General features: G+C 38.9%; 1 protein-coding gene and 2 long non-coding RNA genes across 6 annotated transcripts; 2 read left to right on the top strand and 1 right to left on the bottom strand.

Annotated features, from left to right (window-relative positions):
- Positions 1–23,876: 23,876 nt before the first annotated feature.
- On the bottom strand, positions 23,877–24,809 carry LOC113067547 (uncharacterized). Its single transcript, XR_003279404.1, has 2 exons — positions 24,727–24,809; positions 23,877–24,365 (listed from the first exon to the last, which is right to left on the bottom strand). It is a non-coding gene; the product is annotated as an uncharacterized LOC113067547 (long non-coding RNA).
- Positions 24,810–26,259: 1,450 nt separating this feature from the next.
- On the top strand, positions 26,260–89,315 carry LOC113066149 (zinc finger protein 271-like). Of its 4 annotated transcripts, XR_003279135.1 has the most exons (7): positions 26,260–27,447; positions 87,009–87,420; positions 87,781–87,876; positions 88,060–88,228; positions 88,321–88,395; positions 88,834–89,136; positions 89,221–89,315. XR_003279135.1 is itself a non-coding variant. In XM_026237845.1 (2 exons), the coding sequence occupies exons 1-2, from the start codon at positions 27,354–27,356 to the stop codon at positions 69,355–69,357; spliced, it is 1,641 nt and encodes a 546-aa protein (XP_026093630.1). In that variant the 5' UTR covers positions 26,260–27,353; the 3' UTR covers positions 69,358–69,445. The 4 variants fall into 4 exon arrangements, 1 of the variants encoding a protein (XP_026093630.1); XR_003279133.1 differs by having other exon boundaries at positions 88,321–89,136; XR_003279134.1 differs by having other exon boundaries at positions 87,781–87,903; positions 88,321–89,136.
- A 153-nt stretch (positions 89,316–89,468) lies between these two features.
- Positions 89,469–92,156, top strand: LOC113067466 (uncharacterized). Its single transcript, XR_003279350.1, has 6 exons — positions 89,469–89,798; positions 90,011–90,121; positions 90,200–90,291; positions 90,399–90,514; positions 90,755–90,871; positions 91,162–92,156. It is a non-coding gene; the product is annotated as an uncharacterized LOC113067466 (long non-coding RNA).
- Positions 92,157–120,999: the final 28,843 nt, after the last annotated feature.

The following is a 120,999-nucleotide window of genomic DNA, read 5'->3' as shown; positions in this document are numbered from 1 at the left end:
AATATGAATGTACATTCGGAGAAATGCATATCCAGATAATTTTTAACAATATCCCTTGCTGCTACTTCCTTTGCCTTACTTTTGATTTCCTTATGAATGCCTAAATCTACATCTGGTATAGGGAAAAACCATGGTGGAATAAGAGAGACTGAAACCGTTGAACAGTACTGTAATTTATGTAACCCAATATTCTCAGCTTTCGAAACGCCAATCCACCCAAAACTTCTTGTAATTGGACTTTCCAGGTTCCCAGCAATCTTTTAAGTTAGCTTTAGCTGGGTGGCTATAAACCTTCACTTTAATCCAGTATGCTAACATCAGTTGTACCCTTATGATCCTCTGTACCCATCCTGATGGGCATCTCACCCATTTCCACTTGCATAGAAGATACCGGGGATGTTTTAAAAGATCCACTACATATCCTAAGAGCCTGAGCTTGCATGACATCCAATGTTTTGATATTAGACTCTGCTGATGACATATATGTTATACACCCATAATCAAAGATTTATAGGAACTCTCAATCGGAACCAATGTAAGTCTAACTTAATAAAAATGCTTTTAATACAAGTTTTGCTGAAGTTAACTAAATATTTAACAAGCCAGAGTCTCATTCGTTATCGGAATGAACCAGACAAATCACTCCACCAACTAAGAACGGCCATGCACCACCACTCACAGAATCGAGAAAGAGCTATCAATCTGTCAATCCTTTCCGTGTCCGGGCCGAGTGAGGTCTCCCGTGTTGAGTCAAATTAAGCCGCAAGCTCCACTTCTGGTGGTGCCCTTCTGTCTATTCCTTTAAGTTTCAGCTTTGCAAACATACTCCCCCCGGAACCCAAAGACTCATGGTTTCCCGCACGCTGCCCGGCGGGTCATGGGAATAATGCCGCCAGATCGCGGGTCTTCATCGTTTACGGTCGGAACTGCTTTGCCTTCAGGACATTCGTTCTTTTTTGCAAAAACAAAAAAACAAAAAAAAAGTTGTGGCCTAATGGTTAGAGAGTTGGACTCGCAATCGAAAGGTTGTGAGTTCAAGTCTCGGGCTGGCAGGAATTGTAGGCGGGGGCAGTGCATGTACAGTGCTCTCTCCACCTTCAATACCACGACTGAGGTGCCCTTGAGCAAGGCACCGAACCCACAACTGCTCCCCGGGTGCCGCCGCAGCATAAATGGCTGCCCACTGCTCCGTGTGTGTGTTCACTGCTGTGTGTGTGCACTTTGGATGGGTTAAAAGCAGAGCACGAATTCCGAGTATGGGTCACCATACTTGACTGTATGTCAAGTCACTTCAAAAGCTTTTGCCTCTAGCATGTCTTGCGCCAGTCCAAGAATTCCTCGCAATATAAATGCCCCTGGCCAGGGCGGCATTAAGACTATATGGGGCCCCTGGGCTTTACCTCTTGAGGGGCCCTTCCACGGATCGACAATAAGTACTGCCCGATTACCCGAGGCTAGTGTGAATGAGGCTTGGGACAGTAGACGGAACGGTCACTTTCCCCATCGGGCCAGTGCTGTAGGGTGTGCATTATATGTAGACTATGATATCGTAATTGTTGATTTAACAATCTGATATTATCGAGTATGCATCTCATTTTACAAAAAAAAAAACACCCATTCTGTGCACGGATGCACTACGTGACGTAGTCTAGTAGGTTAGACTTGCGCACGTGATTTAGTCTTAATGCCTCAAAATTCAAATATGCCCCTTTATATATTATATATTTATATAATTGAATATCTATGTTAACTAATATGACACAAAGAGTGCAGTTTTTCTCCAAATATTAGCATGATTACAAATGTGATGATTTTATTCAGCGTACAGTTTAATAAATAAGAACTTAATATCAAGTGACTAACATTTTAGACAACAAATTGTCTGTTTCACTGTATTTCGCCATGAAAATGGTTCCAAAGTCCTCAGAATTGTTTTGCGTCCCTGAGCAACACTTCCTGAGTGAATCAGCCGCTTGAATGAATCGGTTGGATCGCAATGATTTGCTCATTAACAGTGATTTGCTGTTAAACATTTTTATGCATCTGTAACTGCTCTTGACTGATACATTTTTAATAGAGTTAAATCTATTCTATAGTTATACATTAGATTACAACTTGTACCCTGAAAATCTTGTTTAAACCTACATGAAAAACTTGAAAAACACCATTTATTTCATTTATATGTTTGTTCCTTTATATTTATTTGTGCTATTACTCGTAATTTCATTATTTGTAACTATTTTATTACTTACTTTTTATTTGTCTAACAATATAAAAAATAAGTTAATCTAGTAGCTTTTGCTGTCATTAACCTATTATTGAGGTTAAATGTAACAAAGACAATGAAAACAATATCTATGCTTATTTTATAGGCCCATTTTCTTGTCTTTTACTTTTATTCATTTTTTGTTGAATCAAAATTTGAATCACTGGCCCAACTGGGGTTGAGCCCTGCCTTCATCCATTGGAACTGCATAATTAATCGTTAAAAGTTATGGTTCCACCCCTTTTACTGTTAGGCCGTTTTTATCTATTACACGTTACCCCACCAGGTGGCAACAAGTGACTGATAAAAATGCATTTGTCATGGAATCATTCTCTTCTTAATCGCAAAGCCTTTTTATTTTACGTGAATAAATGGTATTAAAAACATCCAAATCTACAGGTCTTTCACATATAAAATACACAAATACCCAAGTGAAAAAGTACACTTCCATAATGCACTTAAAGACACCATGAATAGGAACTAAAATGCCCACTGTGACTGACGATTGCATGGTTCATTGAGTGAGAGGGTTTGACTGACACTTCTCGAGCAGGACTTGCAACGCCCACATGTGCATTCAAAGCAAAACGATAAAGCATAATTTTAAAGGGACAGCCAACGAATTATAAAATCTGATTACAATATTTTCCGGCATCATTGGGGCCCTCCCCCAGCCTGGGGCCCTGGGCTTAAGCCCAGGTAACCCTGTGTATTAATGTGGCCCAGCCCCCGGCCGTCCCTCACGATAACATCCCCCTCAATCATGGCTGTCAATTAAAAAAAGAGGGAACATCTGTAGCAAATTTTATTCTGGGAACATGAAGGAACTATATACAACAAAGCACAGCATAAAAATGAACAATAAATAGAATGTCAACAAGAACAAAACTGATGAACTGGCAGAGACTGTGAAAAAAGAAAGAAATTAAAATAGCAGGAGTTAAAAGAATATGTCAACCACAGAACCTTAAACAAGAACAAAAATTAAGCAATGACACCGTGGTTGCGCTGCTTTTGTGGTTGCTCCGCAGGTCCAGGCTGTCTGTATCCAGGAGGCCAAAGCATCTCCCGGGGTTTTTTATTTATTTATTCCATGCCTATATTCATCTCACCATCATCTGCTTCAATAGCCCAAAAAGGTCACAATCGGACACAGCGTCCCTCTGTTCAACTCCTCAGAGAGCTCCAGAACCTGCTTGGTCAGATCTTTTTCAGTCAGAGAGCTCCACTGTCCGACTGCTGAACTTGTGTAGCGATGTTGTCCAACAGATCGACCATTAGGTTGTAGCAAATTTTTCAAACATGATACTAATTATGTGCTACATATGAAAAGGAACAAATTTATATTTACATACACAGGTAGTGCAATAACAACATAAAATAAAGAAATACATTTTATCCAGGCCTATGAGTCATCAGCAAATCTGCCCTCTTCGGTGAGATCAGGTCACCTGGGGAGAATTTTATCCAGGGATCAACCAAAAACCAGGTTAACAATAAATCAACGGGGGATAATTTTATCCTGGGATCACCCAGAAATGTAAGGGCATATAAATTACAGAATGGAATTTCTAACATATCTACATTAAAATTTGTTAAAAAACTAGGAATGGCACATAGATGGTGCTAAGTGGTGGTCTGTGGTCTGTGGAGTAGCAGGATCCCCAAATAGATTGACAAAAGTCATAATAGGAACAAGAAATACTTCCACTACTACTTTGTTTGTGATGGTCTTTTATTTTTTAGATATAAAGACACAATGTTTTGACTTTGTCCTGTGAATGCATTGCTCTCGGAGACAGTTAACAGTTAGTTATTTTATCATACGTTACTGTATCACTAACAGTTCGTCTCAGATGACGACAAATTTCTTCATTCGCACGGATAAGGAGAAGCGCTTTAATTTCACTGTCGCTTCAGTTGGATGACATTTATTTTATTTTCTTAAACAGTGCGTGAATGCGTCACATTGTTATGATTGGCCCGGAGTAGACGTCTTACGTCACCGTGTTCTGAACTCGTACGTGCTCATACCAGTAATTTTACTGGTAATGTTACAACTTCTCATACCGGTAAATTGCTGGAACGAATTTACCGGTATTTTTGAAAAGATCCTGTTCACACATGATCTCTTTACGGCAATTTACCGGTAATTTTCCGGAAAAGTCTGTATATATGTGAAAGGGCTTATTGTGATACAAGTGCAACATTAGAAATATTATAATGCATTTTTTTGCCATTTTAAAATATGTAATAAAAAAGTGATCTCGTATTAAATTAAGTTGTGGTTCAGTCTTGCTTAAAATCGAAAGCGAGGCTCCGGTGGGAAGGAACCCGGAAGTAAAGGTACACAACAATGGCTTGGTTTACCAACCTAGAGCTGCTACCGTGATTTAATATCTTAGATGTAGAAAAATGGGCAGAGGAAGGATGTCGAATCCCACGAGCTGTTTTGTTAAAGGGATACAGCAACTGGATAGAAGGCTACGTCACTGATATTGAAGGTAAGGTTAACGTTATATCACATAACATGAATCCAAACAAGCTAGCAAGATAGCGCTGCCTTACTGTTTGAAACGCATTCTGTGTGTCCATGTTAATTTCAAGCTTCGTTTTTACATCAACAGGACAATTTATGTTATAATCATATGCACTTCGAATATTTTTCCAATGTTTGCAATCAAAAAAAGTGAGGCAGGCTGTATTGTGAGGGCAAGGGCATTTCGCTCAATGCGAAAAAATTATACCCCTTACACGGTGCCGGTAACATGTACGAGTAGACAGTGAGTTCAAGTTCAGACGTTGAGGCGCTAGTTATGGCACCGTGTTCGTTCCCAGTGTCTGACTTCATCAAATTTTAAAAGAATAGTCTCACGAGTTGGAGACTTCAGCACACTTGCCACCAGTATGCAGAAGCAGAAAAGGTCAGTGCAGACACAAGCCATGAAGAAAGGCCTGGAACTGGAGCCAGATGCAGCTGCACAATATGAGCAGGAAACCGGCAATTGTGTTTTCCCTTGTGGCTTTGTCATAAATCCTCATGCCCCCCATTTAGGTGCATCTCCTGATCGAAAGGTGGTTGACAGTACTGGTGTTCTGGGGTTGCTTGAAATCAAGTGCCCTGATGTAGACAGTGTACTAGAGTGCAAATACCTTTCTTTAAAAGAAGATGGTGCGCTTGCTCTGAAAACTAGCCATGAATATCATTTTCAGATGATTGGACAAATGGGAATCACAGGGATGACCTGGTGTGACTTTTTCGTAAAATCCAGAAATGACTTCCATCTATAGCGCATTGACTTTGATGAAGAGAAGTGGGAGTTTGTAAAAAATAAATTAGACTTGTTTTTTTTTTTCAACTACTGGCTGCCCAACCTGTGCTTATAAATTAACCTGTTTAGTGAGTAACACATACACACTAACACACTTAACAGACAGTCAATGCACACATTAGATAATTAAAATAGTAAATCTATGTACAGTTTTATGACAACTAATTTCTACATTAAAAAAAAAAGTTGTCATTGCCATTTATAAAATGTTTCACTGTAGTGTATACACAAGTATGAAATAAATGTGCATAGTTGTAGAATCATTTCTAGATTAAAACCAATGAAAGCTAATGGGTACAAAATATATATTTTTATTTCAGTAATTCAATACATTGTATGTCTTCTACTGTACAAATTAAAACAGTAAACCAAAGTTGCAACATTTAAATAACTACTCATTTATGTACATTTTTTTTTTTTTACCGTAAGCTAAAATGTAGGTTTCCAGAGTAAATTAATAGTCTACCAATAATAATAATAAAATAGTTGAAAATGCATGTACTCTCAGGCCACCCAAGATACTGAACAAATGGTGTAATGATAAAAGTATCTAAATCTGTTCTAATGAAGAAAAAAAAACTCACATCATGGATGGCCTGAGGGTGAGTTCTTTCCAGCACATTTTCATTTCAAATATTTATTTAAAATAGAGGTCCTTGGAAATTTGTCAATAGAGCACAAACAGTCCACATCTGGTTGACTGAACCACAGAGTGAAAGGGGTAGGACACCATCAAAAATATGATGTTCCTTGATGCATCTGATGGCCCTATCCACATGTATCCTCAAGCGGGCAATCTCTTGGGTATGTGTAACTTCATGTTTACTGAATTGTCCGCTTGGTTCTGTGAAAGCTGGGGTTACAAGACTGACCTTGATGTCAGTAAGGAGGTCTTTGATAAGGAAGCCCTTATCAGCCATTACTTCATCGCCTGGCTCAAGCAGTTTGAGTATGCCTGACTCTTTGGTGATTTCCTTGTCAGAGATGGAGCCTGTGTACAGGTTGCTTACAAAGCTAACTGTCCCAAAGGGTGTGATGCCGATCAGGAATTTCAAAGTTGTGGTTCCCTTGTAATGAGAGTATGTCATGGTGTTCAGAACTTCTTAACTTGCTGATTGAATATGGATCTCAGAACAATCTAGCACAACAGGTGTTTTTGGAAAGGTCTTCTTGAAGCAGGGTGGCATTAGCTCATCTACAGCCTCTCTACTTGGCCATAACGGTAGTGTACCAAGCATGAAATACAAGTAGTTAGCCCAAGTTATACATATCCTGCTGACTGTGGCCTTTGAGATATTACACCTTACTGCTAAATCTGCGGAAAGAAGCCCCTGCCTCATACGGCAGATAAACAAGAAAAACTGGTCAAAGAGACCCATGTCTTGGGCCTGAAAGCCAGCAGTTACAGTCTGTTCTGTTTTATTAAGTCTTTGCATTTGAGTCCATCTCACCAGAGACTGTGCTGTAGGTTGAGTGGTAGAGTGCTTTGAGGGTTTCATAATCTTTAAATCCGGTGTAAAACATGATCAGCTTGGGCTCACATTGGAATCTTTGTAGACAAAACTGCTGACTTCTCAAATTTTCATTTTCTTTTGTCAGACGAGCAATCTCCTTCTGTGCTGCATTCAGCTGCGCTTCTGTGGAAAGAGATGTTTCCAGTAAATCATGGTCTCGCAGTGCCCCAAAACCACAGTTAGGTTTGTTTTAGGATTGAAGAGACAAAAAAAAAAAACTATGAAGAAAAAAAATAAGTATCAAGGATGTCATTGTGTAGGTTTACACAAATTTCCATCAATCTAAATAAATCCAATCCAATTTCAGATTCAGTTTATATGAACCCTAAATTTGTATCTTGTTCACAGAGATCTTATAAAAGGGCTCTAGAAAACTTTCATCCCAGCACTGCAAGTGTGCAAGGTATTTGAGCTATTAATCCCATTACCAACATTATTTGGGTGCTTGTAAATGTAGCAACTGATTCATTATACAGCAACTATCATGCCTATATATGACATATTTCATTCTGTTGGCATTAGATTGATAACTCACTGTTCTCCTGTGTTCTGATCTGAAAATGAATGGTTCTCCTCTTCATCCTCCTCAAATGTTTCAATATCATTAACACTGGGTAGGAAAATCACAATTAATAAAGTTGTCACAGACATACATTTTAAAAATCAGGATTTCTGTAATATCTATAAAATTTGCCAACAATTGATCAAGATCTGACACTGAACAGTTTTATATGTCCGTAAGACCGTAAGAATTGACATCAAACTAAATTAATTTATATCACTTTGGTTAGGTTATGCAATATGACAAATTACATCTGGTAATATGATAAAATATTACACTACTATCATATATTTTTGTTTATCATTCAGCAAAGGTTGAATTAAACTTAAAAAGAGATATCATTAAAAAAAAAGTGTACGGCACACACCTCTGATGTCGCTCAAGTGTCCTCCTGGGCTTCAGCTCACAGCTCCACGTAAATAAAGTTGGCATGCTTCCATGTTTCAGTCTATGTAAACCAGTGAGCGATCGTACAATGCAGTCCGGGGTAAAATGTTTGGAGCATACTCTAGTGTTGTCGGTAACTTTATGGGAGAATAACTACATCGCTACACCTGTGATTCAAGGCAATACTTCCGTGTTTCTTCCCACCGGAGCCTCGCTTTTGATTTCAAAATGGCGACTGCGTGAAATCGGCGTATGGCCCTTTCCACATGGATTCTCACTCGTGACATTTTTCTAGAGTGTTTCACCTCTAATCCTATCAATTGTTTTCTTCCTTTTGTACATGCTGGTACATGAAGACGGTCACATTTGCTGGCAAAATATTCAGGAAAATTGAAGCTTCTATTAGCCATTACATGGTCTCCTTGTTCAAGAAGGTTTAGCTATCCAGAATTTTTTGTTATAACTTTGTCGCTAGCACGACCACCCCAGACTTTTGAGAAAAATGTAATAGTTCCTGTTGGACTAATACCAACAAGGAACTTCACAGTATTATGTGATTTGTAGTGGGAGTATGTGATTTGCATACTAGTTGGCCTCTCAGTGAACACTTCAGTACAGTCTATTATACATCTAACTTTATTGAAACCTGTAGTCTTGAAGAGGGTGGGTAGATTTCTTCTGATTTCTTTTCTGGATGGCCACCGGACAAGGCATTGTAATTCTTTAGCCATCACATCGAGCCATTCATGAAAGATGTTTGAGACAGTTCCACAACTCATTTTGAATCTAAAAGCTAGGTCTTGATGAGTTTAGCCTAGACGAAGCTTCATAAGGACCACAAGAAACTGCTCGGGAAAGTTAAGTATGGTTGATGATGCATTCCATATTGATGTCAGGTAAGTGAGTAGGGTGAAAAACACAAAAGTAGATGGTAGACCAGTGTAAAAATGAGTGTGCTTGTCATCATTTAAAATAAAATCGGACAGACTGACAAACATATGATCTTATATTTGTTTTTCTTAAGATTCCAGTTTCTTCTCCAGTGAAGCCATTTTTCTTTTTAATTCAATGTTTTCATTCTGTAGCTGGTCAATATCTGCCATTGACAGATCTGTACCCACAGCAGTGCATCCTTCTTCAGGGTCAGCTTGTGTGACCTCTAAGGAAGGTGAATACATGGGGTCAACCACAGATGATCTCCTCTGGTATCGCTCCAACTTCTGTGGCCCATCAGTGGTGTTTTTGTCTGTGAATATTGATGGAACATAATCAGGATGGCATGGGTCCAATGATGGTGCACCTAAAATAAAACAAGTGACAGGAACAGTTAGTGTTGACAGTATTGCACCTTGCTGAGCATCATACATTCTTTGCATAATCCATCAATTTTCTGGTTACATGCACATTTTTATGTAAAGAAATTAATATATGATATTGCTTAAAAACGATTAAACGTATTAGTATCCTACTATTACAATGAAATTAGATATGTAAAATTTATTTGTAGCACTTCTCACAATGCACATTGTTACAAAGCAGCTTTACAAATAAAATGTATCAGTGATAATGTAGTAAATTCGTCAGTGAAAATGTTGTAAAAGTCCTAATTTAGTAATTAATTTAAAACTTCATTAGAAAAGCTATGCATTATTGTATGTGTTATGTCCCCAGGGAGCAAGCCAAAGGCAGCTGCTAAATACTTGTGTTTTGTACAGCATTGATGGAAAACCATTGTGGCAATTATTTTTGAAAAATATCTGTCGCTTATCATGAGTTTGTTACCTGTAACGAAGTGTGTGTTACTGTCACGGTTCATGAATTCACTGTCTCTCTCTCGTCTAGTGTGCTGTTGTGTGTGTCTGTGGGCGTGGTCACTGATCAGCGGTGATCAGTAGCGCTAGCTGGATTCTATTGTTTGTTCCCTTTATAAGTTCAGTAACCAGTGTCTCATGTTGTCAGATCATTGTGCTTCCTGGTGTGTTTCCTGTGCCTGTGCTTGTTCCTGTTTCGTTGGATTGGATTCCCCGTGTCATCGTCGTGTTCATTCCTGCATTACTGCTCTGCACTGAATCACCGAGCACTGTCACGAGGGTTTACTGTACTCGACGGGAGTACCATTCAAGGGATCATCACTGGACTGAGCACCTTCACCAGTTGTCCACCGAGGTCCCTGCGTCACAGTTTCCATCCTGCGTGGTGTCCGCCCGCCTGTCCTGCTGTGCAGACAGCCATCTTTGTTCAGTGTCCTGACCTTTTGTGCTGAGTACTAATAAAGAGCGTTATTACATTTACATCCTGTTTCTGTCTTACGTAACAGTTACAGATCCTTGAATTCTTGCTTGGCAGCCAAGTCTCTCCGCTCAGCGGTAATCCATTCTTGCCGTCTCGTCTGGTCTTTAGGAAACCGAAACATTTTTATTTTTGACAAGGCGTTCGTTCCAGATGTCAGGTTGCATCCCACAGCACAACAAGCTGAGCCCAACTTTGATCTACTCATCACCTTAACTTCAACTGCGTTCGTAGTCGGCGCCATATCACTAGTGAGGCCACTGACCCATATATAATGGCAATATAATAATATATAATTATAATAATAATAATATAGTATAATTGTTATATATAGTGAGTATGATCGATAAACAAACTCAGACCGGAAGTTAACTTCCAGTCCAGGGCCAGACGCGTGACCATGGCAACGCGCGTGCATTCAATGAAACCGTCTATATATATATATATAGAGAGAGAGAGAGAGAGAGAGATAAAGACACAAAGACACAAATGATTTAGAAGAATAACGACATAGTGAAGACACACTCTGTAAAGTGTTTTTCCATTTAGAGCTGCTGTAGAAACATGCTGGAGCAGTGGCAACTTGACATGACGAGGGAACCCACGGTGTATATGAAAGAAATGTCTCATTCTAAGGTAATAGAAACAACTTCATTATGTAACGTCTTCATGTACCGCTAACAAACTTAAACATGCAATATCCGCTATGTCCAAAACTTGTGTTTTATATGGGTCCTGAACTGAACTTTAGGCCAATATTTATTTATATTCTTAGCGCCACCTGCTGGCAACAGGAAATTACTTATTTTACACTAACTTAAACGTGCAATGTCTGATCTGCCTGAAACTTTGCATGTTTGGTAAGAGTTGGCCTGAAGACATTTACATGCCGATATTCAGTTATAATCATAGCGCCACCTGTTGGAATCAGGAAATGTACACAAATATTTACCATTTTAAAACCATATGGTCCAATGTTCACTGATCTCCTATGGCCACCGGGTGGTGGTGAGCCCGGGTGCGAGGGCCCTTTCAATCACTGCTTGCAGCTTTAATCTGATTTATAATCGAGCCATCATCTAATCAAATCAAATATACATAACATAGTGTCACAGTGTCTGGTCTGTTTTTCCCTGGGTGTCCACTAGTGGTCTCGCTTCCCCATAGGCACCTCACCGCAGGCACTACATTTCCCACAAAACCTTGTCCCTTCATCACGGTAATTGCACACCTGTTAACTGCACTCAGGTGTCTTCACTTTCATCATCATTATCCTGTCTATTTAAACTTCTATTTTCTGTCTGTATCACAGAGTCCTTATTTTCCGTCACCTGGTTTCCTCGTGTTCCCTCTAGTTTTGAGTATCTTGTTTCCTGTTTGTTTGTTTCTGGACTGATTTTTGGTTATGACCCCCTGCTTGTTTTGATTCTGATTTTTGGATTACCCAATAAACACACACTGCTCTTGGATCTCTCGTCTCCTGTGTCCTGATCATTACAGAAGGACTCCATCCGATCAGATCCAGCGGTGTGAGATTTTGTCTCCGTTCCCCAGCCAGCATGGAGGAGCGGAGGAAAAGATTAATTAAATTAACCACCCTCCGTCAAAGGGGGAATGAGGTAGGTGGTCTGGCAAAAGAGTTTCCTCCTTAGATTTTTTTTTCTACAGACAGGAGGACTGCCAGCCCAGCACCACTGCACAATATGGTCATCAGCCCAGCGCCACTGCGCAAGATGGCCGCCAGGCCAGCGCCACACCACAAAGTGGCCGCCAGCCCAGCGCCACAGCACAAGTTGGCCGCCGGCCCAGAGCCATGGCACAAGATGGCCACCGGTCCAGCGCCTCTGCACAAGATGACAGCCACAGATGACCGTCTAGAGTCGAGTCAGGTTCCCGTTGACCCTCCAGAGTCGAGTCAGGTTTCTGTTGACGCTCCAGAGTCGAGTCAGGTTCCCGTGGACCCTCCAGAGTCGAGTCAGGTTCCCGTTGACCCTCCAGAGTCGAGTCTGGTTCCCGTTGACCCTCCAGAGTCGAGTCAGGTTCCCGTTGACCCTCCAGAGTCGAGTCGGGTTTCCGTTGACCCTCCAGAGTCGAGTCAGGTCACTGTTAACACTCCAGAGTCGGGTCAAGTCACTGTTAACATTTATGAGTTAAGCACTACCACAGTTAGACCTCAGGAGTCAAGTCAAGTCACCAGTGTTCTTCATGGGCAAAGTCAAGTCACCAGTGTTCTTCATGGGCAAAGTCAAGTCACCGACTATCTTCATGGGCAAAGGCAAGTCACCATTGATCTTCATGAGCAAATGCAAGTCACCATTGATCTTCATGAGCAAAGTCAAGTCACCAATGATCTTCATGAGCAGAGTCAAGTCACCTTTAATCTTCCTGAATCCAGTCAAAACACCACGGAACTACCAGAGTCTCTCCACATCTCTGCTGAACTACCAGAGCTTCTCCACGTCTCTGCTGAACTACCAGAGGTTTTCCACGTCTCTGCTGAACTACCAGAGCTTCTCCACCTCTCTGCGGAACTTCCAGAGCCTCGTCGCGTCTCACGTCTCAGCGTCTTCTGCGCCAAACTGGTGGGCTTATGTCTCGACCACACGACTGTGGTGGTCTTCTGCGCCACCCTGGTGGGCTTCTGTCTTGACCACACGGATGTGGTGGTCTCCTGCGCCGCCCTGGTGGGCTTCTGTCTTGACCGCACGGCTCCAGTTCCACCTGATCCACCCGGGATACTAGCCCTGTCGGCTCGGCCCTGGACCCCGAACTTTCTGTTCCCTCCTTGTCTCCTTGTTTTTGTTTTTTGCACTTCCTGTCTCTGTTTCCCTCTGTTGCCTGGCCCTCCGTCCCTACCCCTGGTCTTCCGCCGGTCCACCTCCCTCCTTGTCTCCTTGTTTTTGTTTTTTTGCACTTCCTGTCTCTCTTTCCCTTTGTTGCCTGGCCCTCTGTCCCTCCCCTTGGGCCTCCGCCGGTCCACCTCCCTCCTGGTCTCCTTGTTTTTGTTTTTTTGCGCTTCCTGTCAACTCAAACCTAATCCTGTAACTCTGAATTTGTTCAGCTACCTTCATGGTACAGGCCCCAGATGGTGGACCTGCACCCGAGACAACCACAACACAGCCCTGAATGTCAGTGAATACATGACAAGTAAACATCACGACTGGACAGGAATATTCAGGAATAATACTGATTTCATTGTAAAACTTGAACTGAATGGAGTTGGATTATGATATCAGTTTTCTCCATAGCTGCTTTATTGCCAAATCGACTGTTTCCTAATGTGTTAATTCTGCAGCATTTTCACTGACATTGAATCTTATTAAATCAACATCAAGCTAACACAAGGAGAATAATGAAACTTGTGTGCTATAAAATTCCATATAGCTGAATTTTACTTATTCATTTGTAAAGATAAAGTTTAACAAGTTATTGAATTCAATTGTCTTTTTAGAGATAAAGTATTTCATTAAATAAAACCAATGTTTTTGTACATTAGTGGTTGCATTTTTTTCATGTAATTACCAACTTTTTACAGAGTGTTTCATTGTTATTGGCCAAGAAAAGTTTAGATTTTTTTTTACTTAGAAAGTTTTTAATGATTTTATGGTTTATTAATATTATTAAAGGTAGACATATGGAATATTTAAGCTTTTTATAGAGCAATCTAGTGTACGTAATGTTTGTCAGCCCTATTTTAGGTATTTCCATAGCTAGTTTTGGCCAAAGTACCCATTTTTAATATGGTATAGACCAGGGTTCCTTAAATCTTACCTCTTATTAATATTTTAATTACCGTATTTTTCGGACTATAAGTCGCTCCTATGTATAAGTCGCATCAGTCAAAAAATACATGATGACAAGGAAAAAAACATATATAAAGCCGCGTTTCCACCGCAGGAACTTTACCTAGGAACTAGGGACTTTGGGCCGGTACTCGGTGTGTTTCCACTGAAGGAACCAGGAACTAAATAAAGTTCCGGGTAAAAAAAATGCCCCTCAGAAAGTGAGCAGCCTCACCTCGGCTAGAACTTCTGGTATGTACCGCTGGCTCTGATGTCTCTTTAGTGGTTGAACATAAAATATAATTCGTATTGGGTAAATCTAACAGGTAATCTTTTGTCTGTATTCAATTTATCTATATGTTAAAATGAAAATAAAAAAGGCAGATTTATATAATATTTAGTTTCATTGTAATGACTGTATATATACTACACATTTACCTAAACTAAGTACTTGTTTGCAGCTGTTATTAAGTTTAAATGAAAACGTAAGGAGGCAGTGGTATTTGATATTTCTATTTCGTTTTATTGTAAATATACTGAGAGGAAAATTGCAGTTGCCAAGGCGAGCTGACTGATGTTATCAAGTACGCTGCTGTTTGCAGAATTATCGGATTTGCGCCATCGCGGACATCACACTCCTGAGTCGAATGCAAAAAGTCTGAAATACCGAGGATGCAAGTCCAAAATCAGCGAACTTTGTATTGAGAAATGCGAGCAGACCTACGTCACCAGTCTATTTGCCTAATCTTCCCGGAAAAAAGTTCCTGGTACAAATGTTCCAGGTAATTTCGGTGGAAACGCGGAAAAAGTCACACTGGACTACAAATTGCATTTATTTAGAACCAAGAACCAAGAGAAAACATAACTGTGTACAGTCGAGAGAGGGCACTTTGTAGACAGTAATGTTTTTCTCTTGGTTCATTTCTCTTGGTTCATCTCAAATTAATTTTTATAAATAAATTGCACCTGACTATAAGTCGCAGGACCAGCCAAACTATAAAAAAAGTGTGACTTATAGTCCGGAAAATACGGTAACTGTGTCTAGAAACTGTCTATAAAGATTCATATCAAATTGGCACTGTGATTTGCTATTTGCTTTGGAGCTTTAACAATTTTGCCATCAACACTAGTTGTTCAATTGTTGAGAGGGTAAACTTACACTTTTCAAGATTAAAAAAAATATGCGTAATTGATGCGGATTTAGCTTTATTCTATTTTAGTATTTTTAATTAGACTACATCATGTTTTTTGGCAGATCGTTATTCTTTACACATGAGAATGATCAGATTTGTTTTCTTAAAAACAAAAACCCCAATCTGCACAAATAAAATAAAATTTATTAAAATGATAGACTTGTTTGATCAGCACTAGAGGAGAAAAACTAATTAGTCAAATATTTAATTGAATATCACACAACATTGCAGCATATAATATGTTAACTAAGATTTATGGAAACACGTGACAATAATATGTAGTCAAAACAAATCACCTCACGAAGTAGGGAAGGAGTAGACGGGACAAGCGCAAGCGGAAGTAGTACTGCCCGAGATGTTGGTGTGATCTGAGGAGATGAATGGCAATAGAAGGGAGGAAAGTGTGGGGAGAAAGAGCGTATGATGATAATCATCAAGAAATGGATTATCAGGAAGTAAGATACAATAAAAGGAAGAAAAAAAGCAGCATGGGTGATGGATCTGATTGTGAACGAACAATTAATAAAGTAAAACAAATGAGCAGTGGAGATGATAAAGAGGAGGAAAGAGAAATCAAGGTCCTAATTACTTTTGCTAAGCAGTCGGAACAACAAACTCATCCTGTTAAATTATCGAAAGCATTTGAGAAAGAGATAGGAGTAGTGAAAGCTGTAGCTTGTCTAAACAATGGAAGAATAATGATTAAATGTAAGGATGAAAAGCAAAAACTAAAAATGTGTATTAAAGACTCTGAAAATGAAAACGTTGGCAGGATGAAAGATCAATATGGCAAGTGTGAGGAGGGTGTAGTGATTAAATGCTGTAACTGTGGTGGTGGACATAGTGCAGCATACGCAGGATGTCCTGTACAACAAGAAGCCTGCGAAGCACAAACAATAACAACTGTGCAAAATTTTACATATGCAGAAGCTATGCGCAAGATAAAAGACAAAGGTAAAGCTGAACTGAAGGTAAATAATGTGCCGGGAAATAGGTTGGAATACTATTCTCAGAGATAATTAAATCATGAGAGGAATGAGCCAGATCTGCATATCACAGTAAACTAAATGTACTTTGTGGCATTCATTTGTGCGGTGGTGAATGGTACCTCACAAGTGGAAAAGAAATCAGAATCAGAATCAGAATGAGCTTTATTGCCAGGTATGTTCACACATACGAGGAATTTGTTTTCGTGACAGAAGCTCCACAGTACAACATAACAGCGACAGAACAAAAAACACAAAAAGGAATAAAAAATACAAAAAAAGAATACAAATAGGTGGGTAAGGAATGACAATATACAAATGACAATGTATGGCTGGTATATTACAATGACCATTTAGGTATGTACATGTATATTATGTGCAAAAAATGTAAGTGTACGCTAAGTATGTGTGTTAGATAAATAAGTGTATGTGTATATAAATATAAATAGTGTAGTGTGTTCCACAGCTGTTCATAAGATGGATTGCCTGAGGAAAGAAACTGTTCCTGTGTCTGGTCGTTCTGGTGCTCAGTGCTCTGTAGCGTCGACCAGATGGCAAGAGTTCAAAGAGGGAGTGTGCTGGATGTGAGGGGTCCAGAGTGATTATGCCAGCCCTTTTGCTCACTCTGGATAAGTACAGTTCTTGAATAGATGGGAGGGTTGTACAGATGATTCGCTCAGCAGTCCGGACTACCCTCTGTAGTCTTCTGAGGTCAGATTTAGAAGCTGAGCTGAACCAGACAGTTACTGAAGTGCAGAGGATGGATTCAATGATGGTGGAGTAGAACTGTTTCAGCAGCTCCTGTGGCAGGTTAAACTTCCTCAACTGGCGAAGGAAGTACAACCTCTGCTGGGCCTTTTTCACAATGGAGTCAATGTGAATGTCCCACTTCAGGTCCTGAGAGATAGTGGTGCCCAGGAACCTGAATGACTCCACTGCAGTCACAGTGCTGTTCATGATGGTGAGTGGGGGGAGTGCAGGGGGGTTTCTCCTGAAGTCCACGATCATCTCCACTGTTTTGAGCGTGTTAAGCTCCAGGTTGTTGAGAGTGCACCAGACAGCCAGCTCTTTAACCTCCTGTCTGTAAGCAGACTTGTCACCGTCCTGAATGAGGCCGATGAGTGTGATGTCGTCTGCAAACTTCAGGAGCTTGACAGAGGGGTCCTTAGACGTGCAATCATTAGTGTACAGGGAGAAGAGCAGTGGGGAGAGAACGCAGCCCTGGGGAGCTCCGGTGCTGATTATACAGGTGCTGGATGTGTATTTTCCCAGCCTCACTAGCTGCTGCCTGTCTGTCAGGAAGCTGTTGATCCACTGACAGATGGAGGTGGGCATGGAGAACTGAGTTAGTTTGGGCAGGAGGAGGTTTGGGATGATCGTGTTAAAGGCCGAGCTGAAGTCCACAAACAGGATCCTCACATAAGTCCCCGGTCTGTCTAGGTGTTGCAGAACATAATGCAGTCCAATGTTTACTGCATCGTCCACAGACCTGTTTGCTCTGTAGGCAAACTGAAGAGGATCTAGCAAGGGTCCAGTGATGTCCTTCAGGTGGGCCAGCACCAGTTTTTCAAATGACTTCATAACCATAGACGTTAGAGCCACAGGCCTGTAGTCATTGAGTCCTGTAATTTTGGATTTCTTTGGGATGGGGATGATGGTGGAGCGTTTGAAGCATGAAGGGACTTTGAACAGTTCCAGCAATCTGTTGAAGATCTGTGTGAAGATGGGGGCCAGCTGGTCAGCACAGGATTTCAGACAGGCTGGTGTAACACAATATGGGCCTGGTGCTTTTATCCTTTTCTGCTTCCGGAAGACCTGGCGCACCGCATCCTCGCTGATCTGAATTGCAGGTGTGGGGGAGAGGGCGGATGCAGGAGGTGTGAATGGTGAGAGTGCTTGATTGGAGGAGATGTGTTCAGGGCGGGTTCAGGGCGGGTTCCAGGAGTTGTGAGTGGTGTGAACGGTTGTTTGGAGAGGCATTCAGGGCAGGTGATGGGTGTTCTTTCAAACCTGCAGTAAAACTCGTTCAGATCGTCTGCCAGTCGTTGATTCTCCACAGTGCTGGGGGGTGGTGTCTTGTAATTGGTGATCTTCTTTAGACTTTTCCACACTGATGCGGAGTCGTTGGAAGTGAACGTTGGGTCGTTAATCTGACAAATTAAGGATTATTGTAGGATGTGCTAATACATTTCTTAAATTAACAGGAGTCTTGGTGAGGAAGTTTGCATGGGATTTTGAAAGCGGAAGAAGGAACTACTGCCATGGAGTAGTCATCCTTAACTGTAAGATGTCTTTCCTTCTACTACATTGGAATGCTAGGAGTTTAAAAGCTAATGGTCAAGAATTTAAAAAACATATCTCAGAAATGGAAAAGGCACCAGACATCATGTGCATCCAAGACCCTTATGAAACAAAAATATATTGCAGTATATTGGAAAATATCATGTAATATATTAGGAATATATTCTTATATATTTTTTTTTTTCTAATATATTGCAATATATTGAAAGCGGCAATCATTTGTATATTTTGCAATATATTATATAATATATGTATCATCAATATATTATTAAATGTATTCAAATATATAATATTTTAGAAAATAAAAAGGGAAAATAATATATTACAATATATCAAAATATATTTTAAAAAACATATTGGTAAATATATTTTCCTTTCGTAAGGGGAGACATGGTTAAATAATTCTTTGGACTTTAAGATCAATGGATATGTAGTAGAGAGGAAAGACAGAGTAACTGGAAGAGAGGGAGGGTGTGCAACATTTATTAAAGAAGGTATAGTGTATAAGAGAATAAATACAAATAATAATATAGAGTGTATAAGTATAGAAGTAATGGGGAGGTATGAAGAAATCAGAATTTCAAACTATTATAACCCATGCAAAGAAATAAATAATGGTACTCTAGAAGATGTGATGGGTGATTCAAAGGGTAAAATTATTATATGTGGGGATTTTAATGCACATAATGGTCTATGGGATAGTAAGAATACAGACAATAATGGGTTGGCTTAAGAAGAATTTATAGAAGAACACTCCTTAGTATGTTTGAATGATGGGAAATCAACAAGAATGGATATAGTTAAAGTCAGCTTGTCATGTTTAGATCTCACAATAACATCAGCTGCATTAGCAGGAAAGTGCACTTGGAGCGTACAAGAAAATAATTTGGGTAGTGATCACTGTCCTTGTAATTTGTGAGATTCAGAGTGCAAAGTTTCAACCAGTGTGCAAGGTGGGGATTTAAACAGTCAAGGTGGGAGGAGTTTTATGTGTTGTGTGAAGAAAATTAAAAAAATATGAAGCTGGAAGGGAATATTGAGGAGAGAAATACAAAAGTAGTAAATGGAATTAGTTTAGCAGCGAACCTATCTATACCACTAATAAGAGGAAATGGGAAAATAAAAGATTTCTTAAAAAGGTTAATAACTCAAGATACAGTAATAGATTATCAGAAAATAGGCAGTTGCAAGAAGGGTAATTAAAAATGCAAAGAGAAAAGCATGGCAGGAGTTCTGTAACACAATTGGGAGAAAGACTTGAATGCATGTGGTATGGAGAATGAATGGTATTGATGCTCACAAATTCCTGTAATTGAGGAAGATGGAAAGATGGCCAGTACAGATAAACAAAAGATGGAAACATTAGCCAAAACATTTGCTAAAGTCCATAGTATTGAAAACTTGATTGATAAGTTATTAAAAAGAAGACAAGGGTTAAATAAAATGTATGAAAATGAAAAAACATGTTGATAGTAAAATGGATGATGATTTTAATCTTTTTGAGCTAAAAATTGCTATTAGCAATTCAAAGGATACAACACCAGGAAGAGATAGGATTGGCTATAGTATGTAAAAAAAAAACTTGCCGGACGTAGCCATTATGATTCTATTGGATGTATATAATCAGATATGGAATGAAGGTACTTTACCCAAAGATTGGAAAAATGCAATAGTGATTCCATCAGCAAAACCAGGTAAAGATGCAACAAAATCAAGTAGCTATAGGCCAATTGCTCTCACATCTACATTATGTAAGGTGATGGAAAAAATGATAGTAAGAAGGTTAAATTCTGGGAAGAAAAATTAGATAAATGGGGACTGAAGTTTTCAGTATTAAAGTTCAAGTTTAGATTACCGATGTGTAGTGTATGGTGCTGCAGTAAAATCAGAGCTAAAGAAGTTGGATAACGTACAGGCTAGGGCACTTAAAATTTGCTGTGGAGCAATAAGATCAACCCCTCTAGATGCCATTAGGGTTGAAATGGGAGAGATGCCACTAAACTTAAGACGGAAAAAACGTACAATGATGTACTGGGTTAATTTGGGGGTTGTAATCAGAGTCATCGCATACGAGAAATGTTAAATGACAGTTGGGAATATAAAAAGAATAATGGGAATAGTTTTGGATGGAAGTATAAACAATGGGTTAAGGAATGTGGTCTGGAAAATGTAGATATTTGTTCCAATATGCCATTAAAAGGGGTATCGGTGTGGAATATTCTTGAACCTAATGTTGAAATGATATTGCTGGAGGTTCGGGAGAAAGCAGAAGATAGATATTCTAATAGTTATGAAATTAATGGTTTTATGAGAGAAAATTTTTATTCTTGAAAACAGATTTATACAGATGGATCTAAAGACCCAATTGAACAAAAAGTGGGAGAGGGAGTATACCAAAATTTGAGACAAAAATAAGTTTAAGGTTGAGTGATATAATGTCTGTATATTCAACAGAACTAACTGCTATAATAGTAGGATTGCAGTGGTTAGAGGAGACTAAACCAAATAGGCTGCCAACTGTAATTTGCTCAGATTCTCCAATAGCACTTAAAAGTATATTGTCAACAAAAACTGACAGAGAACATCTGCTAGTAGAAATTTATACATTATTATATCCCAGACAGCAAGCAGTTTTGGCCCAGATCCGGCCCACATTCGGCCTGCATGAGCCGCATTTCCACTGTCAGGCCAGTGCAAGCCAGGGCTTAAAACGGGCCAGGTGGTAGGGCCAGTAGCACCGAGGCCAGAATAGTGCAGGGTTTCCACAGTCGAGCCTGAAGCTCCACTGCGCATCACTAAAACACACCCTTTACACGCCTCTCAGAACAACATCACGAAACCCCATCATTTCACCAACAAAGAGAAGTTATTAGAAAACTAAGAAATAAGTCTCTGGAACTAGCGCGATCACACACGAACATGATAAAAGTGTCCGTTTGTTTGCATGCTTTGGTCAATATTCCAATTCAAAAGCATCGACATTTTAATATATAAGTGATACATTGATCATAATAAATTAATTTATCAGGACTCAAAAAAATGATTTCTATATTTTATTTATTTGTTTTTTAATGCTTATGAAAATAGCCTGCTTATTCAGTCGAGTTCGTTTCTATTTATTTGTAGCCACTGTAGCCTATATGTCACATTAAGAATTAATGATAATAGGTCTCATTCATGAAACGCGAGCAGAACGAATTTTTGTGTAAATCGCGTGTAAAGTGGTTTTGGCGTAAATTTTCATTAAAACGTTCGTATTTTCCAAATGTTAGTTGATATGAAAGAAATCTACACCTGCTCCCAGCCACGCGTAAATAGTGCGTTTAACGTCTGAACGTTTTGCTCATTAATACGGCTGCATTTTAATTCACCTTAATCGGGTACATATTTACACAGCATTTTGAAAAAAATATTATATATATTAATTACATACGGTTTTTCTTTTAACTTTTATTATGAGAGCCAGTAATAGGATCTGTAATATGCTGCCAAGCTTCCTTTTTTAGGACCTGATACGCCACTAGTACGCTTGAAAATAAAATGTGGCATTTTGAATGAACTTCTGATAATAAAACTTCAATTTCTGCAGCTGAGAAATGTTTCTTTTTCAGTCGCTTTTGAGAAGACATGTTGAAATCCTTCGTTTGGTGTCATAATATGATGCTCATATATAGTTGTCAGTTGGATTTAATAGGCGGGATTTATGGTAATTGAGAGTGAGCGTGCACGCGCGTCCCATTTTCGACTGATTGGAATTCATTAACACACACACACATTTCACTATCACATCTGACGTTTACAAAGTTTTTGTGAATCAGGAGAAGAGTTTTCGGGAAGTTCTCTTTACGCGCAAATCACTCAGATATTTACTCGTATATTTACGAATGTTTCATGAATGAGACCCAATAATCTTTATTTATATAAAAGCTCCCGAACATAAAACATTATTATATTTTTATGATAGGCTAAACTGTGGAGCTAAACTCTCAAGACAAGATGACAGATAAAATATTTTACTAAATAAATACACAATTGTGATAGAGAATAAGAAGCAGACGTCTGATTTCTCCAAGTGGTTGCATATACCATGTTTACTATGGTAACGTTAATGTTTAGCGTGCATATCTTTTACATCGCTTATAAATATTTCTGCCCAAGGTTTTCATCTGGCCTAAAAACTGTGGCCGTTGGCCCCGAGGAAGCCCCGGCGAGGCATGACCAAGCCCCGGAAGTGACAGAGGAAACGAGACTATAGATTTCATGCGGGCCAGATGTGGGCCGGTGTGGTGAGAAATCCAGTCCCCCCGCGAAATTGAGTCCGCTTAGGACCAAGGCGGTAGCTGTTTTAAATGCCTGATCAAAAGTTATCATGATAACTTGTTGTATGGCTAATCGGAGCTGCGGTAGCTTGTTGTTTCAAGCTAAAATAATTTAGTAAAAGCAACATACAGAATGTAATCGATCAAAATGTTTTTTAAATGTCATAAAACTAGCAACATCTCATAAATGATGCATTGTAATTAGTTTTAATATTCGGTTACTAGAACGCCTCAGCATAGCTTCTGAATATATTTTCCAGTTCTAAAATAATAATAATAATTCAGTTGTGATGACTAAAACACGTTTAGCCCACAAATTCAGAAGATTGTGGGATAGTAGAAAGATAATTATTAATAAAACAAACCTACGTACTATATATATATATATATATATATATATATATATATATATATATATACACACACAGACACACACACACACTTTGATTTTTATTTATTTTGACTTACTACCTAATTCATGTAATTTTTTACATTATTTTCAATATTGTAATAAGTACTTATGTTGTTATATATGGTTTTGCTTACAAGCAGTTCATGTATTGCAATTGCTGATTGTATAATATTTAAGAAACTATTGTTTTCAAAGAAAATCATACAGCAATTATCACACTACATAAATTCATTATGACAGAAATTACAATTGTAATTGACGTTAACTCATATAACACACTACATAAAATAGTACAACAGTTACTTGTACTATTACAAATCAGTAATAGTAAGTGAATAATGGCTGTTTGTGCAATGAAAGTAACTAAAAATGCAGCTAGTTTATAATTGTTAATTATAACTTGCAATTATAATAATTCTACACAATTTTTTTACATATAAATGTTCAAGCAATATGCACACTATCAATGTAAGACATTTATAGATTTTTCAAAATGCATAACATTTTCAAAGAATCTTTACAGAAAGACATACTGTTGTGTCTATGTGGTCAAAAACACCCTCACTGTTTTAATAGTTGGTGCTAAATGCATTAGTCGTCACACATACAGCAAGCAAGCCAAAGGCAACGGTGGTTAATAAAGAAAAAACTGTAAGATGTCGATACTGGAGTAAAAACCTTTGGAGAAACCAGACTAACCAAAAACACTGGGGACCAGTTCTCCTCTGTATATTCAGTCTGAACATTTGGTACAATATCATTACTAGTTAACAGTGTTACTGCATTGATTCAGCTGTAAGGTTAAAGGTTAATTGTGCCATGTACAGGCAGCAACATTGTTTTCTCTGTGGTCCAGGTGAGGCAGGCAGTGTTAGTGAAGAGTGCTAAGCTGCAGTCATCCATTCATAAATTCTTGCTGTTTTGCTGAAACTGGAAACAGTTCATCCTATGTGAAGTCCATTGTGGAAGATTGGGGAATCATCAGTCTCAACGTAACTTGAGAGCGTCTCGGGACAGAGCTTCTGTGGTAAAGAAAAATATAAAAATGTTTAGGAACTGTAATATAATAACATTTTTTTGTAATATACAATATGCTGGAAGACTTTCTTGACATCATACAGAACGGGTTCAGAATACAACAGAAGCAGGAAACATCAAAAATCACTGTTAACCGTAGAGCACTGGTTAAAAAATTCTTGCAAAAATCAAGTTATGATTTATGTGTATGTTGTTATAAAAACAATCAAACAGACATAAATGTAATCTGTTAAACTCAGTCTATTTTGCATTCATACATTGCTTTAAATAAAGAGACAGGTGATTTATTTGAGCAGAGCTTGTTTTCTGTCCCCACTATTTGGAAAGGCTAATACGAATTACTACCTGTCTTGTGTCCTTCGTGACAACTGCCTCCGTTGCAACTTGCGCACAGGCATCGCGACGGCCGCCATCTTAGGGGTCCTCGCTAGGTGGGACCCAATTGTTCAAGATGCATTTTAAGTGAAGATGCGACTCTTTTCTCATGTTTATCTTTTATTTAACATAAACAAACACATATACTTTTATAATAGCGTTCAGTAAGTTAATAATTATGAATGAAATTAATAGTAAATTAAGGCACAATAAATCATAAGGAGATTTTCATTTCCAAATAGTGGGGGCAGAAAACAAGCTCTGCTCAAATAAATCACCTGTCTCTTTATTTAAAGCAATGTTTGAATGCAAAATAGACTGAGTTTAACAGCTTACATTTATGTCTGTTTGGTTGTTTTTATAACAACATACACATAAATCATAACTTGATTTTTGCAAGAATTGTAAACCGATGCTCTACGGTTAACAGTGATTTTTGATGTTTCCTGCTTCTGTTGTATTCTGAACCCGTTCTGTATGATGTCAAGAAATTCTTCCAGCATACTGTATATTACAAAGGCAGAGAGGAAAAAAAATGTTATTATATTACAGTTCCTAAACATTTTTATATTTTTCTTTACCACAGAAGCTCTGTCCCGAGACGCTCTCAAGTTACGTTGAGACTGATGATTCCCCAATCTTCCACAATGGACTTCACATAGGATGAACTGTTTCCAGTTTCAGCAAAACAGCAAGAATTTATGAATGGATGACTGCAGCTTAGCACTCTTCACTAACACTGCCTGCCTCACCTGGGCCACAGAGAAAACAATGTTGCTGCCTGTACATGGCACATTTAACCTTTAACCTTACAGCTGAATCAATGCAGTAGCACTGTTAACTAGTAATGATATTGTACCAAATGTTCAGACTGAATATACAGAGGAGAACTGCTCCCCAGTGTTTTTGGTTAGTCTGGTTTCTCCAAAGGTTTTTACTCCAGTATCGACATCTTACAGTTTTTTCTTTATTAACCACCGTTGCCTTTGGCTTGCTTGCTGTATGTGTGACGACTAATGCATTTAGCACCAACTATTAAAACAGTGAGGGTGTTTTTGACCACATAGACACAACAGTATGTCTTTCTGTAAAGATTCTTTGAAAATGTTATGCATTTTGAAAAATGTATAAATGTCTTACATTGATAGTGTGCATATTGCTTGAACATTTATATGTAAAAAAAAAAAAAAAAAACAGTAGAATCATTATATTATAATTGCAAGTTATAATTATATAGCAATTATTGCTATCTATATAAACTATCTAGCTGTATTTTTAGTTACTTTCAGTGCACAAACAACCATTATTCACTTACTATACTTAATGGTATAAATATAATAGGCATACTGACACATACCTCATGTAAAATTAATATAACATTCGTTTTACATAAAATAATAATATATCTGTATATAATACAACAATAACACGGTTCTGCACAAGCAATTGCGATATTATATCATTTAGATTAACAATATAAATTTACACACACACACACACACACACACGCACACACATCGAGTAGCTGTATGCTACGCTGATACGCGAGTAACAAAAAAAAAAAAAACGAGAAATGTTTGATTCACAACCTATAGCGCTTCGGCTATATACTAGCCTATGAAACATGTAATTTAAAGTACATAAATGGTCATTATTGCAAAGTTCAAACGACAAAAATAAAAACGCGATTTAGCAGGAATTGTAATCAGGCGCTAAAAAATAATACACATTAAATGTTCGTTGAGCCAATGGGATCACTCGGGGTCCTAAGCGGACTCGATTTCTCGGGCGGACTCGATTTATCATGACACCGGATCTGGGCCAAAACTGCTTGCTGTCTGGCGCATAGAGGGTATAATTGTATACTTTTGTTGGGTGCCGGCACATATTGGAATAGTAGGAAATTAAATAGCGGATAAGTTAGCAAAAGAAGCGTTAAGGAAAGGCTTGATAGATATTAAGATACCTTTAGGAAGAAATTAAGTTAGATCAATAATTAAAAGAGAAATAACAAAAATATGGCTCTTTATAAAATATGGTTCTTTATATTAAAAATATAAAGAACAGGTCAGTGAGTATAATGGATTTATTGGGAAGGGTTTGAGGGATAGACAGAGGTTTAAGGATGTGATAACATTTTTAGAGCTTACAGGACTAGATCACCGGATCTAAAGCCTGAGGAGAAGGAGCAAGTAGCTCTGATCATCCTGGAGGTTGAGGAGATCAGTGTGGAAGCTGGATGAGCTGAACACGCAGCGTCAGCTGAAGCTTGGTATCTGATCTGCTGGGATGTACAAGAAAGATATTTCCTTTACTCTCACCGCTTCTCTCTCTCCAGTCCAGCGTGTGGCGCTAAAACACATTCGTGTGTTTGTCAAACTCCATTAAGCCTCGGAGGAAGAAGATTTGTTTCACGCGCTCTCTGTTGTTTTAATGTGGCGCTGGTTTAATACAAACTGTTAGAAATATAATTTCTGTAAACAGGATAAATACAGTTTTTGAATCAGGTCAGTAAACACCTGTAATAATCTCATCATCATAGTCGTGTCTACGTTTTGAAGCAAAGATAAATACATCGGGAAGAGTATCAGCTAAAGATGGTGTTTATTAAAGAGGAGATTGAGGAGAACACGAGTGAAATAAAAGAAGAGGAACCAGAAACCTGCAGAATAAAACACGAGGAACGAGGAGGTTGGTCTTTATTAATATTTAATGACTGTTTGTGGTAAGGTTACATTCGTCTAAAGGTTTTTTTTTTTTTTTACATTTGCATTAAATATTCAGTATTAGTCACAGTAACTGTAAATTAATTCCCGTTGTATATTTTTTACAATTTTATTACATATTCAGTATCAGTCACAGTAATTATTTGCATTTTAATTATATTTTCACATTTACATTACATATTATTCGATATCAGTCACATTAACTGATAAACTGATGATAACGTATTCTACGATTTTAAAAAAAAAATTAAAACAATTATTAGAACATCCAAATTGCTTAATCTGTCATCTAACATTGTGGACCAGAGACCGGTTTAATGCCAGCTTTACTACACTGGAGGGGTTCTGCATGCCACTTTGTATTTTCCTTTCTAAATTTCTTATGAATGTTTGTAGTTTATACCTCAAGTCCTCAATATTTGATTCATACATCCTAGCAAATGGAAACAGGGATTTTTCTTTGAGAAACACATCACTTGTTTAGAGTTTAGAGTTTGGATGCCAGTCATTATTTCACAGTTTTTGCTAGAAAACCTTCTGTTAAGCTCATTGAGCATCTGATCTAGAACAGGGTAGAAAGGGTTGTACGAAAACTTTTTTTCTCATTCCGAATCTGACTCCTGTACTGGGTACGCAGTCTGCATTAAATTGAGAGCTTAGCTTTTTTGCTTGTTTTGCAGAGGGCTGTACGGCAGTATCACATTGCTCAGCTGTGTTCAACACTTCACTCCATAGGTCACCGCACAGTCGATTCGACTTCTCATTCAGAGTCTTTTTCAGCTCAACAAAGCTTATCTAACAGAAGGCTACATCCGACAAAGGCTGCACACATCTAAATTCACGAAAATAAACAGAAAGAAAATGAGTTTGAATTTTAGGATGTAGCCTTCCATTTCAGAAGCAAAATTCACCAAAGCCATAATTACAACAGTTGTGTGAGAAAATATTATTTTCAATTTTATATTTTAAAAAACGATTTGGAGGATATTTTATCTACTGCGTCTTGAGCTGCAGAACTGTATGAGGCTGGTATGTAACGTTACAGCTTTTTTCCGCGCTGCGCTGCTTTCAAAAATAATAATTGTCTGCTCATCCGGCACTCTGCAACAACAAAGCCTTGTTTCGGCAGCGACTTTAAGCATGTTCCCTATTAGTGTTGTCACGATACTAGAATTTCTAACTTCGATACAATACCTTGAAAAATATCGATTTTCGATACCACGGAGAAAAAAACTGCCACAATATTAAGGGGTTATTTTTTTATTTAAAGCTAAATATAACAAGTCTAGAACATATATTTTACATTAACAAAAATGTACTGAGGTGGTGCACTTCAAAAGCCTCTCAGATTGCATTACATAAAAAAACCAATAAAGTGCAAGTAAAAAAAAAAAGGTGCAATCTTTTGTATTTCCAAGTAAAATCAAATCACCATGTCAACAAGAGATACTTAAACTTCAATCAAAAACAAAATCAGTGCAATCTTATATGTACTAAATACACGCTCTGAAGCTGAACTTGAAGCAGAGATACACAGATACTTCTTAGCAAACTGGGCAAGGTGAGGTAAAGTTGTCTCATGTGTCCTCCACCATGTGAGTGGGTCCTCTCCTGCACTGATTTCAGGCATCTTTTCATATACTGAAAACTCATTTTTGAGTTCTGTTTCTGCACCCTCATCTTCTCTGGATGATGAACCCTCTCCATGTTCACTCTTTTTCCCCCCTGTATGTTTGCTAACAGACTCTTCAGATCTGATTTAGTTTTTTTTGCTGGTTGCTGCTTGTCATCTGGAGATGATGTTTGCTGACTTTGGCCCCCTGCTTTTAGCAAATCGACACTGATCATAAGATTTTGTTTAACCTCCTCTCTTAAGGTTACAAAACTGTCCTTGAACCTTGGGTCAAGACATGTGGCAGTGTTTAATATCAGCTGCAGATGTGTGTTCTCATATCTCTGTCTGAGATCTTCTCTGATGTTGTCTTTAAGTTGATGTTTTAGGTTGCTGGCACCTTCCTCAACTGTCAAAGTAGAGAAGATCTTCCAACTCGGAGGCAGGACTGCAGAGAGAGTGGTGTGTTTTTCACCACTAAGGGCATCCGTGAAAGAGCTGACGGGGCTCAATACCTCTTTTACAGTCTCAAGAACTGTAATATCTGAATCTTTTGGCATGAGGTGCCATTTCTTCCGATCATCCGCTAGAACTGAACAGACAGCTTTCTGCTGTTCTAGAAATCTCTCCACCATCTTATGCTTCTTGTATCATCTCTTCCAATGCTTCCCTCAAGCATTCTGCTGTGTGCTCAGTGTTGGGCCCAACACAGCCCAAACGCCAGCTCTGCATGTCCCAGGTTTCAGTGACAAATTGCAGAGTTACTGCCATGAACGTGGAAGTGGCTCTGCTTGTCCACAGATCAGTGGTACATGAAAAAAAGGTTTTCCTTCCAAGATGGTTCATGACTATTTCTTTTGTTTCGTTATATAGGGCTGGGATTTCAGTGTGCATGAAAAAGTTGCGTGAAGGAAGGGCATACCTGTTGTTCAAATGTTCAAGAAGTTGTTTGAAGCCAGGTTTCTCAACAGTATACACAGGAACCTGATCCATGCATATGTACACTGCTACAGCCCTGTTCAACTTCTTGGCTTCATTTGAGTTTGCTTCATACTTTCTTTGCTGTTCAAATACAGCTGGTAGTGTAGGTTGTGATTGTGTTGTTTTGGTTGCAGGTCGAGTCTCATCTTCTTTCTGGTGCTACAAGAGAATGCCAAACTTTAATAAACATTTTTTTTTTTTTTTAGACCACACTTTTAAGATGAACTGAATGAACTAATCTAAGAACTTAGGTTAATGGTAATAGATATTTGTTAACATGGATAAGCAATGAAAAATACTTACAAAACATTTGTTAATCAAAATTAAAAGTTGATTTAAACTAACATTCACTAATACATGTACTAATTAAAATCCAAAGTTCTATTTGTTAATATTTTTTCATTGGACCAGAGCTAACATGATCCGTTATATTTTTATTACCTAATACCTACTGTTATTAAAGATTAAAATATACTGTAACAAATGCATTGCTCATCGGTCATAAAAGCTGGTTAATACATTAACGTTATTTGATTAACCGATTTAAACGCAAACATGCGTGCATCACACACGAAAACAGTGCTCACTGGATCGACATGAAGTCGTCAAGTCACCTTTATTTAACCTTTACCTTTATATAACAATACAGATTGTGTCAAAGCTCTTAACAGTATCAAATTGGAGGATAGAGTGTCAGTAATGTATAATAATAATACCAACCTCGAGAAATTATTTATACAGATCCAGGTGTCGGTCTCTCAGGTGCTTTGCTATATTAGTGGTGTTAGCGCCTTTTGTTAGCACTGTTCTGTAGCATCTCTTGCATATTGGCTTGCTTGTGTCCTTCGGCTTTCCATGTTCATTTGCCTCATATGCAAAATATTTCCAGATAGCACTCCTGCTGCGTTCCTTATCAACCAAAGCCGGTCGCGCGGGCGTTGCACTCGCCATCTTTCCATTCACTTCACTTTTGCTAACTAGAGCGAATGAGGCGAGTGCGCGTGTGGTAGTTGTCAACGTGCCTTTGGAGAGAAGTGAAAGCGCGGCTAGTATCGATACTTCGGGAAATTAGTATTGGTACCGTTCAGATATTTCAGTATCGATATTTATCGAAATATCGATATTTTTGACAACACTATTCCCTATAACATAATACTATGTATTCAACAGCTGCTCAGGTCCACATTTTAATCCTGCTGGAGCACATTAAGCACAGCAGGACCAGCTGGTGTCCAAGGTCAATCATCTGAGCAGCAGTATCCTGAATGCATTCAGCTGCCCATCGAATCACTGGAAGCGGTGGATGAGCTTTTTGTAAAAATTAATTTACACATATGCATGTGGTTGATGAGCTGATGCTGTAACTATACATCTCTAAACCACAAACGCCTTCTTTAATCACTTTTTTTGCTCTCTTCTCTTTAACTTTTGACAGAACTCGTAATGTTTTTAACCGATGCGACCGATTAGTACAGACCAAAACCATTTTTCAGCAGCAATAATCAGTCAAAACTTGTGAGTCCATTCGGTGGAATTGTTTACGTTCTGTGCCTCCAAAATGGCCAACTTCCAGATTGATGACGCGTCCGTGAAAACCCTCTATAGGCCATGGCTTTTTGGATAGGTTTAAAGGGAAAGAGCACTTTTAAATTATGCAATAAAGTCCTTAAAGTTCTTAACCCTTAAGGCGCCAGGGTTTTTTGGAAGAAATGTTGTATTTTGACATCAAGATTTCAAAAGCTTGTGGCTTGAAAGGGTTTAAAGATTAATGTTTATGTGGGGTGTAGATATACTAATCTAATTTGCATATTATGACGTCACCAGGGGCGGCTATCTCGAGTTTCATAATATTCAGGAAATATTAGATATTGAATTGATGTTTGAAAATATTTGCATGTTTTTGTGAGTGTGTGTCTTTTTTATCCTCATTCCAAAATATCAGAAAAGAGGAATCCAACAATAAAACAGGAGAAAGTACTAAATTATTACTATACTATTAGTTCATCAGTAATATTCAGGAAATAATAGATACTGAATGGATGTTTGATCTTATTTCCAAGGTTTTTTTGTATTTGTTTGTTTGTTGTTGTTGTTGTTGTTTTGTCTTTTTATTCTCATTCCAAATGATCAGAAAAAAAAGAGAAAAGTAGTACATTATTACAACCCTAAATCAGAAAAAGTTGGGACAGTATGGAAAACGCAAAAAAGAAGTGATTTCTAAATTTACTTTGACTTGTTTTTCATTGCAGAAAATATGAACACAAAATATTTCATGTTTTGTCTGGTCAACTTCATGTCATTTGTAAGTATGCATCCTTTCCTGTCATTCAGACCTGCAACACATTTCAAAAAAAGTTGGGACAGTAAAGCATTTACCACTTTGTAATGTTGCCATTCCTTTTCACAACACTTAAAAGACGTTTAGGGACTGAAGACACCAAGTGATGAAGTGTTTCAGGTGTAATTTTGTCCCATTCTTCCTGCAAACAAGTCTTAAGGTGGGCAACAGTACGGGGTCTTCGTTGCCACACATTCTCTATTGGAGAAAGGTCGGGACTGCAGGCAGGCCAGTCAATTACCCGTACCCGTACCCTCTTCCTCCGCAGCCAGGACTTTGTAATGTGTGCAGAATGTGGTTGTAATGATACAAACATCTCCATATTCATCGGGAAGAAGGAGGCGGGAACCGGCGCACAATCAAAAAGCATTTTAATAATTCCAAAATAAATACAAAACGGCGCACCAGCCCCTCACGGACGACTGGTGCGCATAAATAAAAAGCAAACATAAAATAATGTCCCAGGCCTGGTCCTCTCTCGTCCTTCACGGTCGTCACTCCAGTTTTATATCCTTCCATCTCCTACGTGGGACTCGATACTAGCGGTGGGGCTCAGGTGTAGCTCATCTCCAATCACTACACCTGGCCTCACTCCTCGTTCCCACGCCTCTCGGCCCCGCCCCACTCGCCACATACCCCCATCGCCCCTCGCAGGCCGGGGGGTACTCCCGAGACTGCGCTCTACTCCCCCCCCCCACCCCCCTCCGGGGGAGACCGCTCACGGGGACCTGCGGGAACCTGGGGGTAGGACAGACGAGGCGAGAGAAAAGGAGATGGAAGGAGGAGCGACAGGGACGAGAGAGGGGAGAGAGGGGAAAAAAAAAAAAAAAAATCCGGTTCCCAGACGCACTGCTGCTCGGCCCTCCACCGGCTGGGTGATCTCCTCCGCGGTGCCCGGCGGTGGCACTGGACGGCCCTCGGCGGACGGCACGACACTCCTCCGCCGCCCGGTGGACGGCGACGGCTCCTCCGATTTTGGGCAGCGGCAGGAGTCCCCCGTTCCCTGCCCCTCCGGATTCCGTCACGGAGGCGGCAGGCTCCGGCCCCCTGGCGAACGGCGCCGACTCCTCCGCTCCCTCACGGACGGCAGCCGCCCCTCCTTGTCGTGGGCGGTCGGCAGCGAGCTCGCCCGTCCCCGGCAACTCGCTCCAGCCCACCGCCTCTAGCGTCAATGGCGGCACGTACCTCGCCAGCTCGAGGGCACCGCGGATTCACCACAGCGGCGAGGGATCTTCAGCAGCGCGTCCCTCCTTCTCCCGGGTTTCGGCACCACTGTAATGATACAAACATCTCCATATTCATCGGGAAGAAGGAGGCGGGAACCGGCGCACAATCAAAAAGCATTTTAATAATTCCAAAATAAATACAAAACGGCGCACCAGCCCCTCACGGACGACTGGTGCGCATAAATACAAAGCAAACATAAAATAATGTCCCAGGCCTGGTCCTCTCTCGTCCTTCACGGTCGTCACTCCAGTTTTATATCCTTCCATCTCCTACGTGGGACTCGATACTAGCGGTGGGGCTCAGGTGTAGCTCATCTCCAATCACTACACCTGGCCTCACTCCTCGTTCCCACGCCTCTCGGCCCCGCCCCACTCGCCACAGTGGTTTTGCATTGTCTTGTTGAAATATGCATGGACGTCCCTGGAAAAGATGTCTTCTTGAAGGCAGCATATTATGCTCCAAAATCTCTATGTACTTTTCAGCATTAATGGTGCCTTCACAGAAGTGCAAGTTACCTTTGCCAAGGGCACTGACACAACCCCATACCATGACAGACTCTGGTTTGTAACAGTCTGGATGATCCTTTTCTTCTTTGGTCCGGATCACACGGCGTCCATTCCTCCCAAAAAATACCTGAAATACTGATTCATCTGACCACAGTACACGTTTGCACTGTGTGATGGTCCATCCCAGATGCCTCTGGACACTGTTAACATAGGGCTTCCTTTTGGCACAGTACAGTTTTAACTGGCATTTGTGGATGTAACTACGTATTATGGTACTTGACAAAGGTTTGCCAAAGTAGTCCTGAGCCCATGTGGTGATATCGCTTATAGATGAATGACGATTCTTGATGCAGTGCCGCCTGAGGGATCGGAGATCACGGTTGTTCAGTTTAGGCTTGCGCCCTTGTCCTTTACAAACTGAAATTCCTCCAGATTCCTTGAATCTTTTAATTATGTTATGCACTGTTGAATGTGAAATATCCAAATCTCTTCCTATTTTTCTTTGAGGAACATTGTTTTTAAACATTTCAATAATTTTCTCACGTATTTGTTGGCAAACTGGCGATCCTCGGCCCATCTTTGCTCCTAAAGGATTAGACCTTTCTTGGATGATGCTTTTGTACCAAATCATAATTACAATCACCTGTTGACATCATCTGTTTCAAATCACATCATTATTTAACCATTTTACCTCATTACTAGCCTTAAATTGCTCCTGTCGCAACTTTTTTTGAAATGTTTTGCAGGTCTGAATAACAGGAAAGGATGCATACTTACAAATGACATGAAGTTGACCAGACAAAACATGAAATATTTTGTGTTCATATTGTCTGCAATGAAATACAAGTCAAAGTAAATTTAGAAATCACTACTTTCTTTTTTTATTTGCGTTTTTCATACTGTCCCAACTTTTTCTGATTTGGGGTTGTACTATATTACTGTGCCATAGTAAAATACATGTGCCTATTTTTTGATCAGTTGCCCAATCAGGTATCTATGTGACACAGTTCGTTGTCCTTGAGAGTATGGTTCCTGTCATTCATTGCATGACACAGCGCAGAGCGCACCTTATCCACACCGACTGCACCTATACTGTCTGCCGGCCGCGCATTAGAGCGTGCGCGATCAGCAACAGCTCTCCAGTGGACACTATGACCACGTTCACCTCTGTCACCCGCACCCCGTTGAGCAAAGGGTCAAATGATCGCTTGTTTGTGCTTCGTCTAAGGGTTACTTACAGCAAATATATTTGGTGAATAGGGTTTAGATGACAAAAAGTTTTGGAATGCTTGCATTACATGTAACTAAGAAATAAAGTGAACATGTGCATTTGAATTAGTTATAATTAATTATGTTGTTAAAAAAACCTAATTCAAATAAAAGTGAATGTACAGGGTTTCCGCGGGGCCATAAAAAGTCAGAAAAAGTCATACATTTTAACAATAAGAATTTAAAGGGGGGGTGAAATGCTCGTTTTCACTCCATATCCTGTTAATCTTGAGTACCTATAGAGTAGTACTGCATCCTTCATAACTCCAAAAAGTCTTTAGTTTTATTATATTCATAAGAGAAAGATAGTCTGTTCCGATTTTTCCCGGAAAAACACGACCGGCTGGAGGCGTGACGTGTGGGCGGAGCTAAAGAATCACGAGCGCCAGTAGGCTTTTGCGTTCAGAGCGTTTGGAAGCTGTGACATTACCGTGAGGACAAAACCATCATCCAAAACAAACCATGGCTAACAGTCAGATTCAGCGTATATTTATGATCCAGAATCAGATCCAGAGGCTGAAATTTAACAAGAGCAGCATCAGCAACGACGTCTCTATGTGGTATGTACTGAAACTGTATATATTTGCTTAGCGGTTTTGGAAAATGACTAAGTTCCACTTTGTCGTATTTTTTTTTTTTTTTAAGCTGTACATGTGGAAAGTGCAGTTTGATGACAACATCGCATGTTGTTTACTTGATGTGCTTACGCGCCGATAGCTAAGTTAACACCGAGATATTTGAAGCAGTTTTACTCATCGCCTGCGGTTCCAACACACAATCGTGACCCTTTTTCGTTGGGACTGCATTATCCTTAAGAAATAAACGATGTGCAAATCCGGCGTCAAACTGGGCCTTGTTTGTAAAACAAGCATCTTCGAAATGCAGGGAACAAACAAAAACACTTGCACAAAAAAAAAAAAAAAAATATAATATATAAAAATAAACTCCATCTACTGGTCCCTTAATGCTGTTTCTCTTTTGGTAATCTGTGCAGGGTTGTCTTGCCCTGGCAACCAAAAACACACTTCTTTTGTGACATTTCGGTCTCTCGCTCTGATCAGTGAATGTCTCTGCTCTGCTATACGGGAGCGTGCGTTCTTCCGGCAGAAGTGCCCTTAGGACCCATATAAGGAAATTCCGCTCCATCTAACATCACACAGACCCATACTCGAAAAAAAACTTTCCGAAACTTGTGACAAACCGAAAGGAGTATTTTTGGAACAGAAATACTCCTTCAAACGTACAACTTAATTTTTGAAACTTTGTCCATGTTTAGCATGGGAATCCAACTCTTTAACAGTGTAAAAAACTAAGTATGCATGAAATAGCATTTCACCCCCCCTTTAAGGCCATAAAAAGTCATAAAAACGTCCGGATTTTCTATACAAGGTCATAAAAAATATTTAGCCATGTCTTAAATTGATATGCTAGTCCATTAATTTGTTCTTCCGTCAAAATGCGCTCGCAGCGGCAAATTGCATTAATTTGTTTCGCCTGTTGTAGTTCTGTATGATGAATCTGGGTGGGATCACACTGGTATCACAGCGTTCCAGAACTACAAGGTCCATGCGGCAGCATACAGACTTGTCAGAAGGACTTTCACAGAAACCCACGTGAACTCCGAACATACTGCATCATACTGAGTCACTGCTTAGATTAATTGAAATCATCCTGGCTATCACAATGGGAAAATGTACCTTTAACGATCCATGGCTTGAAGACAGTGCATTTAGTAGCTGGCTCAAGCCCGTCGCTAACAATCGGTATCAATCATCCAAACACAAGACGCGGAAAAGCTGAACTGAGTAGTTGGTTCCTCGCACGCTGTGTTCGGTGCGGAGAGAGAGAGAGTCGCGTATCACGGACAGTCCCTCCTGCACATGAACAAACAAATACAAATCGCAGTTTTGAACAAACAAAAGGATGTGAAGGAGCCCAATTCAGTACCACTGGTGTTCATGTGTTCAGGCTCACGCTTGTACACAGAATTTGCTTCTTTTTGCTCTTGTGCCGACAAAAACATAGAAAATATGTCAAAATACCCGCCTTGGAAAGTATGCTCGAAAAAACTTTTACCGTTATTTCTTAAGTGAAAGTAAACAGTTGAGGAAAAATGCGTTCATCATCTCTTAAAGTGACCACGCCTAATTTAGCTACTGGCTGCTGTAATGTTAATCCAAGAAAATGAAAGAAAAATCATATTATACCCAAAGAATCTTCATACAGTGAACTACTAGTGAAATAGATAGATATAAATGTTTTAACTATCTATCTATATACAAAATTGTAAACAAAAATGATTCAGCACCTTATAAAGCACCATGCATTGCTTGTTTTTTTTTCTCCTGAATTGCTAATGCAACCTTTCCATACCACAGTCTGAACAAAATGATGCATTGCTTGGTAATTGGTCAACAAAGTGTTGATAGTTGCGTAAATATTGTCATAACAGTTGTGTGTAGTTTTGGTTGATTGTAATCTATTACGTACATTTCTATCAAAGTTATGACATTATCAAGACGAATTTGTCTCGAACTCTAAATTCATGTCATATTTTATTACCATTTTACAAGTGATAGCAAATAAACTGTAATAATTTGAGAAATGTTGAAGGTGTCTGAATAAATTTTGGTTTGATTGTATATTTAATTTTTAACATTGTAGACTATCCAGTGCAATTTTACATTTAATTATTTGGTTTCTGTACCTGGACACCTACAAACTTGAAAAAAACTGAAACATTGTGTAAATAGCAAAAATAAATAAAAATAAATGAACATACAAATTAAACAATTTCAAACAGGGCCCACTGGAACAACCTTCACTGGGTCCCCGCTGACCCAAGCTACAGTCCTGCCTGTGGGTGTTGAATAATTTCACATTCAATCTTCTGATTAATGTACAAACAACATAGAGTATACTTTCAATACTTGTTTTAATGGCATTTATTATGACTGAAGGCCAGTCTCACTGATAACAATTAATATTGATTTCACTACTATTCCCCTAAAACTGTCCCCCTATATTTAACCATTGACTATAGCATTTATTAGACTTTAAAATATTTCTAATTTAAGAGAACTTAAAACAATCTAAACATAAACCCATTATAATAAATGTCTTAAACCTGTGGCTTTAAGGAGAAATATAAATTGAATAAAGTTATCAAACACTAAATGCTACACTAAACACAGATGAATCCTTAAAGCTATAAAAGTTACTGATTACCTCTTTTTTTTCTTCTTTATTAACAGGCATCACAGCAGCTGGTTATTAGGTTGTTTTGGCTGCTATTTCTTTAAAAAAAAGTCACTGTAGAGCATGACACAGATCTGACATTGTGTTTTCTCTCAACTCTCTTTAGATTTTCAGACCAATTTCAGTTTCTACTAATGAACTGACGAACTGAATCAGGTGTGTTAGAAGAGAAAACCATTTCAGAGACATTTAACTCATAGTCATGTATAACATTTCATGCATGCACAGTTTTAAAGAAGCTTTAATCGCATTTTTGGTGACTTGCATGCTTGTAGTTTCTCAATTTGATATAATTGTTTTATCTTGATTTTGAGTTTTCATAATCATTTGAAGCTGATTTCAAAATAGAAACTTCAATAAAAGCTTCAAATCAAATCGCGTCTGCATTATAAGTCAGCTGAACTGTTGACAGGAACAGTCATTTGCAAAATAGAGGAAGAGTCACGTGATCACTATAGTTTATAAATTGGATTTCTTGTTTTAAATTATTTCCAGTGTTTAATCCATTCAGCGCTTGTGCACTCCTGCATGCACGCACACACACATAATGCCAGGTTCACATTCGTTTGCAGTGCGTATTTTTTCCGCACTCATCGTAATGGATTACTGTATTCACACTGCATACGGCTGCAGTCCGGCAGTGGATTCCAGGAGCGTTGTGTCTTAAGTAAATGAGCATGGATTGACACAAAATTATTTAATAAAACCATAAATGCATATAATTAAAGTCTAATGTGTTTCACAGTCAACACATATTTTGAGTCATTTTGTGATTCCGTCAATTTTACACAGTTAATCAATTCTCCCACTCGTTTAAAGCTTAAGTGCCATGATAAATCCACCTTAATTGATTTGATTTTGACTAATGTCCCGCACAAATTTTCTGCTGTTGGTGTTTTTTGTAAGAGGAATCTAAAAAAATTTAATGAACAGTGCTTTTGCTATGATTTGTTTAATTGTGATTGGAGGAGAATAGAGCTGATTCCCGATGTGGAGTCAGTCTGGATCTTTTTCGGGGATAGTTTTTTGCAAGTAATAAATAGACTCGCCCCACTAAAGAGATTCAGAGTTAAGGGGCGGGACAATCTCTGGTTTTCCTCTGAGCTTGGAGATATTCATCACGACCGCAATTTAGCTTAGGCCAAAGCAAGAAATACAGGCTCTTCGTCTGATTGGCTTGTTTTTAGGCAGTTAAGAAATAAATGTTCTTCTTTTATTAAGAAAGCAAAATCTGACTTTTATCTGTCAGCCACTACTAACACCTTAAATGATCCCAGAAAATTTTGGAAGCCTATAAAATTACTTTCTTTAAACAAAGATAGTATTAATGTTCCTTTTATTATGAAAGAGTCTGTAGTAGTTCATGACAAGCTGGAGATATTGAACCATTTTAATGAGTATTTTATTCAGTCTGGTTCTTTGTTTGACACTGCTTGTCCTTATACTGTGACACCTTGTAGAGATGTACCAGTCTCTACAAGTGTCTTCAATCTCACTCCATTCTCAGTGGCTGACGTTCAAAAAAAACCTGAAAGGGCTGGCTCCTGAAAAACCTCCAGGACCTGATCTTATAGAGCCCTACTTCTTAAAAATAGCTGCTGATTGTGTAGCACAGCCTCTAACGTACCTTTTTAATCTTACTTTAGAGAGCAATACTATTCCCAAAATATGGAAATCTGCAATTGTTTGTCCATTATTGAAAGGGGGTGACCCGTCAAATTTAAATAATTACAGGCCAATTTCTAATTTGTCTGTTTTGGCCAAAACGCTTGAATCCCTGGTGAGTGATCAGATCCCAGTTCAGTCAGTTTTTAGAAAAAAACATAGTACCATCACAGCTGCAATGAAGGTGATAAATGACATCTCTTTTGCTTGCGACAAGAAGCAGCACTGTGCAGCACTTTTTATTGATTTGTCAAAAGCTTTTGACATGGTTGATCATGATGTTTTAAAGATTAGGCTCCTTAATTCGGGGTTTTCAGAGAATACTGTCTCTTGGTTCTCAAACTATCTTAGTGACAGAACCCAGTGCATTAAGTATGATGGTGTTCAATCGGGTATTTTACCAATCCTTAAAGGGGTTCCACAAGGCTCTGTGTTAGGCCCTCTTTTATTTACTATTTATATAAATAACCTTAATCGGCATGTGTCTGATGAAAACTTTCATTTTTATGCAGATGACACAGTTATTTACTGCTGTGCACCCTCTCTTAAACAAGCCATTGCACATTTACAGAATGCCTTCACTGTGGTCCAAAACACATTGCTACAGTTGAAACTTGTGCTTAATGCATAAAAAAACAAATGTATGCTCTTCACGGGCACTCGAAATAGACCACTGAATGTTCCCTCAGTGATTACTCTTGACGAACGTGAAATACAGACTGTTACAACTTTTAAGTATCTTGGTATTGTTATTGATGATTGCCTGTCATTTAAGCCTCATGTTCACTGTCTAGTGATAGTGAGAAAGTTGAGGCTAAAATTGGGTTTTTACTTTCGAAATAACATGTTTTTTTTTTATGTTAAAAAGCAGTTAGTGGCATCCACTTTTTTTATCTGTGCTGGATAGGGCTGTCACTTTTGTGAAAAAAATTATTTTCGATTTTTAAGACATAAGTGTTCATTGAATCGATTGTAAAATCGATTTTCCATGTCAAAAAAAAAAAAAAGACGTTTCCTTTTTCACCGTCAAATAACGAACGAACGTAAAGAGAACGCTGGAAACGCACAAGTCAGCAATATTTCTTATTAATTGGCATGAAGTTTCGTGCAGAATAACAAACAGCAAAAAATATATATATATCTGCAGAGGGGACGGCTGCCATAACAAAAGAAAAACATCAGTGCAGGCCTCAACCCGGCTGCATTTAGGCAATTCAAAAATCTCCAAGATTATTTTAAACAATGATTCAATCCATTTCAAACAACTGTTAAAAAAAATTTAATTTTAAATTGACTTTTTCTTTTTCTTTTTTTATTGGACATAACCGACACCATTACAAATTTATTGGACAGGAAAACAAGTCGATCAACATTTTCGGGGTGCAGAGCGTTTTTTATTCACCATATGTCCAGCTGTTGAGAAGACGCGCTCTGACCGCACTGATGTCCCAGTGACACTCAGGTACAGCTGCGCAAGGTGGGGGTATTACTGCCAATTTTCCTTGCAACAGTCCTTTTCATAACTCAGAATCTCCTACGCGTGTCTTTACATTGACTTAACATTGAAATCATTCCCGCCAGATGCTCTATTCGCGTTTGGTGTGAACGCAACGCAGCCTAAGATATCTTATAGGCGCGTAAAATTGCTGGTATTTTCCGTCTAGCTTTCGCAACGCATGCTGCACTTTCAGAATTCTTTATTTTCTTTTTCTGCTTGTTTGTGAGTTTTGTTACATATATATTTTTTATTGTTTAATTCTTTTTAAATTAATAGTGTACATATTTGGTTAAAATCGATTCCCTATTTTCATTTTCAAAACTTTTTTTGGTTGGTCAGATCGATTGTGCAATTGATTTTCGAACTTAAAGTGACAGCCCTAGTGCTGGACTATGGAGATATATTATATATGCATTCATCTGCTCAATGCCTTCAAATGATTGACGCAGCCTATCATGCATCGCTGAGATTTATTACTAATTGTAAAGCTCGCAGCCACCACTGTGAGGTGTACTCTCGTGTAGGGTGGTCTGCTCTGGCCACACGGAGGCTTTGTCATTGGTACATATTTATATAGAAGGCTATTCTTGGTGTGCTTCCATCCTATTTATGTTCACTTCTTATGAAAAAAAAGTGCTGGTCATTACTCTCTCCGTTCTCAGGCTTTATTTTCATGTTTTTTTGTGTGTCTTTGTACGTATGTAATGATGTGATGTAATTCAGCTGCCTATCTTAGATTTTTAATCTCAATGGGCTTCTCCTGGTTAAATAAAAAAAAAAAAAAAAAAAAAAAAAAAAAAACAGGGCCTACTTTTCGCTCGCTTCATTTGGCTTGCCCGTTTAATATGTCTGTATTCATGTGGTTGCGTGTGTCCAGAGCGCGCGCACGTCCTTTTCTCCTTTCCAAAGCACTTGGGCAGCTGCACTCCTGAGGCGTCTGTAGTTGCTGTTTAGTGCTATCTGTTGTCAGAGAGTGAATGTGCTTTCATTCAGCACGTCCCTCACGCGTTCCTCCATGTGCTTCTCTTACATGCTTGTTTACATCAGAGCGCACAGAGTCTTTCAAGCAGCATACAGCAGTGTTGTGCATTTTGACCAGTTGATGGGAATAGTATTCTTAAAGGTCCCATGACATGGATTATTTCCTTTTCTTTAAATGCTTTTTAACCCTAAAACCGTATTCTGGACAAATGTGGGCAAAATAATTTTGATTTATTTTTTAAAAATACTTCCCTTGATCTGAGCGGTACAAGACTTGGTTACTTTTCCTAAGTTTGCCTCCTGAACACACACACATTTTTTTGACTCAATTCTACAATGTTAAGTGGGTGAAAAAAAAAAAACTCCTTAATCTTGTATTTGGGTCAAAAATGGGCACCCATAGAAATGAATGGGAAAAACTGTAATTTAGAGCATTCTTGTTTTTTTGTAAAAATAAATTAATAGATCCAATACAATGCATATCTAACATACACACAAATGAAGGGCTGATCCTGTACAACATTCTCATCATGGCAAAAACTCACACTCATACACACACACACACAACAATGCATTCAATGAGCCTATGACAGAGCTGGGCTAATGTCTGACCATGTTTTTTGGTATGATCCAATCATCCATCTGTCTCATCACCCTCTCTCTCTCTCTCTCTCACACACACACTCACACACTCACACATACTGGCATATGTGGTTTATGAGGTCATTGTGACTTTTTGGTGGTTTACGGGGACACACCTTTCCCAACATCCGATCGACATGAAAGTCGTGTCAAAAAATTTCATTTGATCTACAAAAGACAAATCAGACTTCAAATTTTGTTTTTTACTTTCGTAACACACAGATATTAAATATGTGACTTTTCACAGTCTTGCGGGGTCAGACTGAATTGTGGTTTATGAGGACACCTGGTTTATGAGGCCATTTTTACACACAACACACAAACCTAGCCTCAATCCTGGTTTAAGGGGACTGACAAACATTAATAACATTAGTTTGCTTTACTACTGAAAGAAGGGGTCTTCTATATTTTTACATTCCATAATTGAACTCCATAAACCAGTTCAATTTTATATATATATATATATATATATATATATATATATATAAATATATATAAATCAATTTCACAAGTGCTTTGTAGACTAATTATGTAGTAAAATATTATATATGATCTAGGATTAAACTGTACCATTTGACATTTTGCTTGGAAGGGCAATGTAAATAAATTTTTAGTTTCATTCACAATTTGTGATGCCATCCAACAATCACAGTAAGTTTTGTGCTTTGTTACTTTTAATAAGAAATAAAGTATCATTTTTTTATCACTAAATTCAAAATACATATACAGTATATATATTTTTGTTCAGCCACAGGGAGAAATAGGTAAAACACAGTGTCACATGAAGCTTTATTTTTAATGTTTGTTTGAAAAAATCATTCTTGGGATGAGTAAGGAGACTTGTGGAATGGAGACTTGCCAGAAAATGTGTACTCAGTGAAATCATGGCATGGGGTGGCTTCACTTGTTACCATGTCTTGAGCAGTTCAGTTCTATATTAGAAAAGTTGTAGCCATTGCAGAGTGAAATGTCATCTCAGCTATCACAGCAGAAGAATGTGTCAGCTTGAACATGCATTGTCTACACCAGGCATAGTTCTGCCTCATTGTAGTTTTAGTTTTTAATGCAGTGTTTGTTGTATATATTTCTCAGAACGAATGGTGTGACAGTGACAGTAATGTGATAGTTAGTTATACACATTATCCATGATCAACTGAGGCAGTTCAGGTGTTTGTATTTTTATTTTCTTTTGTAAATTGCTGATTGCTTTTTTCTTGATGCTTAACAAAACCTTAAAACATAAATCAACAATATTATAATAAAAAACTCAACAGTATTAGTAGGGGAGTAAAAAACATGTTTAATTATTTTAAAAAAAATCGTTTTGATTGAGTAAAAAAAAACATTTTCACATACAGGAATATTTTAGTAAAAACCTTTATAAACAGTAAATCATATAAGAACACTGTCACTCGATAACAAAACTTTACTTGTAAAAACACAATAAGATTACATTCTAGTGCTGTCAAAAAATTAATCACAATTAATCACATCCAAAATAAGTTTTTTGTTTACATGATGAATGTGTACTACGTACATTTATTATTTGTATACAGGTGCTGGTCATATAATTAGAATATCATCAAAAAGTTGATTTATTTCAATAATTCCATTCAAAAATGTAACCTTTTCACAATATTCAAATTTTCTGAGATACTGAATTTGGGATTTTCCTTAGTTGTCAGAAATAATCATCAAAATGAAAAGAATTAAACATTTCAACTATATCAGTTTGTGTGTAATGAATGAATATAATATAAAAGTTTCACGTTTTTAATGGAATTAGTGAAATCATCTTTATCAACAATGATACTCTAAATATATGACCAGCACCTGTGTATATGTGTGTGTACAAAAATATTGATATTTCGATAAATATCGATACAAAAATATCTGAACAGTACCAATACAAATTTCTCTAAGTATCGATTAGTGTTGCACGGTGCACCGATACTTCAAAAGTATCGCGATTCTCGGAAATTAAAAACGTCACGATACCTAAATTTATTAGTATCGATACTTCAAAGAATTACTGCATTCCAGATTTGTAAGAGACGTATTTCATGTTGGTGTGTGCAACGCACGCTTCCAGTGCTTATGGACCTCTGTGTGTTTTATCCTCATGCAAGCAGCAAAAAAGCACTACAGCGAGCGAGATGCCTGCAGTGGCTGTACTAAACTGATTTGGCTTTACTAAAATGTGTGCATAATCGCATTAAATAGTTTAAATAAGTTGTTCAGATGAACAAAGCACGAGGTTTTCTTGCATAATTAACATTTTAATTGTTTGGTCATCATATATAATATTCACATTAATCGGGGATTAAACTTGGAGTTCTGTTCTGTATGCTAAATATTAAAATGAGCGTAGGTTGCACAACTGACAGAAATTCAGAATAAGTTTTATTTGCTAAATTTTATTTGCTTTTTTTTTTTTACTTGAATGCCATTGCTTAAACTTATATTATTTATCTTTTGACATTTAATCTTCTAAGTTCACACACATTTTTTTATATAATCGTATATGAACATAAATATAATGTTCATATTTTTTATTCAAAGTACAGAATCAAGATAAATTTATTACTCTTATGTTTCTTATAACTGAGATAATGCTGCTAAATGTATTTTTTCTTTACCTTGAATGTCATTGCTCTATTTTATTTTTTATATTTTGATATTTCATATTTTGTTCAAATGTTTAATATATCTGCTGTTCATATGTTCATTTATTAGTGTGTTATATGATTAGAATGTTGTCCCGGTTTTAAAATAAAACACATCAATGATATTTGAGAATGTATTTTCCCTTTACAGGTAAAGCATCGGAAAAGTAATTCTTGACTAGGTATCGGTATCGAAACAATAATTTTGGTATCGTGACAACACTAGTATCGATACACCGATACTAGCCGAGCAGTCAAGTTCACTTCTCTCCAAAGGTGCCTTGACAAACACCACACTTAACGCCTGTCTCGCCTCATTCGATCTGTTTAAACAGCTAAAGTGAATAGAAAGATGGAGAGTGCGGCACCCCCGTGGCCTGCTTTGGATGATAAAGAACAAAGCAGTTCTCAGTGGTACACATGGTACCTGTGTTTGACGTACTGTGAGCTCTAGTGTGAAGGCGTATGACTCGCCGTTGCTTTCTCACACGCGCTCTCTCACACGGTACCAAAGCAAAACACAAAAATATTCTAATTTAAAGCACTTTTTATCACTAAAAATAAAACCAATGCCATTCTTTATACTTATTTACAATTATGTTTAAAGTTTTTCTACAAGTAATATAATTATGAAAAACAGTAAACAAGTTTCACCCAAATTTAATTTGTCTTAATGAAATTTAAACATTTTATTTTTTTAATAAATAAAGGGGCTTTGATATTAAAATTTAAACATGGAAGAAATATTGTGTGAATTATTTCTTTAAAAAATAAAAGTTTTATAAATTTTTTCAACAGTAATAGCAGTATTACATACATTCTACTAAATAATAGTAATATTTCTAGCACAATGCGTTTATGTAGAAATTAACCCTTATTTTGACGGGCTACTTTTATTTTGACACTGGTTTTACTCAAATGAAATGGTAAAATGCTTGTGAAGTGACTCAGAACAGTTCTGGTGATGTTGTTTATGTATTTATGTCCTCATTACTGCAAGCGTCATGTGCTTCAGGCTATGTAGTAAACAAACCATTCATTCGGTCACACTGAGACGCGCAGAACATGCAGGATTCATATTTCAACCAACTTTTGCGGCTTAACATTTACAGATACTGGTCCATATGGAGATTTGATTTGATTAATTTATACTAACTTTGACAAATTCCGTGACTGTCCATATTAAAATTTAAAAGTTCCACTCTCAAAATCACTGGATTTTGAGATTCCGTCTGCGTTTACTGCTTCGTGGAAATCATAGCGTTGTATGCATTAAGAACCGAGTTGACCGGGTCTTTGGTACCACCAATACTTAAAGAAACCTGGTAACCGTCACATTTTCATTGTTTTAGTACCGACTTGGTACAGAAGTACCGGGTCTTTTGACACCACTAATATATATATAAACAATATTGTGGCAGTTTTTTTCTCTGTGGTATCAAAAATGGTATTGAATATTGATATTTTTCAAGGTATCGTATCAAAGTTTGAAATTCCAGTATTGTGACAACACTAATATATATATATAGAGAGAGAGAGAGAGAGAGTGAGAGAGAGAGAGAGAGGTGCTTCTCAAATTAGAATGTCGGGTAAAGTTAATTTATTTCAGTAATTCATCTCAAATTGTGAAACTTGTGTATTAAATTCAATGCACACAGACGTTTGATGTTTTATATATTTGTGTGTGTGTGTGTGTATATGTATATATATATGTATATATGTGTGTGTATGTGAATATATATATATATATATATATATATATATATATATATATATATATATATATATATATTCATATGTATATACACAGGAGCTTCTTAATAAATTTGAATGTAAAGGAAAAGTTCATTCATTTCAGTAATTCAACTAAAATAGTGAAACTTGTGTATTAAATAAATTCAATGCACACAGACTGAAGTAGTTTAAGTCTTTGGTTCTTTTAATTTTGATGATTTTGGCTCACATTTAACAAAACCCCACCAATTCACTATCTCAGCAAATAAGAATACTTCATAAGACCAATAAAAAAAAAAAAAAAAAAAACATTTTTAGTGAATTGTTGGCATTCTGGAAAGTATTTTCATTTACTGTACATGTACTCAATACATGGCAGTGGCTCCTTTTGGTTTAATTGCTGCCTTAATTCAGCGTGGTATGGAGGTGTTCAGTTTGTGGCACTGCTGAGGTGGTAAGGAAGCCCAGGTTTCTTTGACAGTGGCATTCAGCTCATCTGCATTGTTTGGTCTCGTTTCTCATCTTCTTCTTGACATTAGCCCATAGATTCTATCTGGGGTTCAAGTCTGGTAAATTTGCTGACCATTCAAGCACACCAACACCATGGTCATTTAACCACCAAATCCTGCTGGAAAATGAAATCAGCATCTCCAAAAAGCTGGTCAGCAGAAGGAAGCATGAAGTGCTCCAAGAGTTCTTGGCAAACGGGTGCAGTGACTTTGGTTTTCAAAAAAACACAATGGACCAACAGCAGCAGATGACATTACACCCCAAATCATCACAAACTGTGGAAACTTAACACTGGACTTCAATCAACTTGGTCTATGAGCTTCTCCACCCTTCCTCTAGACTCTAGGACCTTGACTTCAAATGAAATACAAAACTTGCTCTCATCTGAAAAGAGGATTTTGGACCACTGGGCAACAGTCCTGTTCTTCTCCTTAGCCCAGGTAAGACTCCTCTGATGTTGTCTGTGGTTCAGTAAATCTCTTGACACGTCTGTGTGTGGTGGATCTTGATGCCTTGACCACAGCCTCAGTCCATTCCTTGTGAAGTTCACTCAAATTCTTGAATCCAGTTTGCTTGACAATCCTCATAAGGCTGGAGTTCCCTCGGTTGGTTGTGCATCTTTTTCTTCCACACTTTTTTCTTTCACTCAACCTTCTGTTAATATGCTTGGATACAGCACTCTGTGAACAGCCTGCTTATTGGCAATACAATTTTGTGACTTGTGAAGGGTGTCAATAATTGTCGGAGACCATTTTGAAGGCTCATTAAACCTTTGCAGGTGTTTTGAGCTGATTGGCATGTCACCATATTCTAATTTGTTGAGATAGTGAATTGGTGTTTTTTTGTTAAATGTGAGCCAAAATCATCACAATTAAAAGAACCAAAGACTTAAACTACTTCAGTCTGTGTGCATTGAATTTATTTAATACACAAGTTTCACTATTTTAGTTGAATTACTGAAATGAATGAACTTTTCCTTTACATTCAAATTTATTAAGAAGCTCCTGTGTATATACATATGAATATATATATATATATATATATATATATATATATATATATATATATATATATATATATATATATATATATATATATATATACATACATATATATATATATATATATATATATATATATATATATATATATATATATACATACATACATATATATATATATATATATATATATATACATACACACACATATATATATATATATATATATATATATATATATACATATACACACACACACACACACAAATATATAAAAACACACAAATATATACAAACATCTGTGTATATAAGAAATATTTAGTTTATATACTTATAATATAAATCATAATATTATAAATCTATAAATGTATATACATGTAAATATTTTCAAAATATATACTGTTTATGCGTGTGTATAAAGTATGTAAAAAAAAAATTCAGAACGTAGTCACTTGTGAGTGGAATAAAAAAAAAAAAACTTTACTTCTAAAAGTGCAAAGTAATTAGTCATTAATAAAACTCGACGAGTTTTTACCCCTCGGTTACGGACAAAGTCTCTGATATCCGGTGTTCGGTGTCCGGACTGGATTCTCTGAATTTTTGCAGACCTCACACTCCCTCGTCGATGCCAAGCGGCCTTTAGTTCTGTGTTGTCTGAAGTGTCGCATAACAGCATTCACCTCAGATTTTTTTCATGGCTTTTTGGCTGTCCGTTTTCCTCAGCCTGGGACTAAAAAGAAACAATCATAAATTGTTAGCATTACCGCCTACCGTTTTTTGTGCCTTTTTGTTTAACCAGACCTGATTCCTTGGCTGAACTAATATATAGATTTGTGTAATTAAGTAATGTTTACTCAAATTGATAATGACTTTATTTAAGAACAGGTAAACCAACTCAAAATTAAATGGGATTGTATGCCCATATGGCTACTTTAGATATGAAATGATGGCCCCGTTTCATAGACAGGGTTTAGCCTAAGCCAGGATTAGGCCACAGTTCAATTTGGACATTTAATTAATTTTTATAAACATGCCTTAGAAAAAAAACATTACTGTTGTGCATCTTAAGACAAAACAGAGACACTGATATGTTTTAGAATCAGAAAATTAAAGTTTTCTTTCAGCTGAAATAGCTCAGATTTACATTTTAGTCCAGGACTAGGCTAACCTACTAGTATACCTATAAACAGTATTGAGAACTAGGAAATTAGTTTTAAGTGTTTTTTTCCCCATTTTTCTTTATAATTCTTTTTATTTACATTATCCGTTTGGGTGCCGTCATGCATGCAGAGAAGTGATGCACAGGTCAATGTATTAATAACCCGCACCCGACCGACGTTTTTAACTAACCCACCAGCAACTCGGACCGCAAAAAAAGGAAAAAAAAATATTGTACCCGCTTCCTGGCCTGCATTTTTTAAAAGTAGTAAATGCTCATCATAGCATCATTGGGCCATAGACATAGGAACTAGGCAAAATAAATAAATAAATACCAAACAAAAAAAAACTTAATATATTCAAATTTTGTCATCAATAAGGCCATAATTTGTTCTAAAATAGTCAATTTTGATGTTTCTGTTCAGCAGAGCTCGTGAGCAGAGTGCGTTTCTCTATATATTACGCTCCGCTCACTCATTCCGTGGGGTCTCGTTCAACCCAGAATGGCCCGCTGTTTCGAAAATATGCAAGGAGACATTTAATTGTTTAGTAATAAACTTGTTTTCTGTGTCGCAAGATGAAGTTGACGATGCCATGAACGCCAGAGAGAAATGCACATTTCATATGGATTACATAATCAGAGTAGCCTATTTATTTTATTGCATTGTCTGCTATATATTTGCTTCTTATTTATAAAATACATAAAATAAAAAAACTGATTGATAAAACATTGATCAAAATTAAGATACAATTTATACAAAACGAAAATCTTTTAAAAACAGATGATAGCAGAGAACAGTGTGCTGCACATAGAGTGATGAAATTGTTCATTACTGGAACTCAAACCGTTTTAGTTGAAGACCCCTGATCTAGGTATTACAGTAATAAAATTAAAATTAGATTAGAATTTAAACCCAAATTTACCATACCATTGATTTCAGAAAGATTTCTTTTAGTGTTTGGTCCATTCGATGCGACCTTCAGCCACAGTTTCCCCCTTTTCAAAGGCTCTGTGGATATGGATAGGCAAATCATTGTTTTACAATGCTTTGAGGCGTAAACCACTGGACAATAATGCAATTGCAAGATAAATGAATGGCAACTCCAAAATAATAGTATATTGACACTTTCCCCAACACTGACAAGCTAACTCATATTGCATAAGAAAACACAGGTTAGCCTATTACAGGTTACTGTGTTGTAGGTATAGTAAGGGAAACCCTTCTGCATCTCCACTGAACATTCGAGACAACATACACACTGAAAGGGTCCTGGAAAGTCCATAAAAACAAGTGAGAGATTTTTGGTGATTCTTTGAGTCTTAGAAAAAAAAAAAAAGAGACGAATGAAGGCAGAAAGAGCTTGGTGCAAACCTGAGAGCCTGAAAGCAAACCAAACCTACTCATGGTTTATGAGGACACACTTGACTATTGAATGTGATTCAGCAGTGGAGTATAGTTTAACAACACTTGTGTGTGTTTATTCATGGTTTATGAGGACACACTTGACTATTGAATGTGACTCAGAAGAGGACTATAGTTTAACAACACTTGTGTGTGTTTATTCATGGTTTATGAGGACACACTTGACTATTGAATGTGATTCAGCAGTGGAGTATAGTTTAACAACACTTGTGTGTGTGTTTACTCATGGTTTATGAGGACACACTTGACTATTGAATGTGATTCAGCAGTGGACTATAGTTTAACAACACTTGTGTGTGTTTATTCATGGTTTATGAGGACACACTTGACTATTGAATGTGATTCAGCAGTGGAGTATAGTTTAACAACACTTGTGTGTGTTTACTCATGGTTTATGAGGACACACTTGACTATTGAATGTGATTCAGCAGTGGAGTATAGTTTAACAACACTTGTGTGTGTTTATTCATGGTTTATGAGGACACACTTGACTATTAAATGTGACTCAGAAGAGGACTATAGTTTAACAACACTTGTGTGTGTTTATTCATGGTTTATGAGGACACACTTGACTATTGAATGTGATTCAGCAGTGGAGTATAGTTTAACAACACTTGTGTGTGTTTACTCATGGTTTATGAGGACACACTTGACTATTGAATGTGATTCAGCAGTGGAGTATAGTTTAACAACACTTGTGTGTGTTTATTCATGGTTTATGAGGACACACTTGACTATTGAATGTGATTCAGCAGTGGAGTATAGTTTAACAACACTTGTGTGTGTTTACTCATGGTTTATGAGGACACACTTGACTATTGAATGTGACTCAGAAGAGGACTATAGTTTAACAACACTTGTGTGTGTTTATTCATGGTTTATGAGGACACACTTGACTATTGAATGTGACTCAGAAGAGGACTATAGTTTAACAACACTTGTGTGTGTTTATTCATGGTTTATGAGGACACACTTGACTATTGAATGTGATTCAGCAGTGGAGTATAGTTTAACAACACTTGTGTGTGTTTATTCATGGTTTATGAGGACACACTTGACTATTGAATGTGACTCAGAAGAGGACTATAGTTTAACAACACTTGTGTGTGTTTATTCATGGTTTATGAGGACACACTTGACTATTGAATGTGATTCAGCAGTGGAGTATAGTTTAACAACACTTGTGTGTGTTTACTCATGGTTTATGAGGACACACTTGACTATTGAATGTGATTCAGCAGTGGAGTATAGTTTAACAACACTTGTGTGTGTTTACTCATGGTTTTTGAGGACACACTTGACTATTGAATGTGGCTCAGCAGTGGAGTATAGTTTAACAACACTTGTGTGTGTTTACTCGTGGTTTATGAGGACACACATCACTATTGAATGTGATTCAGAAGTGGAGTATAGTTTAACAACACTTGTGTGTGTTTACTCCTGGTTTATGAGGACACACTTGACTATTGAATGTGTCTTAGCAGTAGACTATAGTTCAACAACACTTGTGTGTGTTTACTCATGGATTATGAGGACACACTTGACTATTGAATGTGTCTTAGCAGTAGACTATAGTTTAACAACACTTGTGTGTGTTTATTCATGGTTTTTGAGGACACACTTGACTATTGAATGTGATTCAGCAGTGGAGTATAGTTTAACAACACTTGTGTGTGTTTATTCATGGTTTATGAGGACACACTTGACTATTGAATGTGATTCAGCAGTGGAGTATAGTTTAACAACACTTGTGTGTGTTTATTCATGGTTTATGAGGACACACTTGACTATTGAATGTGACTCAGAAGAGGACTATAGTTTAACAACACTTTTTATAAAATGACCTGAAATGAAATTCTCTTATTGCTACAAAATGTGATTCACAGTACACTATTGTTAAAAACACTTGTGTGTTAACAGTATACTGAAAACCTTGTGTCCTCATAAACCATGAGTAAACACTTGTGTGTGTTTATTCATGGTTTATGAGGACACACTTGACTATTGAATGTGATTCAGCAGTGGAGTATAGTTTAACAACACTTGTGTGTGTGTTTACTCATGGTTTATGAGGACACACTTGACTATTGAATGTGATTCAGCAGTGGACTATAGTTTAACAACACTTGTGTGTGTTTATTCATGGTTTATGAGGACACACTTGACTATTGAATGTGATTCAGCAGTGGAGTATAGTTTAACAACACTTGTGTGTGTTTATTCATGGTTTATGAGGACACACTTGACTATTGAATGTGACTCAGAAGAGGACTATAGTTTAACAACACTTGTGTGTGTTTACTCATGGTTTATGAGGACACACTTGACTATTGAATGTGACTCAGAAGAGGACTATAGTTTAACAACACTTGTGTGTGTTTATTCATGGTTTATGAGGACACACTTGACTATTGAATGTGATTCAGCAGTGGAGTATAGTTTAACAACACTTGTGTGTGTTTATTCATGGTTTATGAGGACACACTTGACTATTGAATGTGACTCAGAAGAGGACTATAGTTTAACAACACTTGTGTGTGTTTATTCATGGTTTATGAGGACACACTTGACTATTGAATGTGACTCAGAAGAGGACTATAGTTTAACAACACTTGTGTGTGTTTATTCATGGTTTATGAGGACACACTTGACTATTGAATGTGACTCAGAAGAGGACTATAGTTTAACAACACTTGTGTGTGTTTATTCATGGTTTATGAGGACACACTTGACTATTGAATGTGGCTCAGCAGTGGAGTATAGTTTAACAACACTTGTGTGTGTTTACTCATGGTTTTTGAGGACACACTTGACTATTGAATGTGACTCAGAAGAGGACTATAATTTAACAACACTTGTGTGTGTTTACTCATGGTTTATGAGGACACACTTGACTATTGAATGTGACTCAGAAGAGGACTATAGTTTAACAACACTTGTGTGTGTTTATTCATGGTTTATGAGGACACACTTGACTATTGAATGTGATTCAGCAGTGGAGTATAGTTTAACAACACTTGTGTGTGTTTATTCATGGTTTATGAGGACACACTTGACTATTGAATGTGATTCAGCAGTGGAGTATAGTTTAACAACACTTGTGTGTGTTTACTCATGGTTTATGAGGACACACTTGACTATTGAATGTGATTCAGCAGTGGAGTATAGTTTAACAACACTTGTGTGTGTTTACTCATGGTTTTTGAGGACACACTTGACTATTGAATGTGATTCAGCAGTGGAGTATAGTTTAACAACACGTGTGTGTGTTTACTCATGGTTTATGAGGACACAAGATTTTCAGTATACTGTTAACACACAAGTGTTTTTAATTATAGTTTACTGTGAATCACATTTTGTAGCAATAAGAGAATTTCACTTCAGGTAATTTTATATAGAATGAAAAACTAAATTGACAAAAGTGTTAACAAACCTCTTTAGTCGAAGTGACTTCACTTCCTGTTATGGCTGCAGCAACAGGCTCATGGACAAACTGGAAGACAGAAAAAAAAACTGAAACAACTGGATGATATTAGTATTAATACTTGAATATCATTTGGGAATATTCTACCTTGCACAGTTCCTACCCATACTGAGAATGCCAATGCAAGTCTTTTCCTCCATAATTATATTTAATCTCATCATCTTTATTTTTCTTTTATAGCAAATAAACAAAGATGAGGCTTTCCGTCCAGTAACAAAAAAATTATTTTGCCATTTGGCTTTTGACTGTCTTTACTAGTCTCCCAAGAGAGCCGTCATCAAAGGAGGCATCGATGCTATATGGGGGAAAAAATTTAGTTGTTACAAATTTTCACTAAAGTTATGCTCTAGAAAGGAATACAACATTAGTAATGTATAACCCAGTTATTATGTCTTTATCGTTCCCGATTTTGACATGTATTTCTGCATCTTTTAAAGGATTGAGTCCTCTGGTCCAACAACTCAGACTCAAGTCAATCACAGATAAACAGTGTAATATTGATTCAGTGCATTATATATATATATATATATATATATATATATATATATATATATATATATATATATATATATATATATATATATATATATATATATATATATATATACATATATACATATACGTGTGTGTATGTATGTATGTATGTATGTATATATCAGTAAACAAAAAGCTAAAAATAACACTACAAAAATAAACTTGTTAAACTTTCATTAAAAAGATTTAATCATTAGCTATATCTCCACTGTGGAAAGCTGCTTTATAACAGAAAATAACAGAAGATTGTCTCTAGCAGGCAGCATTTAGATTAGGTCAAAATGAGATCAAAATGTAATATTTGTTGATCATTTTATTTTTTTATCGACATTGATAATGTGAAATCATCATTTTATAACCCTGATTTTACTTTTTAAATAAAACATAAATTCAATTACATTAACAGGGCAAGTGTTAAGAGTAATGAATTAATAAGCAATCTAATTATTGGTTAACTCTTCTCTTTAAACGCAAAGAGAAACAGCAGCAGGCAGTGGTTTTGGTGTAAATTTCACGCTCCAGTCTCAAGGCCGTGGCCACGGGAACGAGAGACAAGCGTCCCCGCATTAGAGTGCACCTCAGCCGGCTAAACCGGAGAACTCTCCCGCTCACACCACGTAAACTCCCGCAACCGCACTGACACGACATTAGAGGAGATTCAGATGTCAATCTACGTTACTGTATTATCAATATATCTATCTATCTATCTATCTATCTATCTATCTATATATATATATATATATATATATATATATATATATATATATATATATATATATATATATATATATATATATATATATTCTTTTTGATGCAGTGACCTAGCCATGTGCTCTGCCCAAGGCCACTTTATTTCACAATGATATTTTAAATTTATATTAAAGTATTTCTTCATGATTCCCACATTTGTTGTGATCTAATGTACATTATCTTTGAGTCTCAGAGCCGATTATACAAGCAGCGATCCTCTTAAGCGCCATTAACGTTACAGTTTTAAGTGATTAAATGACATCAAATTAATATTAGACAACTAAAATTAACGTTGAGGAATCGCGGATTTCATGTATATAAAAAATAAAAGATATGAAGTACTTACTTTTTCACCGTAGATGCTGCTGCGTTCACCGAACCGCTATTCTTGACGTACGCTTCGTGTCTGGTATTTCCAATCGCGAGAGTGTTTCATTTGGCGCCAATGTGTGTGTAATTTGGCGCCAATGTGTATACATACCAACTGTTCCGAGTTTGCACATACACAACATGGTTTATGAGGACCATGTTTGTAAAGGTTACAAATAAGGAAGGGGGTGTCATAACAGTAAAATAGCAACATTAATTAATAAAAGCACTAATGTAGTACACATACAAGTATTAATAATTTTTTTAATTATTATTAGACAATAATTATAACAAGTTAAAATTCCCAGATTACGAGACCACTACAATTGGTCTCATAAACCGATTGGTCTTGTAATGCTGGTATGTAAACCTGAAAATTGGTCTCATAAACCACATATGCCAACACACACACACACTCACAGACACACACACACTCACACAGATACAGACACACACACACACAATGATCTACATTAGAGCATAATTTACATAGAAAATATGGTACTTTTTGAGGTAAATAAAAAAAAAAAAGCACCATAAATGGATAGACAAAACTTTATCGAAGACAGTGATATAACATTTGTAATAAATAAAAAATAGGATCACACCTGAGTCCTCTGTGCCCACATTTGTCCACAATTACAGGATTAAGGGCTATAAAGTGAATACGGTTTGAGGGTTAATGTTTCCTTAGGTGTATTTATATTGTTAGTATGATTTTTACATTTAAAATTTAGAAATAAAAAGCATTTTTAGATCCTGATATTAGCCCTCTGGCTTGAATGCTCTGTTTGAAGGGGCGTGTCTGCTGGGAGACTCCGAGTAAACCACAACTGTTGTGATTGGCTGACATCTTTGCATTCGAAATGCATTTTACATGTGAAACCCCTCTCAAATATATATATATATATATTTACTATTACAGCGGTCGAGATTAACGAATCGGGGAAGTTTTGATTTATATAATTTTTTTTCCGATCTTTTCCCCATCACATGAAAGGCTGCAGTGATGAGCATTGAGTAGACAGAGTCTGTTTATCACGTGGATGCAGTGATCTCGTCATTATTGCAACACGTTATCTCACAAAATGCTTTCACCACAGCTAACAGCAAACACATGAATACAGTAAGAGCTCCGTTGTGCAGCATAACAGCATCATTCATTGTAACGGCAGTTTGGGCAAGTGTGCAGATATACTCGCGATGTGTGACAGCTCCGGAAAAAAGCGAGCGTTCTTTGATCGCTCTCTGTAGTTAAATCACAATTTAAATAACAGATTTGTTTCATGCTACTAAGAGAAACAACGTGAAGTTGATCGTTTAGTAACTGGCTTGATTCACTGATGCATAAACAGTATTAAACGATTTAGAAAGAAAGTCTGTGTGAACTTGAATGATTAGCTACACATCAGAAATCACTGATCACAGATCAGGCATTAATGAACACTGTTACTCACTGTTTGTGCCGGTGCCATCAAATCCATATCATAAAAGTCTGTTTGAAATGCCTGTGCTGACATTGCGACTGAATTATATGTAAATATTTGGGCGGGCAAAGAAAGGGGAGGTAACCATTCTCGTTACAACGTCACAACGAGGAGATTCAAGATCAGCCCGTTTGAGCTTCCATTTTCTCAAAGGCAGAGAAAGATAGAAAAATCTCAATTTACACCAATTCAAATTTCTAGAAACTTGGGGACCATATACAGTCTAGGGGAACTCATATTAATGTAAAAAAACCTCAGAAAGTGAAATTTTCATGTCATAGGACCTTTAAAATGCATTCCAAATTCTGAATAATTTGTAATATATAATTATTCACGGTATTTAGAAGTGCCCACAACAACAATATTGCAGAGCTGCCAACTTTTGAGTTCAGCTTAGAGTGAGATTCTGGGGGCGTGGCTTTGTTATGGGGGAGGGGCTTATTGAGGGGCGTGGCTTGGTATGGGAAAAAATACAATACAAATACAAAATCCTTGCATTAGCAGAAGTGTGGACGGCTGATACAAGCGTTTATTTTCTTGCCTGTTCCTGACACTTTAGATAACATCCTATAACAGAAAATTCAAATGTATCCATACTGACACCACCAAATATCAAATATCTGGACATGATTGAGTTGTGATTGATATAAATAAAATCATTTTAATATGGGATGTCGTTGACTTGACATTCTGTTCTTAGAAAACAATTATTAACATTTACTACATTAGGGCTGTCAAAATGGCTGAAAAACTAAATTATTATCAAAATTCTAATTATATTCGAATTTAAAATGCATAATTTCAGTTAGGGTGAAGAGAAGCTTTTTGTTTAATAGTTTAATACAGAGCGCGGAAAGCCAATCACAGAGTCCTTTTTACGTTTAAAAACATGAGATGCAGTGGGATGGGAAAAACCCACCATAAATTCTCGAGATAAGTTTTTAAAAAGTTAATTTTAATTTTACATGGTTTTCTAAACATCCGGCTCTCTTGTGAGAGACGCAAGTGTGCGAAATGCATTCTATGTAAACAGCTTGATTTAGGTTTTGATGTAAACAACATCTTCTCCACATTGTTGTTCTTTTTTCCGCAATATTTTGAAAGAACATCGCTGCAGCACTGCATCTAGTGGCTTTAACTGGAAAGGCTTACAGGAAAATTATAATGTAATGAAACTTACATTGTCATCGCATCTCGAGCTGCACTGATAAAGGCCAAAATATACTTGGGCCGTCCGCATCCACGCACCGTCTGCAATATGTCATTTTCATCATCAAGAGGGCTCGGGGACAGCTGCACACCCCGCCCGCGTGCAGGCAATTTATTAGACATACAACAGTGCACGCACGAGGTGAATGATGAGACAGAAGTGGGACTGCGTGTCGAGCTCATCCGCCTTTGGAAAGTTTGGAATGTGAAGTATACCCGGGCAGGGCCCTAAAGCAGCCTCCTTAACGCACACCTAAAATAACATTTAAAATTTGACAAATATTGCTGCAACAAACAACTCTGCTAACTTAATTCTATATAAACTACAGTATATAACAGCATAGACTTATTAGCTTAAACTGGACGGAGACAAGAAGCGCCCTGTAACTCAATGACCTGCCAGCGTTCACAATTCACACGGTTCAGATGGGAGGGAGAACGGCTGACTACACCGTTTACATCGTTACACCCTCACAATTGTCACAAAAAAAAACTAACTAAACTGTCTGTCTAGTCTGAGTTGCTTTGCGAGATCATGCGGCGCCATTTTTTTTTCCTCACTGCTGCCCGAGTCAGTCTGCGTGAGAATATGGGGGTGTGGCGTGAGAGAGTGAGAATTGGGTCAATTGCGTGAGTCTCACGCTGAATGCGTGAGAGTTGGCAGCTATGATATTGTGCATATTCAGAGGAGGGGTTATGAACAAAGGTGGAGTTTCTCCGCGTCTGGAGAGCGGCAGCACTGCGGATCATTTCAGAAAGATAACACCAGTATTAAAGACTTTTTAAATTAATTTGAGTTTAAAACTCACTCTTAGTCAGCAGCGAGTAATTGAAATAACTTGATCCGATGTGTATTATAATCACTAAACAAGGCAGAGAGAATGTAAGAGACTATGCACGATAAACATTAACGTTACAATAGTAAACATGGTAAATGCAACCACTTGGAGAAGCAAACGTCAGCTTCTTATTCTCTATCACAATTGTGTATTTATTTAGTAGCATATTTATCTGTCGTCTTGTCTCGAGTTTAGCTCCACATAGCATAGCCTATCATCAAAATATTATAATGATTTTTGTTCGAGAGCTTTTATAAAAATATAGTGCGCGCTGCGGATCATTTCTATAACACCAGCATTAAACACTTTTTTTTAAATAACCTCAAAGCTCACTTTCAGTCAGCAGGAGTGTTTGCAATAACTTTATCTGATGTGGATTATAATCAACATACAAGGCAGAAATATTTATAAACGATGCTAAAGACTGTGCACACTATGCATTACCATTACTGTAGTAAACATGGTAAATATGACCGTTTGAGGAAATCAGATGCCAGCTTCTTATTCTCTATCACAATGTTTTATGTTCGGGAGCTTTAATATTTTTTAAACTTTAATAACGGGGTTGCATTAATATTTTTAATAACTGCTCTCACTTGCTTGGAATTAACAGACTAATATTGAACCTCCTAGTGTTCATTATTGTGCTCAGTCATGTGGCCTGAACACGATCACATACACACTAAGGCCGTCTTCTATCATACCACGTGGTGTGGTCGGGCCATTAAGTATGCCCACTTGTTTTGTTGCTTCGCAAAATCTGTAATTTACTATCATGAATTGTTTCCCTTTAATGGTGTACCATACAGTTATGAAACTAGTGATTCTTTGTTGTAATTGGTGCATTATCAGTTCTGTCATCTCACATTTCCCCGCCCGTCATCTGTATGTACTTATGTACTTATATTTTAGTTTTGCCCATTTTTCCGCAAAGCAAATTATTAATAAAGGGTCTTTATTATTCAACATAGACTTTTTAGAGATTTTAACCATTTTGCATGGTCATATCCTCATCAAAAATATACCTGGAGTTGTGTTTTATTATGTGTTAGCAATCCCATGTCAAACTCTTCTGCATTCAAAACACTGACCCATACGTACTCTAGTAAATTTCGCAAGGAGATTTCAAATAATGTTTTCACCATAGCAGTCTTCAGGGCTTCTAAAGTAGTTTAACATCCTGAACAAAGCTGAAGGAATCTTTCAGAAAATATTTTCACGAAGAATAAGAATAAACAGAATAAGATTGCAGTACATTGCATTTTATTATTATTTTTCCTGTAAACACACAGCTTATACCTGGGAAACAGCTTTATAGCTTATGCTGTGAAATTGTAAACAATCCTTCGAATAAATTGCCAATTGCACGAAACCTGAATGGAACTCACATTTTAAAGTAAAATCCATCAGAAGGTTGTCCAGAAAAAAAAAATTGGACACACATAAAAAAACTGCTGTGTGAAAAAGAGCAGTGTATACTTAGAAAAAAAAGTGCATTTCAAATATCTTTAAACATTTACCTCTCTCATAAAGTCATAATTAGGCTGCAAGAATGAATTATGAACTGGTAAATGACAAACTGATCACAGAACATGTTTGTAAAGCTTTAAATGTTAACTGTTAAAAAGCAATGTTATCAACTTTTACGACTAAACATTTGCAAACAACATTGTACTGGAGAATCTGCACAAATAAAAGTCTTAAACAGTTCAGTAGTGCAGAGTTTACAGGTTACTCTTCTTTTTTTAAGACACAAAGACACTTTGGATGACTTTGTTCGATTAGTTTTATCTTCCGCTTTTTTCTTTTTCTTTCTCGTGCTTACTTCACTGCCGCCTGCCTCTGTCATCTCGCTGAATGCTGCAGAGATCGCAGAGACGCTGTTCGGGAAGCACGTGAAATAAAACTAGGCCAGCTATTGGCTATTTGCTACTTCTCCTACTGTACTGGCTGAGTAAAACCTCCAGTGGCTCATTACTGCCACACTTTGGTCACCAAAGATTTATTTGCCGCTTGCTAAATTTGTTGACAACTATTTTAATAATCGCTTTTAATCGATTAAATCGATTAGTTGTTTCAGCTCTAGTAAAGTGATAAACCGCTTCATCCATTCAGACATGAAACAGAGTTATTGATACTGTCGTGTCGTATGACACATGAGAACATTAAAGGTTCTGTAGTGTTGCTGGCTGAAAACATCCACAATAATGTTAATGGCATGAAGAGGAAAACTGGAAAACACTAAGCCATGTCAATTCAGCAAGGGGGAATAACTGTAGCCTAAGACCTTCTTTAATGCAGCTCTGAAATGAATTGTATTATGATAAAAAAAAGGTACATTTAAATGGTAAAATACACGATTTCTCACCAAGTTTTGTTAAAACTTGAATCATGAAGGGGCAGATTATGAATGCAGATAGCAATGAGCAATATTACAACATTTACAAATGGGTTTATGAATCTGTAATAATTAGGGGTGTAACGGTACGCAAAAATCACGGTTCGGTACGTACCTCGGTTTTAAAGTCACGGTTCGGTTCATTTTCAGTACAGTAAGGGAAAGAAATGCAAACATTAAACTGCAGGTTGTTTATTAATATACACTTTTTTTAAAAATACTTTTTAATAAAATATGTATAAAATAAAAAAGAATAAGAAATAAAACACTGCTGCAAAGTTCTCCACTAAATAAAATACTCTGTCTCAAACCAATGTCATATAATAAAATATAATGAAAAATATATTAAAAAAACTATGATTACAGTGCAGCATGACCGATCCCAGCTTGTAGGCATGCTTCACCAGAACCGTGCCGTGCCTGCTGCTGTAGGTGACAGGGAGACAGCTGACAGACCAGGCTCTTGTCTTCATGACAACAATATCTATACTTCATGTTGGGCATAAATATAAAACCTACTGATAAAAGACACCGTCAACAGTATTGACCGCAAAATAGACTATGTTTGACAGGTGCAATATTTGAAAATCAATAATTAATTTATTTTTTAAATTACATTTATATCTGAATTAATTTCAACCTATAGACTTGCAAACATCAAAGTGTCATGAATTAAGATGTATTTGTGTACAAAATGACAAACATATTTTCCTATTCTATTTTGCCTGGAAACGCTTCCAACACGCTTGCATGTCGCGTGAAAAAAATAGGCGTCGATTCTATTTCTAGCATGCACGCGTTTTCCGCGTGGCTCGAGCCGCGCCTGAGATGCGCGTCTCACGCAGGCAGTCTGCAATCTCTATCCTGTTAACATTCGAGCCTAATTAAAAACGGACACGCCACGCAGCTGAGACGCTTGCGCCATGCATCCAGTGTGTCGCCAGCCTTATTAGAATCAGTTGCAGGTTGGGATTTGCTCTGAACGCGGAGACTTCCGCCACTTAATATGTTCTTTTGGAAACACGAAAATGTACTTATGTTCCGTGCACAAAATATTGCATTCCGTCATTCGGTACACACGTGCACCGTACCGAAAGCCCTGTACCGAAACGGTCTGGTACGAATACACGTACCGTTACACCCCTAGTAATAATTCATACAATGACGGGCAAATTTTTGTCTAGTGTTTTCATTGAGCTATTCATAGGCTGCATCTGAAAACTGAAAAATGCTGCCTTCGGAGGTCGCATTCCAAGGTAGGAAGGCATCAAGGCACGTCCGAAATCAATGTCAGCTTCATTTCCTGTCTCCTGAGATGACTTCATCTGGCCGGTTTTTGAAGGCAGCATAGGGGTCGTATGTATCACATATTTGCTTAAAGGGGGGCTACAATGGTGTTTCATGGATTCAGAGTTGTTCAGTGTTAAAGAGATTTTCATGCCAATCATGGCCTATTCGGATGAGTGGGGACATCTTACTTCTGGGTGGTACAAGTTTCGGTAGTTTTTTCGATGATGGATCTAATGACGTAGACGATGGTGGAAATCCTTATGAGCATTTCTCTTGGGAAAGCACGCCCACGCACATGTCGACCAGAGGAGAGCGAGACCTCACCCAAAAAACACGCTTCATCAGGAAATCGTTGGCAGCGCTGCATAGGATTTGTTTGAGAATTTCTCCAAATAAGTGTGTTTTGGATGTGAGGGGAAAGTTTACCACGTTCAGCTTCTCAAAGAACCTAGCGTTACATGGACCGTGGATGCAGTTGCTTTTCTGGTGCAGCAATGGAGTGTAGCAAGTGTTGTGTTCTCGTCATTTCAGTGATGAATGTTTTATAAACAAGACCAGGTTGACACTGGATTTGCACATCGTTTGCTATTAAAACATGGTAGAAGACCCCAGTCAGGTAAGTACAACTGCATCAGATTTCTGTCTTTTGTTGGAAATCAGCGCATAAGTGAATATATGTTATGGAAGCAACACAAAACATCAGTATTATAGCTCCGCCCACAGCATGCCTACAGGAGCTTAGTTTTCCAGAGAGAATCGGAAGCTGTATTTTTGTTTTGCAGATATGACCAGGCTGGTGACTTTTGGAGATGGGGATTCGTACTGCTCTGTGGGTACTCGGGATTGGCCTGAGGTTTTTATGAATTTAAGAGCTTTTTAAGAAACGTGCTTGTTTCTTAAAAAGCTCTTACTTTTAAGAGCATTTTAAGAAATGTGCTTGTTGCACATCCTCAGTTGCTTAACTTTGGGTGACGCTTCCCCCTTTGTGATTTTTACAGCATGGTAGATACATAAACTTGGATAATACTGCCATCATGTCAGACTGCTGCTGCTAGGGGTGTGTGCTTCCCCGTTTACAATCACAGTTGCTTAAGCATTTTAAGAACATACTTGTTGCACATCCTCTACTGCTTAACTTTGGGTGACGGTCCCACCCCCCACCTTAATGTGATTTTTCAGCACCAGTTGTGTTGGGGAGTTTTGGCATATGGTTGTTTTGTGGGTTTGTCTTGTTGCTCTCCCTGCACTGTCCAAGCATGGCTGCATGGACAGGCGTGTGGAGTGTTGCCCAGAACATAACCATACCGCCAGCCAGTGATGGAGTACTCGAGTCCTGGACTCGGACTCGAGTCACTATTCTTTGGACTCGAGTCCGACTCGAGACTCCATTCTCTGGACTCGTGACTCGACTTGGACTTGTGGGCTGATGACTCGTACTTGGACTCGGACTCGAGGATATATAAAATTGGACTTAAGCATTCATCACGTTGTTTTTGACTAAAAATGTTATCAAAAATGTTTCGTGCCCAAAACCGGCCGCGATCTATTCTTTTCCCTCACAGACATCGCTACCGCTCGCTCTCTTTGCTTGACAACATACTCATTGACGTCACTCACTTTACTTTCACTTTACTTTTTTTTTCAAAGCGCTCGGGCGCTTGCGGGAAAGGATGAAGCTGATTGGTTAGTTCTTGTCACATGACCCGCGGTGCACTTGCTGCATTCTGAAAAGTTGAGATGTTTTTAACTCGTTGCGGTACCGCGCGCCTACAGTACATTGGAAATAATGAACTTGAGCGTGCAAAAGACGCGATATTTGAACGGCCCTTATCGTTACACGTCGTTTTCTGACCAGGCGCGTGCTGTCACACACACACACACACACACACATTCACTTGAACACATACAAACGCACTCACGCTAAATCACTCGGTCACTCACACACAAACGCTCTCTTGCTCTCTCTCTCTCTCTCACTCACTCTCACACACACACACACACACACTCACACTCTGTCTCTCTCTCACGCACACTCACAAACTCATTGTAATATGCACGTTCCTTTCTTTTTTTGCGCCGAGTGTATTTCTGTAATACAGTGTTAAAGGAAAATGTCCTAATCATTTACTCCTCCCAATGCCATCCAGGATATCCATGGCGTTTTTTCTTAAATTACGTATTTTAAGGAAAACATTTCAGGATGTTTTCTTCATATAATGGACTTCAATGCCTACCAACTCAGTTGGTTGCTATTGTTTCCTCAAAAAAAAAAAAAAATCCAATATGGGACTCGATACTCGACTCGGACTCGAACTCTGGTACTGGTGACTCGACTTGGACTCGACTCGGACTCTTCTTTGGTGACTCGGACTTGGACTCGGACTCGAACACTGAGACTCGAGACTCGACTCGGACTCGACAGTTGGTGACTCGACTACAACACTGCCGCCAGCACTAACTGCATTCAATTACATTGTCATAAATATACTTGACGGAAGTGGTCCTGATTGAAATTGAGCATTGAGTTAGTTCAGTCAGGCTACGTTAGTCACGCTTGCATCAGCTGACAGTCAGCTGTTCCTGACGTGTACCAATCCAGTCTTGACACCTATCACCTGCGGTCTATTTAAATTCCCATTCTTCAGTGTCTCTTCCATCGCATTGTTGCTTGCAATTAACTCCCATCTCCAACCCCAAATCCACCAACTTGAACCAGTAATCCGATCTAACTTTGTTTTTTCTTTACAGTCTCTTCATTGGAAGCAGTCGCTCACATTTTGTTTACAACTCACGTAATTGTGAATTATATATGCTTATAATGGTTCTGTTCTCTACCCCAGGGGGGGTTTGTCTTGCTGCTCTCCCCACTCTGTCCATGCAGCCATGCTTGGCCATGTGTGGTGTGTTTTAGTGACGCGCAGCTGAGCTTCAGGCTCGACTGTGGAAACCCTGCACTATTCTGGCCTTGGTGCTACTGGCCCGAGGCTATTAGCCCCGCCCGGCCCATTTTAAGCCCTGGCTCGCACTGGCCCTACAGTGGAAATGCGGCTATTATATTAGTTGAAACTGGTCTTAGAACGACAATATTATCGTTTATCATGATAATTTCTGGGACAATTTATCGTCCAGCAATATTTATCATCGTGACAGCCCTATCAGGACCTTGGTTTAATGTCCCCTCCGACCCCAGAAGATTAATTCTACTGACAGTTATAAAGATTCAAGTAGTTTTAGATAGTTTGTTGTAATAGAAACAATCTTTAGAATAAAAATGAAGCATCAAATGGGGGACAATTTTTTTTCAACAAAGTATGTTAGATAATGTAGTTGATCAAACATATTGAATAGTTCTCCATGTAGAAACATGGGGTTTGTGTATGTAATGTTTTAACAATGATATTTTTATATTTGCAAGAAGGTTTAGTTAAAGAAATGGCATCAGAAAGAACAAACTTTTTTCAAGTTACTGACAAGTCAACTGTTTTTGCTTTATTTTAGAGTTTATTGAAGAAAGTGAGGAGAACAAAAAATGGAGTGAAGTTGAGAAGAAAAATCATGTCAAAACTGGAGAAAAACCTTTGACTTGCTCTCAAACCAAACAGGAAGATCTAAAGAAAAGAGCTTTCACCTGTACTCTGTGTGGAAAGAGTTTCACATACAAATATCATCTTGATTTTCACATGAGAGTTCATACTGGAGAGAAACCGTTCACTTGTAATCAATGTGGAAATAGTTTTGCACACTTAAAAACCCTTAAGAGACACATGAGAATCCACACTGGAGAAAAACCTTATAAGTGTTCACACTGTGACAAGACATTTAGACACTCATCACATCTCAAAACACATAAGAGGATCCACACTGGAGAAAAACCTTATAAGTGTTCACACTGTGACAAGAGATTCAATAATTCATCAAGTCTGAAAATGCATGAGAGGATCCACACTGGAGAGAAACCGTACACTTGTAATCAATGTGGAAATAGTTTTGCACACTTAACAACCCTTAATAGACACATGAGAATCCACACTGGAGATAAACCTATTAAGTGTTCACACTGTGACAAGAGATTCAATAATTCATCAAATCTGAAAATGCATGAGAGGATCCACACTGGAGAGAAACCGTACGCTTGTGATCAGTGTGAGAAGTGTTTCACACGCTTATCACAACTGAAGGATCACTTGAACATCCACGCTGGAGAGAAACCCTACTCATGTGTTCAATGTGATAAAAAATTTATGAGGGCTTCAAACCTGAAGAATCACCTCACAGTTCATACAAAGGAGAAGCCGTATTCATGTTATTTGTGTGGAAAGAGTTTTTCACGCTTTTCAAATTTGAAAGGACATCAGAAAATACATACTGGTGAGAGAGAGTACATATGCTCTGAGTGTGGAAACACTTTCACTTCAGCGGACAGTTTAAAACAGCATGAGAGGATCCACACTGAAGAAAAACCTTATAAGTGTTCACACTGTGACAAGAGATTCAGAAACTCATCTAATCTGAAAACACATGAGAGGATCCACACTGGAGAAAAACCTTTTGAGTGTTCACACTGTGACAAGAGATTCACTCAGTCAGTACATCTGATAACACATGAGAGGATCCACACTGGAGAAAAACCTTATAAGTGTTCACACTGTGACAAGATATTCAGAAACTCATCGTATCTGAAAACACATGAGAGGATCCACACTGGAGAGAAACCGTACACTTGTAGTCAGTGTGAGAAGTGTTTCACACACTCATCACAACTTAGGGATCATATGAACATCCACGCTGGAAAGAAACCCTACTCATGTGTTCAATGTGATAAAACATTTTTGAGGGCTTCAGACCTGAAGAAACACCTGACAGTTCATACAAAGGAGAAGAATTTAAGTTTTTTAGGTGAAAATATTTTTTCAATTGTGAAAATATATCAAAAAACACATACTGGTGTCAAAAAGTACAAGTGCTCCAAGTGTGAAAACACTTTTACGTCAGGGGGCAGTTTAAAACAGCATGAGAGGATCCACACTGGAGAGAAACCTTATTAGTGTTCACACTGTGACAATAGATTCAGGATACGCACAAATTTTTTATCGTATAAGCGTTTCGTCCACACGCATCCGGCGTTTTTGTAAGGTGAAACCGCTATTTTTTGAAACCGGGTCCCAGAGTGGATAAATTTGAAAACGCTGTCTTTGCGTTTTCGTCTGGACGGCTAATCCGTATATTTTCAGAAACGATGACGTCATCAGCCCACGTCTCCCCCTAGTCAGACACCTCTACGTCACGTAACAGCAACAAAAACATGAACAAACACTGAACGATTGTCTTTATTAACTAACATTAACACAGATTAATAAATGTATTGTTCCATGTTCGTTTGTGTACCACGCGCAAGGTTTATGAGCATAGTCCAAGTCTTCTTCTCTGTTTTTAGTGTATCTCTGTGTCAGAATTACAGCGCCACATACTGGTCTGGCATGTATACTACATCATTTTGCGGTTTCGTGTGGACGCGGATATTTCTTGAGACGAGGAAAAAAAAAGATGGGATTGGGGTAAGCTCCGTCTCCGTGTGGACAGGGCCTCAGTCAGTCGTCAAAGCTTCAGTCATTCATCTGCTCTACACATACATACAAAAAACTATCACAGTAAGGCCCCGTACAAACAGAGATGATGCCTTTAGCTGTATATGTACAAATTTTGTATCCTATTGGTGTGTCCTCTAGACGGATCCGGTGTTTTGGCAGCATTAAACTGCAAATTTTTCTTAATGGGTCCCAGAGTGGATCGATCTGATGTGTTTACAATGTGTTTACACTCTGCTTTTGAAGAAATATTGTAGTATCATGCTACAGTCTTCATTCTGTCAGCTGCAGTTCTGGTGTCTCTGTTTTTGTACAACATCACATGCATTCACATTGGTGTTAACTCTTAACTGTGCGTTCACACCGCCGGCGTCGAGAGCGTCAAAAATCGCTCTTGCCGCTCTGCTCACGACGCTGCAGAAAGATTCGTGAGCGCTCAGACGCTCTGACGTAGATCGAATGCTTATTTTGTATTTAAAGCGGCCGCAAAGCAAACAAGTGTCTTGTTCTCGTGCGGACTAACCACAAGGAGAGTAACGTTATAAGTTAACCTCATTAAATATTGTTGTGGACGAAATATTAAGATCCTTTACTTAAAACGGACAATCTCAGACACCTTGGTCCACGTATCACTTTTAATAAATTTTTTATGTCCCTTGCAAACGCGAAACAGAAATAATCAACCTGTCCTATATTGTGCTTGGGAACAAATGTGGTCGGAGCTGCATTCTCTGGAATCCTCTCAAGCGGTGGACTTCTACGTTCCGATTGATTGCTTCCCAACCGCGTCATAGCTCATTACCATAAAGTTGCCTTGATTTCAACTCTCCTCGACGCTCTCAACGGCCAAGTCGCGTTTTTGTAAAACGTCTACGATGGTACATCAATGTTTCACAGACAAACCGTGAAATTACTGTTCAATTAATTTGCTTGTTAAGATAATGTAAATTCATGAGGCAAGAAACACTTAAAAGCATACTCCTATAGCTTAAATATTCTGGTTACATTATCCTAATCTCTTTTCAATAAAATCTATGCAAAATAAGGTTGCCAACCATTCTTTATAATATAGAATTGTCCCGTATTTAAGCCATCGGTGAAGTGTTCTGTATGAAAGCTATACAAAACAGTTTGTCCTGTATTTTCGCAGGAATACGCCATATGGCCATTTAGACCATACAAATAACACATTAATAATTATTTTTGCACAAATCATTGTTTGAATTGTGAATGTAGCCTCTCAAGGAAGGCTTTAAGACCTTGCAGAATACTCTGATGCCTGAACGCTCCCACTTCACTCGTGCTAACGGCAATCCACGGAAGAGGATTTGGTCCATGCAATAAAAAAATAAAACATCTTGAGATTAAAATTGTTACATTTCGAGAGAAATGTTGAAATAAAATATTGAAAACAAACTTGTTAAATTACAAAAAACTGTTGTAACATTTGGACAAAAAAATAAAATGAAATAAAACTTTTTTTAAAGGTAATCAAAAGTGCAAAGAGAAAAATCACACTATTCTTGACTTAAAAACTGTTGTAATACAGTTGCTTTAGGAGTTAGTCTATATAGTGTTTATATCTAGATTTGTTCATTAAGTTTATTGAATGTTCCTGCTAAGTAAAAAACACACACACAAAGTAAAGATTATTTAACAGTTTATTGAACATAGAAGGGAGCACACTTCTTATGTTACTTTGTATTACCTCACCTGAGTCCTAGAGTCTCTGGCCATGGAGTGAACGGTCACATTCCATGTGACACCAACATTTAAGTAAATGTTAAAATGCACATTTTGTTGTGAATCTTTTTGTTATTTAGGATTTCTGTTAAAGTGTTATCTGATTGTTTACTTTTTCATTTTGTTTGGTAGAAGCTACATGGGTATATTTAGAGGTTGTTGGTACTACCCCGTCAGTCGGTTTATCATCTGAGCTGATTTCAGTTCTTACATTGTATTGTTACTCTGCTAGCAGGGCAGATTTATTCTTTTTGTAGGCCTGTTAAAGTTCAGTTATTTTTCCTTTATTTTAGTTGAGTTTGCAGGAATTCTGTTGAACTGGACTTTTGATATATCTGCTTCTGTGGATTTGATTAACATTTTTGTTATTGTTTTGAGGGAAGAATAAATTGACCATTTTTTCCACAACTGTCCTGCTTGTTCTTGGCTACCACCACAGTATCTTTGTTCTTAATTTTAACACAACGTTCCCATGGGTCCTTGAAGGCCCTGGAAGGTTTTTGAAAATAAACATACATAGATACGGGTTCTTGAATATATACTTTGTACAAGAAGTCTTCTGAAAAAAAAAATCCATATTCCCTCTGGTCTGCTAATGTTAATTTACCAACACTCTGTGGTCTTTGCCTTGATTTCATTTTATTTTGACAAAAAAATAAAATGTTAAGAATAAACTAATTGAATAAACACACTCGTTTCATGTTCATTTCATCTCATTGGACGGCGTTATTCAGTGGCGAAAAATAGAGAATAATGCACAGGGGAGAGGTGTATTTTATGATCGACTGGGATCGAGACTTTTTGCCAACTCACTTTTCTTCCTTTTCTCATCCAATATTCCATCAGAAAAGTGTAAATCAATTGCTTAATGAGTGTTTAATAGTAATGTATTAATAAGAGTTAGGCTATAGGGAGGGCTTTGTTGTCCCAATTAGGCATTATATATATATTTAATTTCAATAAAAAAAAAAACATTGTTATTAAAATCAATGTTATTGCACCCCGTTAATGTACAACAATACACAATACAAGGTGCAAATAGTATCTGCCATTAATTATTAGTCAAGTCACCTTTATTTATATAGCGCTTAAAACAAAACAGATTGTGTCAAAACAACTGAACAACATTAATTTAGGAAAACTGTGTGTCAATAATGCAAAATGACAGTTAAAGACAGTTCATCATTGAATTTAGTGTCATCTCCTTTCCCAACAAGTCAACGATATCACTGTTGATGAACTGACCCCAACTAAGCAAGCCAGAGGCGACAGCGGCAAGGAACTGAAACACCATCGATGACAGAATGGAGAAAAAAGTCTTGGGAGAAACCATGCTCAGTCGGGGGGCCAGTTCTCCACTGACCAGACGAAACCAACAGTTCAATTCCAGGCTGAAGCAAAGTCAGAATTCTTCAGAATTGTGCAGAAGAATCATCTGTTTCCTGTGGTCTTGTCCTGGTGGTCCTCTGAGACAAGGTATTTACAGGGGATCTGTATCTGGGGCTTTAGTTCTCCTGGTCTCCGCTGTCTTTCAGGGCAGTAGAGGTCCTTTCTAGGTGCTGATCCACCATCTGGTCTGGATACATACTGGATCCAGGTGACTGCAGTGACCCTCTGATCTGGATACAGACTGGATCTGGTGGTTACGGTGACCTCGGAATAAGAGAGAAACAGACTAATATTAGCGTAGATGCCATTCTTCTAATGATGTAGCAAGTACATCAGTGTTATGGGAGGTGTTCCCGGTTCAGGTTTACCTAATTAATGCAGCCTAAAAATCCTTAACGGATTTGGATATTAAAAGCATATTAGTATGTTATGTGTAATCCAGGTTAAAGAGATGGGTCTTTAATCTAGATTTAAACTGCAAGAGTGTGTCTGCCTCTCGAACAATGTTAGGTAGGTTATTCCAGAGCTTAGGCGGAAAAGGATCTGCCGCCCGCAGTTGATTTTGATATTCTAGGTATTATCAAATTGTCTGAGTTTTTAGAACGCAGTGGACATGAAGGATTATAATTTAAGAGCTCATTCAAATACTGAGGTGCTAAACCACTCAGGGCTTTATAGTTAATAAACAATATTTTAAAATCTATACAATGTTTGATAGGGAGCCAGTGCAGTGTTTACAGGACCAGGCTAATATGGTCATGCTTCCTGGTTCTAGTAAGAACTCTTGCTGCTGCATTTTGGACTAGCTGTAGTTTGTTTACCAAGCATGCAGAACAACCACCCAATAAAGCATTACAATAATCTAACCTCGAGGTCATAAATGCATGGATAAACATTTCTGCATTTGACATTGAGAGCATAGGCTGTAATTTAGATATATTTTTAAGATGGAAAAATGCAGTTTTACAAATGCTAGAAACGTGGCTTTCTAAGGAAAGATTGCTATCAGGTTCCTAACTGATGACGAAGAATTGACAGAGCAGCCATCAAGTCTTAGACAGTGTTCTAGGTTATTACAAGCAGAGTTTTAGGTCCTATAATTAACACCTCTGTTTTTTTCAGAATTTAGCAGTAAGAAATTACTTGAGTATGCATTCCATTAGTTTTTCAAATTGGTGTGCTTCACCGGGCCGCGAAGAAATATAGAGCTGAGTATCATCAGCATAACAGTGAAAGCTAACACCATGTTTCATGATGATATCTCCCAAGGGTAACATATATAGCTTGAAGAGTAGCGGCCCTAGTACTAAGCCTTGAGGTACTCCAAACTGCACTTGTGATTGATATGATACCTTTTCATTCACTGCTATGAATTGACGGCGGTCATATAAGTACGATTTAAACCATGCTAATGCTCTTCCATTAATGCCAACAAAGTGTTCAAGTCTATGCAAAAGAATGTTGTAGTCAATAGTGTCAAATGCTGCACTAAGATCCAATAGAACTAATAGAGAGATACAACCACGATCCAATGATAAGAGCAGATAATTTGTAACTCTAAGGAGAGCAGTCTCAGTACTATGATATGGTCTAAATCCTGATTGGAAATCCTCACATATACCATTTTTCTCTCAGAAGGAATATAATTTTGAGGATACTACCTTTTCTAGTATCTTGGACAGAAAAGGGAGATTGGAAATTGGTCTATAAATAATAAGTTATTTGGGGTCAAGTTGTGTTTTTTTGATGAGAGGCTTAATAACAGCCAGTTTGAAGGTTTTGGGGACATATTCTAATGACAATGAGGAATTAATAATAGTCAGAAGAGGATCTATGACTTCTGGAAGCACCTCTTTTAGGAGCTTAGATGGAATAGGGTCTAAGTAAAAGAGCAACTGTATTTAAAGTGCTAGAAAAGAGTCCATACTTTCTGTTGCGTCATCAAGTTGTTCTGAGGTTTTGGATATGCAAAGGAATTTGGATACATCAGGAAGATAACTTAAAAACAGTCTTTTGTGGTAGAAGTGATGGTTCTTCCATACTTGTAACAAGAAGTAGAATTTACACTTTTGGCTATATCAAGTTTGCACAAAATTAAATAATGTATGTACGGTATACTGTTCATGTCCAGAAAGGTAATAAAAACATCATTAAAGTAGTCCATGTGACATCAGAGGGTCAGTTAGAATTTGTTGAAGGAGGGAAAATACATTTTAGTCCAAAAATAACAAAAATTACGACTTTATTCAGCATTGTCTTCTCTTCCGGGTCTGTTGTGAGGGTGTTCACAACACTGCAGTGATGCTGCTGATTTGTTATTATTGGATAACACAAGAAAACACGTCCGCAGCATCATACGTCAGCAGCATCATATGTCAGCAACTTTGATGTTTTTATTACCTTTCTAACCATGGACAATATACCGTACATACACTTTCAATGGAGGGACAGAAAGCTCTTGGACTAAATCTAAAATATCTTAAACTTTGTTCCAAAGATGTACGGTCTTACGGGTTTGGAACGACATGAGGGTGAGTCATTAATGACAATTTTCATTTTTGGGTGAACTTACCCTTTAAGACATTGGCAAAAAGAATAGTTTTGTGGTTTTATCAGAAAAATGACTAAGAGATTAACTGGATTATAACAAATATGATTTATTTGTTAATTTGTTCTATCATTTACATTTAACATGGAACAGAACATTTTCAAAATAATTACATTTTAACATCAACATTATTGGAACTGAATAGTTTTGAAAACATTAACATACATTTTATTAACAGCTTTTTTCCTGCCACCTCCACCCACCCTGTCTGGTGCACAGTACCGTTGCACGGGCTGTGCCAAGTGTGCAACTGCACAGGGCCTCGCACCTCTAGAGGGCCTCGCTCCTGGCCTGAATTTTATGTCGTTTATATCTCATTTTATAACTATTTTTCCACCCACTTTGTCCTTTGGAAGACGAAAATAGTCATAGCGGATAGACAGTATAAGAATCTGATTGTAAGAATGAGTAAAGCTGTTTGTTGTTAGGACAACAAAAAGTTACAACTTTTAAAGGGGGGGGTGAAATGCTCGTTTTCACTCAATATCCTGTTAATCTTGAGTACCTATAGAGTAGTACTGCATCCTTCATAACTCCAAAAAGTCTTTAGTTTTATTATATTCATAAGAGAAAGATAGTCTGTACCGATTTTTCCCGGAAAAACACGACCGGCTGGAGACGTGACGTGTGGGCGGAGCTAAAGAATCACGAGCGCGAGTAAGCTTTTGCGTTGAGAGCGTTTGGAAGCTGTGACATTATCGTGAGGAGAAAAAAACCATCATCCAAAATAAACCATGGCTAACAGTCAGATTCAGCCGTTTATTTATGATCCAGAATCAGATCCGGAGGCTGAAACTGAACGAGAGCAGCAGCAGCAACGACTCGCTACGAGCGGGGCTCGAACCCGGGTCTCCGGCATGGGAGGCGGACGCACTAACAATGAGGCAGAGATATTTTAAGCAGTTTTACTCACCGCCTGCGGTTCCAACACACAATCGTGACCCTTTTTCGTTGAAATAAACGATACGCAAATCCGTCATCAAACTGGGCCTTGTTTGTAAAACAAGCATCTTCGAAATGCAGGGAACAAACAAAAATACTTGCACAACTCCGTTGATGCTCTGTAAAAACAAACTCCATCCACTGGTCCCTTAATGCTGTTTTTTTTTTTTGGTAATCTGTGCAGGGTTGTCTTGCCCTGGCAACCAAAAACACACTTCTTTTGTGACTTTTCGCGACGCTCTCGCTCTGATCAGTGAATGAATGTCTGTGCTCAGCCTCTCAGTGCTCTGCTATATGGGAGAGCGCGCTCTTCCGGCAGACGTGCCCTTAGGACCCATATAAGGAAATTCCGCTCCATCTAACGTCACACAGAGCCATACTCGGAAAAAAACTTTCCAAAACTTGTGACAAACCGGAAGGAGATGTCGAGGTGTCTGTGGCCTGAGCCATATCAATTCGAGCCACTGGCTCAAACTGCGGTCTTAACTCCCACACCGCGTCGCTTTTCAGCTCGAGCTGTATGGAGAAGCCCATTTCCACCTCAATTGCGTTGGAGAAGCAATCCCGGGTAAAATGCAGTTTGCATGCTCCAGCTCTAGGCGGGAAGTCGCAGTTTTTCAGGCCAAGTGTATGCAACCACTGGCGCCTAATTTTAAAGTCTGCTGGAAAACTATGCAGTCCAGCAGTGCTGTCGCAACCAGCAACACTACATCTACGTACCATCCTGACCACTGTACAAAATACAGATAAATCTATGCCAACTTGAAGATATCCTAATTGAAGCAATACTATGCTACCAACTAACTATGCTTCTACCAACACTAACAGCTATGCTAATTAACTACATAGGCTACATGAAATAATCTAAGTAACTATATAAATGCTTTACTTAATGGATGCTATAATAGTCTATCCTGGTTGTTTTCAATACACGCAATTCCACTCACTACAGTGATTCTGACGGAACAAGATGGTTTTATACTGCCAAGGGCGTGGTAGCTCGTACCAAGGGCGTGGTGAGCTGGAAACTGCTTACGTCACCTGCCACCACTTACGTCACTTGCAACCGCAACATCCAATAGGAAAAATCAACTGCAGTAGCCACCTTTCATCCTGAAGGGGGCAGCACTCAGATGTTTTTACACCATATATTGTAGAATTAAAACATTTTATACTCGAATGTCAAAAAAGTTACTCAAATCATTGAACAGCACTAATAAAGCCCCATTTTTACAGATCATTAACTAAAAAAAGTTGGTTTAGGGTTTAGTTACTCTTTAAGGTAAATTAACATTTAATGTCTAACAATTGTTTTTGCATTCTTAAAGATATGTATTAGAGTTCTGAACAATAAAGATTGGCTGACAACAGGAATGACCTGCCAATCAACAAGTGTATAAAAGGACGTTTGTGTGATTTCTGTGTGACAGATGAGTACCTACAATACGAGGTTACTGGTTTTCACTAAACCAACTAAAATAGAAACTAAACAACCCTGAATGTCACAGTAATATGACGCTAATATTTGTATTATTTGTTAATTTTGGTTTATCTGTGACAACAGTGTACAGATTGATCTTGGTGTAAGCAACCTTCCCCTTCCCATGACCTCATTTGGCATCAACCTATGGATACAAGAGTAATGCCGAAATAATTAATTATACATGACACATGAGGCAGGTGTTATAGTTTGTGTTACGTGTTCATCATATGTAGTATAATGCAGATATCATACAGGTCCTCCAGTTGGTACTAGATTAAAAGTCATAGGCTCACCCAAACTGGCAGGTTTTTCTCTTTTTGCAGAACAACTGATATTGTGCAATTTCAAAATGTAATACCAACACTATTTCAACAACTTGGCCTGTAAATATTAAGTTCATTAATTTTCTCCTCGCTAGCAATGGTAAAGTGCAAAATTATAGGATAACAGAAGAGCACACAAGAAAACCATAAGAATCAGATTAACTACCTTCAATCTAATAATATTTTTAATCTACCGTATTTTCCGGACTATAAGTCACACTTTTTTTCATAGTTTGGCTGGCCCTGCAACTTATAGTCAAGTGCGACTTATTTATCAAAATTAATTTGACATGAACCAGGAGAAATGAACCAAGAGAAAACATTACCGTCTACAGCAGTGAGAGGGTGCTCTATACTGCTCACTGCTCCTGTAGCCTAAACTGAGCAGCATAGAGTGCCCTCTCGCAGCTGTAGATGGTTTGAGATAAATGCGACTTATCAATCAATCACCTTTATTTATATAGTGCTTTAAACAAAATACATTGCGTCAAAGCAACTGAACAACATTCATTAGGAAAACAGTGTGTCAATAATCCAAAATGATAGTTAAAAGCAGTTCATCATTGAATTCAGTGATGTCATCTCTGTTCAGTTTAAATAGTGTCTGTGCATTTATTTGCAATCAAGTCAACGATATCGCTGTAGATGAAGTGACCCCAACTAAGCAAGCCAGAGGCAACAGCGGCAAGGAACCGAAACTCCATCGGTGACAGAATGGAGAAAAAAACCTTGGGAGAAACCAGGCTCAGTTGGAGGGCCAGTTCTCCTCTGACCAGACAAAACCAGTAGTTCAATTCCAGGCTGCAGCAAAGCACATTATATTTTATGGATTGTACAGCTCATCAAAATAATAACTTTTTAACATGTATTAGTGTAAGCCTGTATTTTTTTTTTACTTGTATAAGAGCTGTAATTTAGAGTAAGAGAAAATATGTCATTTTTCTTAGCAAAAGCACAATATAGACAAAATTATTTGACGTTTATTTAACCTTATATGGTGTACTTTAACTTGGCGTCAAAGTTCAAGAACGCATATTTGCAGCAGGCATTCTTTAAATTTGTGTCGTCCAATGGGATTGTAGCCCGCACAGTGCATTTTATGCGTGCAAAGAAGAAGCGAAGATTGTGCACCACGGTGATCCGACATCATGGCTGTCTCACTTCAGACGTTGTCGACGGAGGATCTTCTTGAAAAACTAAAAGAAGCTGGAATACATGTCACTGAAGAGGAAGCACAGAAACTCAGAGGTAAGTTTAGTTTTAAGTACTATGAAAATCGGTTGGTTCCCTTTCGATTCACGTTAATTGACATTGCGTCTGAAACGTTAGCTAACGCTAGGCCTAATGTAAACGTTACCTGTGGGGCGTGAGGTAAACTTTTCTTCGAAAACACTGACATGACGAAACCAATCCATTGTTATTAAATTTTAAGTGTATTGTTATTATTACAATTACAATTATTTATCTCGAAATCAAGATAGCTTTTAACATAACTTATACTCTTTCGCATAACTTATAGGTTAACGTACTCAGACGCTGACAAAACAGAAGTGAAACGGTCATAGAATCTGTTCAAACATGTAGAGTTTTTTGTGAATCAACACGGATGAAAACAAACATCCCTTCTGTGGCCACGAATCTCTGCAAGGCCTGAGGTTTGCTATTTGACTGAGAGCCTCACACTGGTGTCCACACGTTAACTTCTGCTACATTTGCTGCAAAAGCTCTCATTGTAAAGTGTGCACATATGGACAACTGACTAATTGGTAAGAGAATGAATCAAAAAAACACGGGACGTGATGTTAAACTGTCCATTGTGCCAATGGATGGTATGCACATGAGGTTTGCCTTGATGTTAAGAGTGGCGTGGGAGCTGTACCTCAGATATGGGAAAGATGTAAATTTGGGACACATCATCAGTAGTATGCCTTTGAATCATGGGGTGTTTCGGCCTTTCAATACTAAACACCCTCATCAAAGGTGGCCAGCAACAGGGTGATCAAACCTGAGCTTGTGTCCCATGCCCAATCATGAAAATTGCCTAGTTGTTTAAATGGCGCAGCCCACGGGACTATGCAAGGCAGGAGGCGTCCTCTTCCCTGAGTCAAGCCTAGAGCTGACCGCATACCTTGTTCACCCTCTTCATGGAGGGTTGTGACCTGGGTTCTCAAGTGGGTTATAGAGTGGGGGGGATTAGTGAGTGGGTCATGTTGATGCTCTTTGAGCCCAACAAGGGTCCTTCCTTTTAATCCATATCCACTGGCTGCTTCTTTCGGCCGCTTCAGAGACTGATTTAATTGTCTGTCGCAGAGCCTGTCCATGGATGCCAAGGTCTTTCAGCAGTCTGATGGTAGAAGAAGCCACAAAACCTCTGCATCCCACTTCAACCGGATAGACTTTCGCTTTCCACCCTCGTTGTTGAGCGTCTGCTGCCAGTTCTATATAGCGCAGTTTCTTGCGCTCATAGGCCTCATCCGTTGAATTCTCCCATGGGACTGTAAGCTCTATGATATAAACAGTCTTCAATGAAGGGGACCAGAGAACCAAGTCTGGTCTGAGGGTGGTGACTGCAATCTCAGGTGGAAAGATTAGTTGCTGGCCAATATCAACTAGCATCTTCCAGTCCCGGGCCATGGCTAGCTGTCCAGCTTCTGTTTTGGTAGGGGGATGTTTGGGCTTTTTCTGCCCCTCTCGGATGAAGGTTGGGGCCGTGATGGAATCGATCGCTCTCAGGGGCAGGGAGTTAGTGGTATTCCTCTGGCTCTCAAGAGCTGCTGCCAGACTCTTGAGGACCTGGTTGTGTCTCCAGGTGTAACGACCTTGTGTGAGGCAGGTCTTACAACCGGCCAAGATGTGCTTAAGAGTTGCTGGAGTTGGGCAGAGGGCACAAGTAGGGTCCTCGCCATACCACTGGTTGAGGTTTTTTGGAGATGGGAGCACATCATAGGTGGCTCTGATGATGAAGCTGATGTTGCTTGCCTCCATTTCCCAGAGCTCCCTCCAGCTAAGCTTTCTCCTCTCCAGACCTTCCCACCTCATCCATTGTCCCTGTCTGACAAGAGAGACAGCCTTTGCGCTTCTTTCCGTCTCCTCCTGACGACGAACCTCCTCGACCACCATTTTCCTCCTTTCTGATGTTGAGGCCTTACGCCAAGTTGGCTTACTTGCCGTAAGGCCAAAGCCTCCTCTTCCCAACTGGACATGCCCTACAATGTCACTGTGCTTCAGGGCTGAGGTAGCTTGCTGCACCGCGTCAGATGGTGTCCATTTCCGTCCGGTTACCAGGAGTGGAACGGCATTGCTGATGGTCTGGTCTCTGGAGTCCTTCAAAGTCATCTGGAGTCTCACTTTAGAACACTTGTACTCTTCGGTGAGGCTTGTGATAGGCAGTTCAAGGACCCCTTTGCCATAGAGGCTGATGTTAGTCAGACAGCGTGGGACGCCGAGCCATTTCTTGATGTATGAAGTCATGGTTCGCTCCATCTTCTCCACCGTTGTTATTGGGAGCTCATAAACAGTGAGTGGCCACATTACCCGAGGGAGAAGTCCAAATTGCAGGCACCAGAGCTTGAGCTTCCCTGGCAGTAGGGTACTGTTAATGTCTTCCAGACTATTGGTAATGTCCTGCCTTACTTGCTGCACTTGGTCTTTGTCTCCGAGGCTTGCGTTGTACCATCTACCCAAGCTTTTGACAGGTTGCTCAGAAACTGTTGGTATTGGGTCATCACCAATACAGAACTTCAAATTTTTAAGCTGTCCCTTAACTATTGAGATGCTTCGTGACTTGTTCGGTTTGATTTTCATCCGGGCCCACTTGATGTTCTCCTGCAGTTTACCAAGTAGCCGCCTGGTACATGCTGCAGTAGTGGTCAGAGTGGTCATGTCATCCATGTATGCTCGGATAGGTGGAAGGCGGATCCCGTTCTTAGTTCGCTCACCCCCCACCACCCATCTTGAAGCCCTGATGATGACCTCCATGGCCATTGTGAAGGCCAGGGGTGAGATTGTACAGCCTGCCATGATGCCTACTTCTACGCGCTGCCATGATGTTGTAAAGTCGGCTGTTGTAAAGCACAGTTGCAGGTCTTCGAAGTAGGCTTTTACTAAACTAGTGACAGATGATGGAACATGGAAGAAGTTGAAGGATTCCCAGAGGAGGTTATGGGGAACTGATCCAAAGGCATTAGCCAGGTCAAGGAAGATGACATGGATGTCTCTTTTGTCTTTCTTCGCCGCTTGGATCTGATGCCAGATCATGCTGGTATGCTCCAAGCAACCAGAGAACCCAGGAATGCCGGCCTTCTGTACGGATGTATCAATGTACTTGTTCTTCTCCAGGTAGGTGGACAACCTCCGTGCTATCACGCTGAAAAAGATTTTTCCCTCAACGTTGAGAAGGCAGATTGGCCGGAATTGACCAATGTCTGTCGCATCCTTCTCCTTGGGAATTAGCACCCCTCCAGCCCTTCGCCACCCCTTAGGTATTATTCCCTTCTGCCACACTATCCTCATGAGCCTCCAAAGATAGCGTAGCACATCTGGTGCGTTCTTGTAGAGCTTATACGGTACTCCATTCGGCCCAGGGGCTGATGCTGATCTTGCGCGCCGTACTGTACTCTCTACCTCCTTCCATTTTGGAGGGCCAGTCTCCAGATTGAATTCGGGAGGTTGAATAGGTGGGATGTCATGTGGGATAACTATTTGTTCGTGCCTTTTTGGGTCATGGTTGCCCTTTTCCAGATGTTCTTCCAGTTCCTCCTTGGGAATTTTCAGGATTCCGCTTTTTTCCTTAGCGAAGAGATCTTTAACGAACTTGAAGGGGTTTTTGTAGAACCGTGTTCTTGTGTGTTCCTTCTTCTTGCGAAGTTTCCTCAGGTTCTCTGCTCTTCGCAAGGTTGCCAACCGACACTTGATGTCCCCCTGGAGTAGCATGAGACCCTCTCTCTCTGCATCAGAGGCCTTCTTCCACTGCTTTCTCAGCTGCCTTCTCTCTCTGACCAGAATTTCGATCTCTTGCTGCCTCCTGGATTTGGCTGGTGCTGATATTGCTTTGTTGCTTCTCCTAGCGTTTACTCCAAAGTGCTCTTCTCCATAGTGGTAGATGATGTCAACCATCCTTTCCAGCTTTTTCTCTGCTGTGCCCACTTGTTGCTCCAGGATTTTTGTCAGGTCGTTATTGATTATTTCCCACTCTCTCTTTTCAACAGCTTTGGGCCACTTCACACTCGGTCTGTGCCCTTTGATCTTTTCCTCCTTGGGAGGTCTCTGTGGTTGAGTGGGTTCCTCCACCGGCATTTCTGTGCTTGTATTATCCTCCTCAGGGACACTGGTACTGATGCTCTGCGAACTTTGGTTTTTATCCCGTCGCTGTGCTTCAATCGACTGATTTGACTGGTTGCTTCGTAGGAAGTACTGGTCAATGCGAGGCCCTTGTCTCTGCTCTTTCAAGCACCCTCTCTTTCCTTGGTGGGTCCTCAATCCCCTGAATGATGTTATTTTCGCCCAGCCACAGGTGCACACTTGAAGAGAATGTCCAGCTGCTGCTGTGGTTGTCTCATGTGCCGTGTTCTTGCTCGTAGTCATGTCCGTTCCTGAGTCTGTAACCATGCTGTCAGTCATTGAGCCATCTTGCGCCCCCGCTCTCGCAGGCTCTGGGGGTATGTTCCTTTGTTCACTTTCTGTAGCATTTAGCGGGTGTCTCCAACAAACTGAAGCAGCGTCGGAGACTGCCGCCATGGGTAGCTAGCCCATGACAGCCCCAGTGGGGACTATTCCCTCCAGTCAGCAGTCTCTCCAAGCTGTCACACAGACTTTCCTATGTTGTCAGCTGTCCTTTCACAGCGGTCACTGGACAAGTCCAGATATTCAGAATCAAAAAAACACGGGACGTGATGTTAAACTGTCCATTGTGCCAATGGATGGTATGCACATGAGGTTTGCCTTGATGTTAAGAGTGGCGTGGGAGCTGTACCTCAGATATGGGAAAGATGTAAATTTGGGACACATCATCAGTAGTATGCCTTTGAATCATGGGGTGTTTCGGCCTTTCAATACTAAACACCCTCATCAAAGGTGGCCAGCAACAGGGTGATCAAACCTGAGCTTGTGTCCCATGCCCAATCATGAAAATTGCCTAGTTGTTTAAATGGCGCAGCCCACGGGACTATGCAAGGCAGGAGGCGTCCTCTTCCCTGAGTCAAGCCTAGAGCTGACCGCATACCTTGTTCACCCTCTTCATGGAGGGTTGTGACCTGGGTTCTCAAGTGGGTTATAGAGTGGGGGGGATTAGTGAGTGGGTCATGTTGATGCTCTTTGAGCCCAACAAGGGTCCTTCCTTTTAATCCATATCCACTGGCTGCTTCTTTCGGCCGCTTCAGAGACTGATTTAATTGTCGCAGAGCCTGTCCATGGATGCCAAGGTCTTTCAGCAGTCTGATGGTAGAAGAAGCCACAAAACCTCTGCATCCCACTTCAACCGGATAGACTTTCGCTTTCCACCCTCGAATATGTAATCTCATGAACTATACTGGTATTTCTCAACACTTACCCAACTTGTTATTTTCATTAGAAATACCTGAATAAAAAACAAAATAATAATAAAGTCACAAAAACAAAACAATGACATTTAACACCCATAGATATAAATAAACAACTACATTTTACCAATGACTGCTTGTGCATGTTTGTTCAATGTAACAAGCTCAACGTCCAGACTTCTTAACCGGATCCATTCTTGCCGTGTTTATGATGGGAGTTTCTGTGATGGATTATGTTTCTGATCAATAAAATCTGGGTACTTGGCTTATTCATGTTTAAGAAATAGTTGTTTTTTTTCCATTTGTGAGAAAAAATTACAACCACTTGACTGTTGATACACGGCCAGCAAGTTCGGGAACAAGCTCAATCTTCCTTAGTACATCTTAGTCATCCTTTGTATTTCCCTCATGCAATTTATCATAGAGCACATAATGCTCTGACGATCCTGTTAATGGATGCCCATTTATATCAGGAGTTTCCTTTGCCTTTATTGACCATGGAAGGCTTACTGTGAGCTTCCCTTCTTTAGCACATTGGATGTTTTCAGCAGTAGGGCTGAGTCATCTTCCCTCATGAGGAGAAAAGGGCATTGCTGTTGGAAATCTTATATTTCCATGAGTTGCCAGTCCTCGGGCAAAATCATAAATGACTATATTTGGAATGTGCTGCCATGACATCAACATGTCCATATAGTCCCTTGGACGTTCAACTCTCAGGTTGAACTTTAAACTATACACAATTCCACATGGACACATGATTGTAGCCCAACAACCCAAGAAGATAACATTTCTTTAGCAACACACAATGCTATTCATCGGTCCATAAGTGTAATAATAATGTTAGTAACAATAGTCATACTTACCAGAGGCACCCCAAACTTTGGCAAAAACTTTGTGGTTCTTTATTTCTGTGTGAAGCTGCAAAATGAGATCCATTTTGGATCCTAAAAGTCCATGCCACAAGACTTGCATAGTTTTTTCACCTCTTCCACCTGTCAAACAGCAAACACACCAAGATTCAAGTTGTATATGTATTTAAAGACTAAGAATCAATAGATTTTGGAGGAATAAATGTGAAAAGGATGGTGAAGTTTACCTTCATTGCCATCACTTGTTCCAGAAGTCTATCTTCAGGTATTTCTACATTGACCTTCTCAGATGATGTTAGTTTTTTGTATACCCTCTCCCACTCTGTGTTGTAGACCAAATTTGATTTCCTGGTTTGTGGCCCAATCCAGGGTGACCATTTATTGTAGTCAGGCTGTACAACAAATGGCTTTGTTTGCTGATCTGTATGCACACAGTTAAAAGACAATAACATAAAAAATATAAAATTTTGAGACTGGAATAAAATTATACATTCCTATTGTATGAAAGCATGTTAAGTAAATTATGCCTTACTGAAGGTTTCCATAAGTCAATAAGAAATGATTTCTGAAGAGAGTGAAGTCCAAAATTCTTCCATGTCCACTATACCATTGTAATCTGATGGATCAGGGATTTCACTTACTGTGAAAGACAGTTGAATCAAATAGATAAATATACTATGATATAAATAAATAAATAAATCTGTAACACCTCAAATGAATTGTAAAACATTTTCCTCACCTGGCAGGCTGAACACTCCTTTCTTATGCAGATCCATGACAACAATGGCTGGATTGCAGCCACATTTTACACATGAATATATGTATTGATGGTCTGTAAAGCTTCAAAATGCATGTATACCCACAGTATACGGCTGTTTGGAGGTATTTTAACACCTAATGACAGTTCCATGGCTTCAAAAACTCTTCCTGCTGCGGTGTGAGTCTACAGAAAAAATAATACTCAATGTGCTGTTTTGGACCTTGAATGCTATGCTTGACATGAAAAGGAACAGGATGTCCCCTAAATGCTTTTGCCACTGCATAAATGCCTGATTGTGGGTCTATAGGCTGACTCAGTAAGTGGTATTCTTTTGTGATGTCTGGGAACTTTGAAGAATGATTTCTTTGCATATGGCGCTTCAGATTTTTCAAATACAAAGACATATTGCAGTGAGGACCCTCCACGATCGTTTGACTTAATTTATTAACTCTTAACAGGGCGCTGGGTCACGCTGCCTGCGCTCGAGGTGGAGACGCTGCTTGGGCTCGAGGTGGAGACGCTGACGGGGCTCGAGGTGGAGATGTTGCCCTGCCTGCGCTCGAGGTGGAGATGTTGCCCTGCCTGCGCTCGAGGTGGAGACGCTGCTTGGGCTCGAGGTGGAGATGTTGCCCTGCCTGCGCTCGAGGTGGAGACGCTGCTTGGGCTCGAGGTGGAGATGTTGCCCTGCCTGCGCTCGAGGTGGAGACGCTGCTTGGGCTCGAGGTGGAGATGTTGCCCTGCCTGCGCTCGAGGTGGAGACGCTGCTTGGGCTCGAGGTGGAGACGCTGACGGGGCTCGAGGTGGAGATTTTGCCCTGCCTGGTTCCTTTTACTGCAACCTAAACAAAACTAAATCCTCAAGAGAAATTTGGTAATTCAGTGATGAATTTATGCTTGTACAGTATTAAAAAATGTGTTCATTCTAGTACTGATCAGTTGACTTTTAATTGTTTCTTATCTACAGAAAATTATACCTTACCACTTTATTTTTGTATTTCCTACTTTGAGGCTCTGATATTTTGGCGTCATGTCCTTCTGCTGCTCAGCCTCAAAGTAGCTCTGCATCATCATGGTCTTTTCGGCAGCAGAAAGCCTCAGAGCACTGGCAAAACCAATACCACCTAAAATGCCTTAATTCAAAAGAGGCTGTTGGTCATCCCCTGTGTGGCCTTTGCAACAAGCCTGATGTTATTAGGTTGGTTTTCATTAATACCAAACTTCAATCACACAGGGTAGGTGAGGTGTCTTTTGGGATGGGAGAAGATACATGTCTTTTGGGATGGGAGAAGACTTGGATACCCAGATGAAAAACACATTCATGAGAAAAGTAAATCTAGGACCTTCTTGCTGTGAGGTGACAGTGCTAAACATTGGGGCACTATAAAATCCTATACAATAAAATCAAACCTAGTAAAAGTGAAATAGCTGAAATAGAGTGTACATTATTTTATATGAGTTATTCACCTGAAATAATGTATTATATTATAATATTGTTTTCTTTTCTCCCTAGGTGCAGAGAGTGTCTTCCTGAGGAGTGGTTCTGGGTGGACTGGGATATATTGCATCACAAAAAACAGCCACTCCACAACAGGGAAAGTGTGATTCGTGGTTTTATGAAGCCATTCCTCCAACCACATGCATCATCAAAGGGGAAGATGGATATTGCACCCATGAGCAAGGTACGTTCTTACGAAAGCTTTAATTTTGCTGTTCAATGTGTGTCTGCAGACAGTCACAGATTTTCTAAATGATTGGTTTTCCTTTTTGACAGCTTGCATTTGGCCAACTGTGAAGATGTCAGACTGCTCCTGTGGAGGCACAAACTTCACTGTTACCAGCCAAACCAGTGATTATAATTACCATCAATGATAAAAAAAAATAAAAATAAATTATATATATATATATATACATTTTTATTGTAGATTTGATGTTTTTGTCACTAGTGTGCTGTGGCATTTTGCTTACAATTGCAGAAGTGTTAAAACATATGGAATAGCACATGATATTATTAACTGAAACAAAGACAGATATGTTTTTATTTTTGTCCTTCACAAAGAAAAAAAAAATATTACCATCTTTCCAGCATGATGTCCAATCAACACAGCAGTGTGGAATTTAGTGAATTAGAAAATATGTATATATTATAAAATATGATATAATGTGGGATTATAGGAACTTGTGCAATGTCTCTCACCCATTCACAATGTGCAGAATTAACTAAGTGTTGTAAAATTAAGTATGTGGTAAATGTGTATTATATTTTTAATCAATTTTTTGATCCAAGGGCGTTTTGACTTGCATCAGCCACTGTATGAATGTCAAACATGCCAGCAGCAATTGACCCCTGACTTTAAAGACCTCCTAAGAAGTGGATATTGGCCAGCCACCATCAACAATTCCACACTTTATACACTTTATACAACGGCGATGCACTGCAGCGAAGCTTTTTAGAGCTTTCATATGCATCATTTGAGGAAGACCAGCTCTGCTGTAGAGCTCCTTTCACCTGCCCAGCCTGCACACCAGAAATGTTGGATTTTTTAGCAGATGGAAATAGAAAGCTATATCGCTTTCGCCGAAACAGAAGGTGATCTTTCTTCCAGTCTTTTTGATTTATTTTCTTACTTCATATATTTTATGAATGGATTTTCTATTTTTCTTTCTTCCTTAGCTCTGATGATCCTGGCTGTTTTTGAGGGGTTCTTTGGGGCTGAAGACAGTGTGGTGTCTAAATTTGTCGACACCACACAGAAAGCAGTGAAAGATGCAAGTTGACAAAATAGTTGTTACAATAATAACCGTAACCCCCACTTCAATTACTTCTGCCTACCAATTCCAAAATCAAATTGAGAGAATAAATGCCATATATTAAATGACACCATTGCTTTAATTTGATTTGTCATGTTTGTTTAGTGTGTCATAGACACAGGGAAGAGGCACATGTGGGGACTCCCAATGGACAGCAGCGAGGGAAACTCCAAGGAGGGCTTCAAAATTGGATGAAGAGGGGATGGAGGTTGCTGTGTGTCGCCATGGGTTCCTTTTGAAAGCCCTTAATATGTACAGGGGAGAGATATTAGCCTACTCTCTGTACCTTCAAAAGGACAATTCTTCGCAATGGACTTGGCACACAAATACTGGCCATACCTGGAGAAAGTTGCTAGTGTCCTTCCTGCTCTTCAGGAGCTGACCACTATGAAACCCTTTCTCAGTGTAATGCATGCTCGAACCCATGCTACTAAATGTGAGGTGTGTATAATATTTTGCCATCATATGTACATTTGTAATATTTACAAGCACATTAATAATATGTAATTGAAGTCAAGCTACACGACATTATCTTGTCTTTTTGCATAACCATTTCTTGCATGGATTGGAATGCCCTTTGATGCAGATTGTGTTTTGTGATATTGGGCTATATAAATTAAATTACATTTAATTTCTTTCACCCTTTAATAAAGATTAATTGGAGTGGCAGGAACCAGGAAGGAGCAGGGACAACCGCCGAAGAGGAGGTGGAGCAAGTTACCTTTCACGTTGTGCCCTAACGACCAAATACATGTCCAAAGCAGGTGATCCCAGTTTGCAATATTCTTGTATATATTTTTTTTTTGATTGATCATCATAACCTCATTATTTGCTTTAAACAGCACGGGTGGACATGCTTACATTGCATGCAATGGGGTGGAACGAGAAAAAAAATCTCTCTTTACATTGGGCACTTTCCACAAGATATGTGAAGGTAAGTCTGTTATTAATTGTTTTGTGTGTCCTTTTGTTGTGTTTACTTGGCCTGTTGTTAATCATACAAAGTTGTAATCCTGATTATTGTATAACACTGTTCATCAGACTTGTCAGAGACTCCATGATGAGACTGCAAGGATAGCTGACCTAAAAACAGCTAGATTGCACAGATGAATTGGTATCACAGTGGCTATCTGATGTAAAGGAATGGGCAGCTGGTGGTAAGCATGACCAGATAAAAGAAACAACAAACGTCCCTTTCTACCATCTACATTTTTTGTTTGATATTAAAGAGCAGCAAAACCTTTATGTCAGGTTTATTAGAATATTCCAGTTCCTTGCAGGAAGTGCACATACCAAGTTTAAATAAGTGTGATTAAAAGGTTTTACATAAAATTCAAACAGATAAACAGTTCTGTGTTGTTTTAACAGTGAATTTGCTTTCACTATTTTTTCAACAGAGACACCTGGTACATCTCGTGCCAGTCAAGGCACAACACACAGAGGAATTCAGCAATCAATTGAGGAGCTGTACCTTAGTGTGAGGCACCGGAAGCGAACCCTCTACCGTCAGAATGGTATAACTCTACAATATAATAGGTTCAAGCTACTGTATGCATCCTACTCCACCAACATGGAATTAGCAAATAATGTAGTAGCACAGTTCAGCTCAATCATTGAATTCTGTTCTTTAAATGACCAGTCTGTAGGATTTAGTGGTATCAATCATTGAGATTTGACGATTGAAACCAGCTTCCCTCACCTCTATCTTTCCAAACTGCAACTTTGTTTTAAAAAAATTTGGTGCTATAATTTCTTTCTTGCTTAAGAGTTCTGTCAAAAGCCTCTGTACTTCATGTCTTTCTAGACAGCAGCAAGTTTCGCATTCGCCTTCGAAGGAAGCTAGCGATAGATATCTTCAGGAGATACAGAAATACAATGATCTTGTACTAGAATCGGCAACAACCATTGACATAGCTGTGGTGGAGCATTCCCTAACTGGAGAGAGTACTGTGTCTCAAATATGGCCGTGGGAGGTTCATGGCAGTGATATGTCTGTTTTTAGATGCTTCACAGGAATTTATTTTCAGTTCTGCTTTATAGAGTATACTGAACTAAGGCATGCATGTTACATATTGAGTGTTGTAATATTAATTTAGTTTAATTGCTGTATTTTCAGTTTCCTTATGTATCAATTTGATAAAAAAGTAAATGTTTGTAGTGATTATGCAAGATTGTCTCATGTATACATATAACTGTTATTGATTCTTAGCAAACATTTCAATCAAGAAACAAGTGCACGACCAAGTGATGTAAACGAGGTGACTGTATGAAGAAACAAGAGTTTTGGTTTTTGAGATGGCACAACACTGCACGTGGTTGCAGAGCCTGGTAATGGTTCTCAAGAACAAGTTGGCTAAGGAGGGTAAGTTTAATTAAAACCCTGTCCATGTAATGTTAAAAAAACACATCAGTCACAGAACTTGGATGGAGTAGAACGGTTATTGCTCTCTTTGCCGAGGTCCTTTAGCATGTACATAAAATAGGGATTAAAGTTGTAACTGTAGCTATGGTAACAAGTCAGTGCCAATCATCCTGCTATGTAGATTTGAATAGGTAATATCTTTTTACTCAATTTAAGTTCTTTGGCCTTATGAAACAATCTTATTATAGTTCTCCTCTGACCTCTAGCATCAACAAGGCATTTTCGCCCCCAAAGGACTGCCGTATACTGGATATTTTTCCCTTTTCACACCATTCTTTGTAAACCCTAGAAATGGTTGTGCGTGAAAATCCCAGTAACTGAGCAGATTGTGAAATACTCAGACTGGCCCGTCTGGCACCAACAACCATTCCACGCTCAAAATTGCTTTACCTGTTAGCCAGCACCCCATTATGGGACTCACAGCTGAAAGTGCTCTACCTAACTTGATTTGATAATGCTCAAAAATATTAAAAGTTATAGACACTGAAGTGCCTTGAAATTTTTTTTTACCACACTTAAATATATATTTTTTTGATATAAAAATACATGAAATGAGTCCTGGAGCTATCTAGAAAATTAATGGGTTGAAAGCCACATGTTCTCATGAGTTTCTATTTCAAATCTGAATAAGATATCATGAAAAATGAGACTCCTGCAAATATTTTTCTGAGACTATGACCCCCCACCCCCCAAATTTAAGAAAATATATTTCCCAATAGTAGTGAAGGCTTCTACAAACTATTTAGTCAGTAAACATACCACTGCTTAGTTTTTTTCAATTATAAAACACTAGACAGAAACTTAGACATCATATAAGTGATTTATATGAGCACTAGAAAAATACAATAAGAATAATTTGAGTAAGATTTAACTTTGTTTGCCAATTACAGAACATCCTGAGATTGCTAGAAATCCAGCATTTACAATGAATTATGATGCAAATAAGTGCTGATGGCCACATATACAGATGGTAATAACACAAATGTTAGAGTTTTAGTTGGTAGGCTAGAGTAGACATGATTTCGAAATTGTCAGCGGGACATATATTACCTTTCAAAGAGCGTCTTTGAATTTTTTTTTTTTTAAGTTTTATTTAACATTGTTTATTTAATTATAGCCTGCAAATGTTTGATTTACAGTCAGTGTACTGTTTGAGTACATGAATTACTTCGGGATATTGGTAGGTTTTAACTCAGAGGGAGTGTCAGACAAATTTAAAAAGGTAACAGCTCAAGTCATTTGTGGATTAATTCTTATTGGAGACGCGAACCATTTAAAACGATTCAGTTCGATTTGGTGAACTGGTTCAAAAAGATCCGGTTACATCAAATGATTGATTCATGAACCGAATATGACAAACTGCTTTGATTTGAACTCTCTCACAACAGACACGGAAGAGAAGACAATGCTGAATAAAGTCATAGTTTTTGCTATTTTTGACCCTCTGATGTCACATGGACTATTTTGATGATGTTTTTATCTTAAACTGTGTTCCGAAGATAAATGGAGGTCTTACTGGTTTGGAACGACATGAGGTTGAGTTATTAATGACATAATTATGATTTTTGGGTGAACTATCCCTTTAAATATTTCCAAAATCTGTGATATAGGCTACTCTCCAGATCAAGACTTTCACAATAAATCTACATTTGTCTTTTAATTAGAGACAAAAACTGTTCAATTCTAGAAGCTTAAAATCATTTATTTTATTTGGATGAAATGGTCTGTTTATCAGATTTACCAATTGTTATAATTTGTTTGTGCTGGTCAAGAACAATATCTAAAATTGAACTGTGTGGCGGGGGAGGCGTGGTTCTGTGTGTTTTTCAATAAAGTTTCTCATGAGTCTCAGCATGCTGACCTTGGTCTCCTTCCTCTCCACACGAACGAACTTGGTTACAAACTGCAAGCAAAAACATGGGGCCAGTTTCAAATATTTGAGTGGCTCCTCCCCTAACAAATGTAACCTCACTCCAAATTTTTTATAAAACTTGAGAGCACTGATTAAACTATATATATATGCTAACCTAAATTTTAATAATAATAAAAAAAAACACTTGTAAAGTTAGACAAATTCCACATATAAATATGCTGTTTCTTTTGTCTCAATCACTCCATCCTAATATTGTTTTGAATTAAATTTATGTATGGAAAAGTAAAAAACTTGTGCTAATGTTATTTGTAGTTTATTTGTGTTCTTTCACAAAAATATAAGTGAAAATATGCCAAATGCTTATTTATTGCTTAATTACTCACTAGAGGCTTAAAGACTGATCAAACAAATGTATTGACAATTGGACCACATCAAGACATCATTCTTTTAAAAGAAATGCATGATATGAAAAGGGATTTCCCCTACATGGAGCCGACACTGGTGGTGGTGAAGGGGTGAGTAGCAATGCTGAGATCTAGATGAATGTAGAGCTCTTCTCCTGATGATCACAGTGGAGGGACCTACTGTATGACCCGATTGGCTCAAGAGGGTTGAGAAGAAAATACTTTTGGTTTAAGACATAAAACACCCAGTCTGCTGATGAGTTTGAAGTAGAAGAGACATTTCTACTGACATTTTATTTTACTAGTAAGTTATACAGGCTATTTCAGTGAATTGACTTGGTAGCTGTTGCTACACTCAAACTCTTGTGGTCTCTCCATTCATTTCATTGTTTTTTATTATGCTTCTTGAACATGTGTATCGAAATACATAGATCCCATTTACAAAACTTACATTGGAATTTCTCAAAAAACGTGATTTTATACGTCCATAATTAAGCAAATCCTGCATTTTCTAACTCAATATTAACAATGTCAAGGTTATATATTCACAGAAGATTCTTTACATTATGTAGGATGATTTTATGTAGAAAACAGTGAATCACAAAAATGTCTTTATCAGGGTTTTTACAGAGCATCACAAACATTCAAAAATGTGACACTTTGAGAATACTCTGGTAGTAATTGTAGCTGTATTTTGCATGATTCCCTGATTTACTTCCATCCAATCACGAGCTTTCCTCCTGATACACTACACCAGGGATGGAAGACTCAAACTATGCTCCAACACACATACACTATTAAAAATATAGGTGCACAGTGATGCCATAGAAGTACCATTTTTGGCTCCACAAAAACCATTCAGTCAGTGGTTTTTTTAAAGAACCATCTCTTTCTTGCCTTTTTATAATCCAAAGTATCTTCATTCACCACAACGAATCATTTGTGAAACAGAAAGGTTTTTCATATGTTAAAGGTTCTTTATAAAACCATGCCGACAAAAAGGTTTAAGAGTGTACCTGTAGTTTTTAAATAACCCTGAATGACTTGATTAGCTGGATCTGAATGCAAAGACTTGAAGCTTAAAATTCATCTGATATATTTAAACGTTGAAAGTTAAAATGACAAAATCCAGAATGGCAATTGTCAAGCTCATCAACTGTGTGTGACAAATTTTTAGGATGACGAATACAAAAAAACGAGAAATTCCGATTTTAAATAACTGGTCGTCCCGGAAAAGAAATGTCGCCTGTCAGTGATGCAATGTCCGCTCTATACTTTGTTTCCGGTGTAGACCATGTGATGTTCCACCACACCAGAATATCACATGGTCAAATGCGGAAGTGGTGGTTATGTTATAGCCACGCGTATGGTTTGGTTGTCGTTGTTATGCATCACGATTACTCTTTGGCGAGTATTGAAGTGCCAGTAAAACATAAGCTTCCATATTCGGATACACGCAGACTGTGTGACAAACGGAGGAATAAAACCAGGATAAATATCGGCCAGGCATTTACGAGATGGAGAGAGCTGCGTGAAAATCTTAGACTTGACCTAGACTCTGCTCTCACGAGTGTATTGATAGACAGGTAAGCAAATCAATTATTTATTTTGTTATTATTGTACAAGTAACGTAATAGTTACAGTAAAGATGGTCCAGGTCTCATCTGGATTTGATAATTCCAGTGAGGATGTATCTGTGTTTCCCTGCAACACATGCAACTGTCAATAATAGCACTTATAAACAAAGTTATATTGCTCTTTGTACTAAGGTAAGGATTTTTATCATGTGTGGTGACCGAGATTATGGCAGTACAATTAAATACAATCGGATATGTGTTATTAAAAATATATTTAGTCATTACTTGCAAATGTTCGTTCAAATTTAATTATAGAACGATTGGTTTGAGCACGTTAAACAACAACGGCATTAACCATAAACACGTAACAATGCACAACATTAACCCAACAAATCATTTAACAAATAGCTGTAAGTTGTAACGGGATAATATAGTATAACATTTCACGTTCCTTGCAGTTCATTAATTATGAAGACATAAAATAATACCATCAGATATACAGGTAATACAAAAACGAATAACTTACCTCATCCGTGATCATGATTCATTTATCCAATTTAGATACATTGCTATGGTGAAAACGCATTTAAAAAAACATCTCCCATCGTCACCTGCTTCATAGCGTCATCAAGCTTCGCCTTTGTTATTGTTGGAAATGCGCCCTCTTGTGGTCAAAAATCGCATACTGGAGCTTTAATGTCAAGTCAGCTTTATTTGAATAATGGTCTTTATAATGCAGACTGTCAAAGCACTTAAAGAGATACAGGAAAATAATCAAGGAAAATAACAAAACAACAGTGAAGTTCATCAGTTTGAAATTACATAAATTCAGCTGTAAACGGCAATCAAGTTATTCAATTAGAACCAGTTTAGTTTTGACTGAAATGAGTTAGGTACCACTGTCAATGTTACACGATTCGGCTGTAAAGCAGCTCTACAGAAGATGGTATGCAATTATCCAGCTTATGTGAAACTCAAGATTTGCTTTGTTTCTGGAAGTCTTTCCACAGTGATGGCACATGACATTCTTCTCTCTACAATGTCACAGAATGAATCCTAGGGTTTTCTTGTCTGTTAAACTCATTCCACACTGATGACATTCAAACAGGTCCCTCTGGAGTAAATCTTCATGTGGTACTGAAGGTTACCTTCACAGCTGAAGCATCTCTCCAGTGTGAATTCTTCTCACGTGGGCTTCAAGGTATTGTTTTAGCTTGAAACTCTTTTCACACTGAGGGCATGTGTAAAGCTTCTCTTCAGTGTGAACTTTCATGTGAGATTTAAGGTTTCGTTCACGCTTGAAAAATGTTCTACACAAAGGGCAGATGAAGGGCTTCTTTCCAGTGTGAACTAGAATGTGGTAATCAAGGGTTCCTTTTTTTTAAAACGTCTTCCACACTGTTTGCAGATGAAGGGTTTCTCTCTGTCGTGAATTCTCATGTGCGTTTTAAGGTTTCCTTTTTCACTGAAACTTTTCCCGCACTCATTACATTTGAAAGGCTTCTTTCCAGAGTGAACTGTGAAATGCCTGTTAAATTTTCCTTTATGACTAAAAGTCTTTCCACACTGAAAGCAAGTGAAGTTACCCTTAGTTCCTGTCTCTTGAGCTCCTTTTCGTGTGGAAGTCATTTCAGACTGTAAGAAAGAAGATCTTTCTTCAATTGTGAAATCATGAAGATTATCATTCTGATCTTTCTCTTCATTTTCATTCAATACTTCCCTCTCCTCTTTCGGTGCCATTAGGTCTAGGGTGGGAAAAACAAACATAAAAGTTAACCCCAGTTTAATGGCTCAAAGCAATCAAAATCAAAACATGTATTTATGTTATCCATGTATGCTAGATCCTATACCAGGGCGTCCAAACCTGATCCTGGTCAGCCAGTGTCCAACAGAATTAAAGCTGGCCATTATACAATTCATTGAAAAACTTAGATAATCTTATGACATATACATACGAATATATATATATATACACACATATATAGACTGATCTCAATATACCATTATTATGTCTCCTAGGGGATAAAATGTTACAAATTTAGAGAGAGAGGGAAAAACACATATTTATCACATATTACTTCCTCGTAAGGTTTTATTAAAGGGGTCAATGATGTCAGCCAATCACAAGAGAAAAAAACCCAAAACCCACTGCAAATCAGAGAATGATAAACAGGGTGGAAAAAGGTCAAATCAGTGATAAAACATGATTGTGTGTTGTTCAGAGATAAGCAACTACTCTTCTGTGATCTTTCTTTGGAACTACTTTCATCAGTCAATTTTATCTCTAAAATGTAAGTCACAGTTGGAATCATGTGGAGATTTAGGAAAACAGCACTCTTGGTTAGGTGTTGTTACTAATCGTCATGCACTATTTAGGGCTGGATCCGAATATTCGATTATTACATTTTGAGATTCAAACAATTGACACCTTAAATATAGCCAGTTTTTTTATTATCAGGCCGAACGGTTCTAAGGACTGTCAGGTACAGTTACAGATGTATTTCCACATGTACGTCCAATCAAAACGCTCGGTCCGAGCAATTTAATTAGCTTTCCTATCGAGATAGGTATAAACGTAGGTCGGAGCCAGCTCCAAATGGGCGGGTCAGCTCCAAATGGGTGGGACTTCAGCTCCAAGTGGGCTGTACAAACCTCCAGAGCCTTTTGATTGGTTTATTTAATGTCACAGGGTTAATGCACGCTGCGAACCCCCCCACACCAAAAAAAAAAAAAAAAAAGAAAAGAAAAAAAGACGACGTCAACTTCCCAAGGCTTTTCAGCGTCAAGAAAGAGGAGTTTGAAGGGGTACGTTTAGACTTGTACAACGTATTACAAGTAAAAAAAAAAAAAAGTGCAGTATCTTGGCGGTTGATGTTTTAGTCTTGACATAGTTAAATCATGATTACAAGCTCATTGCATTCAAGTTTGAAAATTGGAGGACATTCATGTGCAGTTTTTACCTTCAAAACTCATATTTACGATTATTCCGAGAGCACGTTAAGACAGCATTAGCAGCACAGATAAATTACATCTTTATTGTGTCTGTTACCCTTTTCTGCTAAATATTTCTGCAATACATATAGGATTTACGCTGCAGATTACGGACACTGAAGACCATTAGCAGGTATTGTTACTAATGTTACGTAAAATATGCAGGCATATGTATTATAACTGCACTGATATTTAAGCGATCAATAACTATTAATAGATTTAGTACAGTGTTCCATAAGAATGAGTCTTCGTTACAATAGTCTTTACATGAGTCTTTACATGAGTCTTCTCCTAACTGATAATGCTTGACTTTAACAAAGCTGGTCATTGTTTCAAAACCTGCTGTTATATTTTTAAAATGTTATCTATTTTTACGTGTAACGTTAATCCAAATAATATAATGCAATTGAAACATTTGGTTTAATTACCAAATTCATTTTTTAATTTAATAATCATAACAGTGGATATATGAGGATAACTGCAGTGTCCACTACCATGCAACAGGTGTAGAATTAATTTTGTCATTGTAGGAAACACAAACAAACAAAAACATTATGTTTAAACTTTCTGTTACACAAAGTTCAAGTCTGGGTGGCCAGAAGTTACATTTCAGTGACCTGGTTACTGCCTCTCTCTGCAAACCCAAAGGATCACTTTCCTGTAAACTTTTTTTTTGTTCTTTCTATGCATCAAGATGTGTCATTTATTTTTTCTGAAGATTTTTGACTAATGTGTGTGTATGTGGGTCTTTGTGTGGATAAATTATGTTCATACTTTAAAGGTGGACATTTGCAACAGCGCTTGTCCCTAAAATTGCTCCAGGGGTATGGTCAGAGACTGTCCTAAATGACAAATGATGGAATGTAAATGACATTACATTCTGTAGACGTCTCACATAAATGTGCATTGTACTTTAGTTAATGTTAACTTGTCAACAGTGAATTATTTTAGGATGTCATTGGACTGAATGTTTAGTGACTAATGACACTTCATTCCAGTAAAAATATAATCCATAGTCTTGGAGTGAAAGCAGCAGCAAAGTGTTCCAATGCTGATAAAAATCAAGCAGGTTAAAACCTCAGGTTCCTTAAATATCTGTTCTACAGGACTGTTTGGGGTTGGACAGATTTTTTAATGGTTTTGAAGTCTGATGCTCACCAGGCCTTCATTTATTTGTTCAGAAATGCAGTAGAAACAGTCATATTGTAAATTGTAATAATATTTTACAATAACTCTTTTCTATTTGAGGCAGCACCGGATCTACCCCAATCATCATTAACGGGACCCCAGTGGAGAGAGTGAGCAGCTTCAATACCTTCAAATGCCCTGCAAAGAGTAGCTGAGCACATCTCCAGAACATCTCTCCCCTCTCTGCAAGACATCCACACCAGAATATGTAAATCTAGGACTGTTAAGATCCTTAAAGACCCCACCCACCCTGGAAATCCACTGTGTCATCTGCTACAGTCAGGCAGACGCTTCTGCAGTGTGATGGCAAAGACGGAGAGGCTCAGGAGGAGTTTCTTCCCTCATGTTATCAGACTACTAAACATGGACATTAAACACACTGAACGTTATAGACTGGTTGTTTATGGCTTCCCAATAACTCTGTCAGAACCTTTGTTTTGCAATGTGTTATTTTGGCCACTAGAGGTCCCCAATGTGCACTCACGTCAACATTGTGCCTTTTGTAATCAGTGTAATTGTTTTCACATGTTTCTCATTCTGGGCTGCCTATTTAAGCTGATCACTTTCTTTGTATCTTTGCTTGGTTATTATTGTTCCTAAGCAAGTTGCTGCCGTAAGTCTGCTCTAGTTCTAAGATCTATTCTTTGAAAGTATTTTTGAATTGTTTTCCTGTTAATAGTTTTTGCAGTTTTTTCTCTGAGTTTTTGTTTTGGAGACTATTTTACTATTTTTGACCCATTCTGGTCTGAGGTTTTTCCTGTTTTGTAACCTAACTCTATACAAAGGATATTTTGTTCCCTTTTGCTGTTTTTGTTGAATAAACTCTTCTGAGTTAAGTTTACAAGGCGTCTGACTATTGGGTTCAACTACCTCCTGTGGCTCAGCGGTAGAAATTAAGACTCTGGCATCAGAGACCCAAGTTCGGGCCCCGGTCCTGACAGAATAACCAAGCCACATTATGAACCCAGAGGCGCCAAATCCTCAAGAACTCCTTGCCACAGCTGCTCAGTATGAGTCCACAGTCCAACGCCATGAGTCAGCACTAGCTCAGCAGGAGACTTTGATGGCTAGACACTCCCAGTTGCTGTCTGATCTCATGACTTTGGTCCGTCAGATCTTTGACCGGCTGCCCTCTACCTCAGTTACTGCTTCTCCTGCTGCCTCTGTACCCCTTCCAGATTCTCGAGTGCTCTCTCCTCTAAGTGAACCCCGCCTACCTCCACCACAACATTTCTCAGGTGACCCTAGTGCATGTGATGGGTTCCTGACTCAATGCTCTCTCACGTTTGAACTACAACCATCGTCCTTCCCCTCAGATCGAGCCAAGATTGCATACGTCATCACCCTCCTTTCTGGCAAAGCTCTTTCTTGGGCAACTGCGGTCTGGAAGGCACAAGCCCCCTTCTGTACAAGTTATTCCGCATTCGAAAAGGAGTTCAAGCGAGTCTTCGATCACCCCTTCAGTGGCCGACAAGCCTCAAAGAGACTTCTCACCCTCCGTCAAGGTAATGGCAGTGCAGCTGAGTATGCCATTCAGTTTCGGACCGTTGCAGCAGGGAGTGGTTGGAACAATGAGGCCCTCATGGTGTGTTTCCTGAATGGTCTGTCAGAGGCAATCAAGGATGATCTGGCTACCAGAGAACCTGCTGTTGATCTGGAAACCCTCATGGATCAAGCAATCCGACTGGATAATCGCCTGAGAGAGAGAAGCCGGAACCGCCCATCTGTTTCCTCATGGTCTGCCAGTCCAGCTCTTGCTCAAATGCCACCAGTGCCCCAAGATTCTTCGGAACCCATGCAATTGGGTAGGGCTAGACTTTCCCCCTCGGAACGAGACCGTCGTATGAGAGAGCGTTGTTGTCTTTATTGTGGATTGTATGGTCATTTTCGCTCCACCTGCCCCGAGCTTTCGGGAAACGCCCAGTCCCGTACAGGCAAGGAAGGACTGTGACGGGAGTTACACGCACCACTTCACCTTCCAACTCTGGGCTGTTCCTTCCAATCACACTCACTTGGAGAGGACAAAAACACCAACTAGAGGCATTGATTGATTCTGGCGCTGCCGGGAATTTCATGGATGTTTCTCTTGCTAAGAGTCTTCAGATCTCTACTTATTCTCTTCCTGCACCCCTAACTGTGACAGCCTTGGATGGAAGACCATTGTCTCCCGGGAAAGTAACCCACCTCACCTCTCTCCTTGGTCTCACCACTTACCAGCACGAGGAGAGAATGTGCTTTCACCTTATACAGTCTCCAGAGTTCCCTGTTATCCTCGGTCACCCATGGCTTCTCCAGCATAATCCACACGTTGACTGGTCGACTGGCACTGTTCTAGGTTGGGGTCCCACCTGTCAGACTAAATGCTTGGCCCAGAATCCCCCTGACCTTATTCTCGAGTCCCAAGAAACCATAGATCTGTCTCAAGTCCCTGCTCCATACCACCACCTCAAAGCAGTCTTCAGTAAAAGGAAGGCCACCTCCTTACCACCTCATCGGCCTTATGACTGCGCTATTGAGCTACTCCCGGGTACCTGTCCCCCCAGAGGTCGTATATTCTCTTTGTCTCCCCCTGAACGAACTGCTATGGACAGATACATTAATGAAGCTCTTGTGGCAGGCATCATCCAACCATCCACTTCCCCTGCTGGAGCTGGATTCTTTTTTGTTGGGAAAAAGGATGGCGGACTTCGACCATGTATTGATTACAGGGGCCTAAATAAGATAACCATTCGAAACCGCTATCCCTTGCCACTAATGACAACTGCATTTGAAATGCTGCAAGAAGCCTCCATCTTCACTAAGCTTGACTTGCGCAATGCCTACCATCTTGTTCGCATTAGGCAAGGAGATGAGTGGAAAACTGCCTTCAACACGCCCACTGGGCACTATGAATATTTAGTTATGCCCTTTGGCCTCACTAATGCTCCCGCAGTATTTCAAGCTCTCATCAATGATGTTCTCAGAGACATGTTAAACCAATTTGTTTTTGTTTATTTAGACGATATCCTCATCTTCTCGAGTTCCCTCCAAGAGCATGTAAAACACGTCAGTAAGGTTCTGAGACGCCTTCTTGATAACCATCTTTATGTTAAACCTGAGAAATGTGAGTTTCATGTGACCAAGGTTCAGTTCCTGGGGTTCATCATCAAGCCTGGCCAAATACAAATGGATCCTCAAAAGGTTCAAGCTGTTGTGGATTGGCCCTCCCCCTCATCTGTAAAAGAGGTACAGCGTTTCCTTGGCTTTGCCAATTTTTATCGCAAATTCATCCGGAACTTCAGTACTGTGGCGGCTCCTTTATCTGCTCTCACCAAGGGGAACACAACCAGCTTTTCTTGGGGACCTGAAGCAGAGTTGGCTTTCAACAAACTTAAGAAACATTTCACCTCTGCACCTATTCTCATTCTCCCTAACCCAGATAGACCATTCATCGTGGAAGTCGATGCTTCAGATGTAGGGGTTGGAGCTGTATTATCCCAGAGAGGAGAGGACAACAAGCTGCATCCATGTGCATTCCTTTCCCACCGCCTTACACCTACTGAAAGGAACTATCATGTAGGGGATCGAGAGCTACTGGCCGTCAAGTTAGCGCTTGAAGAGTGGAGACATTGGCTTGAGGGGGCCAAACACCCATTCCAAGTACTGACAGACCACAAAAATCTGGAATATATTCAGCAGGCAAAGCGACTCAACCCCCGCCAGGCACGTTGGTCCTTATTTTTCAATAGATTCCAGTTCATCTTGTCCTACCGCCCTGGCTCTAAGAACCTAAAGCCTGATGCTTTGTCCCGAGCATATGTTAAAACTCCACAGGAAGATTGTGTTGCGCCAATTATCCCAAGTTCCAAGATATTAGCCCCTATCAGGTGGAATCTGGAAGATACGGTAAAACAAGCCCAAGCCAGAGAACCAGACCCAGGAGGGGGGCCTACCCACTGTCTGTTTGTCCCTAAAGCTGTCCGCTCTCAGATCCTCCAGTGGGGACACTCCTCTCGTCTCACTTGTCATCCTGGTACCTCACGCACTCTTGAGTTCCTCCAAAGACGATTTTGGTGGCCAACTATCAAGGAGGATGTGACCACATTTGTGAACGCATGTCCCACATGCAACCAAAATAAAATCTCTCACCGCTCTCCTCAAGGGCTATTGCACCCTCTCCCCATACCTCATAGACCTTGGTCCCATCTTTCCATGGATTTTATCACTGGTCTTCCACTATCACAAGGCAACACCACTATCATGGTCATAGTAGATAGATTTTCCAAGGCCGCCAGATTTATTCCTCTGCCTAAACTACCCACCGCAAAACAAACTGCTGAATTGGTCATAAATCATGTGTTCAGAGTCTTTGGAATTCCACAAGACATCGTCTCTGATCGAGGACCCCAGTTTTCCTCCCGATTCTGGCGGGCTTTTTGTCAATCTCTGGGGGCTACAGTGAGCCTGTCTTCTGGGTTTCACCCAGAGTCCAATGGACAAACTGAGCGGCTTAACCAAGATCTTGAGACTACACTGAGATGTATGGCAGCTAACAGTCCTTCCTCTTGGTCTTCATTCATCATGTGGGCAGAATACGCACACAATACCCTTCGCTCCTCTGCAACAGGCATGTCCCCTTTCGAGTGCCAGTTTGGTTACACCCCTCCACTATTCCCTGAACAAGAGGTGGAGGTTGCAGTTCCCTCTGCTCATCAATTTGTTAAACGCTGCCGCCAGACATGGAAAAAAGCCAGACTCAAGCTCCTTAGGACCTCTCAGCAATACCAGCACCAGGCTAATCGCAGACGCAGACCTGCCCCCACTCTGCGCCCTGGCCAAAGAGTCTGGCTCTCCACTAAGAACATTCCCTTGCGTGTGGAGTCCCGCAAACTTTCCCAGAGATTCATTGGCCCCTTCAGGATTGCCAGGAAAGTGAACCCTGTTACCTATCAATTGTACTTGCCTAAGTCTTTGAAAATTAATCCAACTTTTCATGTCTCCCTGTTAAAACCTGTTTTGTCTTCTCCTTTTCTTGCGACAGGAAGACCTCCTCCTCCTCGTATCATCGGGGGCCAGCCAGCTTACACAGTCCACAGAATACTAGATGTCCGTCAAGTACGTGGGTCCCGGCAGTATCTTGTGGACTGGGAAGGCTATGGTCCCGAGGAGCGCTCCTGGGTTCCTGCTAAGGACATCTTAGACCCCAAACTAGTGCAAGAATTTTACGCTCGCAAGACCAGTTGTCCTGGAGGGAACGTCAGGAGCCGTTCCTAGAGGGAGGGGTCCTGTCAGAACCTTTGTTTTGCAATGTGTTATTTTGGCCACTAGAGGTCCCCAATGTGCACTCACGTCAACATTGTGCCTTTTGTAATCAGTGTAATTGTTTTCACATGTTTCTCATTCTGGGCTGCCTATTTAAGCTGATCACTTTCTTTGTATCTTTGCTTGGTTATTATTGTTCCTAAGCAAGTTGCTGCCGTAAGTCTGCTCTAGTTCTAAGATCTATTCTTTGAAAGTATTTTTGAATTGTTTTCCTGTTAATAGTTTTTGCAGTTTTTTCTCTGAGTTTTTGTTTTGGAGACTATTTTACTATTTTTGACCCATTCTGGTCTGAGGTTTTTCCTGTTTTGTAACCTAACTCTATACAAAGGATATTTTGTTCCCTTTTGCTGTTTTTGTTGAATAAACTCTTCTGAGTTAAGTTTACAATGCGTCTGACTATTGGGTTCAACTACTTCCTGTGGCTCAGCGGTAGAAATTAAGACTCTGGCATCAGAGACCCAAGTTCGAGCCCCTGTCCTGACAAACTCTCTGCACACTGCACTTTTTTTGACACAACCTAACTATGCAACTCATCCTCACTGCACATTGTCTACATCTCTGCACATCATCTGTGTAGCAGTGTCTATGTAGCATCTCTACAAATCATCTATGTAGTAGTTTAATACAGTGTATTGTGTATATTTTATACAGTATATTTTTTTTCCTGTTGTTTCATTATTTTATTTTTTTTGCACAGTCTAAAAAGAGTATGCCAGACCTACATTTCACTGCTTTTTGCATGTCATATAACAAATAAAACTTGAATTTTTAATGGTGTGGAGTGTTACCTGTGATTGAGTTGGTGATAAAAAAGGAGATGGGGAAAAGAGTGTCTTAAATTGGACTTTGGTACCAATAATATTTTCCTCTTAAGTCTTGGAATGTTTTTTTTATTATTATTAATTCTTGTATTACTATTTAGATTTTTTTTTCTTTTTTTTTTACAATTAAATGTTTATTTGTAAATTTACTTCCACGTGTGGCTTTTTGTAATGTTGTTTCACCTAGAGCCAAGGGGGTTGTAACAATCGAAATAATTTCTCCCTCAGATTTCAAACTTGCATTAAAGAAAAACATTAACATACAGTGAACATTTTATTGCTCTAAATTACTCATTCATTTTCTTGATACTGATATAATTATAAAATTAATATAATTTAATATACTTGAATGTTTGCAGTTGTCACAAAATTATATAACCTCTTGTTAATAAAATGTAAACTACAATGAAAAACAATAAATCTGTTTTTCATTAGTATCGCTACTTTATGCCGTCCTCATTCGGGCGCACCCCGGCAATGACGCAATGTGAAATTTCCGCGTAAACCCCGCCCATTTGTAAAGTCCCGCCCACTAGCGGCAAAAGTTCCTCCCACTTGGTCTCCGGGCTGCAGCGATACCTATTTGTCTCCATTCACATACACCGTGCATCTGAGCGCGAAGCTTACAGGAGAGGCGTCATGTCTTTCTTCTTTCTTTCTTTTTTTTTTTTTTTTTTAACGGCGGTTGGCATCCAGCTTAATGGTGCATTACCGCCACCTTCTGTTCCGGAGTGTGGATCAGTCAGTAGGTTTACAGTATAATCTATAATATCCAAAAAAAAAAAGAAAAAAAAAAAGGAAGGGGGGAAACCCTTTATATCCTATAATAAAGCCCAGTATCCTTTAAAAAAACAACAATTCACTCACCTGTGCTCTGTCATTCATACTAAGTACTGTTTTTAAAGTGAGTTTCTGCACCCCTTGTTCTTTAAATCTGTTATCCATTATCACCCTCTCCCTCTGATATTTCCTACAATGTAGAATTACATGTTCCACCGATTCCTCTTCCTGACATTCCTCACACATACCCGTCTGATGTTTCCCCACCATTCTTAATGTTTTATTTAGAGCACAGTGTCCCAGCCTTAGTCTCGTAAGTACCGTTTCCTCTTTTCTATCTCCACCTCCTACCTTATTTACTTTAATACTCTTTTGGATATAGTATAAATGTCTCCCTTTCTCCTCACTATCCCACATTTCTTGCCATTTTTGGTTAATTTTTTCCCAGATTATACATTTTACTTCTGCTTTACTGATTCTTATTTGCATTTCTACATGTTCCTTCTTTAATGCCTTCTTTGCAACCTTGTCCACTTTTTCATTGCCCTCCACTCCTATGTGCGCCGGAACCCAAAAAAAAAAAAACCAGTCCACCTTGGTGTGTTTTTCTTCTAACTGAATAGAGAATTTCAAATAAAATATCCTGTCGACTTGAATGGAACGATATTAAACTAACTAGAGCTGAAGCTGAGTCTGAACATATTATGACTTTGCTAATTTTTGCTTTTTCCACCCAACGTAAAGCAACTAAAATTGCCACCATCTCCACTGTACATACTGCTAAATGATTAGATGTTCTTCTATTGATTTCAATTCCTCTTGCTGGAACCACCACACCCATTCCTGTTACCCCTGTTTCAGGGTTCTTAGTGCCATCTGTATATATTTGAGTAAAGTTTTTATATACTTCAGTAATATAATCATTAAACACCCCAACCAGATCAGCACTTTCTTCTTTCCTTTTCACCTCTAACAAATACCAATCTACCTCTGGACATCTCATCTTCCATGGGGCTATGACTGGATGTACTATTGAAGAACTGATTTTCATATCAGATACCCCAAGCTCTTTTGCTGTTTTGTTCCCCAAATAACCAAAGTTATCCTTTTTACTTCCCTCTTTCCTCCAGCATTCCTTCAACACTTCTTTTGTGGGGTGCGAGTCATTATGCCCCTGCAAGTTAACCCAGTAGTTTGCTATTATATGCCGTCTCCTCAGTTCCAATGGCATCTCTCCTACCTCTACCTGAATAGCTGAGACAGGTGATGTCTTAAAAGCTCCACTACACAATCTCAACGCCTGAGCCTGGATCACATCCAAATGTTTCAAATGGGATCTAGCTGCTGAAGAATACACTATACTGCCATAGTCCACCGTAGATCTTATCAGGGCCACATAAATTCGTTTCAGTGCTTGGCAACTTGCCCCCCATTCTCTACCAGTCAAGCATCTCATTACATTTATTACTTTTTTCCACTATTCTTCTTATATGATCTGCCCATGTTAAATGGGAATCAAAAAGAACCCCCAAGAATTTGAATGTTCCTACTCTTTCTATTTCTTTCCCATACATCCTTATTTTCAATCTTTCATCTATTCTTTTATTAGTAAAGAAAACACTTTGGGTTTTTTCCACTGAGAACCTACATCCCCATTCTTTCCCCCACTCCACCACCTTATCTACAGCTCCTTGCACTTTCCCAACTACATAATCCATATTTCTCCCCCTCTTCCACAGAGCCCCATCATCTGCAAAAAGTGGAGGCGTCATGTCTCTTGCGTGTCCCACTAATTAAGGCCTCACCTACAACAATTGATAGGAACTTCTTCTTCTTTTGTTTTTTTTTGGCGGTTGGCAAACCAACTTAACGGTGCATTACCGCCAACGACTGGGCTGGAGTGTGAATCAGGAGATATTGGATCTTAAAAAAAAATAAATAAATGTAATCCTACTGGCTAAGTCTGTGTCTCTAAGAAACTTAATAACAAATTGATGAATGTTACTGGATGCTTTCCCTAATAAACCTTGCATTGTGAAATTATTCTGATTGACACTTCTGAGAAACTGAAAAAGCTGGTTTCTTTCTTGGCTGTACTTTGTGCACTGAAATAAAATATGCTCTACAGTTTCTCAATGACTACAATATTGGCAGTTTCCTGTTGGATGTTTCCCTATTATCTTCAATGAAGAATTGAGCCCAGTGTGTCCTATTCTTAACCGTCTAATTATACTTTCTTCTCTTCTACCCCTACACTCTGTCCTTCCTATATCCACTTCTGGTTGTATATTATATAAATGCCTCCCTTTATCTTGATCCACCCAATACTCCTGTCATTTTGATCTTGCATATGCTTTAATGAATGTTTTAGCTTCAGATTTACTATATGTAACTTGTAATATTCTATTGTGTTTCAGTGTTTGTTTTGCAAGTTTATCAACCTCCTCATTCCCTTTCACTCCAACATGTGCAGGTACCCAGAGAAACCTGATTTTTAACTTATGCAAAACCATACAAATTTTATGAATTATATAATTTCTTATAGATTTCCCAGTTTTTATGCTTTCTAAAGCTGAATAACTATCAAATATAATCACTGAGTTTTTTGATTCATTTCCCTCTACCCATTCCAAGGCCAACAAAATTGCAACCAGCTCTGTTGTGTATACTGATAAATTATCTGTTATTCTTTCCTGACATATTGCCCCATTCTTTGGTATATATACTGACCCAGTGTGTCCTGTCTTTGGATCCTTAGAACCATCTGTAAATATGAATGTATAGTCAGAGAACTGCATATCCAGATAATATTTAACAATATCCCTCACTGCTACTTCCTTTGCCTTACTTTTGATTTCCTTATGAATGCCTAAATCTACATCTGGTATAGGGAAAAACCATGGTGGAATAAGAGAGAGTGAAACCGTTGAACAGTACTGTAATTTATGTAACCCAATATTCTCAGCTTTCGCATCGCCAATCCACCCAAAACTTTTGTAATTGGACTTTCCATGTTCCCAGCAATCTTTTAAGTTAGCTTTAGCTGGGTGGCTATAAACCTTCACTTTAATCCAGTATGCTAACATCAGTTGTACCCTTCTGATCCTCTGTACCCATCCTGATGGGCATCTCACCCATTTCCACTTGCATAGAAGATACCGGGGATGTTTTAAAAGATCCACTACATATCCTTAGAGCCTGAGCTTGCATGACATCCAATGTTTTGATATTAGACTCTGCTGATGACATATATGTTATACACCCATAATCAAAGATTTATAGGAACTCTCAATCGGAACCAATGTAAGTCTAACTTAATAAAAATGCTTTTAATACAAGTTTTGCTGAAGTTAACTAAATATTTAACAAGCCAGAGTCTCATTCGTTATCGGAATGAACCAGACAAATCGCTCCACCAACTAAGAACGGCCATGCACCACCACTCACAGAATCGAGAAAGAGCTATCAATCTGTCAATCCTTTCCGTGTCTGGGCCGAGTGAGGTCTCCCGTGTTGAGTCAAATTAAGCCGCAGGCTCCACTCCTGGTGGTGCCCTTCCATCTATTCCTTTAAGTTTCAGCTTTGCAACCATACTCCCCCCGGAACCCAAAGACTCGTGGTTTCCCGCACGCTGCCGGGTGGGTCATGGGAATAACACCGCCAGATCGCGGGTCGTCATCGTTTACGGTCGGAACTGCTTTGCCTTCAGGACATTCGTTCTTTTTTGCAAAAAAAACAAAACAAAAAAAAAGTTGTGGCCTAATGGTTAGAGAGTTGGACTCTCAATCGACATCATAAATGGCTGCCCACTGCTCCGTGTGTGTGTTCACTGCTGTGTGTGTGCACTTTGGATGGGTTAAAAGCAGAGCACGAATTCCGAGTATGGGTCACCATACTTGGCTGTATGTCAAGTCACTTCAAAAGCTTTTGCCTCTAGAATGTCTTTCGCCAGTCCAAGAATTTCCTCGCAATATAAATGCCCCTGGCCAGGGCCGCATTAAGACTATATGGGGCCCCTGGGCTTTACCTCTTGAGGGGCCCTTCCACGTATCGACAGTAAGTACTGCCTGATTACCCGAGGCTAGTGTGAATGACGCTCGGGACAGTAGATGGAACGGTCACTTGCCCCATCGGGCCAGTGCTGTAGGGTGTGCATTATATGTAGACTATGATATCGTAATTGTTGATTTAACGATCTGATATCGAGTATGCATCTCATTAAAACAAAAAAACACCCACTCTGTGCACGGATGCACTACGTGACGTAGTCTAGTAGGTTAGACTTGCACACGTGATTTAGTCTTAACGACTCAAAATTCAAATATGCCCCTTTATATATTATATATTTATATAATTGAATATCTATGTTAACTAAAATGACACAAAGAGTGCTGTTTTTCTCCAAATATTAGCATGATTACAAATGTGATGATTTTATTCACCGTACAGTTCAATAAATAAGAACTTAATATCAAGTGACTAACATTTTAGACACCAAATCATCTGTTTCGCTGTATTTCGCCAACGAAAATGGTTCCAAAGTCCTCGGAATTGTTTTGCGTCTCTGAGCAACACTTCCTGAGTGAATCAGCCGCTTGAATTAATCGGTTGAATCGCAATGATTTGCTCATTAACAGTGATTCGCTGCCACCTACTGGCGGGTTTAATTTCAGGTTTAAAGTGTCTTAATTTTTTTATAATTTAACATATTTTAATGTTAAAAACATTTTTATGCATCTGTAACTGCTCTTGACTGATACGTTTTTTATAAAGTTTAATCTATTCTATAGTTATATATTAGATTACAACTTGTACCCTGAAAATCTTGTTTAAACCTACATGAAAAACTTGAAAAACACCATTTATTTCATTTATATGTTTGTTCCTTTATATTTATTTGTGCTATTACTCGTAATTTCATTATTTGTAACTATTTTATTACTTACTTTTTATTTGTCTAACAATATTAAAAATAAGTTAATCTAGTAGCTTTTGCTGTCATTAACCTATTATTGAGGTTAAATTTAACAAAGACAATTAAAACAATATCTATGCTTATTTTATAGGCCCATTTTCTTTTCTTTTACTTTTATTCATTTTTTGTTGAATCAAAATTTGAATCACTGGCCCAACTGGGGTTGAGGCCTGCCTTCATCCATTGGAACTGCATAATTAATCGTTAAAAGTTATGGTTCCACCCCTTTTACTGTTAGGCCGTTTGTATCTATTACACATTACCCCACCAGGTGGCAAGTTAAAAATGCATTTGTCATGGAATCATTCTCAATTTAACTCACTCTTCTTAATCACAAAGCCTTTTTAGTTTACGTGAATAAATGGTATTAAAAACATCCAAATCTATAGGTCTTTCATATAAAATACACATATATATCCAAGTGAAAAAGTACTGTTACGTCCCCCAGCCCTGTTTGATCCTAATCATGTGTTTGAACGCAGTGTCCCTTCTCTTAATTACAGATGATCCACACCTGTGCGGAGCCCTATAAAGAGCTGCTGAAATCACACCTGAGGGCGTACACAGAGAGCTGGAGAACAGAGCTGATGCACTGCCGTGCTGTTTAACTTTATAGGGATTGCGGTCCACACAGTTGTAGAAAACGTTCCGCTTTTGTAGTTTTTTTTTTGTTGTGTTACCATATCTTTCATTTTTCTATTAAACAAGCATACCCCTACCTTTGACACGAGCTGATCTGTGTGCGTCTCTCCTTGATGTTAAGGGTGGTGTCCGTGCGCCCGTAACATTAGTGGAGGCTCGTCCGCGATTAATAATTTAGTACTTTAGGACTTTAGTGTTTAGTGTGAATTGCGGAACTTTTGAAAGGGTACAACATTTTGGTGAGTATTCTGGTAGGCAACTATGGTTGTCTGTCTGGTTGTTTAGTCGACTGTTTTTTTTATTTTAGTGGATATCTCAGGAGGGGGCACGTGAGAGGCCTCGAGCTGAGTAAGCCACTGAAGATTGCGTAGGTATTTAGGATTTTTTTGTTTTTGTGTGTATAGTTAGATAGAGAAGTTGGACAACATTTTTGCTTATCAGAATACCTTCTAGTTTAGTTGTATAGCTTGTAGTATATTGTGGCATATTGCCTATTTAGTGAGTGCTGGTACTTTGGAGGTACTAGTGTATTAGTTAAATTTTATGGGTGGACATAAAAATTTGTGGTCTTTGTAGCCTACACTGTGCTTTTCGTTTGACCACTTTAGATATTTGCTACTTCGTAGCCTGATCACAGTTAAACTGCTTAGGTGAGTGCTTGTATATGTGTTTGTAAAAAAAAAAAAAAAAAAAAAAAAAAAAAAGAATTATAATTTTCTTTGTGATCTTGTTGCATTGAGTTTTTTTTTTCTTTTTGCGCTTAAAATGGCAACAGAGGAAGCATTTGTTAAGGAACCCTCTACTGAGTTATTTTTAAGACTTTCGAAAGAGCAGTTGCTAAACTTAGCTGCAACTTATGAGGTTGAGATCACGTCTGCTGAGAAACGCACCAAAGATACAATCAGGGCCGTCTTACAAGCTGCTTTGATTAATAAGGGCATTCTGCCTGTAGAAAAACAATCTCCCGTGTCTACGGAGGCATTACAGCTGCAGGTTCGGTTGAGGGAGTTAAGCATCAAAGAGAAGGATATTGAGTATGATCGTGAGCGAATGCAAGCACAGGTCCGTGAGCATGAACTTGAACATCGATTGGCATTGAGAAAGTTAGAAATTGAGGCCCAGAGGGAAGGTGTCACTCCTTATTCTCATTCATTTGATGTCACGCGCCACATCCGTCTTGTGCCACCTTTTGTGGAAAGAGATGTGGAAAAATATTTGCCACACTTTGAGCGTGTCGCTACCAATTTAAACTGGCCAAAAACGGCGTGGGCATTCCTCCTGCAATGCGTGTTAGTAGGAAAAGCGCAGGAGGTTTACTCCTCACTAACAGTAGAGCAGAGTGGTGACTATGATGTAGTGAAAGCATCAGTTCTGAGGTCCTATCAGCTGATTCCTGAAGCATACAGACAGAAGTTTAGGAACTTAAAAAAAATGGAGCGTCAAACTTTTATTGAATTTGGTCGAGATAAAGCAGCTCTCTTTGATCGTTGGTGCTCGGCACTACAGGTTGATAGTCAGGAGAAATTGCGTGAACTAATTCTTCTAGAAGAATTTAAGAACTGTCTGCCAACCACAGTGGCCACCTATCTAGCTGAGCAGAAGGCCGAGTCAATTTCTGAAGCTGCTATCCTTGCTGACGAATACGTTCTAACGCATAACATTAGCAGAGACCGTTTTCGCTTAAGAATTAATCCCTCTATGACCTCTGATGCAGACAGGAAACAGAGTGCAATAAAACAAGATGACCGACACTGTTTCTATTGTAAAAAGCCCGGGCATATCGTCGCAGACTGCTTGATATTAAAAAAAAAACAGTCCACGAAACCAATGGGACTCGTTAGTTCTGCGAAGAAAGTATCCCCTATCCTTCGTACAGGGTTAAAATCAGAGAAAGCCCAGTCCATGTACGATCCCTTTCTGACGAATGGGACTGTATCAGTGCCGGGTGAGGAAGCTGTTGCTGTGCGCATCTTGCGAGATACGGGTGCTGCACAGTCCTTCCTCCTTCGCGGTTTGTTGCCATTGTCGGAAAAGACTGCAACTGGTAGTAGTGTTCTTGTTCGAGGAATTGAGATGGGTTTTCTTGATGTTCCCTTACATTGTGTGCATCTCGAGTCAGATTTGGTGTCTGGTGATGTGGTTGTTGGTGTGCAAGACTTCTTGCCAATCCCCGGTGTCACGTTCCTCCTTGGCAATGACCTAGCCGGTGGGAACGTGTGGAGTCGGGGTGATGTCCCACCAGAGGTTGTGTCAGTGCCGCTCAGTCAAGGGTGCCCTGATGAGTGCTCACTAAAATTCCCTGACGTTTTTCCCACTAGTGTCTTCACTAGGTCGCAGACTCGAAGGTTGAGGGATTCCGTACCTCCTAAGGATGTAGACCTAAGTGACAGTTTTGTTGCTCACCCCGCAGAGTGTGAGAGGTTATTTGAACCCCCTTCCACTCCATGCCACGGTAGTCCTGTACCTGTGGCGAACGGTGAGAAAGAAAGAAAAACCAAAGAGCCAGATGTTTTGCTGTCCTTAGAGAAACTTATTAATGCTCAACAAAAAGACCCCTCTATTGTTTCATGTTTTAAGGCAGTTCAATCTGTTTCAGACCATGTCAGTGAGAGCCCTGCTTATTTCATCAGAGACGGTCTGCTTATGCGGACGTGGAGACCTCAGAAAAGTAATGAGTGGAATGACATTGAGCAAATCGTTATGCCCGCTGAAAATAGATGTGCTATTCTGAGTGTCGCACATGATGGTGTTTCTGGTCATTTAGGTGTGACTAAAACATTCAACCGCATTCTTCGTCATTTTTTTTTGGCCTGGGCTGAAGCATGATGTGCGGCAGTATTGTAAAACGTGCCATGTCTGCCAGGTTAGTGGTAAACCAAACCAGATAATTCCACCTGCACCGTTATACCCCATACCTGCCGTGAGTGAGCCTTTTGAGAGGGTAATCATTGACTGTGTCGGTCCTCTTCCACGGTCGAAAAGTGGATATCAGTATCTATTAACAATTATGTGTGCTGCTACTCGTTTCCCGGAGGCGGTGCCTCTGAGAAAAATCACTGCTAAAATCGTGACCAGGGCTCTTTTAAATTTCTTTACTTTTGTGGGACTACCGAAAGTCATTCAAACTGACCAAGGAACAAATTTTACTTCGCGTGTCTTCTCCCAGATCATGAAATCGCTCCAGATTAAGCACCGAATTTCTAGCGCGTACCATCTGGAGAGTCAAGGCGCTCTCGAACGTTACCATCAGACACTAAAATCGATGCTGCGTGCATATTGCTTGGAGACGGGTACGAACTGGGAGGAGGCGATTCCTTGGATGCTGATGGCCTCTAGAGAAGTAGTACAAGAGTCAATTGGTTTCAGCCCTGCGGAGCTAGTGTTTGCACATGACATTCGCACACCTTTGAGCGTCCTTAAAGATAAGTGGATGAGCAAGCCTACTTCTCGTAGTGCACTACAGTTTATAAGCGACGTTCGCACCCGCCTACACCGAGCTCGTGAACTAGCTAGAGAGAACTTAGAAAAGACCCAAACTGGCATGAAAACTTGGTATGATCGAAAGGCAAGAGCCCGTTCATTTAAACCTGGAGACCAAGTGTTGGTTCTCTTACCCGTGTCCGGTTCCGCATTCCAGGCACGATTCAGTGGACCATATACCATTGAAAAGAAAATATCTGATTTGAATTACGTAATTTCAACCCCCGACAAGCAAAGACATTCTCGCGTCTGTCATGTAAATATGCTTAAACCATACTATACGCGCAAAGATGTTAAGACTGACTTGTGTAATCTTATCGTACACGGTCTTGAGTCCTCTGTGTTGCCTTCACTTGTAGATGATGATGTGGAGACCCCTCCATCGAGATGTGTGATTGAAGGTCGACTTAAAAACTCTGCTATGCTCTCGGTCATTGCAAATCGATTACCACATTTAACTCCCTCTCAAATCGCTGACATATTATCTGTGATGGATGATTTTCCTGAGTTATTCGGAGATGTTCCGACTGTAACAACAGTTTTGGAACATGACATAGATGTGGGTGATAAAGGCCCGATTAAACAACACCCATATAGGGTAAATCCAGAAAAGCGTTCTATTCTGCAACGAGAGGTTGAGTATATGACAAGGAATAATATTGCTGAACCTAGCTCTAGCCCTTGGAGCTCCCCGTGCCTTTTAGTTGGAAAACCTGATGGCACTTACAGGTTTTGTACCGACTACAGACGTGTTAATGCCATCACTCTACCAGACTGCTATCCATTACCGCGGATGGATGACTGTGTGGACCGGGTTGGCTCGGCCACCTTTGTCACTAAAATCGACCTCCTAAAAGGTTACTGGCAAGTGCCCCTTACACCAAGGGCAAAACAAATATCAGCTTTCGTGACCCCGGATTCATTTATGCATTATAAAGTTATGGCCTTCGTAATGCGCCTGCCACATTCCAGCGATTAGTAAATCTTGTTTTAGCTGGGATGGAAAACTGTGAGGCATATTTGGACGATATAGTCCTTTATAGTACACACTGGTCTGAGCACATAACACAACTTCGAGAGCTTTTCCGTAGGTTGTCCAATGCAAAGCTCACAATTAATCTTGCAAAATGTGAGTTCGGAAAAGCCACTGTCACTTACTTGGGGAGGATAGTTGGCAGGGGACGTGTTTTACCAGTGATGGCAAAAGTGGCCGCTATTCAGGAGTTCCCTGTGCCCTGTGATCGGCGTGCGCTACGCCGATTCTTAGGAATGGTAGGCTACTATCGCAGTTTTTGCAAGAACTTTTCAACTGTGGTTTGTCCCCTCACTAACTTATTGAGCCCCAAGACTAAATTTGAGTGGACTGAGTCTTGTAACAAAGCATTTGAAAACATCAAAGCTCTCTTGCTGACTAGTCCCGTGCTGGCTGCGCCAGACTTTAACAGACCATTTCAGCTTGCTGTGGACGCCAGCAATGTAGGTGCCGGTGCCGTACTTTTACAGTCAGGGGTAGACGATGTAAACCATCCTGTGAGTTTCTTTTCTAAGAAATTTAATTCTGCCCAGCGAAAGTACTCCACTATTGAGCAAGAGACCTTGGCTTTAGTTCTAGCTATTCAACACTTCGAAGTGTATTTAGGTTCTACGGTACATCCAGTTAAGGTCTATACTGACCATGATCCACTCAAATTCCTCAATCGCATGTACAACTCGAACAGGAGGTTAATGCGCTGGAGTCTCCTGCTTCAACCATTTAACCTCCAAATTGTGCATGTCCGGGGGATAGACAATGTTATTGCAGATGCGTTATCTAGGGTGGATGCTTAATCGTGTTTTTTTTTTTTTTGTTCTTGTCTTAGAGGAAAAGGAGGATACGTTTGAAAAATTAAATTGCGTGACGTCTAGGTTATGGTTAGTAATAAAACAATACTATATATATAGTAGCTGCTATGTTTTTTTTTTTTTTTTTGGGAGGGGATTTGTTTTAACTGTTTGTTTGTTTGGCTTGCTGATCTAAGGTAAGTCATTTGCATCGCGTATATTCATAAGTAAAATGAGTATTTGTCGTGTCCAGAGTATGGTGACAGGTCACCATTTTGGGGTGGGGGTGTTACGTCCCCCAGCCCTGTTTGATCCTAATCATGTGTTTGAACGCAGTGTCCCTTCTCTTAATTACAGATGATCCACACCTGTGCGGAGCCCTATAAAGAGCTGCTGAAATCACACCTGAGGGCATACACAGAGAGCTGGAGAACAGAGCTGATGCACTGCCGTGCTGTTTAACTTTATAGGGATTGCGGTCCACACAGTTGTAGAAAACGTTCCGCTTTCGTAGTTTTTTTTTTTTGTTGTGTTACCATATCTTTCATTTTTCTATTAAACAAGCATACCCCTACCTTTGACACGAGCTGATCTGTGTGCGTCTCTCCTTGATGTTAAGGGTGGTGTCCGTGCGCCCGTAACAAGTACACTTCCATAATGTACTTAAAGACACCATGAATAGGAACTAAAATGTGCTTTTAATATACTTTTTAAAAAATACAGAGACATTATATTAAAAGCTCATTTTAGTTCCTATTCATGGTGTCTCAAAATAGCAGTTGGGTACACTTAGATGTTCTTAAGATTATCGTAGGAAGTAATAAAGAAGAATTTTAAAGTAAAGAGTAGCTATAAAGTGCACAAAAATATAGAACTTTAAGTACATCATGGAAGTGTACTTTTTCACTTGGGTATCACTGCATGAACACTAGTGTGGTGGCTAACTGACTACTGGGACCCCAACTAAGTTGTTAAGTTTAAAAGGAGTTAATTATTTTGATAGACTATAATATCTAGCTACTGGCTGTGATTCCCTTTCCCCTTCACCATTATCTGCATCTTCATCTTTCCCTGGGGCTGCGTTAAAATATGATGTTAGTTTCGGGATTCTTTGTTAATAAAATGTTCTAACATTCTACTTTATCTTGTGCTGTTTTTCTTTTTTGCAAACCACTTTCGTGTTTATGAGATATTGCTGTCACATTAGATTAGCTATTAGATTATGGTAGTTATTGTCATCATTAGAATAGACGGCAATTATCTTATAAAGAATTCAACGTAAGTATGTCACGTGAGCTCGATACAGGCCAATAACTGAATGCTTTCAGACAATGATGAATTTTATTGGATTTCAGACCACTAAATAATGCCCACTGTGACTGATGATTGCAGGGTTCATTGAGTGAGAGGGTTTGACTGACACTTCTCGAGAAGGACTTGCAACACCCACACGTGCATTCAAAGCAAAGCGATAAAGCGTAATTTTAAAGGGACAGCCAACGAATTATAAAATCTGATTACAATATTTTCCGGCATCATCGGGGCCCTCCCCCAGCCTGGGGCCCCTGGGCTTAAGCCACAAATTAAGCAATGACACCGTGGTTGCGCTGCTTTTCTCTCCGCAGGTCCAGGCTGTCTGTATCCAGGAGGCCAAAGCATCTCCCTGGGTTTTTTATTTATTTATTCCATGCCTATATTCATCTCACATCATCTGCTTCATTAGCCCAAAAAGGTCACAATCGGTCACAGCGTCCCTCTGTTTAACTCCTCAGAGAGCTCCAGAACCTGCTTGGTCAGATCTTTTTCAGTCAGAGAGCTCCACTGTCCGACTGCTGAACTTGTGTAGCGATGTTGTCCAACAGATCGACCATTAGGTTGTAGAAAATTTTTCAAACATGATACTAATTATGTGCTACATATGAAAAGGAACAAATTTATATTTACATACACAGGTAGTGCAATAACAACATAAAATAAAGAAATACATTTTATCCAGGCCTATGAGTCAGCAGCAAATCTGCCCTCTTCGGTGAGATCAGGTCACCTGGGGAGAAATTTTTCCAGGGATCACCCAAAAACCAGGTTAACAATAAATCCAGAAATGTAAATTTATACATTTCTAAATAAATATAAATTACAGAATAGAACTTCTAACATATCTACATTAAAAAATTTGTTAAAAAACTAGGAATGGCACATAGATGGTGCTAAGTGGTGGTCTGTCCTAGACAACGGGCCTCTGGAAAAAGGCAAATTTAGGCCTAACTCAACAGTTCCCTGAGAGGCGCCACAAGTTTCAAAATGAACAATGTTAGTCTCCAGTGAAAGGCCTGAATCGTCTCAGGTTACTTGACTGTAACCCTGTTCCCTGAAAAAGCGGGAACGAGATGCTGCGCTCAATAGCGATAATGAGAACATTCCTTGTTCGACGGGTTGTGAAGCATGTCTGTCAAACACGCCAAGAATTGGCTTAAATAACCTCGGCAGGTGACATCACTGATAACGTGCACCTGCAGGTTATAAATAGACGTGAAACAGAAACATCCCCAGGTTACCCCTTTATCTGAAGAGACGTCTGGACACGTCGACAGTGCAGTATTGACAGTGCGACAGTGCAGTCGTTTTTTCAGGGAACAGGGTTACAGTCAAGTAACCAGAGACGTTCCCTTATCAAAAGCTAGTCTCAATGCTGCGCTCAATAGCGCTAATGGGAACGAGAATACCAAAACCACCGCACTGTAAGTGTCTTGACCCCCAAGGTTGTGTAGTGTGTGTGCACAAACATCGAAGAGATTTCAGACATGACTCTGAGATGTCGACTCAAGGGCATGCGAGACCGGAGTAGCATTGACATCCAAACTATAGAACAGTGGTCTCCAACATGGTGCCCGCGGGCACCTGGTAGCCCGCGTGAAGTCTCTGAGTTGCCCGCCGAGCACGTTCTATAAATAGCCTGAATTGTAATCTTTCATTTTTTTTTTTTTTTTTATGATAATGGCATAAAATGAGAAAATAACTATTGGTGACATTTCATATACCATTAAAACATAATAAATTAATTCAATAATTTAAAATATTTAGAATCTGCACGTCTCTCTCTCTCTCTCTCTCTGTCTCTCGTTCGCTCTTCGTCTCGCGCACGCGCACCTCTCTGTCTCAGTCCAGTGTTGCCAGACGTACGATAATTATCGTATTTGTACCAGTGCTTTAAGTTGACCAAAAGAGGTGCTGGTACTCTATAATATCATATATATATATATATATATATATATATATATATATATATATATATATTATATATATATATATATATATATATATATATATATAATATATATATATATATATATATATATATATATATATA

Source organism: Carassius auratus, chromosome 4 (genome assembly GCF_003368295.1).
Source record: "Carassius auratus strain Wakin chromosome 4, ASM336829v1, whole genome shotgun sequence".
NCBI classification, from domain to species: domain Eukaryota; kingdom Metazoa; phylum Chordata; class Actinopteri; order Cypriniformes; family Cyprinidae; genus Carassius; species Carassius auratus.
This window is presented reverse-complemented; position numbering and strand designations above follow the sequence as displayed.

What these genes read in the sequence shown, in the direction of transcription:
- LOC113066149 (XM_026237845.1), top strand. Translation starts at nt 27,354, where the DNA reads ATGGTGTTTATTAAAGAGGAGATTGAGGAGAACACGAGTGAAATAAAA. An exon ending in AAAACACGAGGAACGAGGAG is followed by an intron (nt 27,448 to 67,810) that starts GTTGGTCTTTAT and finishes GCTTTATTTTAG; the next exon opens with AGTTTATTGAAGAAAGTGAG.